This window comes from Platichthys flesus, chromosome 2 (assembly GCF_949316205.1).
Source record: "Platichthys flesus chromosome 2, fPlaFle2.1, whole genome shotgun sequence".
Taxonomy (NCBI): Eukaryota; Metazoa; Chordata; class Actinopteri; order Pleuronectiformes; family Pleuronectidae; genus Platichthys; species Platichthys flesus.
The window spans coordinates 12,103,921-12,215,790 of NC_084946.1; the positions used below are offsets into that span (position 1 = coordinate 12,103,921).

Here is a 111,870-nt window from a genome sequence, read left to right on the forward strand (position 1 = left end):
TCTGCTTCGCGGTGGTTTCACAACTGTATATGCAAACCAGGAATGAATAATGATCACATTGTAATTAAGCACTTTACTATAATTGTTAATGGAATACAGCACTTTCCGTTCTTTTCCTGAATCTCTAATATGCTGGCGGTTTTCTTTCTTGGTAATGTCACTCAGGCTGAAATGTAATTGCGGTGTTGAAATGTGTCGCCTCGTGTAAGTAATCACACTGAATACTCCGTTTGTGTGTTTAAGAGCTTGACGGGGTCATGAAGGGAAAAGAGAGAAAACAGCTCAGTGCTTCTTACTTTAGTTATCTGTCTTTGATAAGCACCATCCTTAGAGTGCTGCCTTTGAAAAACATTTTGATTCAGCGCATGTCATATCCTACTCTATGTTTGCATGTAAAGGAAAGCCTATTTCTATGAAAAACAAATACATAAACCAACACATTTACATCTAAATTTACCTACCTAGGTTGAATAACAACATTTAGAGGAAAACAATAATTGAAAATGCATTATTTAGTTGTTTCATGATTAGTCTCCTATTTTAAAGTTGATTGTTTGTGATCTTCATCCTGCCTGCAAGATGCCTGGCAACCAAACAGGGGTAAATTATGCTCTTGTAGGAAATGAAAGAAAACATTGAGACACTCTTCATACATTTAGTCTCCAATGAGACTCTTGGTCCAGCATTAAAGGAACTAAGTATAATACCACTGTTTTGGGTCTTTCGACACTTGTGCAACTTTCTTATTTAGATCCCATGTGCATCCTAAAGCAACACTTCCTGCTATTGTCTGTCAGACATAAGCAGCTACACAATCTGTTCCTCTCTCTCTCCAACACACACATGCACGCAGACACAAACCCCCCTCCCCTTTACCACCCCCGGAGGTTCTGGTGCTGGGGCAGCACTGAAGTCACAAAAGTTACCGTGGGGTGATAGGGCAGAGCAACCGTTGCTTCTCTGAAAAAGAGATTGAGCTATAGACCGTGTAAGTAAGAAAACAGAGCGAGAGAGGGAGAGGGAGGAAGAGAGGTAGACCGAGAGAGAGAGAGGGAGAGTAATGCTCACATGAGAGGAAGTGCGAGACAGAGAAGTCAGAGCGAGAGCCCGTTGTGTCAAACAGTTGACTGTGGCTCTCTCTGTGTCAGAGCGCAGCAGCCGGGGCTCCAGCACCGCAGCACCACTCCCCTGTCAGAGCAGGATCTATCCGTCTTCTCCCGGAGCCTCCCAGCCTGTCCGCCTGCTGCCTCTGGGATTGACTGGACCGCTGTGGGACCGCTCACTGGATGTCAGCACCCAAAACTGGTAAGAGACTTCACAGGCTTCACAAAATCAACATTGAAGTTTGAGAAGCAGCTGCACGAAAACGTCTGTGTTCTTCCGTGACTGTATGTTATGTGTGGTAGTATGTCAATCTTTTTGGTTGTGGAAGCCTGAAGAGAGGATTCTCGCTGCAGATGTTGACACAGTTAGGTCCAGACTTGAGTTTCTTGGTCCAGTTGTTAGTTTGGTTTATCTGAATCTTCTTTTACTACCGGCAGATGGTCAGTTTTGGTCGGCTTCAGCTGTGAGAAGCTTGGGTTCATTCTGGTTTCAACTATACATCATCAGATCAAATATTTCTAAATCTTGTAGATGCATACATGTGCAAGTCTGTTCGGAGGAGAACCGGTCAGCAACAAGTAGAAAATCAACTTTCTCTCAGGGTTGTCTTTGTGGAGCTTTGGAAGCGTTTGCTTCTCAGGACAGGGAAGGGGAGAAAATTGGAAACAGACCCATGCAGTCACCCTGGAGAGCTGGTCTGTCCATGAAAAGTATTAGAGTGCAAAGAAAGAGGAGGCACACAACAACAGTCCTTCAGTGCAGCGCTGGAGGAGAAGAGCCCGGAGATGAGAGAGCAAAGAGGGCGATCTGCAAAAGGCTAGAAGGAGGTTTATTTGTGAATTCTGTCACAACAGCCTGTCACAGTATCTACCGTACTCAACCTCAACTTTCAGTCTTCAAAACGTAGACATGCTAGAGTTGTCGAATCTTGCTTGTGCATGCATAAATCATTTTCCCACAGACACTCCGGTAAGTCTTCACATCACCACTGCCACATCCGTAAAACCAAATGATTCTAAAGTAAAGAAAAGTTAGTCCACTGTATAACAGGTTTAGCTTCTCACCCCATCCTTCCTTGCTTTTGTGCACCATACATAAATCATGCTGCATAAGATAAAAATCCTGGCCTCAGCTTGTTCTTGCTCTTTTGCCCAAAACAGTAAACTTTCACTCTATTTTTACTCTCTCGTGCTGCGCCGTTTTTAGAGACTTTTTGTCTACGTGGTTTTTGGGCAATAAATCAGATTTAAACTGCTCTGTGTCCTCTGGGAATAATGAGTTTTAGGGAGTTCATCTCTGATAGAAACAAACTGGAGATTAGAAAAGACAAACTCTCCCTGGCCAGATGTTATAATGTCAAAATAAACAATAAACTAAATAAGTCTTTTATAAATTTGTGTTTTGAGGCATAAATGCCAGATAACTTGAAGATAAAATAAATGTTTCCTGATCCATCCATGAAAATGATTTGAGCTAAAGCATTTAAAATGAGATAAGTAGCTAAATGCATCCTTTTATTGACAAAAGTTTGAGCAGTTGTCTTTTGTAGATGGACGGAGATAGACATTTGGATAATTGATTAATAACAACACATTTATTGAGAAATAATGCAACCTTTTTAAGCAAAAATATACTCCAACGATGAAATGTAACTGCTTTTATGACGTGAACTAACTTTATTTGAATTGTTTGACTAAAAAAATACATTTAAGGACATCATTGTGTGATAAGTAAGAATTTGTTATGGTTGCTTTAAAGAACGAAACTAAATAATTGAGAAAAAGGCAGTTGGATCAATGGATTATCAAAATAACTGTTGGTTATGAGAGAAGCAATATTTAGTGCATTAGAGTAGAACAAACAAATGTCAATGTTTAAAGCGGGATATCCGAGCAGCCAAACTGAGTAAATACCTTGATAAACGTGAGCATCTGTCAATGTGATAAATCATCAGACTCTGGGTTTGTTTGGTTTGTAAAGGTTAAGAGGCCGCAGTCAGCTGGAAGTGGCCCTCAGGGGACACAACTCTCCCTCTCCCGGGGTCACTGACTCAGGCTACATCTCTAGTGGGAGTCGGCACGGGCGTCTAAATCAAGCCGAGCTGGTGTCGACCAACGGAGCAGAGGGAAAACAAAGTTGTGTGTTTCAGTTTCAAATGTGTAACACTCGTTTTTCATTCAGTACTAAAGCCTCCTCTAAAAGGTTTGAGAGAAGAAGTCATTATTTGTTTTTTGGAAAACCTCCATCAGTAATGACTTGTTGAGATAGTTTTCGTCCATCCAATCAAAACGCATATGCATCTTTGTTTTCAATCACTAAAATGACTTTTGGATTTGCGCTGGTTCGTGACATTTTCCAAGTTGCCGAGGGACAATATAGTTACTTGGCCGCAAAGTAGGCCAAAAAGTATGGTGATCCAAAACAGATCGCCTCTCTCATTCAGGCTGAAGAGAGATCGCTTCATCACAGCAGATGCTGCCAACAGAGGTCACATCAGCTTGAGGGCTTGATGTAGGATACTGATGAGTTGATATAGGCCTAGAGCAAGCTCACTACCATCTCTTATACCTGAACAAGCTGCTGCTTGTGTTTAGATTACAAACAATAGATGGAGTCATTCATTTTATCATCAGCCCCTTGTGGGAAATAATTTTCACTGTGAGAATCGCATCTACTACAGAGCTAGTTTGTTTCAAAAAACGTCTGAGGAATTTTGTCGTGGTGGAAGCGGGAGTTCCAGAAACCACTATAAGGAAATGTAATGCAGTTACATGAGATTCTAATGACACTGTGCAGTATTGTGTAGAGGAGCTCTCGTAAATGTGTAGTTTTTTTCCCACCATGTTCAGCTGTCGGATGTTCAGCCTTATCAAAGTCCTTATTTCTTAAAACAATAGGCATCATAAGACAGGGGCTTCTGAGAAGCCGCCCCCTCACAGGTTTGTTCAGTTTGACATGTACATATAACACGTCACAAACCTTATCAAAGTGGTTACACACTGTTCTGAGCTGCACGCTTTGACGTTATCCCACAAGTGTGCACACAGGAGTACGAAGGCGTCGTAAAGCAACAATTTCCAGCATCTCAGTCAGTTTCCAGAGAAACCAGGCGAGTGCTACATAAGGCCTATCACTCCGCTATGTGGGTGGACTTTGCTTTGCTGCTGGGAGTGGAAAGAGGTTTTAAAGTCTACCCAGTGCTGCAGGCACGTCTCCATCGACGTCTCAAAGTTTCAAAGTTACCACACAGCTGCTAGCTATAGCTACACGTTGTTAATGACACGCAAGGGCCCTTACTACAAAGAGTTTGAGAGAGGGAAGAAACTGGGTGCTGTGCGACTACTTTTTCATGTATGAAATTTAACTATTTTGTTTAATGAACACGTCAAATTTATGTAATTGAACCTATCTTTGCTGAGAGCTAAAAAGCTGCATTAACTCTTTTTAGCCACGCTGTAAACAAAACATTGACATATTGACTTTTTGATTTAGTTTTTTTCGGTTGTTTGGTTCTGGACAAGTGATATTCGGTCGATTCCTCAGGGCTGTATCACAAAAGCGTCCTGTTGCCAAGGTGAAAATGAGATTGAGGAGAATAAACAAAAGCAATAAAGTTTTGAGCTGTAAAACCAAAACAATGATGCTAAAGCAGTCTGAAACGATCGGGGTGATTATTCTCTATGGCTTTATCACTAAACAATCATGTTTATATACTATGTAATACTTGATTCAGTTTCTATAAGGTAATATTGATGATTGCTAGATCTGAACTGAACCACTAATCTTTTCTGTATGAAACAGTTAATGTATGTCTGCCCTGCAGGAGGCACAGCATTTAGTTTGTTTATTGTAAAGCTCTCTCATAAATATTAGCAATTTTACACTATTTACAAAAGACTCACTGAACAACTGACCTAGGAAGAGGCAGCTAAACTGTCCTAGTAATAGTGATGACCATTAAAGAAAGAGTGAAACAGATTTAAAGAGTTGGCTGGATGTTTGTGTGTGTATCTGTGTACATGTGTGAGTGCACTGTCTCTGCATGCATGTGTGTCTTTAGGGTGTCTGTGGCTCAGGAGGCCGAGCGGGTCATCCACTAACCAGAGGATTGGTGGTTTGACCAGAGAAAGCTCTGCACATTGATGCACAGTAAAGATGTGTGGGTGAATGGGAAAAAGTTTAAATCATCAAGACCAGTAAAGTGCCTATAAAAGCATACTGCTAACCATATGCAGGAGGATGACCCCCTGTGACAGTTGTGTCTTGTTTGTGGACCTCCAGCCTCCACCCCTCACCAGATGATCTGTCTGAATAACAACACACACACATTCCCCAACAATAATACTGTGTCATTTGTGTCAGTGACTCCGCTCACATCACTCCTATCCTCCACATCAAACTGCCAATACCAGAGAGAACAATTACACATGCTCAGCGTTAGTGCACCTCAGTTATTAGTGACCCAGCCCTGTCCACTTTCTGCTCACTTTCTCACTCTCCACTATCTTTCTTTACCTCCCTCCTTTAATTTTATTCTTCTTGGCAATCTGCCCCGCAACTGCTGCTCCCTCCATCATCTTATTGCCTGACTGCATTCCTCTCATTCCTTCTGGCTTCCTGTGACTGGAAGAAGAGTGAACCCTACTGGGCACAAAACTCTACCTTGGAGTCCCATACCCATCTATGCCACATGTGTCTTTTCAATTCTTTGCCTCGAAATAAATCTTAGATATAAAATCCAATCCCTGTGAGTGTCTGGTGAGGACTTGTCTCTTCATGTCACTCATGCTTTCCTTGCACTGTAAAGTGGATTATATAAGTGAAGGGTCTTGGGACTGTCACGTCTATCGATAATCCAGTCGAGTCTGAAGCATCACACGAGCACTGCCCCTGGGACGACAGCGACAGTGCACGAATGGTCTGAGGGGGAAAGATATGAAGGGAGAGCTCTGTTGATATCTGATGATGTGTTAACAGAAAAATTGGCACCAACGTCATCGGCCCTGTTAGTAAACACTTACAATGAACTCTAGTGTTTTTGTCCAACATACTGTTTAAAGGTCTATGACAAATGAGTCCCTGACATAATTATATGACGTGATAATTACGTGCCGAGGCCACACCAGATCCGTATACACGATGTTTGAAATAGAAACTGTGTGTATGTCAGCCACTTTCAGGGAAAATGTAACTCAGGGAGCACCCATTACCGGGCCCTCCCTGTCTCTGCGTCTGTAAATAGCGTACGGTCTGGTTCAAGCGTGTGCCGTTCAAAATGGAAGGCCTGTTGTGAAATTCAATTTGCTTGTACATATCTCAAATGATTCAGGCCACAGTCGGCCCCGTGACTGGGGGATGGACTGTTCGGCTCTGCCAAGATCACCGGGGATAGGACACGGTGCTGTTGAGATGACATTGAGTTATTGTTGATAGCAGATTGTTTTCATCATGAGTTTTAGGTCCATCATTTTAACTGAACAGCAGCGACAGCAAATCCATTGACTCATAGGAGCAGGACTGGTCACAGTCACATGAAATAAAAGTCTGGCTCAGCTCAAAAACCGTTTGTAGCTGTTTACTGATTTATCCTCATGATGTGGACTTTATTTTTGGCAAAGGTTAGATTTGTCCTCAAGCAGGATGAGACATCTGTTAAAAACAGAGAGGGTTCAGTCTGGGTGAGATTGTGCTAGAACAGCCAGCACAGTGCAGATAAACTTTCTGTTGGTGTATATCTGCTTTTGCAAATTTGCATTTGTGTGCACGTGTCTGCATATCTTCCCCCCTCATCCGACTATACCTTGAATACAATTTTAAAACTAATAGTTTAGTACTTCTTAAATGGCACTTACTTATAGCACTTTGTAGTTTAGTTTTATTGAAGAAATTGTTCTTTCTTGATTCTTGTTGTTCTGGGTTGGTACCCTCATGGTTGTATGCAACATACAACTGAATGTGTCAATATCTTTGAATTAAAATCATGTAGCACAGTTTTAAGAGTGTGTATGATTACTTTTTCATTCAGGTCCCTAAAGTAAAACAAAATGCATGTTAGGTTGGCCCTAGTGAAGATTTTTAATGAAATATGGCACATGCACTCGCGCACACAGGTTTGTGAGTCTATCCTTATTAGGACTTTGCTTTGACTTCTGTTCCTTGTGGACAACCAAACTAACACATTAACCCGAATCACAACCATGATCAATTCCTACCTAACCCTAACCTTAACCGAATCACAAGTAACATCTTACCACCTTAACCGAGAGCTCAGAAATTATGTTTAGCCCCATCCCCATGAGTCTCTCACACACACACACACACTCACACACACAGTTCCCTAACCCTGTTGTATTTCTGCCTTTGTGAGGACACTCATTGGCATAATTCATTCTCTAGAAACCTTATCCTAACTTTAAGCATCCCCTATACCACTTAAATATAATTCCAATACATTAAAAGCCCCCCCCCCCCCCCATCTAACCTTAACCCTTACACTAACCCTTTAAATCTATCAAAACTAAATGCCTAAGCAAAGCAATCACAACCACGCACACCAAACCCTAACCTAACCCTATCAAGACTTAATGCCCAACCCTATCCCTAAAACCAGGTCTTAACTCTCAAATAGTCCATTCAAAGTGGGTCAGATAGTGAGGATGTCTTCTTCAGAGTAAATCAAATTGAATCACACTATCTCACATGATATGATCTATGTTACGGGGACCAAACATAAGACCCCATAGGTATGACAAGTTAATAACAGAATGACATGTTAGATCCCCATAACACGAACAATATCACACCCACACACACACACACACACACACACACACACACACACACACTCTACCCAGCAGGGTTCAGCAGATGGAGCCCTCACACCAGCAGCTCACACAACACGCGGATGACAGTGACACTCGCGGCAGGTTTTGTCTGTAGTTTCACACCCACTCACGCGCACATGCACAGACACACACACACACAAACACACACACACACATTCTCACACACACCCACATAGAGGAGGAGAGGCTTTTTCTTACATAATTAACTCGCACAGCGTTTCAGCGCGCGAGCCTCCATGTTTACACAGAGCTCTGTGTGACAGCGGCGCGTGCTGAGGACAGGAACCAAACCGAGGACAAAAGTGGAGGACTCCACGATGCGCGGGACAGACCGGAGACCTGCTATCCGCCCTCTCCTCACCCTGACCCCGTGTCTCTGCTGGTAAACCCTCTGTCAGTCCCGCTGCCGCCGCTTCAACCTGGAACTGCGTCGCTTCTGAACTTCACCTCCTCCAGGTAGGCGACGTTTATCTGCTAACCGGCACCGAGAAGGGAATTAGCGAGCTAACGCTTCAGCTGCTGTCAAAAACTTTATTCAAAAACAACTTGTTCTGTTACATGTGTGTGCACTGTGTCTTATCGCGGCGAGGAAGTCGCCTTTATCTGTTTCTTATTCAGTCATCACATATTGTGCCGAAAATATAAACAATGAAGTCAGTGGAGACAAAGTCTTAACAGTCTTTACATTATAAATTGACTGAAAATGCTAAGGACTTTTTACTCCTGTCCATATTCAAGCCACTCAGTAAACAACACAAATTCAAATAAAGCTAACCTCCATTAAAATCATTCAAATGAAGCTAACCTCCATTCAAATTGTTGAGCTTAAGCTAACCTCAAATAAAACTATTCAAATAAAGCTAACCTCAATTAAAATCATTAAAATAAAGCTAACCTCCATTGAAATTGTTGAGATTAAGCTAACCCTCAAATGAAACTATTCAAATTAAGCTAAACTCCATTAAAATTGTTGAAAATAAAGCTAACCTCCATTAAAACCGTTGAAATTAAGCTCACCTCCATTTAAATCATTCAAATAAAGCTAACATCCAGAAAATGATAAACAAATTAGACACACTTGTAACTCTCCAACATTTTGGGATTTCCTAAATAAGTCTTTTAAACCAGAATGACAGATTCCTTAAGTTCATATTGACCTTTTGTGTTCCTCAATTTCACCTGAACAATAGAGACACATGTCCTTTTAATCCCTGTTTTGGCTTCTTTGCACTGTAAACTTACACATACCTCTCAGATCATAATTAGTCTTCTGTATAGAATAAACACTCCTGTACACTCCTGTCTGGTAATGATTTAGATTCTCCTTGTTGTCCATCCTCTGGCTTGTGTTGAAGCTCAGCAGGCGTATGAGACCACCTGGCTGACCACCTGTTCAGCTGCGGCCTGATGTGTTCTCCTCCCATTGACAGAAATAGCAGCACTGACATACAATTTTGGCGTAATCGTTTTCAAAATCCGAGTGAATGAACATGTCATGAGGTGCAGCAACATGAGACAGCGCACACACCTCATTTCCTCTTCTGAAGTAATTGACTGTGTGACTGTAGGTGCACTGGTAATGACCCTAATCTGACAGCAAACAGGTATATTTGAAGGTGATTAATGGAGCAAATAATTGTGTAATTATACCATTAAGGCTCCATTGTGAGTGTAGAGTTTCCTACTGGATGTGATTCGTGCCCATAACGTCATTGAAAAGTTTGACTCATTCATTACGGGGCAACAAGTGCTTGCTTGTTTGATGGGCCGTGGGATGGGCAGCTGTATTATGACAGAAGTTGTAAAAATTAGTTCGATCCCACCCAGTCCCTAGAAAACGGAAACATGCACACAGATTGTACACAAACGCACACTGCAGCCATGCGTGGAATAATGTTCTCATGTGTCCAGGTTCCCTCTCTGATCTGGATTAGGTCATAGCCTCGGTTCTGTTGTGAGGGTATGGTTACAGTCGTTTCATGTGGGCCATGCCAGAGGAATCAACACCAACTACTGACGCTTCTTTCTCTCTCTCTCTCTCTCTCTCTCTCTCTCTCTCTCTCTCTCTCTCCCTCCCTCTCTCTCCCCCTCTCTCCCTCTCTCTCTCCGTCGCTCCTGCACTTTTTCATCTTGTCATCTCAGATAGCTTGGAATGTCGACCTGTATGCATGCATGACTGTCTGTGCAGGCTGCATCCAGGCATGTATGTATGTGTGTGTGCGTGTGTTTACAAAAGTCTGCTGCACGATCAGTAGTGTCGTCTTACACAAACTGTTGATTACAAAGGCCCATTTTCTCAGTGAGTTGTGACGGCCCGTGGGTTTGGCTTTGTCACACTTATCAACTCTGAACAGGCCTCATACATGTCTGGAGATTCAAAGTGAAAGTTGACCACCATCATCTCAGAGGAAAAAGCAAATGTTTCTCACTTTAACAGGAGATGTTGAGGTTCTGGTTTGTGTCCATCTGTGAAGTTTTTCTACATTCTTGTGCACAACACATATCTTATGTCAGCTACAGTCAGCTGTTTTGTGTTACAGCCGACATCAGCCGGGAGTAACACTCTGGCCTTATTAGATTCAAGTAAATTTTGTTTTGCCGGAGTTGTGATGTGGTTGCTTTCAGCCTGTGCTGTTCTGAGTTGCTCTTGAGTTGCTCTTCAAGTGAAGGAAAGCAGGACTTTACTTTACATACTTTAATTGTTTGGCATCTAATATAAATCTAATTTTTTTTTTATGTAAAAAACGACCTTTTGGACTTATGCTCTCTATTTAGTTTTGTACATCCTGCAGAGAAGCAAATGGAGAGGTGTCACAGTGGTTTTTGTGTTTTATTGTGAGATGTCTTGAAGTGTATGCTTAAAGAAAGTATTGAATGTACTTTTAAAATGTCTTAAATAGTGAAAAATGCCTGTTCAAGTCTTCAGATATCCTCTGATGTCTTGATTCACCAACAACATATGCCAGAATCCAAAAAGTGTCAAATATTATCACATAAATTAAAAAATAAAAGCAAAGGAAGTGATGATGAGTATTGTTGCTTGAAAAACCCTGAAGCGCTAAACAATGAATTGATACTCAAAATAGTTTCTAAATTGGTTTCTGTATTTGAGCAGTATTTTTACCAATATTTCAACCCCAGTTGAGAAAACATGATGGACTATCGGTTGCAGTTCTTTTTTTAGTGGCGCCTTTAATGGGCCTTTACATTTATAGAAGAAAGCACAACAGAGCCTAAGTCATAGTGATTAGCCCATTATCAAGTATCCATTTTGGGTGGAATGGTACTTATGAAAGTTGATATCGACCTTTTCCCACGGCAGATAACCTTTAAAAGTGCCCAGTGTTTTGCCAGTGTGAGCCACTGCACTGACAATAAGAACAGTGTTCTGGACCGGCCAGAGCTCCAGATCATATTTCCTGTTCCTGATTTAAGATCAGCTCAGCTGACTGCTGATACACTCTGCTTGTGTGTCATGCAATTGTGGGTTTTTTTTTTGTGAGAGAGACTGCAGATATGATGGAAAATATTAGGGAAATCAACAAAGTCCTAACAAAGACAGTAACTTTATCAAAACCAGCAGTAAAAGCAGACGAGTGCAAGAAGATGGTAACCTTATTCTCACTGACTGCAGGGTGTATCTGAAACAAAGAGGCCCTTCTGTGTACATAGCCTTCTAACCCAGTGTGTAATAACAGACTGTGATACTGCAGACACATGGGGGAGTTATATTAGGAAGTGGGCATGAGAACCTGTTCTCTCAGTCAAATGCCAGGAGGGGGAAAAGGCCACATTTCCTCAGGTAACGTCTGGTAATTGTCAGGATCACAGATGATCAGAGAGGTGAATGTCTGTGGATTGAGATGATGTGTACACACCACTGACCTCAATCAGTTCGTACTCACTTCATCAGCAGCTGTTTTTTTTTCTTCTTTTGAAGTCAGCTAGTGTTCCCATCCCATCAAGTAGATCATGTATTTATTTGCATAATTGTGGTTTCGGCCGATGATGAACATTTCTGTGAGGAATGTGTGAAGGAGGGTGTGTAGTAGTACAATTGTACTCTGTTACATAATGTAGTGTTACCTTTTACCTCTCAGCCGCAACTTACATTCATTCATATTGGACTCTCTTTATCCCTAGAGAGAATGGCAGGTTTAAGCCAGAGGACTCACTTTGTTGTGAGTTTGTTGAAATCAACATTGTCATCCATTAGTTGTAAATTTTAGTAAAATATCCCCTCTCTCTTTAATTCCTTGTGGTTCCAAGTTATAGAATAATGCATTTTTTTTGTCATGGAAAACATGTTGATGCCTAGTAAATCTGTGAGAATTGGGTTTTCTCTCCCAAGAAAAATAAAGTGTATAATAATAATTTTATGGGAATTTTGTATTTTGCATGATTACGATTCATTTTTCCAATAGTGATTTCCGCATTCATTGCCATAGCAACACTATAAGCTTTGAAGCCCTTAGGCATTATGGTCATCCCTACACTAAATGTGTATGTTCTCAGGCAACTCAACGTTTCTGTCTCATGCCAAGCGTATGACCGCACCGTGGGCCAAATTCTGCTATGTTTTCCCCCTCCCAATAAAGATGACCCTTCCGAACCCAAAGGAGAAATAATGAAACAACTTCAACAATAGTCGGTCTGTACTGGCTGTGAGAAATCAAGCAGGAGAATCACACTGCAGAAGAGCATGCTAGTTTGTGACACTCATATACACACAACTCTACAGTGAGCTGGCGACCCCTCACCTTTTTAATCCGCTGCCTCTGGGACACGAGATCAAGAGAAGTCTTATAACTATGTGACCCCTGACCTTTGAGTTGAAGAGAGTGACAGGGACAGTACAAAATAGCACTTATGACTGTGAGAGGAAAAGAGAAAAGACGACACAACAGTGCTTGTGCCATTATCCTGCTGACAGTCAACTAGAGGAATGTATTAATAATATGTTGTGGCACAATAAGCCTCGAGGGAATATGAATTGAGCTGTGCTGCATTCCATACTCAGTTTAACTGAAAAACAAATGGTAACTGTCTAATAATGATAGATTAGCCATATTTGCTTTTAGATCGGAAACAATTGGCTGAATGATCATTTAGTTGATCAACTGAAAACTGTCTGGCAATTATCTTGATAATAAAATTGTTGTATCGATAATTTTTTCAAGTGAAAATACCAGCCATACTCATGGCTCCATCTGCGCTCCATAGTTGTATCATCAGAAACCGTATAACGTTAACTTTTGAGCTGTTGTCTTGATGAACAAAAGGATTCTCTCAGGGAAACTGTGGTCAACATGTTTCTGACATCAAATGGGAAATGGGTTACAAAACAATGAATCAACTAAAACAACCTGCTGACTAACAAATTTGAAAATGCTTTGATTCCCACAGTGAATTATGAATTCTGCAGCTCAGCTCAGGTCAAATGTTGTGATTGGCCAATGAACACATGCAGTATTCTCTCAAACTCACCTAGCAAAACAGGTAGGCTACTTGGCTTCTTGTTATGCCAAGCTCCATCTGCCTGCCAAAGATGACAAAAGCTTAGGCAACCAATGCTCTTACTGGCCCATCAGACTGTGATGGATATTTCCACTGTCAATGTGTTTGTGTGTGTGAGAGAGAGAGAGAGAGGGAAGTAGATTCACAGCCTGGTAAAAGAGGGAGCTGCACTACGATTGAGCTGCAGAGCAAACCACTAACTTAGAAATCTTTGATGCTATGTTTGGGTTCATTATGAAACTATGGCAGAACAAAATTTACTCTGGGTAAATAATGGCTAACACTGAATTAACTGTAAGTTGTAACTCTGATGAAACATATAATATATATACACACAAATAATAAATATATATAATATGTGTGTTGTTATGGTTGTCAGTTTAGTTTTATTAACACGGATGCTATTAAATACAACAGTACATTTTATAAAGCAGTCTTCACAAAAATTATAAACATGAATCAGAACAAATGAGAGTCAGAAAATATGTAAAAAAATCGTATATTATCTACAAAGCATTAACACGAGCAAATGGTTTTAATGTTGAGGTTGATTGGTTTGAATGCCAGTACTCCAGTAAATCAATACCATTCAATATCTTAATATACAAAGCTGAAGTTATTGACAGCTACACAGACACACCTTTCGCATAAAGAATCATGATTTGGCAATTGGTAACACTATTAATACATTCACAAGTGCACACACACACACACACACACTAACACACACAAATGCCACATACTCCCAAAAACATGTGACATGATGGTATTACTATGTCGTGAAACTGCAATGTACAAACTGTCCTTGCACATTTGTGCACTTGACTACACATAATAACACAAGTGTTTATTGACAGGTGACACTAAAAATAACCTGCCTTGGATACGTACACTTAAACTAGTACAAAGAGCCACAGTGATCCTTGTAAAAAAAAACAAATGGAAACTATTAATACACTAGCACGGACACACGCGAGCACTGATGCACTGATACATGTGCACACTCACCCCTCAACTGTCGCACAAGCAGATCCTACTTATGCAAACACAAAGACCTGTTATGTACACTCAAACGAAACAACTGCCAGCTATTAATATCTTGGCGTGTTTAGGATTGACACATACACGAGCACACACACACATGGATGTACACATTCACGCAGAGATTGATACTCCAGCTGCTCGGAAGCAGAGGGACAGAATGTCCCCAACAGCTGTGGATTCCTTAAAACGTAGGGATGGAGAGAATCACAGAGGAATAGGTGGCGGGCGGTGGTTTTGGAGGTGGCCAGTATGGTGGAAAACAGTTTCTGTGCACCGGAACGTGTAAACATAATGAATTTACAGTCAGCACAAGTTTACATGCTTGATATTTTACTGGAAACAGTATTACAAATATGTGTCTATATTTCAGATGACACTTTGTCAGCTCTCTGTGCTGTGTTGCTCATCAAATCAGACTTAAACCTTCAGCCTACTGCCTTCGTTAATAGTAACTTTCATTTAACCTGATGTGTGATTTTCAGATGTAAGTCCACTCAGTACAAATGTGTAGTCCAACAATAAACAAAGCATGTTTAAGTACCACTATGTTGATATAAATACTGCTGAAGGACGTCTGTAACACTCTCAAGCTGAAGAAATGAACCGCCATTGAACCAAAATAGAAGCTTCTGCTTGCCTAAATGAACCAAGAGGATGTTATGGTGCAGGCTAACTTTAGAAACGGGAAGTAACTGTTTCTGTGTGTGTGTGTGTGTGTGTCAGGGCTTCAGTGTGTTACTGCAGAAGGCCCACAGAAGGGGAGGATGGTTGTGAAACAAATATGCTATTACAGAAACCAGAAGTTCGTCTCCTGCCTATTTTTAGCACCACAATGTGAAAACGAGAGACAGAGAATCATGCACACAGATCTTATCTATACATTTCTTTAAATGTTACGATGTTATCTTATAGAGCTACTCATTTGTAATATAGTGTTGATGTTCGTACTGTGAATGTTCTCTTGTTTTGAGCTCCTTGAAATAAGTAATCAACACCTATTTGAAATGCTTTAGGGCTTGTGACAGAGGGTGACTGAGCTGGTTTTGTGTCCAGTCATACAGTGTTTTATGACTCACTGTCATTGGTAAAAGTGTCCTTCTCTAAACTTGTAGAAAGAATATGTCCATGTCAGTTTAGAGTGCGTCTCTGGGAGGACATTTAGCGACCCAATGATTGCTGCGGCCGGATTTTCACAGTAAAAATACACTGCAGGTGTTTCAGCACGCCTGACTTCCTGATCATTTCCTTTCTGTCAGGAGAGCGGACTTGTTTGGTAATCACTTTTGTCTGTATGTGTTTGAGAGAATGTAACCCATACTATTCGAGTCACCACCTCCCTCCCCCATCGACTGTCTGATTTCCTTTTAAAACACACAAACATTCTTCTGGTAATGCATACCATTCTGCTGAATGTGGCACTTCCTGTTTTTCACTTTTGTTGTGAAGTAAAAGGCTGACAGAAACAGGCCCTGTCAACTTCACCAGCGACACACAGTGAGAGACACTTAAAGCAGCTGAAAGTCTCCCTGACATTAAGTGTTGCCTGATGAGTCTTGGCTTCCTCCAGTCAGCTGGCAGGGTAGGATCCCTAGAACTCTTCGGGGCAAGAAGGGTGTAAAACAAATGCATAACTTAAACAAGACAGTACTCATCCACGTGTTTCCCCAAGCTGTCCAAATAATGATGCATCAAACTTTCAGTTCTTGCACAAAATATCTAAATTTTTTCTCTGTCTCACACATAAAACCATAAAAACACAAGGCTGTTCCCACAGAGCAGATAGTGTTGTTACTATGAACTCTCGATCAGTGAGTGCAACAGAACTGAAACCACTTGGCTTAAACTGTACAATATTATCTTGTTACTGTAAATGATTCCGCTTCTTGTTAACTCTGCTCCAGTTCTACTGTGTGCACGTCACACTTGACCCGCAGTAATGAGAGCGTGGGAGTGTTTTCTTCTTCTGAGGAATTCTGTCAACCTGTAATGCTTTCGCAGACATTACTTCTGTCTGAGTCAGTGCTGCTGTCGGGAATGAGTGGCTGATTAACGCGGCCTGGGTCTGTTTGACTGTCTGGCTCAGATGGTTAGGGAATACTAGAGGCACTCGGCTGACACCTGTTTGTGTTGGTATGTTTTGTGGCGCTTAAAGTTGCAGTGTTGCATTTTTGCAGGAGTTGCTGTTCTAGCAGACACTGTGTGTTTAACTGTACCAACACCATCTTCTTGACTGGCCTGTGTCTTTTTTTGCATTTGGATTTGCAGCATCTCTCTCTTCACAGTATCATGCATACTTTAATCACAATTACTCACTTGTTTTGGCAGCTATTCAAGCTAGTTACTCCCATACAGTAAAGACATTTCCACTTAGAGGAATTATATTAATAAGGCTGGGCAATATTCTGGGTTGCAGTCATTCGGGCGTGAGAGTTCAGTAAATTTCCACATCCTTCCCTCCCTCCCACTGTCCATCTACCCCAGAGGCAGCAAGGTGTCTCCTTCCATACTCCATCGGCCCGCTCTTTTGTATCAGTGCCGAAACATTCCTCACCCCTTTTATTGGTTTCAGGTATCGAGTCATCTGTGCACTTCCATATGTTTTTTGTCTTGTTGATATGATGTATCACAAAAGTAGAGGTTTTCTCAGTACCAGTTAGCGCCATAGCCTTCCTCTCTGTTCCATGATTTATAGGTCATGGAGGCAGGTCCATATTGTGGCTTTCATGCCGTAGTAAAATCAGTCATGGTGAAAAGCATAGTAGCTCTAACATACTGTATTTGCAGTGGCCTTTGGATCGCCTAAGTGGAACCTTTTCTCACTCCCATGCTCCCATAAAAAGACATCTGTCTTAAGTTAGGACACTGAGGCTTGCTTCAATTGTCTCACTTGATCTAAATTTAACTTTTTTATTTCTTTCATTTTAGTCAAACCTGGAGGGGAGATGACAGATTAATGTACCTGACCCAAATGCTTTGACCACACACTGTTCAAATCCTGCTCACCATCCTGGCTCCTTCATTCTTTCTTTCTTTTGTGGCCCTGCAGCCCAAACACACACAAACACGCCTCCTTTGCTCTTGTGAATGCAGTGTTGGACAATGGCCAGTTCACTTTATGCAGGAAGACTTGAATAAAATGAAATATGACTTGTGAACGTGCAGAGTTCAAGTAAAAGTACACATCTGGACATACACTTATTCCCAAAAACCTGAGTGCACCCTTGAGCGTGTTTATGTCAAGCACAAACAGTAAAATATGCATCAATTGTTCATGGAATTCTTTTTTGAATAGCTGTGAAAACTATCTTCCAACTTTTTGTGTTTTAGACCGAACAAAATATTTGCGTTAAGGATACTTGCACTGCTTTTGATGCTGAATACATTACGGAAAGCATATAGGACCCTAAATATCATCTGTGGAAGACCACATGGATTTTTTTTTAATTGCTTTTTTGAAGGAAATCACCAGCAGTTGTGCCAATTGATAATGTTTTGATTTGATCATGTATCTTCATAACCTTAAAAACTTCTCAATACTGAGACTTCTTATGTCACTGCTCACCAGGAAATAGTATAGTAGTCCGGGATTATAATCTATCTACAATTAACAAGTATCATAGCATCATTCTAGCCTTGAACACTCAAAGCACCTTACATTATAAGTCACATTTACCAATTCATACAGGGTTTCTATAAGCAGCTATGTGTCTATCACATATCATTCACATTCAGACAAAATCATCAGGGCCAGTTCAGGGTTCAGTGTCTTGCCCAAGGACATGCAGACAGGAGGAAAGGGGGATTGAACCACCAACCTTCTGGTTAGTGGATGATTCGCTCTAAAGTGTGATCACTGCAATGCCAGAATTTCGTATATGTATCCAATCAAAACAGTCGCCCTTGATGAGATACAAGTGATGTCTTATCATGTGGCCAACCCCTGCAGAAATGATCAGTAGACCCCAGTCTTCATTAAAGCTCCTACAAAGTTGCTCTATGGACAAGTTTTAACTTGCCCGGCCTGCCTTGGCATTTCACCATAATTGGTTGGACAGCACAAGTGTGATATGGGGTGAGAGAATTTGCGAAGGCACCCAGCAAAGGGCCGGGTCAGAACCTAAACCTGCAGCCGCTGCAGAGGACTCTAGTCTCTGCACACTTTTCTAAGTTTACAAAGCTTCAAAATATTCTTTGTTCACTACACTTAAAAATCATAGGAAGCCAAGCAACTTCATGTCCTTATTTTAACAGTGTAAAAAAGTACACCATGAGGACACAGATACTCCTTGGGAACGAACTGATGTTTGACCCCATATATGATCCTAACCCAATAAGTTTTAGTGTCACCAACCCGTCACAGAATAATATGTTTATATCTCTTTCTCTCTGTCTCTCTGTAGTGGATGTGATCATCAGCAGCCAGCTTTCATTATCCATTTGTGGGGAGCAGCCCATGGACCTGAGGGTGACCCAGAGGTTGTTACATCCAGGCCCAGATTCGGCCATGCTGACCCCCCGCCCTCCCTTCTTCCTGGGACCCCTAACCGCTCAGCACTGCTCCCAGTTTTCACAGCAGCATTTGCAGGTGTGGAAACATTCTGTTACTGTATCATCAGTTGTTTGAGATTGAGATTTACAAAAATCTGATGACTGGTGACGCACTCCTGGTGCTAAGAAATCTCTCCTTTGTGAAGACAAGGCTTAGCCAGTATGCAAATCCTGTGGAAATATTCAGCTATAAACACACATTTGTTTGAGTCTGTAACTGTGATAAGAAAAATCCTACATGCACAGTTAAAGTAGACGAGAATGGTTAGTTTAAATGTCTCGTAAAATTTTTCTTTGCAGTATAACATTGAACAGAGGCAAAGAGAGATGGAGGAGGAGAAAAGAGAGGAGCTACAGCATCTGATACGAAAGAATAAGAATGAGCAGAGTGAGTACCTCATGCGTCGCTTCTGTATTGTACGTGTTGTCGTAGGTTCCCTGAAAACAGCAAGGTTCTTCAAGTGCTTTTCATTTAGGTCACAGAGTGTGTTTCAATGAAAAAGAAGGGGATTTCCACCAGTTCTGTGATCTATTCTAGGAAATGTGTACGAATATCAAACCAAAGTCATGCAAACACTTGTTTCAGGAAACTCATATTTCTATTTGTATTTTTCCATGTAGAGGAGATTAAGAGCTCACAGAGGGAAGTGACCTCTACAGTCTCCTGACTGCTTATTGACACTATATGATTCCTCGAAGGACATTGTGAAGAAAAACTGTAATATATTATCATCCTTACTGTTGGCACGTCTATTGCATAGCTGTATATGATCTAAATCATTGTCTGTTTTCCTGATGAACTCATTTTGTTGACGGACAGGTGCTGTTTCCAGTCCTCTGGTAAGGCAGAAACTTCGGGAACATATAATTATGAAGAGCCAACCCACCCATGACAGGGTTACTCCCAACCACACCAGCCCAACACTGGGATACAAGTGAGACTCACAAAATAAACCTTTTTTTAAAACCAAACAGAGGCAAACACAGAGTATCACAGTATCATGATATTTCATAATGGCATGTTCGGCTTGTTTGGATGTGGGATAAAATTAAATTATGTTTGTAAGTGACTGTGCAAAAGTTTAAGAATTAACAGAATTATTACTAACAGATTATTTTTACTTATGGTTGAATCTGCTTTTTATTTTCTTCAGTAATTTACCAAATTCTTGGTTATAAAAATTCCCAATACTAAGAAAAGCCATCACAATAGAACTAAACAATTATTTACAAAAAAATAAGGTTTGGGAGACTGGCCTGCCTACACATGCTGTTGTGTGTTTGTGTTTCTCACTGGGGTCAGAACAGGGTTAGTGTGTTTCTGTTTCTAAGTCAGAGGTTACCGACAGGACAGACAACGCAGATGTGAAAAAGTTGTCAACATTTAAATGTTGATGGTGTTCCTCCTTTAGCAGCAGTCTCGCCTTCTCAGTCAATTCTCTTTATGTGTGTGTGGTGCATTGGTCCATTCAGTTGCTATTTGCCAGAGTAATAAGCAAATGTACATGGTATAAAAACCACAATCCTCATGTTTATTCAAATGTTGTTTCAGGGATTGATCAAATGTGAAAGTTGTTTTCAATTGGCCCCTTCCTTTTCTGATTTTAATGAATGGAATACTTAATAATGAAATGAAATCTCCTCTTACCAATTTGTAAGTGAAGCAGTTTATCCAATCTTGTTGTGGTTACCTAGGCTGTCTCCAAAGCCTGAGCCGACGCCCTGCGACCAGCGTAAGGACCTCCCCCTGCGCCGAACAGGTGAGATGCCTTTAGCTTTTACAGTCTGTGATGCGGGTTCTCACACTGAGGCTAAAGTTGTATAGGTCACCGGTGATTTTCCATTCCAGGTCTGTTCTCCTTGTGGTATGCTCCGTGTAATTTGAGGGAGAGTCAAAGTCATCTGGCTGCACATCTCAGTGGATATTTTGCTCAGTGTGGTACTTTTTAGAGTCTCAGCATACTGTTTCTCTGCAGCGAACATGCACAGTGTTGATAATTGGGAGACAAAGCAAATTCATAAAGGAATAGGTCTGCAGAGCCAGAGAGAAATCGAACAGTTGTGGAAAACAACGGCGACATCGAGGCACAAAGACCAAAGCGGTTACATAACTTAAACTAAATATGTGTAAAATGAACTCCGTGAGAGTCCATAGCAGGTCTCCTTCAGCATGTGAATGAGAGTGGGAGTGGTTTAATGTCTTAGAGTACACTAACCATTCAAAAATCCATTATTTATTTGCATTGCCCTGGAACCCCTTCGGTGACAGTGTGCAAACACTCACACACCCTCCAGTGTGTGTTTTGTTTTTTGGCTCAGTGACAACACATAGCTGCTTTTCATCTGCTCTGAGCCAGCCTCTCTGTCTGAGCTTATTGGAGCCTGACCAAAGTCAACATGAAACCTCTTAATGCTGTTGACCGGGGTTGATGTGATTGATTTGGCTGTGCTGCAGATTCTTCATGGTTTTGTTATGAGAATTGAGCGCATCAATATTGTGCACTCCCGAGCAGGTGCATTCCTGCAGATGTACTGTACAAGATGATGTCGTCTATCATCAAGTTCTGTTTGTGTCTGTGTGTGCATGCTCTTCTTCGTGTATTCATTGATGTATGTTTTTGTTTGTGCAGTCTCCGAGCCCACTCTGAAGTGGAAGTTAAAGAAGCTCATCAATATGAGGCCAAACCCGCTGCAGAGAAAGACCAGTGCCCCTCCTGCTGTCAAGCACAGGACAGAAACTCTGGGTGGGGGATCTACATTTAGCTCTTCTGTTTTATTGACAATGCTGTTTTAGCCACTTCCTGATATGCCAGTTTCATGTGTTACTCTCAGCCCAATATACTTGTGTAGTAGTGTAATTTAAACATAAACTGTACCGACGCTGTTCGATTCATTTTCTCTAACAACTTGTTATACTCATCATTTTGTGATGTATATACACGCCTGCTCTGTTAATGGCTGCTATGAATACCAGTGTCTCTCCATTTTGTCAACCAGACTCGTCCCCCAGCAGCGGCAGCACCCCAGCTTCAGGATGCAGCTCACCCAACGACAGCCTCCATTCGGATAATGGTGCCCTTCCACTGTCTCATGAGGTGAGACTTCAGAGTCCACAATAGTAAATAATGAGTGCACAGTCTAAGGTGTGGTGTTCTGCTTAAACACACATCAACACAATACATGAAGCCAGAATTGTTCCACCTGCATGTATTCTTGTTACAATTATAGATTCATTCATCAACTTTTTCCAAGGCACCCTTTCTGGTATTTACCCTACTTACTGTATGATGACGCAGGTCTTACTTGGATTTTCTTGGTGAAGTACTTCTTTACAACCATCGGCTGATTGTTACTTTTGTGTTAATTACAGTTCGGTAATGGTTATTAGTGTCATATGGAAGAAGGTCATATGTATCGTACAAATAAATGTTACCCTGTCACTTTCCATCTAATTTAAACTATTTTAATTTACAAGTTACGTAGTATATTTTCCCTCATTGTATTATGTTTGTGGTTTCATCAGTTTTAACTTGTGTCTTTTTTATGGAATAAATGTGACAGTTGATACATACAATTCCATTCTACCAGTATAGATACTCAGAAGAGAGGTCAGTTTGACCTTATAACATAACTGTATGTTTGATGTTTTTATATTTGAAATAAACGTAACCATTTGTATGTGATTGTCTGTACAGATAATTTGTATACTGACCTTTTCCGTGTCTTGTAGGCCCAGAGGTTGCTGCTGAAGGATGGAAGATTGGCTCATTTCACTTTATCTCCTAACTCTGCTGTCATGCCAAACATCACTGCTGGACATCCTGCACATGTGAGCAATTATACTTTCAAAGTAGTTGAGTTTCATGTTACATAACAACTTAAGCATAATTAAAGTAAAGTAACTCACACACATACACATGTATATATCAAATATACAAATTGATGAATGCATGCTATAAGCATGTGTATCTGAGACAATGTGTAACATAGTGCCTGCATAGTTGGATACTTACAGAAATAAATGTGCTGTTTTTAGGCTTTCACTTCCTTTTTGATCTTTGTGTGAATCAGTCATGTGATATTTAACTCCCATTGTGAACGTGGTCACTGACAGGTCCCCTGACTCATGTTAGAAACAGACCATTAAGCCCTCATCTTATGCACTAACTCTGCATTTTTCTTAGTTATGTAAGCCGCAGCATGCCCCTATTTATCGAATTCCCTGTGTATCCCCTCCAGGTTTTCTTACAGTCATCTTTCCGCATCTTTTTACTCTTGTCTTGTTCTCTCTCCCCAGGCTAAACTACAAGTAGCCAAGCCCTTGGCATTGTCTGCTATGCATCAAGTCTACTTGCCTCTGGAAGGAAACGGTGCAGCCTTGGCCCAACACCTGCAGCCTGTTCTCATACTGGACCCACACACTAGACTGGTGCACTCCCAGTTTCTCTCTTGTGAGTTTTGCAACTGGAAATGTGTTGAACAACAGAAACTTAAATACTTCATTATGCACTGATAAAAAACACATGCCAGTGAAAACATGTATAGGTGCATTTTTGGATAATCTAAACATGATGCAGCTTATCCTTTAAATTATCATAATAAACTATGAACATGTTGGTTTATACGTTTATATTTAAATTTAAAGAAAATATACATTTAGCGGTTTCATCTTTTCTCTTAGGAACAAAATAATGTATGTCGACCATTATTATAGATACTCATCATAGAACTGACAGTACACAGATGAACATTTTAAGCAGGCAAAGCACAAAAAATAATCAGTAATACTCCACACTCCTGCTGAAAGAAGTCTAAATGTCTGTAATGAAAAAGAAGATTGTAGGAACAGTATAGTCCTCTGTCTTGTGCTTCATTATCAAAACTGCACAAGGGTGCCCTCTACTCAGCATTTGACAGTAATGCAGTTTAAATGATAATACAGAAATATGCTGTAAACACAACCAATATTATCATCGCTTAGTTCTCCATTAAAACTAAAATATTTACTTAAATTGTTAAGTATTTTCCCTCTCACTTCTTCTTAAACTTAGAATTATAATTTATCTTTCATTTTACTTTCCTCCTTCATCCTCCTGCCCCTATTTTTGACATGTTTATTTTGTCCATTTACATTGTGCTTCTTACCTCTGCCTCCTCTCCCTCTGCCTGCCGAATCTTGATTTTTAGTCACAAACCTGTTCCTCTCTCCTTCTCTCTGCAGTTCATGGTTTGAGTGCCATTCCTCTGCAGCAGCACGCTCACCCACCTTCCCCCTCCAGAAGAGAAGGAAGCGAAGGCCAAGTCAACTTGCTGTCGCACAGGCCCGTGGAGCGAACCCGCTCAGAGCCGCCACCCTACAGCCACTCACCCTTTACTCTGCATGCCAGTCAGCACCCACATGCTCAGCACCAGCTGCTTCAGCAGTACCACAAGAGTGGGCTGGAGAGGTTCAAGCAGAATGCACACCTGAACCTGAGCAAGGTGAGAGGAGGATACAAGGCCTGGACGCAAATAAAAGACTGCTTATTTCTAATACAGAGGTCATATGAAAATTATAATCTGGAGACTTTTACCTGGATTGTACGTTGATATTATTTATTTAAAACCTTATTTATGATTTATATTTACTTAATATTTGACTCAATATGGTAATCAGATTTCTTATTTTGAGCTAGACACAAAATAGAATATTAATAACTTTAAGTTTTTCAAAAACTGTGACACTTTGACTTAATGCCAGGCAACGGGCCAGTCCATGGAGAAGCCTCGTCTGACTCAGATCCCATCAGAGGACATGGACCTGGAGGAGACCGGATCAGGAACTGGTTCGGGACCAGGCTCTGTGTGCTCGGAACAGGAATCTATGTGTGATGACAATTACCGCAGGAGACAGAGCACCACAAGCACAGACTCTGTTTGTGGAACAGAGTCCACAACCTCGTCACGGGAGAGCCTGATCGAGCCCACACATCCACTCAGTCAGGTACTCATTTAAACTCAGTGCTGCATCTCAGCAGAGTGAGAATAATGTCTTATTTTTCTTCTTGCTTACTAAGGAAGTGGACAAAGACATATGTCATGGCTTGCTATGAATGAATTAGTATGACATTTCTTATGAATTCAGCTTTGGCCTCAGTAACATCACTGGCTATGTTTTGTACACCTGAGTGGTTCTGAAAAACAATAATACATGGATTATGAGACCCTGCACATTATTACTAATACTTATCTGTTAGGGTAAGATGATCACCTGTTTTTAATATTTTGTAATTTAGTTTAATTTGAATTAATCATTGATCATGTAACTAATTACAGAGAAAAAATACTTTAAAATTCATAGTACAGAAATTCCTTGTTTTTGACACCAGAGGGCGCTGTTGCTTCATCTATATAATGTGAACGTGAGTTACTTTGTTGTGGCCATTTTTGGCAGCATGTTTGGCAAAGCTGAATTTTCTTTATGAGTTGCTTGTTCTAGATGAGCAGTATTAAACTGACTAAGTAATGAGTAGTTGCAGTTTAATGAAGAGACGAATTGGATTTAGGAATGTGTGTGGAATTTATTCATTTTAGTCTTTGCCATGTGCTGCTTCAGTTAATTGTGTTTCCTGTTCTCTGGGAACCACAGCGGCAGGTGATCCTCAGACAAGGTTCCCATCTGGACTCCCAGAGTTTGCTTTCCCCAATATGGCCTCACCAGCCTCTGGTTCGGACCCGGTCCTCTCCGGCCTCCACCTCCCTGCCTCCTCCAGCCGCCACCATACCTTCTCTGTCACTATCCAGCCCTGCTGCAGAAGTCAAGCTACGTTTCACCACAGGTGAGGAAACTGTGGGGGAAAAATCTATGAATGCCATTGTCTGCTGTTGCATTATATTTATGAAATACCGAGGAAGGAAAAGAAGGTCAAGAGTTTGTGTGTGTGTGTTTGTGTGTATCTAGGTCTAGTTTATGACTCTCAGATGCAGAAGCACCAGTGTACCTGTGGGGACAACAGCCGCCACCCTGAGCATGCTGGAAGGGTCCAGAGCATCTGGTCCAGACTGCATGAAAGAGGCCTCAGGAACCAGTGTGAGGTAAAGCGCGCACAGTCTGTCTGTGTGGTCTTTGTTACCCTCACTTTAACCTTAACCATTATAACTAAATCCACAAATTCTATCCTTAACCTTAAAAGCAAGCCTTAACACTCAAACAGCCCTTTGAAATTTTACGGACCAGCCAAGGTGTCCCAGTAGAAATGGTTTCAAACAAAAAAATGTGTGTTTGTAGTCTATCCGCAGTAGGAAGGCCACTCTTGAAGAGCTGCAGTCAGTCCATTCAGAGAAACATGTACTTCTGTTCGGAACCAACCCTCTCAACCGCCTCAAGCTGGACAGCCGAAAACTGGCTGGTAAAATCCCCAAATCTACGATAATCACCACAAAATCAATAAATGAATTAATAATAAATGATTAATATTCATGACATACAATGTCTCCTGCAGGAATTCTATCTCAACGGATATTTGTGATGTTACCATGTGGAGGAGTTGGAGTGAGTGACACACACACACACACACACACACTCACACACACACACACACACACAAACACACACACACACACACAAACACACACACACACACACACACACACACACACACACACATACACATACACATATACACACGTACGTTAAAAACACAGGTCATGTGGGAATCTTTCTACTTATCCAATTGCATTACTGAACAGCGAACATTACATGGCTAATTATGCATCATTACGCAATTAAGCTAATAATACTACAAATTGCCAATGCTATTGTTTTTGGCTAAGATAACTTAAAGACCCAGTTTGAAATGAAAGGCTGCACAAAGTGAGTTGTGGGAGAAAGAGGGGAAGAGAAAGGGTAAAAGAGGGTTCACAGAGAGATGCAGTTTTTTTGGAGTGTGTGTCACTGAAACTGGATTTTATTTGGAGGGAATTGGTTTGGCAAACAGAGAACGCTGTTACAGAAGGAGAAAAAGATACAACATGAAGGTAGCGGAATAATCTGTATTTAACAGTGGATTTTAAGAGAGGGAACAATTAAGAGGATAAAAACAACGAAAGATATCTACTCCACTTATATGACAAAACACAGAAAATAAAGCCCATGAGAAAGTTGAGAGGAGCCGAAGGAGAGGAGGTAGGAGAAGAAGAAGGGGGCTGGGTGTCAGTTGATAAGACGACTGATCTTCTGGGATTTCCGGCTCTTGCCTGGTCTGGTGAAGAGGGGTGATTGGAACAAGATGGCAAAGTCTGTGATAAAAGAAATTCCTCTGATTTCATTGTTCCACCACGACACAGCACAAGAAATACACGTTTTGAAGCAGAAAGCAACACAGGAACTCCAATGTTGCCAATGTTTTCACTGAAAAAAAATAGGTGCAAAAAATAAGTGTCTCTGCAGTTAATTATCCAGAGGAGTTAAAGTTCGCTGTCATACACAACATTTTCTAATACACTGTATACATCACACTACAAGATCCCATGCAATTTATTAATGCAAACTAAAGGCAGGTCAGCAAATTATTTTGAATCAATGTCAATTATCAGAAGTGCCAATAGTAGACTGCTTATTGGATTGGCCAGCAGCTCAACTAAATGAAATGGGGCAAACTTGCTGCCTGAGGCTTAACAGTGACACTGTCAGTTCATCAGAGTTCAACCAGTACCGAAAGTTCAGTTTTGATGAGTGTGACTGTTCTAGTGCCGGTACGTGTTAACTGCATCGTAGGTAAACGTCTGTAAAGTAAAGTGGCTGTCATTTCCAGCTGACCTTGTGTGTTTCTTCTTGGTTTTTCCTGACAGGTAGATGTTGATACAGTCTGGAACGAGCTTCACACATCAGCGGCTTCTCGCATTGCTGCAGGATGTGTCACAGACCTGGCACTCAAAGTGGCACAGGGAGAGCTGAAGGTGTGTTTTTGTCACCAAGCACTTCATCATCACTGTCATGTATTCTCAGTGTGTTATGTGACAGGTTGTGGGTTAAACAACATCAACTCACTTACATTAGCTCCGCTGGATATTAAATCCATTGACTATAATGTTGAATGTAACTACGACAGCTTAAATATGTGTTTGATTTGTGAAAGCAGCTTGATCACGTTTTGCTCTTCTCTCACAGAATGGCTTTGCAGTGGTGAGGCCTCCTGGGCACCACGCAACAAAGTCCTCTCCTCAGTAAGTACAACAACAGGCACTCACACACACACACATACCAGGAGCCAGGAGGTCTCTGCAAAGTGTTTCAAAGGATTTATTACAGATCAGCTACACTTCTAAGCAAGAGAGAGAGAGCGGGAGCCGATGTCTCTCTGTCTTATTTTGTGCGTGTGTGTGTACATGTGTGTGATTTGTGCTACCTGGGGCAAACTTCCTCCTCCGCTCTGTTTCTTTCAGGACAAAAAAGCACCTCAAAAGAACTGTGTGTGTGTGTATGGATTTGTGTCTTTGTTGGAGCCATTAGCCAAGTAACCACACTCAGCTGGGACTGTGTGGGCTCAGCAGTGCCTGACACTGGTTATTTATGAGATGATAATGACTTTTTCTTGATGAGCAGAGTTTGAGAAGCATATATGATATACTGTCCACACACACACAGACACATTAAGCACTCTGAGTTTATGACCCATGCTGACACCGCCACTTCCAACATTCCTCTATTGTTTTTCATACATCAACACTTTTCTTGCATACCTTTGCTGTAGACAATGCGTGTTGGGGGAACTGTCGTGCCAAGTCATGAGTTCATCTCTCTGAAATCATCCCACACGTCCTGCCAGCAATTCACACGATGTTATCGTTTGGAACGTGGAGTGAATTTTAAGATTTGCTTGGTTTTCTGTTTGTTGCAAAAATTGTGGTTTTTGCTTTTCTCAGGAGTGCAGGATTATGGACTCAGCATAATGTCGTAATATGAAAAAAAGAAAAGTTTTTTGTTTGTCAGCAGTGAAAGAAGTTGAAACGAAACATCCACATTTCTCAAATCTTTGAAGTAAATGTTTACGTGGCAGGAGTTTCCCTCTTTGACTTGGAGTCAGCACTGTGACTGTCATAAACTGGATTTAGTAGCTCCAAATGATGCCAGATAACTGGAGACATGTCTTCGAGGTTCCTAAGGTCCATATGGTGAAACTATGATATTAATTAAGTGAAGATGTCCTGATAAACACATGTGGCTGCCTTTCTTCCTGTCTGTTTGTCTACAGGGGCTTCTGTTTCTTCAACTCTGTGGCCATTGCTGCCAAACAGCTCCAACACAAACTCAACGTCAGCAAGATCCTCATCGTGGACTGGGTAAGGAGACTGCCACATGACAGCCGTCACTGGTCCCCACATGGACAGGAATAAATACATAAATGTACCGTAGACAGGAACATGGTCCTCGAAGCACAGCGTCCCTATACAGTAGCACTGCTATTTATTTTTTGGTACATTTAGATTCTGTAATATCTGGTCTCCATGTGTGAACTGAACTGACACACATGCATAGAGTAGAAACAGAGCCCCACACACACACGCTCATATAAACGTAAAACCACACATGTGCAGATATTGTTCCGCAGCCAGGTGGACGTCTCAGTTAACCACGTGTGTGCATGTCAGCCTGCATCATGTCTTTACACACACACACACATTACTGCATCAAACACTTATTACTACCTGCCTCATCAAGACGCTTTCAGATTAAAACCCATTTGCTCTTGAGAGGGAAATCTGTTCAACTAATCTCTCATCCAATCATTGTCCAGGACGTTCACCATGGCAACGGCACCCAGGAGGCTTTCTATAGCGACCCCAGCGTGCTGTACATCTCTCTACATCGCTACGACGATGGCAACTTCTTTCCTGGTAGTGGACATCCCAGTGAGGTAGTTACCAAACAGTCCTTCACAGTGCTGCTGTGTTTTGCTGCGTTTGTTTGTGTTGTCATGGCGATTTCTGGATGTTTGTGTGTCTCTGCATGTACCTAAATTCTTGTGAACACAATAAGAATTGAAAATAATAAGAACAACACATGAGGAACCTTTATGCTTATAAAACAAGTTCTCTTTGTAGAGTCGAATCAGGCGGATTTTTTACATACAGAGTTATTGAATTTACCGGTTAATGTGAAGATGGATACGTTGGCATTGATGGAAATATTTGGTAAATACATAATTCCACTGGGACATGAGGCAGCTCAGGAGCCTTGTGTTTAGCATTTACTTGTCAAAACAAAAAAAATTATATTAACCATAAATCAAGGAATCATCCACATGATTCAAAGCCTCAATTATAACCTCAATGTGTTCATGATGAGGGATTTCCGTCTGATGAACGGGGGGGTTTAACAGGTTGTTGAACTGTACAGGGGTTGGGGATTAAAATATTTTAACCTCTCATCTTGTCTCGGATCAATCACAGTTGTCATAACAAACATTGCTTACACCACTGGTGATCCTGCAATATTCATCTGAGGTCAAAGGGTTAGGTTTAGGGTTAAAGTTATCATTTTAAGAATCATTTTTAATTATGTACTGGATTTACTTTGTTTATTTTTGTTACTGTTACATTGTCTTCAACAGGAAAACTTTTGGACCAATTCAACCTTAAACTTCCAAATGCTGCAAGTGTGTTTTGCCAATGAGCACACAAACCCACTGTGTTTTTGTGTATCCACCGTAGGTTTAATTTAATATGGCTTTGGATGATAGAACTTCACAACAGGATGTGTACAGTTGAATCGCATGCCCTTGTTTGCATACAGGAAATTGAGATGCCTATGAATCCTGCCTGCGGTCCTTCCAGAAACCAAAGTGTGATGACTATCTCCAGTCAGATGAATTGACCCCCAACCAATGGTGGCGTTAACCACCCATTCAATCCCCCATAACCTCCCCCAGCTCCCATCCTTCCCCCTTCACAATAATGAGGATAAAATAGTCAATGTTTTCCCATAAAATCCCCTGATGAGGGACGGTAAATAAAACGCTCTGCTGACTTGGATGTGGCTTCGCCTTAAGTGGCTCCTCAACCTCTGTTGAGCTGTGTGGTAAACCTCTGGAGTCTTGCAGTCCCCCCGTGTAGGTATATAGCACACCATGGGGTAGGGGTGTGATGTCATAGCTATAATGGAGAGTGCAGAGTACCACACAGAAACCAGCAGAGGATTAATCCAGTCCAGCAACTCTTGAAACATGAAAGAGAGGAGGAGGACAGAGAAGCGTAAGGGACTTGGAGCAATAGCACGAATTGTGTGGTGTGTGTGTGTGTGTGTGTGTGTGTATCCGTGTGCACGTGCCTGTGCTAGCGGGTACATTACTAGTTGGCAGAGGACCGGAGGCCTCATGTGTTTTTCGTTTGCCCTGTGAACATCCCGTCCACGGAGAGAAGAATAGAGACAGACGCTCTGCGATGATCATCAGCATTCTTTCTCTTTCAAACATCCTCTCACACCCATACACACTCTAACACACACACACACACACACACACAAAGGAAATTACCACGCCGTGTTGCCAAGAGTGTGTCAATCAACCTCCTCATTCTCCCCTCAGACTGACACATTGACTGATGGCGAAGGGCTTAGAGAACAGCTAAATGGCTGCTAGCAGGACTACAAAGAGAGAGGCAGGAATCCTCAGACCTTCTTTCCAAGAACCAGGCCTCAGTTAACGCTGCCCCAAGTGTGTGAGGTCAAACTGAAAGGAGCTCCGCGTGGCATTTTGAGAGCAGAAACGTCCAGTGAAAAATCGTCTAAAATCGTATATAGGACATTTAAAAAGGAACATGTGAATCCGTCGAGAAGTGCACCAATATATCTTTACAAGGGCATGACGTATACCAAAACACCTACTGCATACACAACATGCCGTATAATTGTGTTTTGATAAAAATGCATGCATTTTTAACATAACATACAACATACGGTTTATATTCAGGCATCAGTTGCCAAGTGTGAATATTTTCCAGTGCAGTTGGAGCTCGAAGCTTGGGACCCATAAACGGGTGTAGATCTGTTGTGGCTCCGGGTGATTTATAACACTATTTGACAAATCGTATCAAAATCAAAATGGAGCGACAGGGGTGTTGAATTAATAGCCATCCGTCTCTCATTTAGGAATCATAATCACTCCCTGGTGTTGCCTTAAATAGACGCAGTCATTCTGTCAATCGCCGCAAATTGACATTTTTGCAACAGCGATGCTGAGTTTGTGAACATTGGATAAAAATCTGTCATCGTCACATAGTTTCTCAACTTTCACTGGGACTCATTAATTCTTTGAAATTTAAAGAAATCATTTTGTTTTTCTCTCTTCTTTCCTCCTCTCTCCCTCCATCCAGGTGGGTGAAGGTCCAGGTGAAGGCTTCAATGTGAATGTAGGATGGACAGGAGGACTGAACCCTCCCATGGGAGATGCAGAGTACCTGGCTGCATTCAGGTAAAGATTTAACTGAACCATCTCTATTTGCTCTCACATGTTTCTTTCACACTGTTGTGTTTTAGATCAGCGTGTAGGTTTTGCTCGTTCAGCAAGTTGCTGAATGCTTTGCTGCTTTGTGTTTCTCAACTTAAGTTTCAAAGAACTTACAAAAATAAAGAAAACCAACTGTTACACAATAAACCTGTCCAAATTTCATCCAAATGCAAAAATTACCCTTTTCTCATCCTGTCTCCTAAGAGTGACTCTTCTCAATCAATCAAATCATCTTTATTTGTATAGCACCATGAAAACATATTAAATGCAATTCAAAGGGTTTTAGAAGTGAATGACAAAATGTGAGATGTTAAAACAAACACTTTTGTTAAACTAATTTAGAGTCTAGGGTTGTCTCTCAGGATTGCTGTTTACTTCAGTCACCTGCAAAGTACAATTAAGATAATTAAAAATGTAAAGATTTGAAGCCAGGTCAAGAAAAGGCCAAAAACATATTTTCATGAGGAATGGGAAAACTTTTTTACCCCTGCGAACAAAAAGTGTGAGCGCCAAGAAAATAAACAGTAAAACATTATTTTTCTCCTCCTGGTTTAAGCCCAGCCTCAAATTTTGGATGTGGCAACTTCCCATCTGCAATGGAATACAACGTTTAAGAATTGCATACTTTTGCTCATGTGACACTGGATCTTGTTAAACTTTAAAGCAGGTTTAATACCTCGTCTTCACAAGCGTTAACTTGAGAAAATATTGATGGTTTTTCAATGATACAAGCCATTATCCTTACACAAAACTAAACTCAACAAAATACAACATGCACATATTTGTTTGTGAGTCACACCTTTCCTCTCACCACACCTTTCATTTCAATCAATCTATTTCTCCTGAATGAATTTGGTTTTGTTCTGCTCTGCGCTGAAATGAACTGTGTTTCTATCCAAAACCCTGGCTCTCCACCAGATGATTAAACAGTGTGCGAGCTCTTCATGGTGCTGCATGCAGCACACACAGTGGGTGGGCCCCTCGTCAAAGGAAAGATGCTAATGAGCTTGCCCATACTGGTAAAATCCATAGAGCCAATAGACAGGCTTGGAAAAACTAAGTCCAGTGTTTACTGGAGCACTGGATTTTAATTAAAAGACAACTGGTCCTTTCCTGAGCAGCCGTCTGGTTTTGGTATTTTTCATCCAGTTTGGGAAACGGCAAGTGTTTTCATGTGTAAAGCTTCCTCAGTTAACCACACTATAGTATAGAGTAACACACTATTGTGTGTTACTCCTACAGACTTTTCCCTGTATCAAAGCTCTGTGGTGGTGTGTGGTGGTGGTCCAGTGGTTTGAAGCACATACCATGTAGCTGTGATGTCCGTGGCGCATATCCGGCCGGTGACCTTTGTCATATGTTATCATGTGAAGCAACTCTACATTTACTGTCACTGTCGACTATAGAATAAAGGATAACATGTCATTTGTCAAACTGCAACAAGAGAGGCAAGATTTTTGAAGCAGCAAATATGTGAAAGGATTGCTATGAAAATATACTTTACACAAATGTTTGACCAAGTTCTCAGAAAACGCTCAGTATCAACTAGTGCAAATAAATGCATAACTCCCCAAGTAGACAAAATTTGCTGCATCATGAATTCATGTTGCTGCAATTAAGAATGTGGTGGGCTGCCAGTTCTGTTATTCAATCTGAATCCATGATTTAGACAACAGGGTTCCAGACTGTGTGTTTCTCTTCAGGATGGAACAGAGTGCGGCTGTTGATGCTGTGTGCCTCTGCATTTGGGTGTGTTAGTGACGGGGGGAATATTGTGGTCGAGAGCGGCGGTTGGACTTGAGTACAATCAAGAGAAAGCTCAGCTGCATCGAGATTAGATATCATGACGTTGTGTGTGGGTGTGTTTGTGTGTTGTGTGTGTTGTGTGGGTGTGTTGAGGATTACTGAGCTGGTCAGAATTGGAAGTCGGTGTAATCACCGGTAGCCCAGCACACCCGTTACATCCAGTTTCAAAGGGAAAGCGTGCGCCTGTATCTATTTTGGCCTGTCTATTGTATGTACGGGCACATGCCGATATTTTCATATGCATTTCTAGGTGGCTACTGACAAATGACAGACTATGGAGGAGAGGGAGAATACAGCAGAGGAGAGGAGAAGAAGTGGGGGGTGCATTGTTAGGGAATCCAAAGGCGGCGTAATTAGGCCCAATGGATCCCAGATGGCTGGCTGTCAGTGACGTGAGAAGAGGGACGAGCTCCTAATAGGAACCAGACACACACAAGCGTCTTTGAACTGCCGCTGAGAGAGCGAGAGAATCAAACGCGGCATGGGCCATGCGCTCTTGCTAAATAACTGGCAGCGGGAGAGGAGAGGAAGTGAGGAGGAGAGCAGAGAAGCGAGGAAAGGGGTCTGCTCTAAGTAGAGTATACAGTATGTGGGCGTCACAGCCTATATGTCTAGGGTCTCATTTTTATCTCCTTGTGTCCTTTGCAAAAAAAACGAAACCTACGTAAAGCTGTATGATAGTCAGGTCTATTTTTTTTATGTCCAGGAAAGATCCGTAGTTTGCATTCGTGCTTTTCAGTTTTTTTTTCAGGGCCACTCTGCTTCACATTTAAACAGTTGCACACGTTCACACCTGGGAGCTACCCCACCTTCTCTTCTTGGCTACTTACCAGGAACGGATCAAGAACAGAGATCAAGCACTTGGAACGTGGCCTTTGATAATTTATCTTTCATCATTTTCAAATAGAAGGGAGTTTACAATGAAGTAAATGTTTGCAGTTTACAATCCAGAAAAAAGTCCTACGTGTACATGTGTTCCAGTTGCAAATCAATCACCTTCTCGATGCAATGATTCCCGCTCGATGTTTTTTTTTCTCACTTTACCGGCAACTTAAAATTTCGGTCATTACAATAATTATACATTAATCATTTTCAGTCCATTCCGACGTTAAATCAATTGCACAAAGACTTCCTTGCTCATATTATTATGGTGTGTTCAGAAATCATAAACACCTGTTCACTTGGTTTGACGGAATGTACAATAACAGTATTTGGTTCAGTGTTTTGTTTCCTCTCCTCCTCCTCCTCCGCAGAGCTGTGGTGATGCCCATCGCCCACGAGTTTTCCCCTGATGTGGTGCTGGTGTCGTCTGGGTTCGACGCTGTGGAGGGACACTCGCCGTCACTGGGAGGATACAAGGTCACAGCCAAGTGTAAGGCTCAGTCAGACACACATTTACATACAGCAAACATTCACAGTAAGAAAGCCTCCCACACAAAGGTATACGTATGAATGTGAGCGCTGTTAGATTTTTCTTCTACATCATCTCCATTTCTTTGTTATTAAGTTTGAAGAATTACATAAAAACGACTCAACCGATTTCCATGAATTTTTGTGGAGGGGTGGAGAATGACCCAAGAAAGAGCCTGTTACATATTTTGGTGGGTATTGAACATTTTCGAACATTTTGGGGAATTGGGGAAGATCTTTCTGAAAAAGGGACATTAGGAGGTTGCTAATATCTTTGAACAGGTGAAATGAGGTGTGATCTGGATTTTGTGAAAATAAGTATTTATAGTAGGGGGATGTGACCCATCAGCCTTAGTGGAGGTATCGGTGCCCTTCTTATTCTGCCCTTCTGCATTGTGTACTCTTAAAAACAAGTTAACTTACTGGCTTTGGTGAAAGTGCATCCTGATGGTCTAATTTACATAAATATGGACTTTTATGTTTTTTCTTTCTGACATTTGAATACAGAATAGTCACAAGATAGCTTGAGTTAGCATAGGGCTAGAACTAACTCATGGTACATATTGTGTAATCATAAAGCCTGGTTGTTCCTCACAGGCTAGTTTCATGTGGACAAAGTCTTTCACAGCTCAATGAAATAATGTCTGACATCAGCATGAGGTGAGAAGGGCTGTGATCAAAACCAACCTAAGTTCTTGAGTAAACAGTGGGAAAGAGAGTTGTTTGTGGACTGCTGGGGACTTAAAATGTAGATTGCATGCGTGTCTCAAAAGTCGTGAATTTTGTCGCATCATGAATGATAAGCCTGCTCATGAAAAGAAGTGAAGTGAAGTGGAGGATTTGCAAGGCAGGAATCATCACTTTGACCTAAAGTCATAACAAAATGTAAAAATCGCATCGTCTTTGTTGGCTGACGAGGAAAATGAATCCCTTTATTCTCTTACCTGTGGATAAATCGCTGACCAGCCAGTGTGTGTCTGAACCTGTGTGTGTGTATGTGTTTCCAGGTTTTGGCTTCCTCACCCGTCAGCTCATGTCGTTGGCCGGGGGTCGGGTGGTGCTGGCTCTGGAGGGGGGACATGACCTCAAAGCCATCTGTGACGCCTCTGAAGCCTGCGTCAGCGCCTTGTTGGGCATGGAGGTGTGTGTGTGTGTGTGTTTGGGTTGTACATGTATATGTGTGTGTGCCTCTTCGCATACACACAATGGGTTGAATCCTCTGACAACTTGTGTCCCAGGTGGAGCCACTGTCCCAGTCAGTGTTGGACCAGAAGCCCTGTGAAAACGCCGTCCAATCACTGCAGAGAGTCGTCCAGGTTCAGGGTAAGAACCAACTCCTCAACACAACACAGACCTGAAGCATCAATTACATGAGGAATTATAATTACTGGGAAAAGTATATATATATAACTGATATATACATATTTGAGTGTTTTGTGTTGCAGTGGGTCTTAGGAAACAGACGTTTTTGTACATCTAACATCTACTTTGCTCTCACCCCCCCTTTGTGTCTAAGTTGTCAGGAAAACTGGAAAAAGTCACATACACGTGTCAGTAACTTTGAGATGTAAATACATTTCAATCAGCTGGTTTGAAGTTGAATACGTGAATAAACAGATATTGATTACAAACCAACGGTAAAAAAAAGATTTGCAGGAAATGATTTGTATCAGCCAATTTGTTATTTGGCTTTGGTTTTTGGCTGAAGATTTTACTTGAAGATGGGATCAAAGAAATGCACCTCCAGCTAATAATCATGCCGCCATGTTCAACAGCTTGTTCAGGTCATCAATTTTTATTGATATGGCTCAAAATCGCGTTGTGCTTCTGTACAACCTGTGCAGCAAGGAAACATCCTCTATTCCTAGATGAGGAAAAACTTGGACATAAGAGCAGAGACATTTTATTTTCAATTGAAATGAAAAGTCTTTTACTAATCCTAATATTGTTTAGTTTTTTTATTATTTAAAAAGTTTGTTGAAACAGAAAGTAGTTTAATCAGATAAAATGTTCATAATAAATTTGTCTCTCTTCACCTCTACTGATCCGACCTCAAAACTTAAGCCTCTTTATTTCTCCACTCAGCGATCTCTCCTCTCTGTCTCCTCATCAGTCCTGCTCTCTGGTCACTTCTCTCCTCCTTTACGTCCCTGTCTCCCATCCCTCCCTCCAGCCGTCCGCCTCTCAGACCACCACGCACACACACACTCACACAGACACACACGGCCCGCCCTGGCTCCAATTATCTTCAAACACTTCTCTGGCACACGACCTTCGCAACATCCCCTCCTGATTGCACACAAATGTTATCCCAACCAAATTAGATTAATTAAAAATATTTGCAAAGCCACAAAGAATGTTAAGCCCATAATTTTATCCTCGGGTGAAATATATGTGAGTTGCATGCACAGCCAGAACACACACATGCTCAAAGACGAACACGTTGAGAAACACTGATTGATTTTTTTTACTTGCACTTGTGTGTCAGAGGGATCTGTCCGGGAGAGCCACAGAGAAGAGAGTGAACCTGAGTTTATATATCTGAAATGATCAACATGGATATTTGGACCAGGGGCTGTTTATATCACAGTCAATACTTATATTCACATCAAACGGTCACAACTGGGGGATCAAACACCAAGCAGAGCTCTTTATTAATGCAACGCAGACACTTTCCCTAAAGGAACCATTCAAGATGAAAACAACGTTGAAATACCAGCGACTGAGGGCATTAATCTTCCTCTCTCCCGTTTCCTTCCTCCTCTCCCTCTCTCTAATCCCTCTGCTGCCTGCAGGTGAGTACTGGCACAGTCTGAAGGACTCGGCCACCACCGTGGGTCTGTCCTACCTGCAGGCCCAGAGACGACGGCTGAGGCGAGACTCGGACAGCGAGGCTGTCAGCGCCATCGCCTCGCTGTCGATGGGAGCCCTCATGTCTGACAGGTACAGAACATGTCATTTTATTATCCTCTGCTTTAGGAAATTAAACATAACGTCAGTAATTTGCTGTAAATATTAGTGAAATATTTTCTCTTGTTTTTAAGGAATCAGTCAGAAAACTGACCTGGAGGGGGGGGGGGGGATTCTCTCTGAAGAAACAGTCTCTTGACAGCTGCCTTCAACCATGTCTGAATGGACACACACGCAAACGCACACACACACACACACTAGCATACACACACAGTTATGCATTTGGACCATCAGTGGAACCAGATGTCCTCCTCAGTTCAACCACTATATTCTTCGCCTCACAAAAACTCCTCCACCTGCAGGACGTCTGGCTCCATTCTGACAACTCTGGATCAAACACACACACCGAGCAACAACTGACCTGGACACCTGGACAACGTTCATATTCTCCAGACGCCTCCGCCGGCTCTTCCTGAGGCAGACGTCACACACTGAACTTAGAGTAAACTGAAAACGAAGACACCCAGAGGCAGATTAATGAAGGAGGTTCAGTCTTGTAGCTTTTGGAGCCAGCAACACGGAACACTCAGCTCTGTGACTAAAAACATTCCCCTCATTAACGATTCCCTGAAGACCTGCGAGTGACCACTCAAAACTCTTGTAACCTTGAAGCCGGGGTCAAAGGTCACCTCGGCTTACCGAATCACCCTGAGCGGAAAGAGTGGTCCCCCGCATGACGTGCCTGTGAAGGAGAGCAGACGCGTCCCTCTGCACTTCGAATGCGTCCCACTATGATGATGTCACATGTCTGCATCTGACAAAAGATCCAATGAAAGAAAAGATCTTCTCTGATCGCTTTGCACTGTACCGCTGTGTAATGTGAACTGGACAAGGTGGAGGAGACGGCCGATGACAATCAAGTGTCTCCCGTGCTCATATTTTAAATCTTCATTAATTTGACCTATGCCACACATCTCTGTGAATGTCAGTAATCCAGAGTGAAGCTACAGTCTGAGACACATATGTTTCATATTGTTTTGTATGTCCACATATTTTCTTTAATCTTTCTTTTTTCTCTCTTTCTTTTCCTGTCTTAGTCCGTCAGGCGAGCATATGCAGCCAAACTCCAGGTGGCTGCAGTCTTTGTTATTATCACTCGCGGACACATAGAAGAAGACACGTCAGAGGTGCATCTTAAATGTACGGACATACTGTAGTGTGTATCGGTGGCATTGGTCACAATGAAGAGCTAAGGCCTATCGCCGCTGGAGTGTCAGTGATGTATCGCTCTAAAACAGACGCAGTCGCACGACAGCGGAGACAGCGGCCACTCAGAAATGATCACACATGTGACGACGCAGATCACATCGGATCACACGGTCGATGAGACACACAATCAAAGCCACATGGACTTCACAACAATCTCACACACACAAAGTGCACTTATCTTACCCTCAGGATGGGAGGGGTCAGAACAACTTTTGTCTTAACCTCTGAACTTTGATGACGTGTGTTACATTACGTGTGCTACGTTACATGGACCAGTGTTCTACCTGTGGATGAGCATTCCTACTGTATTTTGTAGATTTCATTGACGCTTTTATTTCAATTATTTTAAATTTTTTAGCTGAACTTTGTTTTCTAGCAGCGCCGCTCTGTTTATCGTCAGGGTTGTTTTTTATCCCCGGACCAAACAAGGACATTGCAGCAGTTAGGACAGAGCAGTAACACTGAGATAGCTGAATATCCACACTGTGCAATTGGACACAGGTTAAGCGCAACCAAAGTTTATGAGAACAATGTGCCGTCCCTGGACTGGCACAGCTTAAAGAACTTCAAAGTCTTTGAAGAGTTTGTGAATGTTTCTTTTTCTATCCAAACAGTTGAACAGCACCGAAAGCACCGGACGGACGTATAAACAAATGTTCCCAAAAGCAAAAACCGACACGCCTTCTATTTATACATTCAGATTCTGCCTTTGAAGTGCTCTTTGCATGTCTAACACAATTGTGACGGTGCTATAGGTTATTTTGCTAATACCGTATGTTTGCCCTCTCTCTTCTCTTTCTTCATGTTGCGCTGTGACCGCAGCTCAGAACCTCTCAGATCTTCGTTCATCGGATGTGAAAATGACGCTTGACAAAGCTTTACGAGAACATTCACGATAAGGACCTAACGTATCTCACGTCTTCTCTTTTGTCTTAAATTACTTATTTTTGTTCTTAAAAATGAACCCCAGCCGCACCAGGAGACCAAATGATCAGCCCGTGTGCCTCGAGGAACCACGCTGACCAGTCCGTGAGGGGGTCGCTTCAGCAAACTGGATCTTAATTCAAAGTGCACGTCGAGTCCAGTTCGATCAGAACTGACTGTCTGATATTTTTTCTGTACAGTGTATATAATTACTTTATTTTGGTTTCTATGTCTGACTTTTGTCTTTTCTACTATTTTTGTTTCCAAAAAAGTCCTTAATAAAGGTAAATTATATAGATTTGAATAAGAAGATTCATTTATTTCTGCTTTCGTGCTCCTTCGACCTTCGAATGTTGTAATCGCGTGTTCCAACAAACTCGCCACAGTGTCTTCTCAAATCGTACATGTGTGTTATAATTATTTCATGATCAAAAATGATTGTCCAAGGGAGTCGGCACAATAGAGCCGATCAAAAAGGAAATGCACAAGATGCGCGATCAAAGAATAGACAGACGACTGATGGTTATAAATGAATCCTTTATACTGTGGCTGTAATCACCTCCTCATCACTTTGGCACATTTTACAAGAAACGCTCAGATTTTTCTATGTTTTACATCCTTTATTGAAAATAGTCACAGCGAATTTGCGGAGAGATTTTAAAGCTGCAGCAAAAAGCAGACAAACATTGACTCTTGCCTTTTTGACATAAACACAGGTTAACATAAACAGATGTGGAGGACTGGCTGAACTTGGATCAGTGGTTTTCATTTGGACATTTCTCATTAAAGTATAATGCACAAGCAGAGTGGAAGTGATACAGTGTGCTTACACCAAAGTTCACAAACAGATACACTTAAAACACAACAAAAAAAAAGACACAGAAAGCTTTCCAGTTACTACAGCACAACAGAGGAGAAGATCTGCGTCCGATTCCTCCTGCTCTTTTCCCAGAAGGCTTTGGGCCAGAGCGTTTAGCTTATTAGCATTTTTGCTGTAAACATTCATTGGCTGTGACCGCCCCTCTAACCATCACTGTGCCATCATCATTAGTCATCTGAATGTCTTGTCTGGCAGTGAGTTGTCCGTCGTGGACGATGGTTATCCCGGTGTTCCCCAAAGGCACTCGAACCAGCAGCCATTTTGTTTCATTGTCAACGCAGGCCAGCTGTTTGTTTCTTTGTTTGTTTTCGTCGGTCGAAATGTTTTCAGCGCTCGACTCGACTGTCACGTCTCCTCGCCAGTGTTCCAGAAACACTGCTGCCACGGAAACGTCCGCGTCACGAGTCGAGCATGTGTCCAGCCAAAGTAGAAAGAAAAAAAATTAAAGATAAAAAGGGGGGGGGGGGGGGGGGGGGGGCTGGTGAAGCGGGAACAAATGTCGAGAGAATTTTCCGTCTGTGGGTTTTCTGCAGGGACGAGAAACACATGATTAGACGGTGAACTTTTCAGATAACTGGACATGCATCAGCGTGTGTGTACAAACAAACACGTGTGGAAAAATCCCCAAAGCTCCTCGACTGCAAACGTTTCAACTGAGCCGCTCTCACTTCTCTCTTATTACAGGCTGTCTTTAAGGAAGAGAGAGCGAGAGGTCCAGCTACCAGGGGTAGTGTGTCGGGTGATGTGGGTGTCACATGACTTTCATTAGGCCACCAAAGCATGAGGGTGTTAATTCATGGGAACGGGCTTTAATGGGTGAAGCTGCATTCTGCTGAATTTATTAGCTTTTTCTTTTTAATAGAAAAAATATTAACAAGACGCGACATTAGTGTACACAACCGATCGAAACACACAAACATTGTGCTTTGACAAGATCTGATCAGGCCGCACAACTGCATATTATCATAGGGGATAGTCACTTTAAATTTGGGCTGACATGAAATCTTATATTTATGTTGTGATCCATCCTCATTTTCTATGATCTACTAATGTCTAAGCTGATGCTTGTACCTCTACAGAAATCTCACAAGTGTTACCTTTAAATATATATATAGATCATTAAAATAGACCATGTAGTTGCAGAGTTATACTCAAGCGGGGGGGCCTGAGAATTCAGATTTTTTATGGGTTAAAGTCACAGTTTTTATGATTTTCATGAAATCTAGCCTTGTGTTTTTATCATGTATTTACCTTCATAGATCCGTATCATAGATTAGATTGCATAGGTCAGTACCAAGACAAAAAAAATATATACATACACAGATTACACGCTCCAGTAATGATAGTTTTTATCGCTAGTGGCAGATTCCGCCCTCTACGCTCTGAATCCAGATCTTCTGTTTTAAATTACAAATATCTCTAATAATAGCTTTAATGATAATAACCCATTTGAACATCTGTTAAACAGTTTGACAGATCCTGATGCCTGAGTCAGTCATGTGGCCTTTTGTTGCCTACGTGTCAAACCAGAAGTCATCCCTCCATGGCTCTCTGTCCCTGCAGCTGTGTGAAGAAGGCCAACACACACACACACACACACACAGACACACACACACACACACACCCTGTCCACCTGCACTCAGCTCGCAGTGTAGGTCCAAAAATAAAGATGAGTATCAGAAGCCACAACTTCTGGATGAGGCTTTTTTTAAAACGCAGATGAGCCGCAGAGGACTTTACATCTGGTCCCAAATCAGTCGAGAGCCAGAGCCAGAGATTTGATATGTTCAGAAGAGCTTCCAACAGCTGATCAGTCCAAACTGTAAAACACACACACACACACACACACACACACACACATCGGACGCAGCAGAGCCAGAGGTTCCGGTGGAGGAATGAGCAGTGACAGACATTTTGATTGTTCTGTAAACAGAAGGGAGAGGTTTGATTTTTTCCAACTCAAACAAAACAATCGTCTCATTGTGAGCGTCTCCTGCTGAGCCAGACACCCACATGTCCGAAAATCACGCTCATCAAAACCCTCATTAACTGTCCACAGGGCATTCATGCTGGTGTGTGCACGTCAGGGAAAGTACTTGGGCCTGTTCTACACTGAAGGTACAAAATATTAGGGACAGTTCCTGATGCAAACTGATGGAGCGAAGCCACGTGAAGTCAATGATCCTCTTATTTCCTTTAGGAAAAGTGTGTTGGGTGCAACAGCAACAGCATTTCAGTGCCATCCTGACCATCGGCATCAATTAACAGCCTCACAGTTAATTCAATCAGTCTTACTGTAATCAATATAAAAAAATAACTAAATATTAGACACTAATTATGAAGTGTTTAGTTTTTTTGTCCACCCACTAATATCAGGGTTGTAAGATCCGAGAAAACTTTAAAAGAAGAATCAGCTCAACCTTTTTGATGACTCCCTCCATCATGCATATTGTGCATACTCATATGTATGAGTGACTGAATATGTAAAGTACACATAACCTCAGATACTGTATGCATACTGCTTAAAAACTCAAACACACACACACACACACACACACACACACACACTCTTGTCTTTGAAGTTCTCCTGACTCCTTCTAAACTGCTCTCTCTCCTCAAACTGAACGAGCTCAGCACCAGGCCTCGATTTTCATTCCCCCCTGTAGAGCTGATGACAACAAGCACAGCAGACTGGTGGGTAATAACCAGGGCGCTGCATTCAAGGACACTCGGCTCCACGTGCAGGGGCCTTGACTTGCGATCCCCCAGCGCCGGCTGGAGCCCTCAACGTCTGCTGCAGAGGCCTCTGGAGGTTTTATAATAACGCAGAGTGGAACACCTGCAGTGTGCACATGGCCTGCGGCTGTGTGTGTGTGTGTGTGTGTCTGTAATGTGCCTGTAATCATGTATATGTTCGCAGATGTGTGTCAACGTGTGTGTTTCCAATGTGTTTACCTTGACCTGATTAAAAGTGTGTATTCCCTCCAGCACAGCCTCATCTCTGCATCTCATCATATTTCACTGTATCTTTCCATTTAAACACTTATCTTGTACTTGGTCCTTTTACTTGGAAGGACTTCCTGACTTCCTAAGTCTGCTAAAACTCAAACCAGGAGGAGAACCAGATAAAAATCACTGAATCAACAACTATGAGCGTGTTCCTGTTTACTAACCTACAGATGTGTTCACGTACATGCACATACACAAGCTAATTAAAGACCAGCACAAACACGTGCACAAATACACACCAGTGCACATGTATGTGCGCTGACAGGCCCATGTGCCTGACCCCAACCCTGCTACACACACCTTCCTAATACCTCACAACTGTTTCCAATCTAAAGGTTCCTGCTTGTCTGGGCCCCGGCGGGGCCTGATTGCACGATACAAGATCCTGAGGAGGAGAGGGCAAGGCTGCGGAGAGAGAGAGAGAGAGAGAGAGAGAGAGAGAGAGAGAGAGAGAGAGAGAGACTGACGTGCCTACACTTTTTTTCACTCTCCCTTTCTTTTCCTCCTTTCATGCTGTACCTGTGCAGGAATCTGGTGTCTGTTAAAATAACTGAAAAAACCCAGAGCCTGTGTGAAGTCGATCCGACAGATTCTGGAGAAAAACATTTGTCATAAAAGCATCAGAGGTCTGTCAAACCAAGATAATGCACATCTGACAAAGTGGAGCAGCAGCAGAGTTTGGATTTACCAAGATAATGTTTATTTTTAGTTGAGTTTAGTTTAAGAACCAGGAAGTCTTGTTTTTCACGTTATTTATTGTGGCTTCAATGTTTTCAGTCTGAGGACAGTTTAAGTGTTTGGGAAACAAGCATTTAATCGTGGTTAATTTTCAGTTACGTTTGTAAAAATGTTCAATTATTTTTATTTATCTGAATTTTTTATTAATTTATTCCATAATATCCAAAACCCGACTTTTTACTGAAGTTTTTGTAATTGTGTTTTAACATGTGTTTGCATTTACTTTTCCAGTAATACTTTAAATAATTCAGTAATAGCTGTATATAACATATAAGTGAAGCTAGCTTGGATCTGGTTTATAATTGGTTATAATGTCTACATTTTTTTATACATTAAGAAAGAGATTCTCCCCAGGTAGTCTTTTTTTTTGCAGGGTTGTCCAAAGTAAAGCAGCAGAATAATTTAAGAAAACTGACACAGACCAAACTTTTGATTTATTTAAATGCTTAATGTTGTTTGAGCAACATCAAGTTTATGATGTTTAAGGACGAACAACTAAAATGAGCTAATAATTAACAGCATATTATGATTTACTAAATCTGTATGAAATGGAAATTAATTGAGAAGTTCTAATCAGTGAGTAATTGAAAAGGATTCTGTTTCATTGAATTTTTGATGTGTTCATAAGAACTGAACCCATTCACCTTCATATTGAATTAATTAAAACAGTTTTTCAAATCTGATCATTTTATCGGTTTATGAAATTTTACCAAATACACTGGATTACATTTGTTTACAATTGCATACAAACCTTTATTTTAAAAACCAAAACAGACAATACCCCAGTTAGAGTATTGTGGAGTAATGTTTTGTAAATAGTATCTTTAAAAACTTGAATGCAGAATTTCTAAGGTTTTTTTTATAATTTGTTAATCAACATTTTTCATTTCATTTTACTTCCTGTTATTGTTTTTCTGGTGAACTTTCAAACAACTCTGCATTTCGCAGAAATAAATATTAAATCAAAATGTAGAACATGTACAGATGTAACAGTTTGTGTTGTATCTATTTTTGCTTTCTTTTTTTTTCGAAAGATATTAATTTAATCTTATTTAGTTTGTGTAGCCTGTTTGTCTGTATTTATTTGTTGAGCTTTAAGGCTCATGCAAAAATAACTGGAGAATAATTTTTATTACTATTCTGAATGTGAAAATAAACACCAACTCAGATAAAACCTGTAAATTCACGTCCATGTGCAGAAGACATGGGAAACACGTGTGTGTGTGTTTGTGTGTATTATTCTGTCACGTGTCCGTACATTACTGTGTATTGTGTATGAGTAGGCCTCTCTGTGTTTGTCAGTTGTCTTCATACCTGAGGGGCTGCAATGGAGCGTCTTGTTGCACTGGACCAAACTGTGGCACTGAGAGGGGAGAAGAGTGGAAGTGGAAACGATGCGGAGGAACAGGGGGAACTACGACAGGTTTTAGTTGCACATATCCAACTGTGGATGTTGGAGAACGTGGTGGATGTTAATGAAGTGAAGCATCATGGAGCACAGAGACTGAGCAGGATGAGAAATGATCGAAAGGTGGGAGATGAAAAGGTCAAGATCGGACCAGAGGGCTTGAATTCAGAGGTTCAGGGGTCAGGAAGTGGGCGCAAACACAGACAGAGGCGGAGGGGTGGAGATGTGGACACGAGAGGATGTAGGAGAAAAGTTCGAGGGGGTCCTAGTGGCTGGTGGACATGGCCCAGGCCCCTTCCATCCTCCAGACAGAGAAGGCATAGCTGAGTCTCTCGTGGGCCAGGTAGTTGCAGCTGGCCAGCTTGGCGTCCATCTCGTCGCTCTGCAGCACCTGGTAGAGGAAGTCGATGTAGCGCGAGGCCAGCTTCAGGATCTGGATCTTGCTCAGCTTGTCGGAGGGTAACGTGGGGATGATCTTGCGCAGAGATGAGAAGGCATCGTTCAGCGACTGAGTGCGTTGACGCTCCCGCACGTTGGCTATGACGCGTTGAGAGTGGAGGTCCTCAAAGGGCTGGTCCGGCCTCGGGCCCAGCGGCGTGGGCGCCAGCGACACGACAGTTGTGGGGCTTTTCTTCACCCTCTTGGGGCCGGCCGGCAGCAGGCTGGTGGGGCTGCCGGTGCTGCTCTCCTCGGCCTGACTGAGACTGTCCTTCTTGGGATACGGCGATCGTTTGCGGTTCCCTGAAGGGTGGTTCTTCTTCGACCCCCTCTCCAGTTCCTCTTCACTGGCCCCCAGCCCTCCTTCAGGGGAGTTAGTGCAGGAAACCTCTTCTCTCATTGTATCGTCCACCAAAGACTTTCCCGGTCCACAACAGAGACGGACGTAGTACGGCTCTTTTTCACTGCCAACCCCTGGTGATAGCCCGACAAGCTTTGGCCACAAAACTCTTCCACTCCGTCAAACAAAGTTACGGCTGCTGACGCTCCATCTGATTGGACGTCGCTCTGGCTGCTCCGTTTCCCGCTTAGCTTGTTAAATTTCTCACGTTCACATTCCCCCTCTCGACCTGGCAGACGGAACAACAACAAACCATCTGACAGGCAGGTCCACCTCTACCTCTTTTATACCCAAACGCTAACCCAGTGCCTGCAGGCACTTCTCATTGGCTCAGCGGACTTCCAGAGGGCGAGGTCCGTCCTAAGACAGGCAGGGAAGCAGGAAGAGAGCGTTTGCTGGGCGGGCGGTAGAGTAAGGGGGTAAGTGGTGCTCTCAGCCAATGAGGAGTGCTGTGTCTAATGTTGCAGAGATGTCTGAGGCTTTATGGGTTCCAGATTGGTGCTGGAGCGTCAGTCCGCATGCAGCCATGTGTCTGCATTCTTGTTCATCAATTCATTGTCAGGACCGAAATCAGCCTTAACTTATTAGTTCCAACAGTTGACGGTACTTGCTTTAATGTATTCTTTTAACGAATACATATGATTAAATTTATATGGTATTTTCATGATTAAACATTTCTTTAAACCTTTTTTTTTTTACAACCAATGAGTGACATTAAAGTCATAACTCACACATAGGCATGGAGTGAGAAATGTTTTTCGAGTTCACATTTGATGTGCACCGATGCCGAAAAAACAGTCTCTGAAAAACAAATCTGTTCAACCAAGGGTCACAACATCAACCGAGTCAGTGATGATACTGCGGATTAAAAGACTGAGGGAGGATTTATGGGTTAAATAATGTACTTTATGATGTGGAACTTATGTTTATAAATGGTACAAAGCAAAGATTTTTGCCGTGACGAATGGTAAAGCTCTGCAAATGAAAAAAAGGACTGTACATAAATCTGTTTGGCTGCAGCAGATTTAGGTACAGAGAAAATATGAGGTTGTGAGAGCGTAATTCCTGGAAAGATTCTCACCGTTTTTTTTCTGACCCATTACTAAAATGCTGATTTACTCAAAGGTCTTAACACCTGACTGGTGCTTGTTTGAGAGAAGTTCCTGAATGAATGAACACTTCTAACATCACAGCTGACGTCAGCCGTCCTCCTCCTCTCTGCTGGATCAGGAAGGCAGCGCAGACAGGACCCTAAATAACCCCTGACCCCAGTGGCCCAGTGACCTCGGTCTGCAGAGGTGAGAGAGCACCTAATTGTGCCATCCATGGCCCCGAGGCAGAGCCGACACATGTTCCACCTCCACGCCGCTAACCCATCTGGATCTGCAGCCGCTTCAACACATTATCGCAGTTGTGACACAGCAGACAGGTTCTTCTTAAGAAACTGACAACGCATGGCTCGGGGTCCACGTTTTTTCTCAATCTGCGTTGAGGCGCCAAGGTCGGGGGAGCTACAAATTGAACCAATGACTAAGTCTTGTGTAATCGTACCTTAGAATCTCAATCCTTTTCCCAACATTGTGTCCGTTTATACCTTCATGCGTCACAGTGACTCAAGTGCCGATCACTGCAGAGAAATCTTGTGGGGAGTTTACCGCTCCTCCAAGCTGCAGAAAGATTGTGCTTTTTGATGACAGCATACTTAATGGTACCCGTTACACTTCAACACCTCCAAGACATGTTTTTTACAAGAGTTACTCTTTCCTGTTTCCCAAACTGAAACTGTGCTGCGATAAAATGTTTTTTTTTTTTTCAGAAATAGGTTTTATTTACTGACAAACAGTTCATGGGTTGTTGCTAAATCTCATATCAGTCTCCATAAGCTGCTTGACAGCTTCAAGCCGACAATTTGGGTGTGATTGCGGCGGCACTTGAAGGGCCGCATGTGCAGGGAGCGGCTCAGAAGATTTTTGATGAGCCCCATGATTGCGCTGGTTTACATTTCATTCGGAGAGCGAAGTTGAATGGAAAGTAGCTTGATCCCAGTTGGGTTCAATCAACTTGAAAAGGAAAGAAAAAAGAAAACTCATCTGGCCATCAAAGCAAGGCCGTGGACAGAGACAGTGAATTATACAAGGTTGTATTTACATAACAGGCCGAGTCAGCTCCGGGATTAACTGGTATTAGAAGTTTGGGCTTATTTGGAGCTCCGGTGGAGACATCGGAGGGACAGGAAAGTCATCGTTGCGGCGGCTAATCTCAGGAGCAGCCGCTTACCTTTTAGAGAAAGCGTGGCAGCGTGCCACCACCGCCATGGAAAAAATTAGCTAACGAAGCGAGTAGTCCAACAGGAATGTCGTGGCACACTAGAAGAACAGAAGGGAGAAGAAAGCGAGAGAGAGAATAGGGAGAAGAATAGGAAAAGGGGAAAAGAAAAGGAGAAGAAAGGAGCGGGAGAAAGGGGGAAAAAAGTGAGGCTGTCCAAACAGAACCAGATGCAGGAGTGTGGAGGCTCGTTTGATCTCTGTCCTCATAGGCTGATTGATGTTGCACATTTCATTTCCTTGTCAGAGTCTTGACATAATGTTTCACTAAACACTCAGGTCCTGCTCTCCTCTTCGCTTTCCTTCCAACGGGTCATAATTAACCCTCTGCGGAGCTGAAAATAGATCATACGCATCATACACATATCAATATATATCAATATATATTGGCTTGCACATACACACGGGGGAGTTCGATATCAAAGAAGACCGATGTGTTGTCTATTTCTGTCTCCGCACCATATGGTTTGGTCCCGACTGAAATACGGCACTGTGGAGCGGCCGTGTTGAAACTTTGAAGTTTGGAGGAAGAAAAAAAAAAAACTGTTCATAATGCAGTCAGTTCAATTACCGTCATACGCCAAGAGGTCGGAGCTCTGCAGTGACGTACTGGACTGGTAGGAGCGCACCGGTGTGACCAATCATAAGTGATGTGTTTGGAAATCCACGCTGGCTCGACAAGAGGAACCAATCATTAGATTCCTGCGCACCTTCACCCAGGGAGTTTCTTCACCCTCCCGGCCGCTGTTATTGATGTTTGCACACACACACTACGCCCTGCCCCCCCACTCCACCCCCCCACACCACCCCACTCCTCATACCCATCCTTCCACCGCTCCATCCCTCCCGAGGAGCCTATAGTGGCACAAAGAGGCAGACATCTGGGACCCATTTCCCCCCCTGGAGAAGCCCTTCCTGTGGGGTATCCACTTAGAGGGGTTCTGGAGGAGCGGGGGGGTTGAGGGGCTGAGGGGTGAAGGTATAGGCTAGGTGGGGGATGGTGGTGATGGGGCTGGATGGGGTGGAGGGGGGGACTTCTCGCAAACTAACATGAAAGGTAACCTTGTGTTTTTTTAGTCCTGAGCAAAAAGTCACATCATGAACAAGGATTCAAGTTTTGTTGACGATCAAACGCTCGATTAGGTGATTATAATTCTGCGTTAGTTGTGGGATGAACATTTATATTTAAATACTTTTAATTTAGGTTACTTTTCACTGTTACTCCAAAAAACCTATATCAACAAATATCTACTTTCGCCTCTGCTACATTTTCCCTATAAACTCTGTTACAGGTTCACATTGTTTTCTACATTTTCAAAATTAGTAAATTACGAGAGTTGGTTCAATGAACCATTCAGAGCAGGCAGGTAACATTAAACCCCGCCTCCTTCAACAGTACCTGTATCTAATGGAGTAGATGACCAACTTCCACTGCTAGGATCACATTGAATTCTGTTGCGCATGCACTTACGTAAATCTACTGAGGTCCGCCATCTCAGACGCCTGCTTTCTTTCTTATTTTTTCCCAGACATCTTCATTTATTGATGGCTATCGGGACATGAAGAGGATTTCAGCAAAGAAGATGAAAAATTTAGAATTTCGTTGAAGTAAAATATTTGAGTCCTTCCTCCACAACAAAAAAGCTGGTTAACTTCGCACAAAGACTGAAAGCTGCCCAGCTCTTTCTGAAGGCAACAAACCGACCTATCAACTCCTTGTAAGTTGAAAAAACAGAACATGTTTATTTATTACAAACTAAACCTGAAGAGTAAAAAAAAAAAAGATATTCACCATTTTACTCTTTTAAACTGCAAACCACATTAGCTTTAGCAACCAGCTAAAAATCATATTTTTCACAATTTCTACCTGTTCCTTTGAATCGACAAATCAGAAACATAACAAAGTTGAGTTTTAAGACTTGACCAACAAAGGAAGCACACAATAGAAATTACATTTCTTCAATTAATCAACACAAGAGCTTATTAAAAGACTCTAAAACTAAATTTCTCAATGAGCTTTTTGTTTCTATCAAATTAGAACAGGTCTGTTTTTTTAACAGAAGATGTTTTCTCTCGTCTCCTGACAAGTGAGACACTATCTGTGCTTCAATCACAGTATTTAAGTCAAACTGTTTATGTTGTGGGTATATATGATACATATAGTCAACTCTGTTTGTATAATACATTTTAAGAACCTTCAGTTTCTTCATTGCTTATTTAGTCATAATTATATGATAACATAGAGAAACACTCAAGATTTGAGATAACATTTTCCGAGGCTTTAAACTGGTATAAAGGACATTGGATCCCAATCCCACAACAATCGGCAAGCTCCATTTGATAAGGTGAAACATTGCTGACGAAGTTCATCAGACCATGAGGTGGGACTGTTTAGTCAGATGTTTATAGATGCCGTCAATGTGTGTTTCTCACATATAAAACCACAACCCTGCATTTAAAAACACTTCCCTCCCCCACTGCGTGCGAGCCTGTATTATTCTTATTTAGCTCTGACTTATCTTCTCCTACTTGACCGTAATTTATCATAATATTTAGTGCTCAAGCTTCCTTCAAATGTCCCTGCTTTCATGTGTAATTTAGCCAATATCCTGCTCTGGCTCTGATTACAGTGTTTAAGTGCTGGGGTCCGTCCATGGCACATTACAAACTCTCCCAGTGGAGCGCACAGCTGAGCTGAGGGATACAGCTCGCTGGGCTGCTGTAAACTGGGCAGCAGGTCAGGCTGGATGGAGAGTGGAACAGAGGAGCCAGTGCATTGTGGGTACAAGCTGACGTTCACTGGGGATCATGGGCAGTCAAGATGAGTTTCGCTGCTTTGGATCGTAAGATGTAGCAAATGGATTTATCAATAATAAATATGCCAATTGTAAATTATCGAAGGGTTTTATGCCATTGGAACACTTTCATTCATGTTTAGCATTTTTAACCAGTAGGAAAAAAAAAGTGTATAACCCAACTAATGTAGTTGAAATACCGATAAAGGCCATTTTATGGGTTTATACATTATACACAGACATAACTTGCCCTATAATGATATATTTGATATTACTAAAATATATTATGTTGTTCTTAATGAGTTTATATATCATTTTACACTCATAAGCCTACACAGGAGAGATCCCAGTTATTAAGAAATGCAATAATTATAACTTAAAGCTGCTTAAAACCAGATTAAAATGTTTTATTAACCTGTATAGTGTTTAATTATGAATAGAAGAATTGTAAGTACAATTATGGCCCAAAACACCTGGTGTTTAATCTTCCGTTTGAGAAACAGTGTCACTATATTTAACAATAAGTCATTTGTGGCTCCAGAGCCTTCTGTGGCTCAGTCACAACTTGGCAACCCAAAAGTTCCTATCATTAACTTTTTAAAACTGATCATAAAGTAATAGTGATATTTGGTATACTATAACTAGGGGGTTTCTTATTACAAGTGTTTTTTCAGTGTTAATGTTACACAGAAGCAAACCACATACGTTAGACATAAAGTTTAATATAAGGAGTAGATGTCACATGAAACCTTTTAGGATTCGCAACAGGATGCTTGTGTCAGTGTCTGTGTGGTGGTGCATGTTTGTGTATGTGTGTGTGTGTGTGCATGCATGTGGAAGGTGGCTCGAAGGTTGCATCATATCATGTCCATATGGGCAAACAGCAGGTCATGTGATCTCCTGTTTTATGTGATAATGTGAGACAGGGGCAACACCTACCAAGAACAGCTGCACGGAGACCTAGAGGAGGTTCAAAAAAACTGGTCGTTGCACGTTGACCAGAATCTGTGCGATTACTGTAAAACCGCTGAGTGAAATCAGCCAGGCAGAGAGATAGTGACGTTACACACAGCTCTATATATAGCAAACGATCACATGAAAGTCAGTCTCCCTGCTGAGTCAGCCGTTCACATTCGACCCTACTAAGACTTTCGGTGAGTCCTCAGATCACAGCTGACCATGTGGTCACTCGAGCTGGAAAATCCTGTTTCAGCGTGAATGTCAGAAATGAGCTTTTCAAAACCACAAGACTGTTGCTCACAGGAGAGCGTTCACAAGAGCCTGTGCACATGAAAAAGAGAGAGACGAGGATAACCACTCAGCATCCCTGTGTGAATATAAACTCCTGATCAGGTCCCTCTCTGTTCCCTGGTTTCAATGATTTGTAATAGGTAGACCACAATGTGCTCACTACTTAGTCTTTGCTCGAAATTCAAATAGCACTGGAACACCTTTTTGGCCCTCTGTGAATACGGCTCCTTGTTGTAGAATAACAAATAAACAACAACCCACAAACCACAAATCGATTTCTTTCTTTCGATAAGGAGCCTGGCAGGGAGTCAACCGCTGCCGTCTCCAGCCTCTCACTTCAATGAGTGGTTGCTGGAAGCAGTGTCAACCTGGGATCTGTGGAATTAGGCTGTATCACGCATCCAGCCCTGTCAGGCAGTGCGGCACTCTGTGCAAAGGTAGAGAGGAATGCTGCCTTTCTACAACAGAGCTATTGCATTAGAAACATCAACAGAGCCAGCTTCAAAGGGGTGCGCCTTCACATTGAATCAATTCCCATAGATTAGATGACCTTACCAAAGTTACATTGCGCTAACGTTTCTTTATGGTTTTTCAAATCCCTCGCTCTCTGGTTCTGTTTCCCCTGTGAAGCCACTTCAAACGGCCTCTGCCATGGCATATCCCTTTGTGCTCTAAAACAGCAAATATGTGTCTCTCTAAAATGTTTCAGATGCGAGCTCTCAGTGGTCCCAGAGGCACAGACGGCATCGTGCACAGAAACACAATGAGTCGAGGGAGGGAAGAAACAATGGCTGAGTGTTAAGGTGGGACGTCTACTGTGCTGTGTCCTCTCAGACCTGTGTGCTGACAGCACATTAGAAGCCCTACCTTTGCACTCAGCTAATGCGCTGTCAACAGGCAGGCCCTAAAGGAGAGAGAGAGAGTGTGACTGACCGGTGAGTGATGGAAGGCGACGATAAAGACTGAGAGATGCACAGAGAAGTTAAGGATAGAAATGCTGCAGCGGTAAATCAGAGTGGTAATAGAGGAGATGGGAGGGGAGGGAGGCGGGGGGGCTGTAAAGGTCCAGAAACATATGTTTCAGTTTGTAAATAAAACAGTAAATTGCTATGGATATTGCTTAAATATCTGTGGGCTTTGTACCACACTTTGCGGAAGTTCTTCGGAAATCATTCAGGGACGGCCTCCTTTAAATGCCAAAGCAGCTTCTTAATGTCAGAGGCCATCTGGTTCTCGACCAATTCAAGATGTTTGCTTTTCATTTAGTGTTTTTCCCCTCTCTTCTTTTTTTAGATCAAATGTTTCACTTTTTTGTTTCATTAATCCCAACATTCATATTTCGCAACCGACACTTTTGGACGTCACGCAGCGCAGACACAAAGCTGGGAATCCTTGCCCAGCTTTTATCAGAAAGAATGAAAATAATTTTATAACGAAGAGGTACTTTTCATGTTAAATATAAATATTTTGTTATATGTAAATTGTGTATGTTTATATAACTGCAGGTGATACACATATGATCCGAAGTGTAATACTTTTCCATCTTAATACTTGTGTAGCTCGGGACTTTTACTTGTTTTGGATGATAGTGTCGTATTCCTACTGTAATAGATCTAAATGTCTCATCCAACACTGTTAATTTATAAGCTTGTGATTAAACGCAAATATCCAAAACAGAGTGTTTACAGCATTGAGGACGGAAGTTTTCAAATGTTCTAACTGTGTAGAAGTATTATAACCATACTGCAGAATTTCAAATTACGAATATTCAAAGTTCTAGAATTAGTTATCTCAAATATAATAATAAAACTTCTAAAAATAAGTTTTTTTGCAATCAAATGTGAGTACAGATAAGTAACAGTGAGTATGCAGTGTTATGATGTTTTATTATTTAACCAAGTGAGCAGTCCTTAATATAAGCAGGTGGTCGAGATTAAGAACATTTTGGCCACTTGATATTCCACTGGGTATCTCATGTATAACGACACATCATATCTTAGAAAAAGAGCACGTGTTTGGTTTGTTGAAGATCGAGCTGAAAAGCATTTTTACAATAAATACAGCCATCAAATGAGGAGTGGAACTTACAGCACAGTTGAGCAGAATGAGCTCGAAATACACAAGTTAAGTAAAAGCCCCATGTACTTAAGTACTTCTTGAGTACTGTACATGTACTTTTGTTACACTCCACCAGTGGACATTGTACTGCTAATACTTCTGCATAAATAAAAGAATGATTTTTATCAGAGGGTGTTGCCGCTCTCAGTTGAGCGACAGATCTCAGTTCATCTTCCACCTCTAGGTCCTATGAGATGATGGTAATTGTTTAATGCTCTGCTCTGACTACACGTTGCAGTGTGTCAGCGGGTTCTCATAAACAGGTCTGAGGGCGGACAGGTGGACGTGTGCTGATCGTGTCCTCCATGTGCATTTTCAAATATTTAGATTCTGACGTCGTGTGTTGAAAGAGTGTGAGTAATGCAAGGGGAAGCATTTCCCCTGTCGGCTGTTTGTTGCAGATTCTGATTCGGTCGCTTTTTAGTATCTAATTGAACAGGATGTTTAGGATATTTGTGTTATTTGAAAGTATAAACTATTGTTTCCAGCCTCACCACACTCTGCCAGACTGCCAGTCAACGCTCGAGACAACTTCCTTCCGCGATTTGAGTAGAAAGGAGTCCCATAATTGAGTGAAATGAGAGCCCTCCCTCTCTTTACATACCACACAAACAACACACACGCACACACTCCCTCACACACACTTTTTACAGGATGGTGTATAAACTTAATAGGATGCATTTGGTTCCACATCCCCCAGCTTGCTCAGTGGAAAGAGAGCTGGATTGTTTTTCAGTTTCTTAATGTCGAAGTTTATAACGGCCAGATAAAAAATATTGCCATGGTGATCTAACCACAACATGGCAATTACCTTGATGCAATGAGACTCTGGGGGCTCACAAACAAGCCATTGTAACACAATTAAGATGCAAAAAAATGTCCTTAAAGCACAGAGGAAGGATGCAGCCATACAACAAAGAAAGTGAAACAGTGACGATATGATGGCTTCTAAAGGATCAAAGTTACTGATCTGTCCAGTAAATAATGAAAGGCTTTCTTCATTAATTACCAGAGAAGGTGATTTTTCCTCAGCAGCTGCAGAGATGCGTTAAAGAGACGTGTTTTCCATCGGATAATAAGAATAAACTGTATCTAAACAGATATTCTCCTGCAAACCAATCACTTAATGAGTTATAATAATGCACCGAATGCTGATTGTGCCGCAATAATTCCATCACATATTTTTCACATCAACTTCAAAGTGATTCTATCAGGCGGCTACCTCAAGAAAAAAAATCATACAGCAAAAACTCTCCGCCCCCACTTTCCCTTTGAGGGACAAAATAAAAATGTGGATGTATGGAATAATTGCCCGACTTCAAAGTGCAGGTTATTGGTCTGCATTTACTGTCGCGATTGCAATGCTGTGGGGTGTTTTTTCTTCATAAACGTGGCTCGGCTGGGTGGGAAAAGTGGCTCATTCCTCTCATGGCACAAATCCCACTCTAATGCCGACACTGACCCTCCTGACCCAGACTTAGAGGGAGAGAGAGAGAGAGTGAGAGAGAGAGAAAGAAAAAACTGCACGTGTAGCACCTTCAGTCAGCTTCTTTAACACCTTCTCATGTTCTATGAAGGTCCCAGTGAAAATAATAACTTGTTTTCTTCTGTTCAACTAATATTTTATAGGAACAGAAACTGTAAAAGATGCCGACACATTCCTTGTCATAAAGAGGAACAGTTACGAATCACTGGCAAAGCTATTTTATAAGATTTCACTGCAAAAACGCACCAGCGCACAGGAAGATGTGAAACAATGTTGTTTTTTTATTAACGTGGCTCTCACACACACTCCTGTACAAACACACACACACACTTACTCCCACACGTTGTTGTTATGCTTCATTTCTCACATTGGCAGTGAACAGAGATCTAGAACAATTAAAGGAAATAACACCAAAACAATCTCATTATTTCTGATGAGGACAATATAAAAATAACATTCAAGCAACTGTGGCAGATCAAAGCCCTAAACTGAGAGCCATATTCTAAATTATGATTTCCGACATTTCTTACTCTTTTAAAATAAAACTAATGTAAAAATCATTCTCATCATAAAGAGTGCCCATTAAAACTTCAAAAACATGCTCAATCCAAACATGTGGTGCTTATTTGGGATTGCACATAAGCACATTTGCTTGAGTGTTGCAGATTTGTCCTTTGCGGAACCCTGACGCTCTGTTGAAGCAGTGATTGGATGAACATTAAAGCCTTGTATCACACATTTCTCCGTATATGTATGTGCAACACGCCTGTCATGATTCACAGGTATAGAAAAACCATAAAGAAAACACATAGATGTAATATTACAAAGTTGGGATCTCAAGCACAAGTACTGTAAATGTTATTTCATTATTGGAACAGTGGCTCCCTCTAGAGGCTGAACTGTAACTGATAATTACCACTGAGGAGTTTGTGGAAACGTGACAGTTCAAGATGATAGTTTGGAGTTGTAATGTGCGATATTGTAAACATAATCAAATTGATCAAGGATCAAAGCATCAATAAATCAGAGCATGGCTTCTCTGTAAAGTTGTCAAGTCGACAACAAATCCTGCAGGTTTGGGTGGGAGACCCTGGTGAGACACTCAGACCAAAATCTCCCCCCTGAATTCTCTTCTGGTGTCCTCCGTCTCTCCCAGGCTGTGACGCTCCGGGGTAAGAGGTCAGCACAGTGAGTGAACAGTACATTCTGAGTGGGTCACTGGTGATGACATCAGAAGTCGCTGAGGATGCTGATGTCAGCGAACTCTTTGCGGTAGCGGTGAGCGCCCAAGGCGAGCAGGAAGGACCACTTCAGGGTCATGAAGCTCCACACACAGGACAGGTAGAGACTGTTGGGGTCACTCAGGGCTGTGGGAGGAGGAGACACACTGATTAGTATTCAACAATCTGCAGACTCTCTGCAGTGGTGTATTACTTCATTGCATTCACAGGAACAGGACGCAGGGAGGGACGACCTAAAATCATAATACCTCTGCCGCAGATGTTGTTCTGCAGAGGGATAGAAATGTATTTTAACTTTACTGCGATGTATAATATGATATTGGGAAAATATGGGATTTATATTTATTTAAAGTGCATTTATTTGTGATATTTCTAGTATCTCCAACATTGACTAATGTGAATTAACAGCAATTTTATATATTTAGAATGTATTCATTTGGATCTTTGTCTACAACCTGTGGAGCTTCTGTAAATTTTAAGACTTCTGACATTTCACGAAATTAAAATAAGTTCCTTTATACTTAATTTTGGAAGCAGGAAGCAGAAAGATTTTCACTTTCATCCGAACACCATTTTTAGCAGTTGCAGTTTAGCAGAATGGGGCCCTTGCTCACAGTTGCGGTTGCACCTAATTCCAAAGATGTTGAGATCAGGGGTCTGATGATGCCGGTCTAGTTCCTCCACATTAAAGTCAGTGCAACACTTCCTGTACAGACCTGGCTCTTTGCACAAGGGCATTGTCAGGCTGAAACATGAAGGGGCTTTCCTCACACACACTTGGAAGCATACTATTGTTAACTGCTGATTTCTGTTTGCTGGAGCATTAAGAGTCGAGGTGAAATGTAACTAAGGGGTCCAGCCCCGAGCCATGAAACAAAAATACCCACGCGATTGTGGACAAATGCAGATTACAATTGATGTTCAACATTTAAAAGCGGGACACTAGTTTGAAATTCAGAGGGAAATAGCACTATGTCCATTGATGGTCGCATTAAGAACTGACAAGCTTTCTTAATTGATGGAGGGCTAAGGACATTCTGGGAATTGTAGGAAAATCTGCAGTTTATGTGACATATTAAAACAGAATGAGTTGAAGTGGGAAAACTCTGCTTAGATCTTTATCCTGTAATATTTTGGTCTATTGTGACTATTACTACACAGCGTTGAATACTTTGCTACATAACAAACTTTACACAGACTCCAGTACAGTGTAACACATCTGTACAACTCTACATTTAAACATAGAGAACAACATTTTGCAAACACACACGGATACGTGAAGCAGGACAGCGATGTAGCAGAACTTACACTCTTTGTTGCTGATGGCGACAGACAGGAAGGTGATGAAGGCTACGACTGCGAGCAGCGAGAAGAAGACCCCGACGAAGAAGAAGAACTTGAGGCCCTTCAGCCAGGTCCTCCAGTAGTCCTGCAGGTACATGATGTGAGTGATGAGGGCCCACAGTGCCAGCACACCTGAGTCAAACACACACAAACACACACACACACACACACAGTTAAATCTAAAATAAATCTTAGACAAGTCATTTTTTAACTCTTCAGGCCGCCTCTGTTTACAGGGTATTCCAACACACACACACACATTTGTACTTCTATCTTAATGAGGACACTCATTGATATAATGCATTCCCTAGCCCCCTACCCTAACCCTAACCATCCAATCTAAATGCTTAAGTCTAACCCTAAAACCAAGTCTTAACCCGCAAACAGTCCGTTGAAGAAGTGAGGACTGGCCAAAATGTCTTCACTTTCCAAAAATGTCCTCACTCTGTAGGTTCTATGCCTAAAATAGTCCTCACGAAGATATAAGTACAGGACCACACACACACACACACACACAAACACACACACACACACACACACACACACAATACACTCTCTGTCCCCATTGTTTTTTCATGTTATTGTTGCATTGTAACCATAGACTGTCTATAAAGATGGTAACACAGGGACTGACAGTTTTGAAGAAGTACTACATTCAAAACCTATTGTTGTTTTTTTACAACAAGCCCTAAAGTCCAACAATAAGGAGACGTGGATGGTATTCAGGCAGCAATGAGGCTTATTGAAATAAAAACAAATATCTTGAAATTATCAGCATTAATTTTGATGCCACAAAAAAAAAGTATTATTTGTGTGCGACACTCTCAGGGGTACAGCAGGATTGTCTCACCAATATTTGAGCAGTACTGTTTTGCTTTCTAATACAGATTACAATCGAGTCTCTTTCTCCCAAATTCAGAATCTGTCACTTACTGTGTGGGGTCATTTTTTTTGTTAAGATACCTTGAAGCCAGAGTTTGCTGAAGGGCTATAAACTGACTTGGTGGTTCAATATGATTTAAATTAGTATACCTGACTTTACAGAGATTTTAACAGAGGACCGGTATTTTATGAGCATCGCCTGTGTCTGGTTAATAACCAGTCCGCCTATAGAGTCGGTGTGGCGCCTGCTACCAATCCAGGATCAGAGATCAGCGCACTGCAGCCTTAATATTACTTTCATTGAAGTCACAGACTCTTGAGTGCAGAAAAAGACACATGCTCTCAGGAAGACTTCCTCGTTTTCTATCACTTACATTTCTATCTCTCTCTGCTTATTAATTAGCTGATTCTGGATATCTTCAATGGCCAATCAGATTCTGCCATAATCCCATCCGCCAAATCATGCTGTTGCTGACTCTAAATCCGCCGTCAGCCGTAATTTCAGTGATCTGCTGTAAACCGCCTCTAGCTCCAATCGCCTCCAGTCTTCATCAAAGCCCTGGTCGAGTTCAGCAGAGTCACTCATCATCATGTCAGGGCCCTCGACCGCCACCAGTGTCTAGACCTGGGGGGGATTCTTATTCTACATTCAGCTTTACCCCCTTCTCATCCTGAACACATCACATAGGGTTCAAACGCAAAACAGATACTTAACATATACCATCACTTTCTTTTTGGGCATGACAATAAAAATGTTTGTTCAACTGTAACGTTGAAGTGTCGCCAGATTGAAGGGAAGTGACTAGAAACCAGTGGAACGATGGTGTTAAGATTAAAAAGTGCTGCAACAGTCTCAGCTTTTTAAATGACCCAAAGCAGTAGATGATCTGAGGAGTGACTGGGCATTTTCAGAGGCAGACATATCATGACACAGCATTTCGCCAAGTGCTGAATCACTGAATCACACTTCTGCCTTTATGTTCTCACGTGTTCTTTGTTTTTTTTTCTGTGAACATTTCACAATGAACTGGATGAAACAGTGACAGAGGGATCTGAACTGTATCAATCTGACTGCAGCCTCTGCTTCAGTCTCAGTGTTTCAGTGAATGTTTGGTGCAGATACTTATTTAGTGACAGTAACACTTTCAGGATAGTGTGATGATGAACATGCCAAATTCACACCCCCAGTCGCCATCATGCATTCAAAAGACAATAAAAGGGATTGTGTCCATGTATAAACTAAGCACACATTTGATATTGTTGCCTGTTTGTCATAGAACAGAGAGAAATCACCTGTGAGGGTCACTGATCTTAGCATTGTGAAAGAATGTGAACATCTCTGGATTTAGGAGCATTGGACCGCCCCTTATTTTTGATAAAAACTTGTGTGATCTATGATCAACTGATCTTTTGAAAAAAAACTAAAACTGATAACACAACGTCCTGTGGTTGGAGGAGAGCAGAGTTTACAGATATGAACCTCAACTGTGGCTCAAAGGTCACGTGGCAGACTGTAGCCTAGTTGTTCATAAAACCAACTCCTCTAAACAAGCTCTTACATCAAACACAGTCTAAAATCCAAACCACGCTTAAAAAAACAAACTCGGAGGATCATATATAATAATTTTAGTGCAGCACTATTAACTCTACATTAACACCAACCACTTTACTTCAGCTTTAAGCATTTCCATGCCCTCCCAACAAACAGTGGTTTATATTCTGCTGAGTATACTATAAAAATCACTTCAATTCAATAATGTAAAAGTCGAAAATGTTCTTTGAAAAAAGGTTGAGTATGAATCATAGTATGAATCATTTATATAAGCAAAATGTTGACATTGTACTTTATATAATTGTATTTTTATATTAATGCAATAGCTTTCTTTAATACAGGTTATATAACAGTTTATAATAGTTGTGTTTTCCTTTTTCCAACTAGGGTTTTCGATTATTTAAGGCAATAAAAGAGTTAAGAATGTGAAACCTGCAGCAGGATGCTCTGCACGTTTATTTAAAGGTTGAGTTTGTAGAATTTAGGAAGCATTAATGGTGAGGTGTCATGTTGCAGCTGAACACCCCTCACCTCACCCTTGCCTTCCAAACATGACAGAAACCCCCGTGGTAGCCTTCAGTTGTCATAAAAACTCAAAAGGTGTTTAGTACTTTGTCCAGTTTGGGCTTCTGTAAAACACATTGCGGCCTCCGTAGAGAGGACCTGCTCACGATGTAAATATTAATTATTTTTTTTTGCCAATAGATCCCTTTCACCTTTAAGACAAAATGATCGGACTGATCACTACAGCCCTTCAAACACAAGCGTCTAACTCTATGGAGGGAATATAAACAGGATCCGTTTCCAGTCAGTGGGCTCAGAGAGCTGCAGAATACATTCAGCCTGAAGAGGAGGTCGCTGCTGTTTATCTGCGGGCTGGAATAAACACACGAACATGACACAGACAAAACACCAGCTGACTGACACAAACACAAACACACACACACACACACACACACACACACTCACAGCAGTGTTTACCTGACAGTCCTCCCATGGTTGCAGTCCACGGCTGCTTGAACACGATGTTCCACACCAGAAAAGCAGAGCAGCCCATGATCGTACCGAACGAGGCGTACACGATACTGACGTGCGTTTTATTTACAGCCATGATCACATCAACAAACAAAAACAATAACAAATACAAAGGCGCCGCGCGCGCAGAGAAAGAGACACGAGCACAGGAGAAGCGAGTTTGAGAGACAGACACAGAGAGAGAGACAGAGATTGAGCGGGGGTAGAGAGAGAGAGAGAGAGAGACAGAGAGAGAGAGAGAGAGAGAGTGAGACGAGCACAGGAGAAGTGAGTGAGTGAGAGATACAGAGAGAGACAGAGGGAGGGAGGGAGAGAAAGATAAAGAGACAGAGCGGGAGGGGAGAGAGAGAGTTAAAGAGAGAGACGAGCACAGGATAATTGAGTGAGTGAGAGAGAGATACAGAGCGATAGAGAGAGAGAGCGCTGACAATTTCAAAACAACTACATCCGGTCAATCAAACTGAGCCGGCAGACCCAGTGTCAACCTGCTGACTCACGGTTGTTGTCACTGAGACTAAAGGGACAGAGTGGTTCTAGTTGTTCTGTCCCCCTGCAGATTAAATATCTGTTTCACCTTACGTCATCTGACATGAACCACAGACATGTGCTCAGTGAGGCGGCTCTGTGAACACAGCGCCCTCCTCAGGAGCAGGGGACAATTTAAAACCTTGGCCATCGTGGTTTGTTTACTTTAGCTTCATGTCGTCATTGCTGACAGCTCAGTGCTGTATGTGTAGAAATATCCTACTAAAAACGTCACTTTATCACAAGTGACACGAACAAACACAGAAATGACCATAAACCATTTTTCAGGGTTCCTACGCTGAGTTTTAAGTAATTCATATGCTTTTAAAAGAAACACTTTCCGTCATTACTTGGCCTGAAAGTTTACAAAATGCACATCCAAACAATTCCATCGGTCAGACATGAGCATTATTATCATTGTAGGTTACATATAAATTGTAGCGGCTTTTCACGCAGTTGTGTCAACGGACTCGTTTTAATTTATGGTTCTCCAAGGGCTCACATATCAAATTGCATGTGATTTATTTGAGTAGTCTACATCTATGTATTGTTTTTGTAATAAATAATGTTGTTATTACTACTTCGTGACGTCTACGAATTGTCTTTTTTATAATAACTGAACCGTGACTTGTTACTTCAAATGAATTTCATATTGATAAACTGTGATTGTTTTAACTCACATATCAAATTACATGTGATTTATTTGAGTTGTCTACATGCATGTATTGTTTTTGTTATAAATAATGTTGTTATTACTACTTTGTGACGTCTACGAATTGTCTTTTTTTAACAACTGAACTTTGACTTGGGATTTTAAGCGAATTTCGTATGGATAGACTGTGATTGTTTTACCTTATATATCAAATTACATAGTATTTATTTCCTTAGTGTTTATTTGAGTTTTCTACATCCATGTATTCTTTTTGTGATCCATCATGTTTTTATTACTACTTCGTAACATCCAAGAATTGTCTTTTTTTCAATCGTCTTTGTGATTTGTGGGTTTCTTTCTTGTTCTGATAAACTTAAGTCTTGATAACATTCTGAATGACAACCAAGTGTCGGATTTGATGACAGTGAAGACACTGATACAGATTCCAGACTGAGTGTGAAGCCATTTCTGTGAACAACCGTCATCACTGAGTGTTGGTGGAGTCCTCATCTTCATCATCTTAGCTTTAACAAATGTCAAACACTAGACTCAGAAGTTTAGCTGATTTCTTCGTAGTATATAAATCCAGCCTGAGGATGAATTACACAAAATTTACATAGATTAAGATGAAACTGCAAGTTTGTGTGTGTGCTTCTACAAACATTTCAACAGAATATAAAACCAAAAAGCAGTCGGTGCTGCGTTCAAGGTCGATCAGGACAAACTGCTCCGAGAAAGCAACAGCTTGGTGCCATGTGAGCTGTTTGTAGATATCTGGCAGAACTGGAAAGTTCCAGTATTTAGCGACAACATGGCTCAGGCACCAGGAGCTGAGAAGACGGCACTAGACGACCACTAAGGAGCTCTTCCTCACGACCATTGGTAAATAAATCATACATCTTCTCTAATTATACATCCTGCTATAAGTTCGTGAAACACTTCAAGACACAGGACCGAACTAATTCGTATGTCTTTTGTCATGAGTGCCACAGTCACGATCTTCGTGTGTGCAGGGCGATTAGCCACCAAGCCAGCTAACTAATGGCAGCAATGGTGTTAGCTTAGTTTAGTGAATTGAAACGCAATAACCCCATTATCGAATGAGGAGAAAGAACCGGAAAAAAAAAAAAAATGTTAATATATCTGTCCCAGAGAATTTGCCCACAGTTTGAATGTGAAGCTTTAGCTAGCTGTTCCCGCCTGTTCTGAAACATGAAAGTTGATAACCCAGTGATAAACGGTTAACAACTGCTCAATTAGCCTGAGCTAACCAGGTAACGTTGAGCTCTGCGTGCGGGGCTAAGCTGTCAGTCTTCACTCCGCTCCTCCTCTTTGCTCATTTATTGGTTAGCTGGTTTGTATTTTTAGCTTTAGCTAAGGGCTAGCTTTCCCCTCCTTTTAAAGAGCAGTATCAGTATGTTCTTAAAATAAACCTTGATTTCCAATGAATTTGATTGTGTGAATGTTGGTCTCTTGAATACTTTGGTGTCCAGAAGGTCCACAGACTGGTCATTTGAAGTGTACTTCAGAGTCATGGAAGCATTGTGTGTGTGTTCAATATATTTACAAATTCATCAAACTCACAAAATGTTCGGTCATGGAAATTTGGTTTAAAGTTGGTGAAAAGTCATGCAAAAGTCATGGAAATCCATTGGTCCAAATGTGTATGAACCCTGATTTATATTAAATCAAATATATTTATTTGAAAAGAACACGTCCTAACTCACAATGTATAAAGTGAACAATAAAATTCTGGATCTGTCTCGTCTTCACACCAAAATGTAATGTGTTCTTCTGTGACCCAAAACACATATTTCTACGTTTAAATAACACACAAACAGTAACACAAGGTTATTACAGTCATATTCTGAAGAACAAATCAGAACGATCAGCGTGCCGTAGAGCTCAAATTAGTCCCCTTAAATTCAATCAAGCTGAATCAAACTACACACACACACATCAGTACTCTAAATGTGCCAAACTTTGTTCATCAAGATCGATGCTTTATTTGGTGGGGAAAAAGTCCCATCACGCAATGTTAACAAAAATTAAATAAATAACTTGGTTCCAACCCTTTACCTGGAGAAGCTCCCAACTTTAAGGAGCTCTCTCGCGGACCATGCTTCCATCAAGTTTTGTGAAAAACTGTTTGGTAGTTTTTGTGATGAAAAAAAAAAAGAAATTGTGCAACATCTTCTTCATTATATTGATGGTGACTCTGTCCCGATAGATGCATTGAACCAGTATATCATCTTTGGAGAAAACAAACAGATCACACCACCACACATCTGTCACCATCATCTCTGTTTGGATGTCCCAGTATGGACCGGGTGGCTCCTATTCAGTATCAACACTCCATCCCGGCAGACCAGGAACGTACACGTATTTGATAGTTCTGATAAAAACATCAAATACATTAACTTTGCAAGCTAATGTATTTGATGTGCACCAGCCCATAACCGTAATTCTAGCTGGGGTCGTGAAGCAACCCGTCAGGCATTGTGCCCAACCACGGAGCAAACCAAAATTTCCTCATCACACAGCAGTCCAGCCTTTCGGAACCCATCGGTGATGGTGCATTCTTTGCCACTGCTCCACGCTGTTAGAATCCACCGGCAGACTTGACAAAAAGTTGCTCTTCGCATGTGGCCAGATTTTGTAAAGGATTTCTCGCCGCTCGTCATCCAAGCTAATCCATCAATTATCCGCATTGTTGTAAAAGCCGCAGTTTCAAAGCGTGTGCAACTTTGGTTTTCAAGCATGACTCTGTCATTTCGATGTAGACACACATGGAGGCTATTCCGTCTGGCTCATGGAGTCGGGTAAAACGACGACCAGGGGTGGGAAATGTGGCTAGGTACAGGGTTGTTTAACCGGGGGTGCTGCTGCATTTCCTTCAGAGTGGCACGGACCTCAGGCTCTAAAGCCAAACACTTTCCCAAGAAGTCTTGGCAGTCTGTGAAGAGAGAGGACAGACGATATTGAAACGATGAGGCTTGAATCTACAATGATCGACTGTAACATGGAAAGGAATAATTACTGCACATTATAACCAGCGTTGTCTCACCTTTGGACCACACAGAGCTGATTCAGAGTTCCTTTCTGAGGAACTCCGTGGTGAAGAATCGCCTGAATCCATCCAGCATTTCAAATAGCAATGATGCCAACTGCTAGACTGTCGCGGGGCCGGCCATGTATTGCAAATTGATTTGAAGCTCTGGAGGAGCTAATGCAAAGGTTCCAACAATATGTACCAGATAATTTTCTGTAAATTTAGTTTTCCATCCATATGCAGCCACATCCCAAATCAATGAAGCGCACTCGCAGGCCATCAGAGCTGGACTCAATGAGGATATTCTATCCTCTAATATCTCGGTGGAAGTTCCCTTGGCCTGCAAATCGATGGCAGAATCCACAAGCTGCTTCATGAGGATCTGAGAAAGAGATAAAGAGTCACAAATGAGTTAGAGTGGTGAAGAAGGGACTCTGGGTGAGACTGAAAAACACAGTCTATGTTGGAGCTGCTCTGGATCTTTCAACCAGAGCACACTTCACATGAACTTACAGGGGTTCAAATATCCATCTATTTAATGGCTGTTTAATCATAGTCTGTAATCTGCTGAGAACTTCAAAAGAGAATTTGCGCTGAAATAGTTTTCTCCACGTTTCAGCTAATAATATATCCATTCATTACAACTAAAGATCCCTCAATAAAGTAACAGTTTTCAGAGAGTGAATCTCAAATAACATAATTTAGAAATTTAAATGTTAGTTGTGATTGGACTCAAATGAAATATAGGTGTGATAGCAGCCAAACACTCTCCACTGAAACTGATGATATTCAAAATAATGAATTTTTCAGTAGACGTCTAGGAAACCACAGTACCTTTGCAACGTCCTCGGCCATCGGACCATTGTTCTCCTTTAAGAAGCGCAGCAGTTCCATAGGGGGGACTGGCCTCTCCATGACCAGTATAACCATTTGGTCCAGATCGTACCAGTCCAGTATCGACACACCAGCAAAACAGTGGGTGCTGAGACCACAGATCACGCACCACTTTATGACGGCACACAGCAGAGTTGGGGATGTGTTTTATCGCCACCTACAGGACAGATCATGAGCACTTTGGTTAGTTCAAGGGATGAGGTCAGAGTATGTATGGGTGATGTGAGAATATTATATTAAATTAAAGTAATGTACTTACTGGTAAACCATCAGACCTTCTGTTGCCGGCATAAACTGAGCCAAAGCCTCCTTGACCCAGTTTTTCAAGCTCCAAGTACTTGGCCTGGTCAGCTGCACCAATGAACACAGATACAAGGTTTAATATAGTTTTGGGAAAAAAGGAGCATCACTACACACTTCTGTATCACAATCAACATTGTTTTGTAATTTTAAACAACAACATTTGGAGACTAAGTTCTTACATTAGGTGAATATGGCAACTACTGTTTGGTTAAGGTTAGTGAAAGTACTGTTTATTATTCACAATGGCTGTGGCTATTATCCTACACAGTGAACGAGTAAAGACATATTATCAAGAGCCTGCAAATGAAATCCAGGAGATCAGGTCTATTGATCATTTAAAATCTTGAAATCATGTTTTATTAATGAAAGTGAAAATAAACTGACAGTGAAGCACGGATGATATCCACTTTTTCCTATAAAAGTGACTGAGTAGCAAGATTTGTCCTGAAACAAGTGTCTGTATCACAGAACAAGAATGATTGAGGCACGTTACTGCACGAAAATAATCCTAATTTTAAAGAAATACTTGAAATTAAAATGATTTGTGCTAGAAGTAGGTTGAAATACTATGAAGGCCTTGCGAGGCCTCAAACCTATTGATGGAAAATACCCTGAAGTCAAGAATTGGTCTGATACGCAAGTGACAATAAAACCCAACATCATGTTGTATTAGCACTTAAAGTTTAGTGGTTGGTGTCAATATTTCTCATATGTTTAAATTGGACAAGCCAACACTGTGAACAACATCACGAAAAGAAAACTTAAATACCTCTGTACTGGAGTCAACACCAATCCCCATTTCAACATGATCACATTGCTTCCGTGCAAACAGCAGCACATTTTCTTTAAAAGTAAGTCCCCTCTGCTGGTGTGGCCTGATAACACCGTGCTCTCGACACTCTGCCTCTTCACTGCTTCTCCAAGTCTGTTGCAGATGGATGCACGGACGGAGTATGTTCTGGAGCCGTTTGTTTTCCTCTTGATACGCCATCATAATGGTCTCCACCTCTACCGCCGCGGAGGTGAACCTCTCCGTGAGAAAGCTCCGGAAACTCTGGAGCCTGCTGTCCGCCATTTTCAAAGGACAGGTTTGAAAGATATGTTGAGTTTGAGCTGAGAGCGACTCCCGAACTCCTGCAGACACTCCCAGCTCCGGAACACGAGAACACAAGTTGCTGGCAAAACACTCTGATTTAGTTTGATTGCTGTTCACAAATGGGGTAAATGTATACATTTGAATGATTTCATTAATTGATCATACATTGTTGCCTATTTCTAGACTTACGTTGTCATACTCACAATTCTAGTCAGAATGTGAGTCTGATACCGCTCCATTGGGCTGTAATTATGGGGCGTGTTTCAACCAAACCAGAAAAAAAAGATGCCTCTTGTCTCAATTGGATAGACCAACAACCAATCAGAGCAACTGTAACAGAGTTAAGAATGCACTGTATTTATTTTACTTATAATTTGTATTTGTGAATTTTATTAAGTTATTATTTTATTTTGATAGTGCTACTTGTGGAGGTGATGTTGTGGTGTACCACCTTTTGTGCTCCCCGGAAGTTTGTGTAACTTCCTGTGCAGCGATCGTTTCGGCGTCGAGTCTATTTTTTGCGCTTGAAGCGAGCGTATCGCGCCAGGAAACACACTGAAAAATGATTTTAAACGATATTGATGAATTTTATATGATATAAAGTATCAGATATGCATCCCATACTTTGAATTCCCCTTCAAAGTATGAATGGGGGGGGGGCTACATATTTTCCAGTAAGGCTTGAGTGGAGAATACATAATTTACCCTCGACATCCGACATTTAACGGAGCAAACAGCGGAGAAGTTCTTCAACATGGATGACATTAAATTAATAATTGAAGTTGAGAAGTACAGTAAGTTGTATGATCCTTGGAACATGTTGTAAAAAGCCAACACCAAAAAAGACAAATGTTGGGACGCTGTTGCTTAATGTTGGAGCAACAAGTAAGTATATGCTTGAATACTTATGACTGCTTGTGTGGCTGTAGTGGCTTTGGCGTCACCTCCGCGTTCTCTGTTCCTCTTTCAAAATGAATGCTTCTAAAACAGACTCAATGGCAGCATCTACAGATCTCAGCTCTCACGCGGCAGGCATGTGTATTGAAAACGAATTCAATCCAAGCGCACTTTGATGACGTGGTTGATTCCGTAACTGTTGATCATCTGTCCATCATCGCATAAAGCCCGCCTTGACAATCTGATTGGTCCGAACAGTTGCTGTTCGGGCATAATTTCTCCCCAACAGAGCGACTCCTGACCGAACTTCCCGACCTCAAATGTTGTGGGCGGGGCTAAATTCGTCTGGCATCCAGGCTAGATCCATGGAGCTCACCACCTCGACTTTGTCACCTACACCGTATCGTTGTTAAAGCTACCATCAGAGGAATTATGTGTTAGATCTTAAGAGCTCACCCAGTCGTCCACTTTGAAAAGGTCAGCAGTTTGTGGAAAGTGTTCAGAGGAAATGATTCTCATCTCCTCCAAAATGCAGAGTTGACTTGGCCGCGAACTAAAGCAGTTTGATGGGGGAAAAAATCCCTTATTTTTAACACCCTGCACCCTAACCCTAACCCTTCGATGATTTTGCAATTGTCCTTTTGTGATGCAGCTTAAGTGATTGACCTGGAAGGAATGTGGTTTGTTGTAAGTGGGTTGTGTTCCCTCACAGTACCGGCAATGCAGTGATGTCACACATCTTGGGGAGGCTAGGCCCATTGGGTTGTCAACCCCTGGCTACGGCGAAAGAGTGATTTGTTTACTGCTCCGCCGCTAGACATGCAGACGTTAAAACATTGGTTCGGCTATAATATTAGTTCCGCCTCCCATTTCCCCCTCCCATTGCGCACCCCATCTGTTTGCCACACAGTTTGAGAATCACTGCGTTAAATGTAGATTATTTTGATTGTGTAATTGTTAGGACGTGTTTACGTCACACTATAACCTCCTGTTGGAGATGTCACAACATTATGTTACATCAATATACGGTCCGTTCCTCACTGCTTGATGACTCGTGCTCTGTGCAAAGAATGACCTGTCACCATGGATAGGTCACATTTCTGGGGTGAGGGATTAATCATAATAATGCTAGAATATGGGAAATGGATATAATTAAGTGTTTGGATTGGCAAAAACATGGCTAAAAGGAGGTATCTGGACATAATGATGTCATGACTCCTAACCGGACGATGCTCTTTAACACGTAAACATGAATAAAATGGAACATTCTATGTGCAACTCTTGTAAACACCATAACTCAAATAATGTGAAATATAAACAGTCAGAATATTTATGTCCACTTAACCATGTAGTCAGTGTTTACTCACTATAAATCATTTTAATGATTTTAGTTTGCGCGCAGATGTTTTAGTTACATTTCTGTCGAGTACATGCTTGTGATGGTGGACAAAACAAACATGTACATCATTTAACATAAAACATCAACTTGTGTGTGTGTGTGTGTGCGTGTATGTGCATCCTAGGGGGCGCTGTTGAGCCATTTTTCAGAATATGTACATTTTGACCACTTTATAATTTTCTGCAAAGTTTGGTAAGAAGTTCAGGATATTAAATCCCTCAAAGAGCCAATTAAGTTTAATCACAATAATAACAATAAGAAGAATAATCCTCACAATTTCAATAGGGCCTCCCACCATTCGGTGCTCGGGCCCTAATAAGTAAATAAATTATTCAGTCCTCCACTTTCGGACGGAAGCAGCATGTGAAGCATGAGAAGAATTTTTGAATTCTCTTTCTAATTCTTTTCAGCAGCTTCTTCTTTCCACCCGAGGAAGCTTTGGCTGCAGCGGTGACGTCTGAGGCCTCGTCAGACCCTTTGGAGACTTCCTCTCTGGTGTCATCATCTCTGATGGCCAACCAGACTGAGGTATCTCTGGGGTTGATCTGCAGGTCAGACCCTCTGGAGACTTCCTTAGTGGTGACATCATCTCTGATGGCCGACCAGACCGCGGTATCGCTGGGGTTGATCATCAGGTCAGACCCTTTGAAGACTTCCTCGTTGGTGACATCATCTCTGACGGCCGACCAGACCGCGGTAGCGCTTGAGCGGATCTGCAGGTCAGACCCTTTGAAGACTTCCTCATTGGTGACATCATCTCTGATGGCCGACCAGACCGCGGTATCTCTGGGGTTGATCATCAGGTCAGACCCTTTGGAGACTTCCTCTCTGGCGTTATCATCTCTGATGGTCAACCAGACTGAGGTATCTCTGGGGTTGATCTGCAGGTCAGACCCTCTGGAGACTTCCTTAGTGGTGACATCATCTCTGATGGCCGACCAGACCGCGGTATCGCTGGGGTTGATCATCAGGTCAGACCCTTTGGAGACTTCCTCACTGGTGTCATCATCTCCGATGGTCAACCAAACCGAGGTATCTCTGGGGTTGCTCTTCAGGTCAGACCCTTTGGAGACTTCCTCACTGGTGTCTTCATCTCTGATGCGCGACCAGACCGAGGTATCTCTGGGGTTGCTCTTCAGGTCAGTCCCCTTGGAGACTTCCTCACTGGTGTCATCATCTCCGATGGTCAACCAGACCAAGGTATCTCTGGGGTTGATCATCAGGTCAGACACTTTGGAGACTTCCTCACTGGTGTCATAATCTCTGATGGGGAACCAGACCCAGGAAGCACTGGAGTGGATCTGCAGGTCTGACCCTTTGGAGACTTCCTCACTGGTGTCAACATCTTCTCTGAAGGCTGACCAGACCGAGGTATCTCTGGGGTTGCTCTTCAGATCAGACCCCTTGGAGACTTCCTCACTGGTGTCATCATATCCGATGGTCAACCAGACCAAGGTATCTCTGGGGTTGATCATCAGGTCAGACACTTTGGAGACTTCCTCACTGGTGTCATAATCTCTGATGGGGAACCAGAACCAGGCAGTGCTGGAGTGGATCTGGAGGTCAGACCCTTTGGAGAGTTCCTCACTGGTGTCATCATCTCTGATGGCCGACCAGACCGAGGTATCTCTGGGGTTGATCATCAGGTCAGACCCTTTGGAGACTTCCTCACTGGTGTCATAATCTCTGATGGGGAACCAGACCCAGGTAGCACTGGAGTGGATCTGCAGGTCAGACCCTTTGGAGAGTTCCTCACTGGTGTCATTGAAGGTGGGTGAGCAGGTGGTGACGGACACTATTGTCATGTTAGAACACCAGGACAGTTCACTGGTGGCACTTGGGGAGTCTAGAGCCTCCAAAGAATCCGAGAAGTCTTGGTCCATGTAGCCAGAGTAGCCGCTGTCTGAGGTTGAACAGTTGACGCTGTCCTCAGTGGGGCAGACCCTCATTGCTTCTTGGCAGGTGGTCCGACTGTATGAAGGGAGACAATCAATTAGTAAATCAGTCACTGTCAATTAATTCAAACTATCGGTCCATCCAACCTGATGTGTTTAGTTCCAGTGAGAAAGGACATGTGGGCACTTACTAGTCTCTGCTGTAGAAGTCCTCCCTCAGGTGGCTCATGGAGATGAAGGGCAGCTTCAGAGCTTGATGAGGAGAGAGCCTCTCATTCCCGTCGAGATGCAGCAGCCCCTCCAGCAAAGACACAAAGGCCATGCGGTCTTCCATCTCAGCGTCCCCTAATTTTGGATGGATCTGGATTTGAAAACAGGTTTCAGGTCAGATGATCCAGCTCACGATTGACAGATAAATAACTGGCGCAGATCCAGTCTTTACTTCAACACATGAGTGACTACTCACATGAATCAGGCCGTTGAGGGAGTTCAGCTGCCGGATGAAGCTCTCCTTTTCCTCTGTTTTTACGCAATTAACAGCATTGTATTCGTCTGCAGTCTGAAGGAACAAAAATAAATAAAGATGAGAACAAGGAAGTATGATTTAAACATGCTCCATTAAAATTCTCAAACATACAAGAACATGTTTACTCTACCATCAGTCTCCATGATGGACTGTCTTCACCCTCTTCTTCGATGAAGAACCGCTCGCTGTACCAGCCAGCATGGAGCAGGTGGTGCTGCGGCAGGCCCAGCACTGTCACCATGTCCTTTATCTGCAGACAGAATACACATCATGAGAATCACATCCACTTCCATTCTCTATGAATATGAATAAAAAATCCAATTGGTTATTTGATAAATACCATTTGATATTCGCACTCAAAGGTGAACGGGTTTCTAGCCAGATACAGAAACACCAGTACACACCCGACCCCCCACACATCGACGGCCTCGGAGAATGGAAGACCCAGAGAGATCTCTGGAGCCCTGAGAAGGAAAGACATGATTCACAGATGAAAAATCTGTTGGAACATTTCAGGGCAGAGAAAATAACGTTTTTTAACAGATAATGTGTAGGTTGAACTCACCTGTATCCACACGGCTGGATCTTTGTCCCCCGCCGGACTTTGGACCTCATCATGGCTAAGCCAAAGTCAATTAACTTCACCCTGAGTGGCTGATCGTTCATGTTCACAAACATAACATTGTCTGGTTTTATGTCCGTGTGCAGGACCCCGAGACCCTTCAGGGCATCTAAGGCCACAAAGAGCTGCAGGGACACAAAGAATACACAACATTTAGAATTATTTCTTCCATGTGCTATTGTTGGGTGTTAGGTTTAGGTTTCGGGGATCTCTCTAACAGAAGAGTGCTGGTTACATGATGCATTGATCACTGCTACATACCTGCTTGGCAACTGGGCGGATCTCATGAAGAGGATGGTGCTCCCACTCTCGCTGCTTTAGCAGGTCAAAGAGACTTATGTCCAGCCGCTCAAACACCAAACAGGTCTGGCCCAGGTGCTGGAATACTTCATGGAACTTGACCATGTTGTTGAGATCAGCATCCAGGTCACTGATGACTTTCAGCATGTTTACCTGAAGAGAGAATAGGAGACGTGATAAGACAACACTATCAACAGTTGGTGAGCAGCGACATGCTCTGATGGAGCAGACAACACCTGAGCACAGGAATATAAACAAAGATTTCAGTCTCCTGCCTCATGCTGAGCGTCCCGGGCGGACCCGGTGTCCTTCATGATTTTCAAAGCCACCATCTCTCTGGTCCTGAGGTTGATGGACGAGACAATTGTTCCGAAGCCGCCTTCCCCTAGAAAGTCCAGGACCGAATAGGAGGAAGAGCTGCTGTGGATCGTGAGGCAGTCCTGAGCGTCAGGTGCTGTCAGTGAAACTGTGGAGAGAGATGGTGGAGACAGAATATGTGACGTGGGTGTTTTCAGTGTGAGAGATTCATTCAGACAACACAATATGAAATAACGCAAACCAGGAGTCACATGTCGTTGCATTTCTCTAGTTGTCATTTTAAGACCATGTGAAGACTAAAAATTTGACCGACATTGCGTTGATTTCCTGATGACTTAAGTTATTTATGTTTTCAGTAAACAGATCAGACTAGATAATATTGATGCTGTAGATAAAACAGCTAAAACCTCATTGGCCTCAGGTCACAAACAATGAGTTGATCTTTCTTGGGCATGAAGTCAGCACACAAGCTAATGTTGTAAAAAAGCTTTTTCTGCTAGCATGGCTGCTCTGTTTCCGGAGTCTTACCTGAGGCAGCAGAAGAATCTTTTAGAGTTCTACACGTTGACATGATGTCCAGTGTTTGCAGGTCAGTAACGAGTAGCTGAGAATCCATTTGTAATCCAGAGACTTCTTGCTTGTGGGTACCTCTCCAACCACCAAAGGTGAACTGAGTCCTTTCCATCAAAACTCTCCTTTCCATTAAAATATCTGCCTCTCAAAGGACCTAACAACATGATGTCCTCTGACATCAAAGGACCTAACAACATGATGTCCTTTGACATCAAAGGACCTCATGTAACAACAGGTTTTTCTTTTGTAATTCAAATTCGAATTAACTTTATTGGTCCCCGGTGGACAAAACAAACATATACATAATTTAAAAACATAAAACAACAACTTGTTTGAAATGTTTCAAATAATAACATTGTAACAGTGTGTGAACCTGTGTGTGTATATATATATTAACACACATATATATACAGGTATGCCTGCAGGTCCTGTGGAAACTACTTGTTTTGTGGTTGTCGTAGATTATTTGGAACATGACGTTGCTGTGTGTGCGTGTGTGTGTGTGTGCATGCGTGTGTCTGTGTGTGTGTGTGTGTGTGTCTGTGACGCTGCTGGGTCGCAACTGTGTCGCAGCTCCGTGCCAAACAATGGCAACTTAAAAACTAAACATCTCGCCCGTTGTAACTGCCATCGTTAATGCAGCAGAGGTAATACGTTTTGGACTCCAGTACCAAACATGTGCCTAGTCACAGTACTACGATCGGCCTATAAACAAGCTTTGATTAGTGGCCGCATTTACAAACAGCAACCGCGGAAGACCCACGACCCCGTCCCACAACCATCACCGGGCGGCCAGGATTTCCCTGTGGATTATAACAACTACATGCGCCAACTCCAACATCACCAATGGGCAATGTTCGAGGTCCACAAAAGACACTTCAGGAGATCGTTGGATACCAAGCAACTTCAAGCAAGAACTTACTTTGCCTGCTCCGGTGATCCGAAGAAATGGACTAAAGTTGCATCCATCCTAATCTGTGTATTCTTCAAAAATGGATTATTTCGTGCGCGACGTGCCAGCAGGAAGGAGTTCGGATTACCACTTCTGAAATATGTGGCACGAGTCCTAAAAAAGTTCCCCCTAATGGAAAAATATCCAGCGGAGTTTACATCGGTTTCCAATACTTCCTGGATGGAAAAACAGCTGATCTACGTGAGAGACGTCATCCAACCCAGCTCAGCAAAAGAGGAGCAGCGGAACACCGTGAACATCAGAGGGCAGTAAGCAGAGAAAAATTATCCTATCTATGGCAGCACAGAAAATCAAAAGCCATTGACATAATTCTCAATAATAATACCTTTCCTTCTCCCCCACCCACTGTTAATGACACTAGTGCTGTGAATAAACATTATTTGGCCAAATGTCAATCACCCCCTTCTGAACCAGGGACCCCGCCCCCCTGGGCCATAGCATAGCGTCAGATGTTCCAGATTATTATCCATCCATAGCTAACTTCACTTTTGATGAAGTGGATAAAGTTGTGTCCCAGCTACCAAACAACACAGCTGGTGGATATGATGGGGTGACATATGAAAACATTAAAGCCACAAGATCCTGGTCCACCCAAACTCTTGTTAATATATTTAATATCTGTTTAATTAATGGAAAGGTACCTAATTCATGGAAGGGGGCCCTCATACATAGAATACCAAAGAAAGACAATATTCCAAATGATCCATCTACATGGAGAGACATTTCTCTACTCCCCACTTTTTACAAAGTCCTCATGAAATGTCTTCTTGCCCGCATCCTCCCATGGCTTGTAGACACAGGCACTCTCTCACCTAAACAAAAAGCCTACATAGACAGACAAGGCATGCATGAACATGTGTTTTGCCTTAAAACTGGAATTGATGACTTCAAACATGAATCATGTAAATTCTACACTGTATTCCTGGATTTTAGAGATGCCTTTGGGACACTGTCTCACAATATGATGCTCCGCACACTAAAGGAAATCCATCTACCTAAACCCCAACTACCTCAACAAGGGATCTTTTTTGCAGGTCATCTGTGGAGACCAGCTCACAGAGCCTGTACCTCTCCAGGTAGTGGTTAAAACAGGCTGCCCCTGGAGTGCTGTTAACTTTATTCTTGCCATCAACCAGTGGCTGAAATGGCTCTGTCAGTGTGACCACCACAAATCAGATCCCCAAACCCTGTCCAGGGGTACGCTGATGATGTGGAGATGTCCTCTAGGGATGAGAGTGTTATTACGAACATGCTGGGCAGAACAGATGAGTTTCTGCTCTGGTCAAAGCTGGAGGTAAAACATACCAAATGTGCAGCACTCTATGAACGATGCAGCGGTGGAAACCGCTGGTACAAAGCGAAATCAGACAAACCTCCCAATTTCACACTAATGTGACAACCAATCAGGGTCTACTCTCGTCACGAGACTTACCCCTATCTGGGCCATAAGTTCACTATTTCAGGCGAGTGGGGTGAGCAAATACAGAAGCTATCCTGTGACTATAAGAACAGAATTGATCTAATTGATTCCTCACCCCTCCCTGTAGTCATGAAACTGGAGGCCATCAGAGAAGTGGCCCTGGCACAGATACAACATCTCTTTGTGAATGTCCACATCCCACAGAATGTCCTACTAGACATGAACAATAAAACAGTGGAAGCTGTCAGGAGATGGCTAGGACTGAACACTCACTCCACTCGGGATATACTCTTCCTCTCACACAAAGAGGGGGGGGCTCGGTGTCCCTAATGTGGAGTGGACCTACACCACTACAAGGCTGACACACCTCATCAGGATGCTAAATAATGATGATGCTGCCGTTCGAGAGCTAGCCAGAGCCTCCCTCCTACTGGACCTCAGGAGGAGAAAGGTCCCTTTGGCAAATGCTGGCCAGGAGAACTTCCTGGGCTTCAGGAGGAAAGGCAATGGCAAGATGGATACCCAAGCTGCAGGCTACGGTTGTCGGTCAGACTGGCCGGACCTCAATGACCTGTGCAACAGAGCGGCAGTTCGACTGAAATGGGTGAAAGGAAATTCACCCACTGCACCAGACGCATCTGATGCAGTTGTCACAGACCCAGCGGTCAATGTGGAGGCTACTGTCTACCACAATGGGACACAACACACACTTCAAAACACAACAGCAAGAAAGTCCCTCCTGAACATTAAACAGGCAGAGACAAAATTACACTGGACTGGACTGAGACTGCAGGGAAAGGTGGCGTGCCTTGACTTTGCTGACCACTCTGTCTCTCATAGAATGTACAGGAACGCCTCAGTAGGAGAGGACATCCTCTGCTTCACTGTTAAAGCCAGACTACAGGTGTTGCCAACTAAATACAATCTTGCATTGTGGTACCCTAATAATCATCACCCACACTGTATAATGCATTCTAATCCCAACCAACATTTAGAATCCATTGCTCATATTGTTAATGGCTGTAATAAGTACAAAGGACTCTATATTACACGCCATGACCGCATTGTCGACCTCATTTCAAGCACTGTTAAGGGAGTATTCCCCCCAAATGTGTCAATGTACAAACACTCTCGACTAATGCCAGATTGGTTTAACAGTTCTGATGATGTGTTCTGTAACATCCCTAACACCCCTGATGTTGTTTTCTTGGACAAGGTTAAAAGGGAGGTAGTAGTCCTTGAGGTAGCCTGTGTCTATGACCTCTATATGGACATAGCCTTCCTTGACAAGTTGACCAAATACCAGCCCATTGTTGCTAAAATGAGAGACCTAGGCTATACATGTAAGCTGGTAATATTGATATTTGGAAGTCTGGGGCATGTCCATAAGCTTTCGGTCAGTGGACTACAACTGGCAGGACTTAGTAAGACAAAATCTAAACAACTAGCTAACAAGTTCTGCTCTGTATCAGCTGCTATAGGTAGTCTTGCTGTTTGGCGTAGGAGATGTTTCTTGTACCCATGAGTCACTAAGCTGTATTCAACCCCTGAGAAATGTTTGAATCCTTTTTGTATGAATATGATTGGTGGATTCAAATAAATTATTTAAATGTGTGTGTGCCAAGATGAGTAAGTGCCAGTCTTGAGAAAAACACCTCATGCTTTATTTCATTTGAACTAGAGCTGCAAAAGAGATTTCAAGAAGTAAATCACAGCTTTTGTGACTCTACTGTATTTTTTCAATTGTTGGGAGCTGATGAAAATTAAATGCAAAAATCTTTGTGTTGTCTCTCTTGAATCTTTTGTGAACCTCTTACCTGCAAGCTGCTCCTCATGATCACAACTTCCCCATCACCCAGGCGTCAGAACGTCGCTCCTTATTACAGCCCATGTATTTTATGATTTTTATGTTATCGCACTTCCATTTATTACACATGTTTTGGCTGGTGTATGCTCAGAGCCGTCTTGTTTGTCCTGCTGACTAGCAGCAGTTTTAGAGGACGTTTTTTTCTTGGTTTTGTCATTTAGCTCTAGTGTCCTCTGTGTTAACTGAGTCCGGGTTTTCCCTCCCTGTTTCACATATAGAAGTTGTTCTGCAAGTCAGAGACATGAGAGTACACTGGGTGTTGGAGATAATCTTTGACTAAATGGAAGAAAAACACACTCTTCTTCCTATCGTGATGTTCTTATTGTGGATCCATGGTAGCCTGACGTTGTCAGACTCACAATTCTAGTCAGAATGTGAGTCTGATACCGCTCCATTGGGCTGTGATTATGGGGCGTGTTTCAACCGAACCATAAAAAATGCTCTTGTCTCAATTGGATTGACCTACAAACAATCAGAGCAATGTACTATGTGACGTATGCTAAGCGACGCATTGTGAGTAATTTACTAAGGCCGGGTTCACACTGGACGCTGAAGCGACGCCAAGCCTTAAATAACAGCTGGCTCACATCCACTCCCATGTTAAACCTTTGTGCGGGTAACACCGGAGGCTGAAGCGCCGCTCTGTGCCAAGGCTGCCTAGCGCTGTGCAGCGATCGTTCCGGTGTCGAGTCAATTTTTTGCGCTTGACGCGAGCATATCACGCCACACTGAAAAATGATTTTAAACAATATTGATGACATAATTTATACGATATAAATGATCAAATATGCATCCCATACTTTAAAGCCCGCCCTGACAATGTGTTTGGTCCGAACAGAAGCATTGGAAAGCATAATTTCTTCCCAATGGAGCGACTCCAGACCGAACTTCCCGACCGAAAATGTTGTGGGCGGGGCTAAGTTTGTCTGGCACCCAGGCTAGCCTACTTCAGAGGTTTAAACAATTTACAGACCTTAGTTAACTATTAAAAAAGAGGAGTCTCTGATTAAGCTCAATCTGGAGCATTGCAGCAACAAGAGGACAAACAGGCTGACTGAGATCACCACATGTCTGTGTCAGTGGATAGATGAAATAAAAAGAATTGAATGATCAAAATATCTGGCTCTGATTTTGACCTGCGGTTTGACTCACTTGCCGACCACTGCTGTAGTTTATCAGAGGACTTAGACTTCCACAGAGGGCATTGGATGTTGTATGATTTAGAAAAGCGTTGTCCATTTTATAAACAATCTGTGGCTGAAAAGCCACCTATTTTTCAAATGAGCAAACATATTTGAATATCCATATGACAGGTGTTTTAAAGAGCTCCAAATGTCCACACTTGGGTTTATTGTTGGGATCGAAATGAAAACCAGACAGCAGACTATGGTAGAAAATTCTGGACCTTAGAAAATAGGAATAATTGATATGGGCATCATCATTACACAAACTTTGGTCATAGACCATAAAACAAACCAAAAGAAAGAAAGGTGCAACAAGCAGTATTTATCAAAGAGGTCGACCAAGGACCACAACAGCTGTTGAGTAATATCACAAAATAAAACGTTTAAGGCAGAAATATGGATATCAGACGATAACATGCAAACCAGTTACCGTGAGTAAGTACTAGGCAGCCAGATCGGAATTAGGAAAGAAGCAGTGGTGGAGACGAGTCCACAGAAGCTTTGGAACTAAGATTTCTGCAGTGATGAGACCAAACCAAAGTGATGTAAAGGCAAAAGTATGTAGAGAGAAAATGGCAACAAGCTCATCTGTGAAGTATTTTAATGATGAATAGTGTACGGTTTTCAGTTTGCAGAGCAATGAGAGAAATGCATTCAAACTAATCAGGAGGAACAAGGTCATGTGGCCAGAAAAGGACCTGAAACACATTGCTGATACAACTCGGGCTTCATCTTGGGGGGGGGAGGTGTAATACTTCACAGGCTCACAGAGGGTTTGTGTATTTGTGTGTGTCTAAGAAGAAGAAGAAAGTACTGTGTCCAGTAGTTAATAGTTTTTCAAAGCGGCAATAGTCTATGCATCTTTAAACATGTCTGGAGGGTGTTATTTATTTAGTCTTTCATTCAGTCAGACAACATACAGTCCATGTTGGACTCCAGGATCCTCTGCAACTTCTACAGATGCACCATAGAGAGCATCCGGACTGGCTGCATCACCGCCTGGTATGGCAGCTGCACCGCCCTGAACCGTAAGGCTTTACAGAGGGTGGTGAAGTCTGCCCAGCACATCACCAGGACAGTGCTACCATCTGTGCTACTCAAGCATGTCACTGCCAGCGAATGCTTAATGTTATTGTTGTGCATTTGACAATAAAAATCTTGAATCTTGAATGTCTAGAACCTGACACAGGCTCCGCACCAAAGGGGGGCGGTAGGGCACCATTTTCGTCCACTCGCTGCCATGTACACAGAGGAGAAGAAGAACAGAGGAGTGACAGCAGAAGTGAACCGCTCCCCCAGCAGCAGCGGCTATTGCCGTCAGTTCACTGAGTGAAACGGAGACGTTACCGGACAGGAGGTCGATGGACACGGAGCAGAATTGTCCACGGGTGACACGTTTTTTTTTACAACTTTGATCCGACTTGCTGACGCTGGATCAGTGGCTGCTGGTCCTAGCTATGTTCTCGTTGGTGGCAAACGGAATGAACGCTGTTGCTTCGAGTTTAGCATAGATACCGTTAACGTTAGCTTCAGTGGTAGTTATTAGCTCGGTTTACTCGGTGTCTATGGTGGCATCGAGCAGCCCGCCGCTGTAGACTGTCACGGTATCCAAACGCCAGGTGGTCGGGTGTTCGGTAAAGATGGATGACATCGACCCATCGACCTCTCACGCATTTCAGTCGGAGGTAAGTGTTGGATGTCGCTGTTTCATGCGGAGTAGTTTGCAGTCAAGGCTAACGACGTTAGCAGACGTCAACCCCCCCCCAGCGTGAGGTCTGTCACCACACGGTGTAGTAGCCGCTGCCTAGCGTTAGCTTACTGTTTACATAATGTTGCCTCTACTGCCCAAGTTATAAACGTGAAGCTAACTTTCATATTGAAAACCTAATAATTCGTTGAATGTGAGTCAGTCGGTAACGGCTCTTTAGACGGTACTTTGTCAGTAACTTTGATTGCATGTTTGTAACCAGCGTTAGCTTGAGGCTTGATCGAAAAGAAAACACTTCTTCATCACTGCGGAGCATGCTAACTGTAACGTTGGCTAACGACGCTACATGCGTGTATTGTCAGCTAACTCTTGAGCAACCCTGAAGCTTGTTATACTCCTTGGTTGTCTTTAATGCGAAGTCTTTTATACCTTCATAGTTGTGTTAATCAGGTAGAACTCAAACGACGCTAGCCTGCAGCTAGCCCCTTGGCATTAGTTTATTATCTGCTGTTTGCTAGCCGACCGAGCTAATGTTAGCTGTCTTTTTAAATGTGCTAATCAGTGGGGGTTGGTAAAGGAGGTTCACATGCGAGTCCAGAAAGAAACGTCCCAGTAGACAATCAAACTTTATCCCCTGTTAATCAGCTGGTTGTTGTTGTTGTGTTCGTCCCGAATCAGCACTGAGTGTCAGTCAGCAGAGTGAGTGCGGCGATCAGCTCTTAGTGTTGACGCCATGTCGAGATGTGTTGGTATGATCCAGCTTGTGTCTCAACGACCTGACTGTGTTTCAGGGCTTCAGTCCGCCATTCCGACGGAGGAGGACAGTTGAGGATTTTAACAAGTTTTGCACTTTTGTCCTGGCATACGCCGGTTACATCCCATACCCCCAAGAGGTAAGTAAACGAAGCCGATCGTTCCTTTACATGCACCGTCACATAAACACCTGTTTCGTTGTTGCGAAGCTGGCACATATTTGTGGGACCACATAAGGAATGTTTCTTAGAGTTACATAATGTATAGAAACATCTAACAAAAATAAAAGGACGGCAGTAAATAGATGGCTGCTTTTTACAAGTCTTACAAATAAATCAAGAGGTTTGTGGTGAATAAATGAAAACGATCTTTTAACAAAGATTCAATTGATTTGAGATAATATATGGATGAATTTAAAATAGTAAGTAAAGTAGACATGTATAGACTCCATGGTTAACCTTTCAGTTAAAACGCAGCAATTTACCAAATAATTAAATATAGTCAAATCTTTATAGTCTGAAGCAGCAACAGCAATCTAGCTGCATTTGGCAAACTGCTAAATAGTTTATAACATTGGGACAAATAAGCAAGAGGCACCGTTTTATTAAACGTCTCCAGGTTCCTGTATTAAATTAAAATTAAAGATAACATTCCTGACGGACTTTGTTACTGTTCTGCCTTCACTGGCTGCCTTACCATGCACTTTCCTGATTAGTCCAGAGACAAGAGCTTGCTGGACTGACTCACCTTAACACAAACCGAGACAGTGTTACTACAATATAAGGCTTAGTTCAGTTGCAATTTACTGATTGATAATTATCGTCTTATTGTTGAATGTTTGTAAAGAATTGTCCTGTTAACATCAGCTTTATCTCCTGATGTGATTTTTCCACTCGCTGACTGCCACTTGTCCCATTTATGTTTACAGGACTCTCCACTGCGTAGTAGTTCCAGCCCCCCCAACAGTACAGGCAGCACAGCTGACAGTGATGGCTGGACCTCAGGACCTCCGGCCTCATGCCCCCAGCGCCCTCCAAAGGTCCCACAGGACAGGAGCAGGAAACGTCCACAATCAGGAGCCACACTGTCCAGTCATATCAAGAGAGATGTTAGTTGAATTAGTGTCACATCTCACCCTTTTACTTGTTCACTCTCAGCCCTTCTGATATAAGTGACACTCTTTTTCCTCTTCTGCAGCAAACAATCACCACCCTTCATCCAGACGACCGCAGGAAATCAGACAAGTTGAAGAAGAGGAGGAGAAAGGAGAGGGAGCATCAGGTCAGCGAGGTCGATGAGACTCGGCAGGAGATCTCGCCAGTACCAGAGATGCAGTTCCCTGTGTCCTTCGGTGGCCGAATGATCAAAGAAGAGCCTGAAGATGATATCAGTATTCCCATCCACCCCCAGCATCTGCCTAGCCCGTCCACCTGCAAGGAGGAGCCCAAAGAGGAGCACAGTAACTGGGGCGGTCGAGACATCGAAGAAGGAGTAGTGAAGGTACAGAAGGTGGAGGGCCTAGCAGGAAGCAGAACGGTGTTCCGACAGGGGAAACAGGTGGTGTTCAGAGACGAAGATGGGTCAGGAGAGGATGAGGACATCATGGTAGATTCAGGTGAGACGTTGTTTTGTTGTGGATATTGAATTGGTATAAGTTTGACAATGTGGACAAGCTTTACTCAGTGGATTCTCTCTTGTCTCTTCAGATGACGACTCGTGGGACCTGGTCACATGTTTCTGCATGAAGCCTTTTGCGGGTCGGGCCATGATCGAGTGTAACAAGTGCAACACCTGGATCCACCTTTCTTGCGCCAAGATCCGCAAGAGCCACGTGCCAGAGTCATACATCTGCCATACCTGCCAAGAGACACATGGACTCCCAGATGCCCGCCGCTCCCACCGCTCCCGCGTGGGCCCGCGCAAGCACCTGCAAGATTGACCTCAATCTGAACCAAGCACTCTTACCACTTCCTCTCCTGATACTCTTCCCCTGTTGGACTGACCCCTCCTCAGTATCAGGTGTTGGACCCTTCCGTCTCTGTCCCTCATGGTCAGCCATGAACCCACATTTTCTATAAACACTTTTGGTGGACCTATCCCAAATCCTTATTCCATTTGAAAACAGTTGGAGTGCTATTTTAGATTTACCCAGGTTTGTTTCTGCTTCCCTACAGACTCTGCGTAAGGCAATCACTGAATAGAAGTTTGTCTGTAGATGATATTAGCATAGCAGCAAACCGCTACTGTTGGGACTTGGTGTCTCGTGAACACTGGAAAAATTTGAACTGCCATATAGAGAGAAAACCCTCACAACTGCCACCCACTATGGGGCATGCTGGGATCTGTGGGAAAGACTGTTTGCACTTTTTCTCACTTTTTTTCTTAGTTTTAAATCCATCTGACTCTTCTGTCACAGGGAAAGGTATGTCTTTCTGATGAAAATGGATTTTATTTCTCTAAGATGCCTCCTGAAAACATTACATAATTAATTGTTTATAAACAGAAAATAAGTTAAGCCTTGTGTTAATTGCTTCAGATGGTGCTATAGTGTTAAGCTGAGGTATAAACTAATAGAACAAAGATGTATGATATAAGACTGGAGTCTGCATCTGCTTCATCTGTCTGTTGTTCTGTTTTGTTATTTGTGACACTGTGCAAAAATATCACAGAGGCTTTAAGCCCGTACAACTGAACTAAACGCTTGTTCCTATAAACTTCACAAGCTGTCTTCCAGCCTCAGAATCAAGATGTTGCTTGACTACAAGTGGAGCTTTTTCACGCTGTTCAAATGGTGTTCCTATGTCATCAGAAATTCTTTCATATAAAAGTAATTTGTTATTTCACAGTTTGAAAAGACCCAGTCAATCCACAAGATTCAGATAACGGGACAGCTCTCACTAAAGGTGTCTTCTGTTGTATGTGGTCAATGGGATTTCAGAACAGGGCTAGAGGGTTGTATAGTTCAGTTATTTAACGTTTCCTCAGTTAAATGTTTCATGCTCAACTCAGAGACAAACATATTTATAGAAGGGAACCCCTGTGGCCGTCCTATGAGAGAGAGCAACAGAGCAAAAAGTTATCGTAACTGGAATAGTGGTGTTAGAGATTCTCTCAAGTGACCAGTTGACATTATGCATGCGAGTGTGTGTTGGTTTGAATGGTTAACACTGCGAGGGTGTTGCAAGTGCTGCTATGACTTGTCTCAACTAAGCCCTATGGTTTGAGGTCTTTTGTAAGATTGAGAAATGGATGTCAGCATAGTACTGTGGGCAGGATCAGTCCGTTATGTTTGTCTCTGAAGGGTCAGATCAGAAGAACAGACCTCAGTCTCTTACCACCTCTTGCTAAGATTTTCACAGCAGTATTTAGTTACTTCCATATGCAGCAAGTTTAGGACACATTTTTCCCTTGAAACTTGCTGTAATCTGGAGGAAAGATTTTAAGCTTTGATATTCATGTGCCATCTGCTGTTGGGCCTGTCTGTGTAGGCTACATGTTACTGATTATACAAAAGCCATACTGTAGAGTAACAGATTTTAGACTCACAACCTTGGATATTAGTCCGGGATGGGTTTTACAATGCAGAATCAATGACTTGACCAGGGAACAACTAACACACATGACAAATGTTTTGTTTGTAAGAACAAGACTTTTCATCTGTCTGCTGGTATTTACAAATGTAGGTTAATTGGTTCCTACCCAGCAATCCTGATGTGTTTTAATTTTTTTAAAGGCATTTCAAGACCTGAAATCATTTGCTGTTTCTCAGGACGTTCATGTCTTGAGGAGAACCTGAAGATGCCGTCAGGCACAAGTTCCTAACGTTAGTCTGCGTCTTAAAGACTTCAGATTAATAACGTCAACAATGCTCATTGTGATACAGCTCGTTTATTCTGATCCTGGGTTGTCCTATCCCCTTATTGAGAAAGCGTTGTCTGTACTGTGGTGCAAACTGTTTCTGTGAAACTATTGTAAACTATTGTAAATAAAGAGTTACCATTTTAACCTTCTCTTTCTGACTTCTGTGTTAGTGCATAGTCTATGATGACGTTCTTAAAATCAAACAACACACATGTTATTTTTTTCCCTTCACGTTTACTGTTTTCTTTACAGGACAGAGAATACAGGCTCCTCAACAATTCAATACATTTACATAAAGGGGGTCATTTTGGATGATGGGTTGGAAACAACAGCAGGGTGCAGTCTTTCTGCCGGCCTCATGGTGGCACCAGAGCAGAGCCGACCTGTTAAAATACTTGACAGCAAACTCAAAATTAAAAAGGAGACAAAACTAGAAACATTCAGTGCAAAATGGTTGCTGTAACTGCGACTTAAATTAAAGACAACTACCACTATATAGACGGATGTCCCATTCATTTTCCACTAATGGCAAAATCTGAGACAGACAAATGGACCAATCACTGCAGCACAATAGAATTCAATGAAGAGCTCTTAAAAGATTAAGCACAACTTCCCAAGTAGACAACAGTTTTGCTTTAAATACTGTACATTTTGTGCAAAATATTGTTCAGTAAAATACTTGTATAGTTTCTATCATACAGTCGAGTGTACAGGGATCATGGTTCATTACAGCGCTCCCAGATAAAATAAGGAACAACTAACTCTCACGCTTCCCTTTGCAGTTTCAGTGCCATCCACCTCCAGTTAAAACCATTTTAACTACTGACACAAATACAGATTCATATAGGCAATACACTTTGGGACATCTGTGCTACAACACCTACAACTCAAAAGCAAGTGCATTATAGGATACAAGATTTCATGTCAGCTTCACCTCGCTCAAAAAATAGTGACTAAGGGTGAGTTACAAGAGGCTTAGATTATCACTTAATGACAGGCATAAACACGCTGTCTGGAAACTGTACTTTAAGCATCTAATACAATACATAATCTATGTATGTATAAGAAGTGGCACTGCATTTCAGATGAATTCAACTCATTTCAAAAAATCAAAGGGTAATATCAAATTAAAAGATATGGGACAAAAACGATGCACATTCCTGTTTTTCAACCCCGCACTCACATATACTCAATAAAACATCTACTGTCAAATGATTTATGTGGCTCAGATCGGCTTCAGTCTCAAGTTATTGTCTGTCACAGTCAAAGTCAGTGCTGATCTACGCCCTCTAGTGGTCGCATCCCAACAACAAAAAGGATCTTTCAATTATTTCCATTAGGAAAAAAATGTAAATCCATAGTTACTGTCATCACTTGGTGTCTGCCAGATAAACACCAGTGATGAACAAACTATACCCTTCACGCCATAGCAACAAATTATAATAATGATACAACAAAAAAGTTTTGGCTGCAACTGCACAGATATAATCAATACAAAACACACAAATCAAACCCATGTGGATTTTGTGTCATTGAACTGCAGTGTAGTCTGAGATGTAAGAAAATAAAATCTGTGTAAAGAATTCAAGCCTGTCTCTCCTTTGTTGGATCAAAGAGTGTTTATGAAGATGGACGACATGACTGCTCGCCAAAGTTAAAGCCAAAGCAGTACAGGTCATAAATCCCACCTGGCCCATGTAACTTGATGGGACATGGACCAAAGTAAAAGTACACATTAAATAAACTTTTCTCAAAAAGCTGGTTTCTGTAATTTTAGATAGTTCTTATCACATCGATGTATGTCATTTTTTCTGGTAAGATTGGTTATAATGAGCTCTCTGATGCTATAAAATCAGGGTGAAATGTAATGATTGACAGTGAAGAGGGGAATTCAATACTGTGGCTCCCTCTATGGAGTGCTACAGAACAGACTCTGGTTTCAAATGTGCAAGATGGCAGCGTTCGTATCCGGGCATTTTAGCTTCATTTCTGGATAGTGGGAGGAAGTGGAGATGCATCGTCCACCTTTGTATGGTCTGCAGGTTGGACCATCACCAACACTTTCCCTCCCTATATTTCCAAACCAAACTAGAAACAAGTTTCGAGCACCAGGTTGTGTCTGCTCACTGGCGTCCTAATCAGCAGCAGACATGTTGATGAAAGGCAAAATAAATTAGCAGGAGACATTTTCAACAAGTTAACGAAAAATAACGTGAAGTTACATGGTCGACCCCGGGTCCACAGACATGAAGACCTGATCCTGCACCTGCATAGTGTTACTCTAAACATTTGCATGACTGGTATGTTATAACATTATTAGGCTTAAAACTACCAGGGTGTTAAAACACATTGGACAAAGACGACAAGGATAAGGGGTAAAATAACAGCACAGCTCATTTGTCTATACCTGTCATGACAAATATCAAGAAACATTAATAAATGCATCTGTGCACATTTAGCTCACCGTTTAAAGGGGAGAGCCACCACATCCGCAGTGACCACAGGTCCCTCTGTGTACATGTTAAACTATGCTGAGGGCAGATCTCAGATCTCCAGCAGCAGGCAGATAGGTGAGCAGCTGTGACAGGTGTTGTCGACCAGAGACTGGACTGGTGAGACCTCGTAGAAACTCTGCCCTGTCTCCTGGTCCCAAGGAAGGGGAAGAAAGGAAGTCCATACACAGATTCACTAATACTATGATAGAAGGGGACTGGAGGAGAGAAAACAAGGTCTTTTTCATGTGTTCCCTCCGTTCATGGGTTTGTCTGTTCACACAAAGTCTGTTTTATCAGCGTTTGCCCTCTGGTGCCGCAACAGCGTTGAGCTCCTACGACTCGGCTTCAATTCTGTGAGCTGAAAAGACAAAAACAACAATACAATAAAGCATCCAGGCTTTAGCCATGTTGTTATTAGCGCACAGCGACAGAATAATAATAGTGGTAATAAGGTAAAGTGGCTGCAGACTAACATTGCTTGGGTATCCGTAGAGGCTCGGCGTCTGCAGAGATGACTTGGTGCATCACACCTCTGAACTGGTACAGCAATTTAAGACTCTTCTCCTCTCCTACACAGGGGTCATAGAAGCCCGGCAGCCCCACCTGCACACAGAGAAACCACTCGTATGCATACAGGTAGATTTACTCATGCACGGTTGCATCCACTGACAGGTGAATAAACACACACTCACCTTAGAGGCCTCTGTGAGGATGAGTTTGGAGTCTTTGACCAGACACTGCAGGGGCAAAGTGACATCGATCACCTTTGCTTTCTCCTGCTTCTGGCTGGTGTCTGACACAAACTTTCCATACCAGGCATTCAGGATGATCAAGCCTAGACCGGGATAAACGATATGTGCAATGTTTATAAACGTCTGATATTATTCGAACAGAAATGCAGGAATAATTAATAATAATAAATATGTGTATATCCTCCTATAGCTGTGCAAACACTTGCAACACCTAGACTGACATTCAGTAGAGAACATACCTCCGCCAAGACCAAACAGTCCCCTCGCACACTCAAAGAAAACAGTACCCTTAAGGTGACTAACTTTTTTCAAAAAAATCCAGGAATTATTCCCTGAGAAATCATTGAAAATGTCAAATAAAACATCCAATCTTGCTATGTTAAAGAAAAAGAAACAGCACCAAAATGTTGACCCATACCACATCCTTCCAACAGGTTTCATTGGAATCCCTTCAGTAGATTTTGAGTAACTTGATTACAAACAAACGGACAGGGGTGAAAACAACCTTGTCGGAGGTAACTACAGTCGTATGTACTACGTTTGCTTGATATAAATAATATGGAGCAATTTCCATCATTGTCTATAAGGCACCTGAAGACATCCCATAGAGCAGCTGTCCAAATAATGATCCGCTCTCTCTACATTAATATAACATGAAATCCATTAGCACGCTGACGTCACAGTTTTGATTTATTTGAGAGTGCACTCTGGTGTACAAGCATAACAAGGTAACACTTCAGAGTGCAGATGGGCTACATCATCACCGTCTGGCTGCGTAGCCGGAGATGATGGAACTCAGACTTAGCTAAACAGAATCCTGGAGCTAGTGGATTATGCACCATGAGAAATGTGTGTGCATTCCACATTTGGATTTTTACCAAGTTCTGTCTGGCTGCAAATTAAAGATTCTCAGTTTCGCACCCTGGTGTAATGTCTGGGAGTAAGTGTGTGTGTGTGTGTGTGTGTGTGTGTGTGTGTGTGTATGTGTGTGCGTGTATGTCTTCCCTCACCCATCTTGGATTCTTCTGCTTCTATGACTCTCCTCACAGACTCCTGCATCAGCAGAACCTACAGAGGAGCCGAGGGAGTAAGAGGAGGAGGAGGAGAGTGAAATAGGAATAGGATAAGGGAGGAGAGAGAGGTTTTCAGACAAGATGAGGAGAGCTGAGCCCAGAAACAATGATCCCCTACACACACACAGACACACCCACAATGAATACGTGTGTGTTTGCATGTTGAGTGTGTGAGTGCTCACAGCAGACTCTGCCTCCTGCTTCTTCTTGGCGATGTCTGTGGCGGAGCTCTTCCTGTGCAGCTCCAGATCTCTGTGAAGCACACAGACAGACAGAGCAGACATCAACAATCGCCCGCTAGGATTCATCAGAGACGAGCAAAACCCTCTCTAGTACTAACGACAGCCTGGGCTGAAGAGATGCACGTCTGCCCAAATCAGGGGGGATAGAGTTGTCTTCAGCTTAAGAACAAAGTTTCCAGATACAACTCTTTGTTATACTACCACAAATTACATTAAAAGACAAGTAACCTTAAACTTGATTGTTAGTAAGGAAATGTATTAAATTCCATCTGACTTGTGAAGAATGTCTATTTAGGTAAAACTGATTATCTACTCTGACAAAGAGAGATGCTTACTGTGGAGTAGGGATGTCACAAGAGCCGATACTTATGATACCTTTCGATACTAAAATAACACACACGATGCCCATCTTTTTGAAGCACCGTAAGAACCGTGAGCGCCGATGCCAGTGATCTCACTGTGTGCTCGCTCCCCGCCCCGCTCACTCGCTCAGAGACACAGTCTCTATCTCAGAGCGCGCGCGCACACACACACAAACACACACACATCGCCCACTCCTGGTGTTTCATGACGGCCTGATACAGTGATGATTTAAAAAATGAACGTGACTTTCACTCATGTTCAACTTATGAAAACTGATTCGTTAAGTTCGCCGTTTGCGAAAAATATGCACAACACTGCACAGGGAGCCACTGCAGAGGGGCTGAAGAGCTGCATACGGCTCCGGAGCCGCAGGCTGCCGACCCCTGCTCTGGAGGATGACGTGAAGCGTTTTTTTACCGTGGTATCGAAATTAGCATCGAGAATCGTGTTATTTTACTGGTATTGGCACCGACTACTGAATTTTTGGTATCGTGACACCCCTACTGTGGAGCTGTACTCACTGTTCTTTCTGTGCATGTGTATACGGGATGATAACCAGTCTGTGGATGGCCAAGTAAACCAGAAGGGGTCCCACGGTGGCGTAGAAGACGGCACTGGGCAGCAGCTGATCCGTCAGGTGGACCGGAAACAGGTAGGTTTGACTGGCACGCGCCAACCTGCATGAGAACAGCAGCACAAACATGCACGTGAATTAGAGAACTACAGATCAGACAGGGAGCAGCAGCGGAGTGAGGTAATGTTTTGGGTTGGCCAGTACTTGATCTTGAGCGTGACTCCCTGCGGGACGCCGACGCTGACAGTGGCTGACAGGACACTGTGTCTGCTGATCTTCCTCTCTGCTCCATATTCCACCACGGTGCCAAACCAGCCTGTCCTGGAGAGAGAGGGAGCCAGGAGAGAACAGAGACATGGAGCTGAGCTATTGAATGCAATAACATGGGCAGAATGAGACAGAGTAAGAAGCCAATTGAACTGGACTCAAATGGTCTGGGATCAAATATAGCTTTCGTGTTTAACGGCAGTTCAAGATTCAAGATTCAACAATAACATTAAGCAGTCGCTGGCAGTGAAATGCTTGAGTCACAGGCTCTCTTCTGCATGCACGTTTTAACAACGCGTATGTTTTCATATTGTTAACTGACTAGATTTTTTGATAATTTTTATAGTAAAGCTCCTTTTTAAAATATGTTCTCGTATGTGGCATAGTTGCAGTAGGAAGGTTCCCGGGTTTGAATCCCAGCTTTCTGTGTGGAGTTTGCATGCTCTCCTCGTGTCTCTGTGGGTTTTTTCCAGCTTCCTCCCTGAGCCCAAACACAAGCAGTTTGTTGGCCCCCATGACCCTCAAAGGATAAGCTTCATAGATAATGGATGGGTGGTGTAGCTGCTTACTGCTGCTCTTTTAATGCTGCCTATGTCCTGTCATTTTCTTTTATTTCCCCGTCTCTGGAAAGCACTCAAGTCAATTAAGTTATGATTTTCAAGTCACATTATTAATTGGTTTATAAAGGATATTTGATGTACAAGGCCATGAAAACTAAGTTATCTTGTTTTCTTCGGTCATGATCACAAAACTGCTAATCATTATATACCATTTTGTGCATAGTCACATATTTGCTCATGATCCTGAGAAGAAGTATTATGTCAGACCTACTTGATAGAGCCTTTGACTTTGGTCTGGTCTTCATCCTGAAACTTGTACTGGTAGCTCATCATCAGGTAGGAGTGAGGCACACCCAGCTATAAGAGGGTGGGGTGGGGAGACCACAAAAACCACACATAGTGTAAAAGAAGAAAAACAAGGTTAAGTACAGATATGTTCAGTTACCACACTGTGATGTATTCATCCTAATGACAGACAGTGGCAGTATTGGTGAATGTATTTGTGTGCACCTGCAGAGCTAAAGTGAAGTGGCTGCTCTTTGTGTCTCGGACCAGGCTGGTGGTCATGGCGCTGTGGGGCCCCCAGCGCCACTGAAGGTAACCCATGGTGTTCTGGTCCAGGTGGCGGGCTGTCATCAGAGAGCAGCTCGGTCGCAGGCCGCGCGGAGAGAACTGCAATCCACACTGGGCTGTTAAGAAACTAGACAGAGAAAAGACAGAGAGATTAACATGAGACTAAATCAAAGAGAGGGAGAATCTGGTTCTTCTGTTCATACAGTAAGTGCTATTGTTCCACATGTCATACAGCTGGACCTTACCATCGTGAAGTGACATTGCGAAACATCTTTAACCCAATGAGAGGCCCAAGTATGTCCCCAGCACCGAACTCCACCTGCAGAGACATATGTATATATAGAGAGAACTGAATGTACCTACATCACTCACCAAAGCTGTTTTGTCCCATCTTGACATTCATGCTTTAAAAGGCCTCTTCAGGTTGGAGGACATATTAGTGCTTTATATATTGCATGCATGTATGTGTATGTGTGTACCTCTCCCCAGCCCTTGGCTGAAGTCACCCTTCGCACAGTCATGTTGATGTTGCCCCCTCCATTCCCATTGTGTGTATTGAGTGAACCAGACAGCACTGCTGTGTCAGAGTTGGTCAGAGGAGCCTGGAGAGAGAAAGAGGTGATGTCTGATAAATACTCCAGTGATCCTGACCCAGGTAAGAAGTCTTGCCGGAGGCAAAAGCAGTGTGAGTGTGTTCAGTTATACCTCTATGGACTGAGAAATGTGCATCTTGTTAATTTCGATATGAGGAAAGCCTCCTCCTGGCAACTCTTCAAAGTCCTCATCATAGCGGTCAAACAGGTCTGTTGCATCCACACCAACGCTGATAGTGCCCTGAAAAAGAATGCGTGAAGGTAAGGGATTGAAAGAATGAATTACAAAAAAAAGGTTGAATATAGGGTGCATGATAATGTAAATGTAGAAACGATCCACAAACTAAATAAGGTTGTGATGTTGAGAATAGGCAGCACAGTGATGCAGCGGTTAGCACTGTCGCCTCATAGCAGGAATCCTAGTTCCCATACAGGTAGAGGCCCATACGAGAAATACAGTGAAAGAAGTGACTGTGGCAAAGGGATGTGAAGAACTGAAAGAACCTTTGGGTTGGTCCTTTGCTGCAGTCTCCGCTCCTCTCTTTCTCTCTGCAGCCTCTCGTACTCCTCTCGTATTTCTGCTGGAGTTCTCTTCCTCTCCACCACCTACACAGCATCATCATCATCATCATCATCATTAGATATTGCAAATATATTTACACTTAACATGTAATGTTTGGGCGAAACAACTCAAAGTGAGATAAAAAGATGACACACACCTCCCATCCTTCCACCTCCAGCCCCTTACTCCCAAAGATGTCATAGATGGCTCTGGAGTGAGCGTCACAGAGCACTGAGGGGAAAGAGAGAGGTCACCGTTCAGTTTATGCAGGGGTCGCTGCTGGGTTTTTTCTGACGTTAAATCGGTTTTGCTTCCCAAGGAAACACAGTTTAATGGCAAGTTGAATGGCAATTAACAATTAAATGGTTTAAATCCCAGTTACCTTCATACGCCCGGTGCACCTGGTTGAAAAGCTGCTCGGCTTGTCTCTTCAGCTCCGGGTCTCGATGTTTGTCAGGGTGGTAGAGCATACACAGCCTCCGGTACGACGCCTTCAGCTCCTCCAACGTAGCCTGTAATTAGAGAGAGGACAGGTTTCACTCCTTGAGGACTGCGGCTAGCAATTACTGTCATTACCGATTAATCTACTGTGTGCTTTGGTGAATAACTGACTAATTCCCTGGTTTGTAAAAGGTCGTTAAATTGCTTGGTTTTGTCTAAACACCAGTCCAGACCTATTAAATCACGTACTTAATGCAGGATGTCTTCACGAGGCTTGAGAGGCTGTAGCCTGTACTTCACTCATTCACTTAAATCATACACTTTTTGACTGTCAGAATTGTTGCGGACTGATTTGCATTCAGTTGACTCATCCTTTCAGAACCCCCCCTCCAAAGTGGTGGTGGGACACTGCTACATGGAATCCTCCAGCTGAATGTCTTCCTGTCAGGCTGCCTCAGTCCCAGGTTACCTAGCGTTATCCAGATGAACTCAGGCCTCATAATCCCCCCCCCCCCCCCATCGTGCCCTGCGGAGGTGCACACATGGTATCTAACGTGCAAACATTATACACGCGTGCATCGTGTAAAGTGCATGTTTTAACACCCTGCTCGTCCATGACTCTGCAGCACCAGCCGCTCCACGGATCGTGGGGCTGATGGAGAAGACCGCTACTCCACACAGCGGTGATGCACCGACTCTCTCACAGGAGGTCTAACCGACAGTCAGGACCCCGGGAAATCGCCGTCGTCGTTGCGGATCGTTGTGAAACAAAGATAGAAACGCACCTCTTTCCTGACGTTGAGCAGAGAGTAGTAATCCTGGTTGTTTAACTCCAAATCATCACCTAAGGACGCCGCCATGTTCCCGTTTGGTCAGGTCCCGCCCACCCCTCCAGTGTTCTGGAAGCTCATTGGTCGGCCTCGAGGGAAGCGGAAGTCGTCCCTCCGCCCTTTGCTGGTTGAGGGAAATAAGAAAGAGGAGAAAGACCCATCCAGCGACAGGAGACCACAGGGATGAGTTTCTGCTTTTTTTGTTTGTAAGCGTATAAAAAACACTCTTTATTCACATGTCTTTATTCTTTCCCTCATTCCTCAGGTAAAACAGTTTGGAGGCTAACTCGTCGTGTCTGCTAACAAGGCTCATTGACACGAGTGTTCCATCAGCTCCACTGGACCCAGGGGAGCAATACATGACTCTTAATTACAATAACTTAAAATATTAGCAATATTACACTAACAACTCAAGTCCGAGTGACAGCTTTATCTATGTTCCCTGCTGTGTTTGAAGCAGCCTGCGAACTAGTCACAAAAGTACACTTATTATTAATAATTACACCTTTTCACCCCCCCACCAAATAAATTGATATTTTGGTATATATATATTTACCAATTTGATAATCCAGTCTTGTTATTTGTGTTCAATCTCTATTCTCTGCCATGCTGCCAGTCATTCTTTCTTTTTATAATTTTCATCACAGTTGTTGCAAAGGTGGAAAAGTAGCAGTACTGCAGTATTAAAATACTAATAGCATTGTATTTTATTATAAAAATTTTAATGCGGCTACTCGCATAAGAGTTTGGTTTCAATTTTTTTTATTTATTTGAGGTATATTTCTACCAAAAATGTGTGCTATGCATCATTTGTATAGGCTACAGATTAGACTATAGTTATGTTGTTTTTGAGCAAAGCAGCATCTTTTCTAAATAAAACAATAATATATATATATTTATTTATTTATTAAACTTTTGGTATACGGCAATTGATGAAAAATATATTGATACAATTATTGATATTTTGTTATCGCTCAGCCTTAGTTTCCTCCATCACTACACAGTTTTAATTAAACTGAATCTCCATTTCGGCTCCATATCTTATTTATCTTATATATATTTATCATTGTCATCCATCCTGTGTGAACCAAGGCGACATCAAGAACCATGTGTGTCTCTTCACACACACACAATCCTTAGCTGAGGACGGACCATTCAAAACATATTAATTATTTTTCGTGAAGCGTGCCTAGTGGCTTCTTGTCTCTGTCAAACACAAGGCTTTGGTGCAAAGGCGATAATCTAGCCCGAGGCACAGAGTGACAGTGTGGGCTTGAAGCGGGGACGTTATGGTCCCGGTTAAGTCCCCACTCTCTTTGGAAGGGTTAGCGTAGTGTAAAACACCAGAATTATAAATAGGCTATCATCAATGAGGATATAACTTAACTTCCCGTGGGGAAGCAATGAGCAATGATACAACGTTATTCCCGCCTCAGCTCAAATAGACGGGCAACAACAAGGACGGTGGTGCTGGAGTTTTTCATCTGACCCATCCTCGCCTCGGTTCAGTAACACTGCTCAAAGGAGGCACGTATGTGAGTGTGCACCATCACAGCCTGTGTAGGCGCGTGTGGAGCTGTCCTTTCAGCACCAGCGCGGGCTTCAGCACCACAGCGGATGACAGCAGCAGCAGCAGCAGCCCACGCGCATCTAAAAAGTCTCTCTCAGGCACTTCTTCTTTTCATTAAATTCAAGGGGGAGTGTTCATAATTTATGGCGAGACGCGACCTTACATCGCAGCTTCTCAACAGTCCACTGGGTCTGCATGTGAGGAGGGGCGCGCGCACGCGACCCTCTGCGCGCGCGCGTGTGCACGTACGTGTGTGTGTGAGTGTGTGAAGATGATGATGAGCATGATGATGATGATGATGCTGCGCGAGGCTGTCAAGGTGTCCTCGAATACAGACGTCGTTCAGTGACGTGTGAGGAGAGAGGGAGAGAGGGGGGAGGGAGAGAGAGTGCGCGCGAACGTCCGAGGAGGTGGGGTGGGCGGGGTCAGTGGGAGCAAACGGAGGGATGGAGAATTCCGCGAGTCACCATCACGGATCCCCGCTGTCAATCATAACCGTCAAGACCAATCGGCGCGCTCATCCCGGCAGGCTCGTCCCCACCCAGCCCCCCCCTTCTTCATCTCGGCCCCGCCCCCCTCCTTGAGCTGTCCTCTCTGTGCACGCGCGTGGCACCCCCCCACCTCTCACACACACACACGCACACACCTCCCCACCACCACCACCACCACCACCACTAGGTCGAGTCGAGGAGGAGGAGGAGGAGGAGGAAGAGGAGGAGGAGGGATGAGGCGCTCGGTGGAGGGGAAATGGCTGCCGAAAACAAGCCGGAAGGTAAGAGAGAAATAACGGGTGTTTTTTGTCTTATTTCATGGCGGCACGGACGTGATGTTCGAGGCGATGGAAGGGGGAGGCACGGCCGAGGAGATGGATGACGGCGGTGCTCTTCCCCCTTCTCTCCCTCCTCCAGCCCGTCCCGAAAACACGGACGCTGGTGCTGAACCAGCGACTGTGTGGAGCACGGTTAACCGACAGCAGATAAATAACGGAAGGATAGTTGTCCCGTCGCTGGTGCTGGGACTGAGCCGGGATAGGGGCAGTTTTTTATACGGTCCGGTGTTTGCCAGCGTCCCCGCTCCGAGCTGCTGGCTCATGAGTGTTTTTTTAATCATTAAACGGGATGTGGATGAGAGACAGAGAGCTTCATGCTGAAGGAATTCAGATGCTCTCCGTGCGTGTGTGCGCGTGTATGTGCGCGCGCGTGTTTATCTGTCTCTGTATTCCTCTTAAAGCATAAAATTAGACCCGTGAATCGTAGATCTTCGTCTCTGACAGCCCCACTGCCTCCCAGTCCAGCTGTGTGTTTATTTATTAACCATATGTTGGTGTGTGTGTGTGTGTGTGTGTGCGTGTGCGTGTGCGTGTCTGTGTGTATGTGTGTTTATGTTTGTATGTGATGATTTGGTGGTGAGCCTGTGTATGTGGCTGCTGAGGCAGTGAAGGTGAGAATCTCTCTGCATGTACCTTGGGGATCGTATGTGTGTCAGTTTTAGGTCACATCATGAATCTAGTTAAAACATGTTTTGCTCCCTCAACTTAACTCGTGAGTCATTATTGTTACAAACATACACACACACACATTTCCTTGAGATTATTAGTCATCCATTCATGAATTATTTATGCTATGGCCATAATCGCCATGGCAATATTATCTCAAGCTCCACTCATGGGTTAATTGGAGCTTTATCCCTTCCTCGATGTGTTCAACATTTGTTTGTAATCACCCCTGGTTTTTGGTGTGCTTCTGCTTGCCTCTTTTAAGTACTGCTGATGTCACAGAGGGTTAAATTCATCAACGACCCCTGTCAAGCAGTTGAGCATAACATGTGCTGTCATGGACGAGACACGTACAAACTTTAAGCGTACTATGACATGCAGTATTCAAGATTAGTTTTAGACATCAGTTTAATAATCAGCCTTTTCTATATAATTATTTTTGTCTCCTCCTCAAAGTGATGCCAAAAATGACCCTCTAGTGGAGAGAGGGTCAAATGCCTAAATGGCAGTTGACCCTCTCTCCACCAGGGAGCGATGTTGAGCAATATTTCTCTCTGGGGCAATTTCTTCGATAACTTGAACTGCAGAAGTAGCATCACATGTGAAGCACATTTCCAGGCGCACAGCACTTTAAGTCAGACACACATACATACACACGTGCAGGCAAGCATGCAGTGTGTGGCCCGAGGCAAAGGGAAGGCCGTGGGTGGAGAGTCCCATTGCGTGAAAAGACGAGAACTGTAGATGAGACAGAAGGCCCATGGGCAGATCAGCAGGCACTGTACCACACGAATATAAAAAACCACCCCCCAACTGCTTATACTGTACTGTAGCTAAACACACACATGCAAACAGACCCACACCGTTCACAGTGTGTGTTTTTTTTCATCCATTGACCCCCTCAGTGTTATGTGTGGGGAGGATGTAATAATTTACGAGCCTGTGCCATGCTGAATGAAAGCCAAATGAATCGCGGCTCTCGAGGCAGGAGTCAGCCATCCACCCTTTCCATCCTCTGGCAGATGTGTGTGGCACCAATCAGCAGAGTACACCAGTGGGCATGAGAACAATATCCAACATATAGCCTGGAAGACCATCTCCCTCTGCACTGGTTGGTCTACTTTGTATCATAGCAACAGTGGTCAGGGAAACAGAGAAATGATGAGAGAGAAGAGAAACTAAAGCTGGGAACAAGTTAGTCACACACACGGAGGCAGTGTATCTACTGTGGCCAATCGATCAGGGGACACAATGGATGCAAGTTAGTGGATCAGAAAATGGATCAGCCCACATGCATAGCACACAGAGTTTTATGTCTGGGCCTTAGAGGAGGACGAATGAGGTGCGGTGTGTGTGTGTGTGTTTGTGTGTGTGTGACGGCCAAGGAAACAAAAGTGTGGAGCATCTTCTAAATATGTCTCTTTTTAACCTTTTTTTCTCATCTTGTAGGACTGAAGAAAATAAGAAATCCAGAGCGAATGGTCAGGATCGCTGTTGGTTACACAGGACACACCCCTCCCAAGAGTGACGACACTGACGCCAACAGTAAGAGACACACATATACTCTTCACACTGTTTGTGCGTGCGCATGTCTGCGAGAGGGTGTTTAAGTGCTGCTCTCGCATTTGTCTGTAGCGTCAGGGTGACTCTGGGAGCAAGTATAAAAGCCTTCTGGCAGAATGATGTGATGCAGGAACTGAGGTCTCCTTCTCATGTGCTCTGTAACAGATCACACACGCGCACGCACACACACACACACACACAGACACACGCGCACACACACACGTACAGAGAGCAAGCACACACTCTGTCTCCCTGCTGAGACATCATTCCAATTCAGCTTTGTTACACATCATGTTTATTCATGCATGCCAGTACAGTATTAGTGAGCTTGCGCGCACACACACACACACTTACACAGACACACACGCACAATAAGGCAAGGCTTACTTTGGCTATCAGTAGTTTATTGTCATGCCTAATCTGTACACATGGCATTATGTATCTATAATCCTCAATGGGCCTGGTTAAACTAGAAGTGAGATGGAGTGTGTAATCTGGGGTCACCGCATGGTCGTGTATGGAAGTGTGGAAGTGTTTGGTGGGCATGTGTGTGATTGCTGCGGTGTGTTACAGGGACTATAAAGGCAATGATTGCTTTGATTGGTTATTGATTCCAGAGGACATGACACAGATGCATGTCCCTGCCTCTCTGCTTGTGAGTGTGCAATTGTGTGTGTGTGTGTGTGTGTTAGTGTGTACGTGTGTTTGTTGGCGTTGTTAGGGGGACACATTGCAGGAAAATAAACAGATGTGAGGAGGAGCAGACCGACATGGTACTTAGTGAGGTGTAGGGGGTTATGGTTATAGGGAGAGAAGTTATGTGGAAGCCCCTCAACATGCACAGACGCACACACATAAACGCACACGCACGCACACGTTTTTTCATTTCGGAAGGAGCAGATGGCCTCATACCTGCACCAGACCCTCTGATTTTGTTTAGAGGGATGGGAGAAAAACGTGAGTGTCACAAGATAGCAAATGAACAAAACAGAATAGAACAGAATAGAGCAGAATAGCATAGAATAGAATAGAATAGAGGGGAACAGAGAGTTCTGTTTGGGATGTCTGTTTAATATGAGCGGAGACTTCCTGAGCCTATCCCTGTCTCCTATCTGTTCTCGAGCCCCAGCTGGAGGATTACTGGAGGAAAAGTTTATCAGCAGAATGATAAAATTAGCATGCACACCCATCTCTCCATCCCTCCCCCCTGCTCTCCCTCTTTCTGTCGTCCCTCCCTCCTTCTTCCTGCACACTCGCTCATCCCATGCTATGCCCCCCCCTTTCTCCTCCCTGCCCTGGTGCTTCCTCCTGCCATCCCCCTCCCCACCCCCGCCCCCTCCCACCATCTAGCTGCTGTGCAATGAGCCTTTCTTTCTGTCACATTAATTCCATTCCAAAAAGGGGGAAAATGTGGAAATTTCCCCTGATACCTCCTAATATCAGTAGGGGGAGAGTTAAGAGTTGCATTTGGAGCATTTTTCTCTCTCTTTGCTGAAGAGAGTTTTATAATTAACTGACAGCCATCTCACAAGGGCATTGGCTTGTTTCTGTGTTAAATATGGAGATGACAGTTTTATGAGGTAAAATATTCATCAGTCGGTGGCTGCTCTTCGATGTGACTCCAGTCTAAATCATGGCATTTGATAGGCTACCACCAAAGCAATGTTTCACTAGGGTTCAACACTTTTACACTTTTTAGGACGCATAACTGTAAAAAGGTTAAAGTTACACTGACTTAACTGATGGCTCATTAAGTCATATAGAGGTATACCTCTATATGACTTAATGAGCCATCAGTTTTGCATTAGCATTCAGACTTTGTCACTCTTTTGGACTCTCCTTTGGCCGATTAGCAAGTGCGTGATCTATGTCGAGCGTCTTTGGGGTGTGAAAGCTCATCAGCATTCAACAAATCTGCAAAGTTGTTCTCCCGTTCCTCGTCAGCGAGGAGAGAAATTGTAAGAATGGGTTAAGATGACGGCTGTGTCCATTAAGGTGTGGTTTGAAACAGATTTCGGCACCAAGGTCACTGGTAAAAAAAATTAATAACACCACTCTTAGATAAATTCTGTTATGTGGCTTCTTCAGTCGACATGAGCTGCATGTATATGTGTGAGTCTGTTTGCATGTATGAGTGTGCGTGGGTGTTTGTGAGTGTGTGTGTGTGTGAGTGTGTGTCTGTGTGTCTGTGTGTGTGTGCCTACGCATGTGCTACGGGCTTGTTTGATGTGGTGGTTCTGGTACATTTCAAAGGCGAGGCTCTGATGAGAATTCTTCAGAACAGCAGGGGGAGGGGAGGGGGTTATAGCCAGGAGGGGTGGGGTTTAGACGCTGATTGGCATTCATAGCGGAGAGGCTGGAGTGCTGCTAAAAAAGAAATTAGGCTTTAACTAAGCTGCACCATTCAGCTGTTTAACTAAGCTGCTGCACCGTTCAGCTGTTTGAAATTCTGTCTTCTCAGGCCTTCTATTAATAAATGCATAATTGATTAGGGGGAGCATACGTGCCTGAACACACTTCTACTGACACAAACACACACACATACTCAGGCAGGTCTGAGCACACACACATAGACCCCACTCCTGTCTTCTTACAGCACTCATCTGTCTTTGTCTTACCTTGTTCCATCTCTTGTCCTTGCAAAATTCTTACTTTCTGTGTAGTGTCTTTCAAAGTTTTTTTTTCATCATTAAGTGTCTCTCTCTGGCTCATTGTCTCCCGTCTCCCTGCTCTGACAGCCCCTGCACCCACCCACACCCCCACCCGCCACCTAACATATCTCTTTTTTACTCTCACTCTGTCTGCCCTCAGGTACGGTATAATTCCTATCTTCCCAGGGGAGTCTTGAATGGACGCCCTCTACTCAAATGCTTATCAATAACCTTTGAGTGCTTGCTCTCTTTGACTTCTGAGCGGCACACCCGTTGGGCATGCACTCACAAACAGGCACACATGAGGGGCTATATTTGTGCGGACGCTTAGCGCTGGTGAAGTGGTATATCCTGTGGCGCAGAGGGATTTTTTTCTTTACCCACACCTATTCAATAGTTTGGTGATTCTCTGCGCGCTGCAGTAGGAGGAGAGTTTCCCAGGTAATCCAGGAGCACCACGTCGTGTTGGTGGCGGTGCAGTCTTACAGCTCCCTCCGAAAAGCAAACCTCTATTATTCCTAATTTGTTTGTTTGTATTATTACACCTTCTGCAACCAGTATAGTCACATCACATGCACCGAATAAAAATGAAACGAAAAGATGTCTGTCACTGTTGTCAACAAAAGGGGCTAAAATCAATGCTGTGTTTTCAATACTTTAATACTTTACTTCCTATATGGGTTCTACTAAAAACCTTTTTCTTTAAAAATAAGTCTCAGATTAGTTTGTAATTTTCTTTTTTTTTTAAGTTTGTTATGCCCTGTGATTTTACCTACTGTACCTAAAACAGGAGACATTATATTGGGGACTATTTTCAGCTGGTGTGTGAATGTATATTTACATCAACAGAAGGGGGTATGTGGGATTTAACAAATAAAAAAAAAACGTGCATGTGTTCATTCGAAAAAAAGGAACAATAGTGTGATGATGTGACTCACTGGAGGGTCTTTTGGACAACAGAAGAGGTTTATGGCAGAGAGAGAAAAACATGCTATCAGGTTTTGTTTACACAGAAAGTGTTTGTTGATAGTATCAGTTCCTTGCTGGATTTATTGACAAAAAGAAAACCTAGAATATCACTTCTTCCTGGCATTAATCCAGAGGAGGTAAAAGTTAGCTGATTTTAACCAACCTGTGATTAGCATGTGGATCATTGTGGTTGTAAATAAAATAGTGCATGGTTACGCACAGACAACTCGGTCGTCCAAGGACTTTCACTTTGTTCAGAAAAAAACCTGGCTGCATTTACAGCTGCTGGGTTTTCAAGAATGTACAACCTTCCAGCTTCTGCAGAAGAATATTAGTGTCCTCTGGAGGAGGTGGTCTGCAGTCCCTACTCCATTACCAACCTGTCTGTATGACACTCAGGGGAAAGCATTGCTTTTAAAGGGGATAAGAGATGCCCATGTGATTGGCCTTCATTGTAACCAACCCCAAACGTACTCATAATGTATGATAATGGATTCTTCTTAATCCAAATCTGACTCAGGTGCACTGTGTACCTCCACCTGCTGTCCAAAAATAAGTCAGTGCCACTCTCTTTGTGCTCTGCACACTTAGCCTTGATCGACAATCATCAGCCCTTCTTGTGTACTACACAGTAAATCAGTGAATAATATAAAATAAGACATATGCTTATATAAACAGCTGACATGGAAATATTTAACTAGTTTGTTTTCAATTTGCTGGCTCTGTCCTGTTGCATTGATTTGGAATAACACATTTATTCAGCCATACAAAACACCAGCCTGACATCTCTTTTCACTGCTATGCCAAAAATGTGGATGGACCAAATTTTATTTGAACAAAATTAATTAAAGCTTCTCCTTCACAGGCCTGAACAAATCTCTTTGCGACTTCAATTACTCAAGGTGACATCGAGCCAGTTAGAAATGCCACACAATAAAAGTTTGTTATGATTTTGAGTCCGCCAGATCCCACAGATGCTGCGTTTTGGTATTCTCCTCTCACCATGTCCTCTGTGTCTGATGAGAAATTTCTCCTATCTTCCCACTCATACCTCATTTATCTTCCTTTATCTTCTCCCCCTGTCCTCCCCCACCGCCCACCCCTCCTTCCACTCCAGATGAGCCTGGCCAATTGAAGATATACCTTCCGAAGAAGTTGCTGGAGTGTCTACCCAAATGTTCCTCTCTGCCAAGGAGCGCCATCGCTGGAACACCAACGAGGTGAGAATGAATGGAAAGTGAAATATCTGTGACAGTGAGATGAACTCAGATTTTTACTGGTTATGCATCTCAGCTAATTTCACATTGAGAGATGAAGAGGAGGTAAACAAACACAATGGCAGCTTTTTATTGTGTGAAAAAAAAAAACCTGAGCTCCAAGCCAGAGTCCCACTGACTGCACATTCCATTATGTTGTTTCCTATTACACTTTGTAGCCAAAACCACTATGGTCAAGGCGCCGGGATCAGTCTTAAGCTATGGGATCTTCGACTCCCTGATGTATGGTGGGGTTCAACGAAACCCATATGGTCAATATCATGGAAATGTCTGACATTCCCATTGTTGCTATGCAACCACAGAAAGCTGTTAAATGTGTGGCACACTTCCGCACAAAGTAGCTTTTTCATCTTTGCGTTATGTGTGAAAATGATGCACCACTTATAGTGTGCAATGTTGTTCTGTGAAACAAAGCAAAACATTGGAATTTAAAAGCTGTCTGCGATGTATAAACAACCAACACAGTGGCCATGCACCCAGAGGATCTGCTCATAAAAGTGAGTTAAGTTTAAGTAACCTAGGGGCTTTTTTGCACTTCCCTGTAGTCAGTGTCAAGTCAACCATATTTTTTAAAACCTCTTGTCGGGCTGTCGTTTTCACACAAACACATGGCTACACTCATGAATACAGGGCTGAGTTTGTCCTGTTTTGGGCCAAAATTTGCATCATATTTGCATCATGAACAACACATAACTTAAATCCAGCTGCTGGCGAAGTGGTGCAATGTAAAACGGGGCCAATTGGTTTGGGACAGCTCTTTACTCAGGACCATAGATGACCCTGAATTAAACATTTGAGGTCAGAATAGCTTGACAGAGCTGCATGTTGTTTCAGACTTAATCTGCTAGCTTTAGTTTAGGGAATTGTTTGATGGGTGGAAATGGTTGCAGGCATTTGTCGTCAATGACTCCTTGTTCATAGCCTTTCATTGCACAGTCTCTCCACTGGTGGTTTGCTCCATTCATTGTGATGTGGTTGGCCTCTGCGAAGACATTTTCTCCATGTGCAGGCTGTGCACTCCATTATGGATGAATGTTTGTGTGTTTGTGTTATTGATTACCAAGTCCTGCATTATTATGCAATGCAAAGCTGATTTGGCCTGTGGTTTTTCTCTCAGGAAAGTCATTACATTTTTCATGCAATCCATCTCAATGAAGGTCATACTGGGAGTTAAGCCCGGCGCCTACTGAACAGTGTGCACACATGAATAGGCAGTGTGTCTGTGTGTCTGTGTGTCTGTGTGTCTGTCTGTGTGTGTGTTCAGAACAAGGTAGCCGCTGTTAGTTAGGGACTTCCACTTTCATCAGCCTAACCAACAGCGATTTGCACAAAGCGCAGCGACGAGACCAGAGCACCTTGTTGCCTGCCCCCTCTCCTGCCCTTTCTCCCTCTCTTTCTCCGTAAGTCTCCCTTTCAACTTACCATCTACTCCTCTTCATCTTTCATTTCCTCTCCTCTCCTCCCCCTCCCTCCCTCTCTCCTTCTCTCTCTCTCCTTGGCGCTCTCTCTCTGATGAGGAGGTGGCAGGCTCAGTTCAGGGGGAGGTTGGGTGTCCCTCAGCGAATTCCTTCAAAGCTCCTTTTCCACCCAGGCATAAAGTTTCCTGCATACTTAAACCCTCCATTGTGTCTGCTGCTCCTCTTGCTTGATGCTTTCACAGGGGATGCTCGGTGTGCATCTAATGCACGTTTGTGTTTCAGTCGGTGTGTGTGTTTCTAACTGCATGTGTCTGTTAGGGATATGCACAATGCCAGATTATTGTGGTCGATTGTTTGTGTAGCTGCTGCAACAAAGGTATTGATTTTTTCCACGGTGTTTGTTATCTGTCTGTATTGCAGACAACGAAAGAGCTATAGCAGTTTTCATCAGCGGCACATTGAAAATTGAAAACGTCATTGGTCATCACATTTAATGCAGAGAGAGAGTTCGTATGTCCAACATAGACTGTAGCCTAACACAATCTTATGTGGATTTCCAGACCAATCAGATGTCAGCTTTCAAGACAGCTGTCAAAGTTAAATCAATTTATTTATTCAGTTCCATCCCTTAAATGTGTATGTGTGTGCTACTTCAAAAGAAAATACTGTTATGGTCGAGATATCGCTCATGAAGTGTGGTGATGTGTAAATGGTTTTCTATTTATATAGCGCTTTTCTAGTCTTGATGACCACTGAAAGGGCTTTACAGTACAGTTTTACATTCACCCATTAACACACACACATTCATACAGTGCATCTATTCGCAGCACTTTGTTATTCTATGGGGGGCCATTCGGGGTTCAGGATCTTGCCCAAGGACACTCTGGCATGCAGATGGGTTGGACTGGGGATCGAACTGCCGACCTTCAGGTTGGAGGACGACCACTCTACCCCTCAGCCACAGGCGCCCCTATATGTCATTGACAAATCGTATGATAAGATCGCCCTGTATTTATTCAGCATGTATACACATCTGTGTGCATGTGGGTGAGTGTTTATGTGTGTGTTGTCAGTGCGTTTGCTTTTTGGGTTTTCAATGATTCTTCAATTCAATGTGCTCACGTATAAGGAAATTCTTTTTGTGTTTTCTCATCCTCACTGTTTGTGTTTCTGTGTATACATGTCTGCATTCAGAATTAGGATTATCCTTTGTGTGTGTGTGTGTGTGTGTGTGTGTGTGTGTGTGTGTGGTGTGTTGTGTGTGTGTGTGTGTGTGTGTGTGCGTGTGTTTGTGTGTGTGTTTGTGTGTGTCTGTGTGTGTGTGTGTGTGTGTGTGTATGTGTGTGTTTGTGGCATGCACTGCGTGTGTGAATAAGAAGAGCACAGTGTGATAGATAAAGAGATTACCTTCCTGTGTTTTGATGCCTTTGATTAAGTCAGTCGCAATCTTTACAAGTCTTCATCTGATATGTCCCTATTTTCTCGTTTTTCTTGGCATGTGTATGTCAGTGCGTGTGTGCGTGCATGTGTGTTCGTTTTCTTGCACATGTGCGCGATTGCATATGAACCTGTGATCTCTGTTTTGTCACGCATGGCTCTTTGCTTGGCCTCCCACAAGCACTGAGCTGTGACCCCATACATTTCTACTCAGTGCACTCCTCCTTCTCCTCTCTGTCCTTTCCTCTCTTCATTCCATTCCCTCTCTTCCTCTCTCTCTCTTTTGTGTACCTACTGATGTGTGAAATTATTCTGGGATGGAGGGATGGATTCCTCCCTGAAGGGCTGAGCAGAGGCGTGAGCCTTTTGTTCAATAATAGATTGGGGGTGTATGTGTATCTGTCCGTGGTAATAGACTATAGACTAGTTTTAGATAACAAACCACACTCAGGTGGACAGACGGATGGTAGAGTCTGTTTTATTCATCCGTCGGGAATGCTTTGTTTGGTTTCCGCAGATTCTTTGGAGCGCTGAAATAAGGAACGAAAGTTCTTTAAATCTCGACAAAGACAAACTTCAGATCTGGTTCTGGATTCAAGCTCATTGAAAATATGTGGTTACTCTTGAGGGGACCCTTAACATCCTGACTGATGTCGATTCCAGTCTGGGTTGAATAACAAATATACTTCCCTTTAGAAAAAAAATGACATTCAAGCTATTAAAAATGCATGCACATGCTATGTTGCATGTTAAAGGTTCCTACTTTAGAGCAGCCCCCTACCATGATTCAAATGATGCAACTGTCTTTGGTACAGACTGATGTAGATCGCACACATGACAGCCGTCTGCATGTGAGTGGGCGCTGCGTGTCGCTCAATTGTGCAGGCGCAAAAAAGCACCGGCATTATTTTGGTATCAATGATATGAAACATGCAGTGTTTTTATTACACAGCTCCGCTCTCATTGCGCAGTGATATATTGTGTCACTGTGGTGTGAAGGCAGCTCATCGACAGTTCACACACGCCCATGTCTGGCTGTGCCGCCGCATGACACTAACATGATTGCTTGAATGAGAAGCAGATCAAAAAGCATATACATGTTAGACCACTGCCCCATCCGCCTCCTGCGCACAGCGCGTGTGTGTGTGTCTGTGTGTGTGTGTGTGAGCCTGTGCGTGTGTATGAATGCGTCAAGGATATGTGTTGCCATGGTAACATATTGTGCGTGTGTGTGTGTGTGCACATATTCCTGCTAATGTAATGATCGATGTGGCAATGGGTGACACAAACGCTCCTTATGATTGTGCAGTACATCAAAGGTGATAAGAAAGACGAGATATTGTCAGCAGGTCGCTTGTAATGCCAAACATGAACAACGCCCCCCCCCCCAAAAAAAAAAAACTAATGGTGAAGGGCGAAAGCTCTAAACCCCAGGTAGAAATATCACTCCCGCTCACCTGTGCATGCTGTGCAAGCTTCTGTGAGCGCCCGTGTCTAGCCCAACAAAGCGCTGCGTGTGTGAATGTTTAATGTATTATTTATGTCAGTACTGTTTGTGAGCCATTAAATAGATACATTCAATTAA

At 42.7% G+C, this 111,870-nt stretch overlaps 5 protein-coding genes and 1 pseudogene across 6 annotated transcripts; 3 read left to right on the forward strand and 3 right to left on the reverse strand.

Moving 5' to 3' along the window:
* The first annotated feature begins 953 nt into the window (after positions 1 to 953).
* On the forward strand, positions 954 to 41,157 carry LOC133963505 (histone deacetylase 7-like). 2 transcript variants are annotated; one of them, XM_062398259.1, is made up of 25 exons: positions 954 to 1,305; positions 18,911 to 19,095; positions 19,359 to 19,446; positions 19,879 to 19,993; positions 20,754 to 20,818; positions 21,689 to 21,802; positions 22,056 to 22,153; positions 22,789 to 22,887; positions 23,356 to 23,509; positions 24,280 to 24,539; positions 24,799 to 25,041; positions 25,687 to 25,876; positions 25,999 to 26,132; positions 26,326 to 26,446; positions 26,540 to 26,589; positions 27,888 to 27,995; positions 28,207 to 28,262; positions 29,291 to 29,378; positions 29,834 to 29,953; positions 32,409 to 32,506; positions 35,602 to 35,720; positions 36,766 to 36,899; positions 36,997 to 37,081; positions 38,554 to 38,701; positions 38,803 to 41,157. In XM_062398259.1, the coding sequence occupies exons 1-25, from the start codon at positions 1,287 to 1,289 to the stop codon at positions 38,819 to 38,821; spliced, it is 2,910 nt and encodes a 969-aa protein (XP_062254243.1). In that variant the 5' UTR covers positions 954 to 1,286; the 3' UTR covers positions 38,822 to 41,157. The 2 variants fall into 2 exon arrangements, with proteins under 2 accessions (XP_062254243.1, XP_062254244.1); XM_062398260.1 differs by lacking the exon at positions 954 to 1,305 and adding an exon at positions 8,100 to 8,405.
* A 1,052-nt stretch (positions 41,158 to 42,209) lies between these two features.
* LOC133964999 (twist-related protein 2-like) lies at positions 42,210 to 47,955 on the reverse strand. The gene is made up of 2 exons (XM_062399363.1): positions 46,803 to 47,955; positions 42,210 to 42,268 (listed from the first exon to the last, which is right to left on the reverse strand). Exon 1 carries the CDS (start codon positions 47,732 to 47,734, stop codon positions 47,162 to 47,164), a length of 573 nt encoding a protein of 190 aa, XP_062255347.1. The 5' UTR covers positions 47,735 to 47,955; the 3' UTR covers positions 42,210 to 42,268; positions 46,803 to 47,161.
* A 10,014-nt stretch (positions 47,956 to 57,969) lies between these two features.
* Positions 57,970 to 64,049, reverse strand: LOC133963531 (heme transporter hrg1-A-like). Its single transcript, XM_062398261.1, has 3 exons — positions 63,709 to 64,049; positions 60,258 to 60,425; positions 57,970 to 59,075 (listed from the first exon to the last, which is right to left on the reverse strand). The coding sequence occupies exons 1-3, from the start codon at positions 63,836 to 63,838 to the stop codon at positions 58,939 to 58,941; spliced, it is 435 nt and encodes a 144-aa protein (XP_062254245.1). The 5' UTR covers positions 63,839 to 64,049; the 3' UTR covers positions 57,970 to 58,938.
* A 19,477-nt stretch (positions 64,050 to 83,526) lies between these two features.
* phf13 (PHD finger protein 13) lies at positions 83,527 to 88,729 on the forward strand. The gene is made up of 5 exons (XM_062398262.1): positions 83,527 to 83,943; positions 84,758 to 84,859; positions 85,648 to 85,827; positions 85,917 to 86,334; positions 86,426 to 88,729. The coding sequence occupies exons 1-5, from the start codon at positions 83,899 to 83,901 to the stop codon at positions 86,656 to 86,658; spliced, it is 978 nt and encodes a 325-aa protein (XP_062254246.1). The 5' UTR covers positions 83,527 to 83,898; the 3' UTR covers positions 86,659 to 88,729.
* Positions 88,730 to 88,808: 79 nt separating this feature from the next.
* Positions 88,809 to 97,958, reverse strand: dnajc11b (DnaJ (Hsp40) homolog, subfamily C, member 11b). The gene is made up of 16 exons (XM_062398263.1): positions 97,861 to 97,958; positions 97,017 to 97,146; positions 96,792 to 96,865; positions 96,577 to 96,678; positions 96,185 to 96,313; positions 95,959 to 96,081; positions 95,725 to 95,798; positions 95,417 to 95,606; positions 95,178 to 95,263; positions 94,284 to 94,400; positions 94,027 to 94,182; positions 93,083 to 93,152; positions 92,838 to 92,895; positions 91,768 to 91,910; positions 91,549 to 91,678; positions 88,809 to 91,433 (listed from the first exon to the last, which is right to left on the reverse strand). Exons 1-16 carry the CDS (start codon positions 97,933 to 97,935, stop codon positions 91,408 to 91,410), a joined length of 1,683 nt encoding a protein of 560 aa, XP_062254247.1. The 5' UTR covers positions 97,936 to 97,958; the 3' UTR covers positions 88,809 to 91,407.
* Positions 97,959 to 100,222: 2,264 nt separating this feature from the next.
* The window catches only part of LOC133963579 (calmodulin-binding transcription activator 1-like), a 48,221-nt pseudogene continuing 36,573 nt past the window's right edge, over positions 100,223 to 111,870 (forward strand).

Coding starts and splice junctions, on each gene's coding strand:
- LOC133963505 (XM_062398259.1), top strand. Junction 20,819..21,688: donor CCTCCCCCTGCGCCGAACAG/GTGAGATGCCTT, acceptor TTGTTTGTGCAG/TCTCCGAGCCCACTCTGAAG. Junction 21,803..22,055: donor GCACAGGACAGAAACTCTGG/GTGGGGGATCTA, acceptor TTTGTCAACCAG/ACTCGTCCCCCAGCAGCGGC.
- LOC133964999 (XM_062399363.1), bottom strand. CDS start 47,734: ATGAGAGAAGAGGTTTCCTGCACTAACTCCCCTGAAGGAGGGCTGGGG.
- LOC133963531 (XM_062398261.1), bottom strand. CDS start 63,838: ATGGCTGTAAATAAAACGCACGTCAGTATCGTGTACGCCTCGTTCGGT. Junction 60,426..63,708: donor AACCATGGGAGGACTGTCAG/GTAAACACTGCT, acceptor TGTTTGACTCAG/GTGTGCTGGCACTGTGGGCC. Junction 59,076..60,257: donor CGCCATCAGCAACAAAGAGT/GTAAGTTCTGCT, acceptor CTCCTCCCACAG/CCCTGAGTGACCCCAACAGT.
- phf13 (XM_062398262.1), top strand. CDS start 83,899: ATGGATGACATCGACCCATCGACCTCTCACGCATTTCAGTCGGAG. Junction 85,828..85,916: donor CCAGTCATATCAAGAGAGAT/GTTAGTTGAATT, acceptor CCTCTTCTGCAG/CAAACAATCACCACCCTTCA. Junction 86,335..86,425: donor GGACATCATGGTAGATTCAG/GTGAGACGTTGT, acceptor TTGTCTCTTCAG/ATGACGACTCGTGGGACCTG.
- dnajc11b (XM_062398263.1), bottom strand. CDS start 97,935: ATGGCGGCGTCCTTAGGTGATGATTTGGAGTTAAACAACCAGGATTAC. Junction 96,082..96,184: donor ACATTTCTCAGTCCATAGAG/GTATAACTGAAC, acceptor TTCTCTCTCCAG/GCTCCTCTGACCAACTCTGA. Junction 95,264..95,416: donor ACTTCACTTTAGCTCTGCAG/GTGCACACAAAT, acceptor ACCCTCTTATAG/CTGGGTGTGCCTCACTCCTA.